The following is a 141,348-nucleotide window of genomic DNA, read 5'->3' on the forward strand; positions in this document are numbered from 1 at the left end:
CCCCCCCGCCACGGACGCCACAACCAGATTATCAGAGAACTCAGGAGGGGTCTCCTTCCTAGGGATCTCCCGTGGAGCCAAACTTGTTCATCTCCCACAGAGGAATCTGGAGCGTCCTCCAGGATTCCTGTGGCCGCGATGTGTCGGTACTTCTACCCACCGCTATGACCACTACAGACCGATGGTTCTGCCTCGGAGCCTCAGAAAATCCAAAACCAGATTACAGTAAACAACAAAGAAACTCTTAGACAGACACAGCAGACAGACAGAGACAACCGCGGTACCTGCTGCTCGAGCAATCCTCCGTTCTCTAGTCTCTGGTCCTGGAGAGAGTGAGCTTCATCCCAGACGAGCCCTCAAAAATGTAAGACCCGTGCTCCATGCACAAATCCCACACATACCAGGATGGCTCACCTCACAAAGACCATGAGACACAGACCGTTGCAATCAGACAAGAGGAGTTTTGTTCCAGCATGCTGGGGTCACTTAGTCTCCTGGACAGAAGCAACCATGAGCTTACAACACAAGCACCTTTTATACAGTTTTTCTGGATAGACTTTTGTGACAGGATGAGTTGCTGGTTATCTATGGTACCTTTAGATTTATGGGTAGGCTTTAGCAGGCTGGTAACCCAATAGATCTGTGGTGCCTTTAGATTTACAGATAGGCTTTAGCAGGCTGGCTGGCACCCCGATAAGGAACAGCGCATCTCTCAATCGTTTATCTTCCCTGGGGTCTGGCCATGTGGCCTTTAGATAAGGAACTAGTCAGTTCCTGGAACCGGGTGGGGGTCACTCCCTTCCTGGAATGTTTTGTGTGCTCGGGCCCACCTGACCTCTACATGGCCTCTTAGAAGCTTCTTTACTTAAAATGTTTTTAGCAAGCATTTGTTACAAAACTGCGTATTCTAAAGTTATATTTTTCTACAATTCCCCTACAATTCATTCCCCTACACAATGTGCCTCAGCTTATGTTCTTGCTGGCTCTCTATCAGCCAATCTGTCTGATTTATTGTTGGGCAGGGCTTTTCATTTTATGTTAGTGACAAAACTGTTCAGCATTTTCTCCCTTAATTTCTGCTGTCAGCAGTCAGAACCAAGTGGACCCATCTATCAGAAGGCTGTCAGTGTTACACCCACCTCAAAAATGCTATCATCCACTGCTATAAAGATGAGCCTTTTAAGGATTTTAGGTCTCAGATATATACTTGCAACACATTCAGAAAACATGGGGAAAAAACAGCCAATAGAGGGATATCAGAATTAGAGGGATTGCAGGGGAAAGTCCTAAGAAGCAGTTAGACAAGGGAGCATCCTTGATAATTACCTCAATATTGTCTTTGTAGAATCTCTCATTTTAATCCAATGTGCTTATGAAGCTTAATATTTTTTACCTAACTACATTTTTAAAACATGAAGGGAGAGTTTGCTATTTAAAAGAAACATAGGCGGCATTTCAAATCAGTAGAGATTACTCAGTAAGTGAGAACAGACAATTAGATAACTGCTCTGGGGAAAAAAAAAAAAAGTTGGATCCCTACCTCAAACCTTGTATGCATATATAATAAAGAAAATTCCAGCTGGAGCAACAATTTAAATTTTTTGTTTTTGTTTTTTGGCAGCTGGCCAGTACAGGTACCCAAACCCTTGACCTTGGTGTTACAAGGCAGCACCCTAATGAATTGACCTAACTGGCAAGCCCAAGAGTAACAATTTAAATGTTAAAAAAAAGAAACAATAAAAGTACTAAAACATGGCAGTTTTATTTTTATTTTTATGTTCTTGGATTAGGGAAGGACTTTTTCATTTGCATGAAACTAAAAAGCCATTTTAAAAAGTTTAACTAGATTACACAAAAATAAAAATTTTCTACAGGCAGAAAACTCTTTTAGCAAACTTAGCAGTCATCAAACCAGGTGGAAACATTTGCAAACCAGTATCTCTATTTTCTCCAATATATAGGGAGGTCCTACGAATCAGTAAGAAAAAGACCATCAAATCTGTGGGTGTGCCAAAATGTAGATAAATCACAGAAAAGGAACATAATGACTTAAACATAGGAAAATATCAGCAACTTCAGTCATAAAATAAGACATGCAAATTTCAACTATATTGAGATTTTTTTACCTATCTTATAAACAAGGAAAAAATATTATGAGTTTGGTAAGACTGTGTGTTACCAAGGAATATTCCTGGTGCAACTTTTCACTTTTACTCTGTCTGTGAAATTTAACAATATCTATCAAAATTTATACTGCCATATGACTTGACTCAGAAAATCTAGTAACCTGGCCTTCAGATATACTCACGTAGATCACAAAATGTATCTACAAGGATATTCCTTGTGCCACTGTTTCTAATTTTTTGCAACTGCAAACAATTTAACTGTTCAACAGGGGACTAGTTAATTATGTTATGGCATATCCATACAGTTAGATAATATGCAGTTGTAAAAAAGTCCCATAGTCAATGGAGAACTAGTCTAATATATTATGGCATGTCCCTACAATTAAATATTATGCAGTTGCAAAAAAGAACAAGGCAGCTCTGAGTGTACAAACATGGAATCACTTCTAAAATGTGATTTAAGTGGAAACTCAAGATGCTGAACAGTGAATCCCCACTGACACATACACACGTGCACACATGTATGTGGGCTATCTCTGATAGGAGAAGAATCTGATTAATTGGTGACTGCCTCTATAGAAGAGGACTAGGAGACAGGGTAGGAGAAAATTATTTTTACTTACCTCTTTGGTACCTTTTAAAAATTTGTACAATTTTCCTTAGTTTAAAGTGGAAAAAAAGGATAAAAAGCCAAAGATCTCTTTTAAAGAAAAGTATTTGTTTTATAAGATCAGATTTTCATGTGTGAGGGAATGAAGTATACTTATATATACGCATCATTCTAGTACATCAATAGAGAAATTGGAAATAAGAACAGAAACAGCTCTAGTCCTGGTTCCATTGTATTCTGACCTTCATTGTTTCTGATGAGAAATCAGTTTTAATTCTAATCACGCCTGTATGCGTATTTCCTATGATTTCTTTTGAGATCAATTCTTTACTTTTGCTTTCAGCAGTTTGATTATGATGTGATTTTCTTTGTATTTATCCTGCTTCGGATTTGTGGTGCTTCCTGGCTTTATGGGTTAAGCATTTTATTAGTTTGGAAAGTTCTCAGTCATTATCTCTTCAAATAATTCTTCTGTCCAATTCACTCTTTATCTTTCTGGGACTCCCATTATCTATACATATCAGAATGGCCCAGCAGTCGCATATGCACGCTTTCTCTCTTCTGTCTCTATCGCTATCTCTACTCTTTCTTTATCTTAGTTTTTTCAGTTTTGATGCTGTTTATTAGTCGATTTTGAAGTTCACTGATCATTTCTTCTGCTGTGTACAATCTGATGTTTATCTAATTTACTAAACTCTTAATTTCCAATACTGTATTTTTAAATTTCTTTTGTTTTCTTTTAATACTTTTTTTATAGTTTCCATTTTTCTGCCTAAATTTCACATCTCTTCATGATATTATTCACCTTTTCCACTAGATTGTTTAGCATTTTTGTTACAGTTGTTTTAATGTCCATGTTAGGAAATTCTGTCTGGGCCATCTTTAGGTTTGCTTCTATTAACTGTTTCCTTCCTTAACCATGGGCCACGTTGTTTTTCTTTTGTCCTGTGATTGTTTTTTTTTTTTTTTTTTTTTTAAATTGTGTACCAGACAGTTTGTATAAAAGTATGGTAGAGATAGAAGCAAATGATATTTATCTCCAGAAAAGGGCCTGTCCCGTGAGGCCGGTAAAGTGGACACTTAATCAATATGCTCTGTGGTTAAGCTGGGTCTTGAGTTTGCTGCAGCTTTTTGGGCTGTGGATTGATTCAGTTCACTGCTGGCTTCCACTGCTTGAGGGAAGGATTGAGACTTTCCCTCCAGGGAAAGTCTGGGATCTGAGTACTCAAGATTCCAGATATCTGCCTCTGTTTCACAATCAAATGCTACTTTCCAGACTGTGGGAGCCCTTTGGGTCATTGTGGAGATCTGTTTGCCCTCTGTCCTGACCCCTGCTTTCTATGTCTTGAAAGATCTCATTCCGAGGATGGCTGGGACTGCCTTACTCTCTGTGATGGTGGAATTGCATTGGAAGAGCTTCCCTCAGGTCTTCTGTCCTGCTTAGTCTTCTGTAGATGAAAGCATAGAGTGCCTGGGAATTTTCTCTCAATTCTCCTAACTCCCCTGTTCCATTTTTGCGGTACTTTTCTAGGCACTTGGTGAACACCAGTGGCAGATAGTTCAGGGTAGTGACTGACTGTTTCCAGACTCCTCTAGATTCTAATTTGTTATGATGTTATGGAAAGAACTTGGCCAGGAAAACTTCAGACACTTGGAAGTTTGGAGATTCAGGAAGTTTATTATGCTAGCGGGATGCAGGTGAACTTGCGTTCAGAAATCCTGGGACCCTGAGTGCAGGGAGAGTTGTGGTTTTATACTTTTCTTGAGCAGGCATGCAAGCTTTTTATTGGCCCTGCCTGTATCCAGGCAGAGTCACACAAACTAGAGCTTAATCAAGCAGCTTTACAGAAACAGGAAATGTGGTTAGGTGGGTTCTGTAAGTTTCAATTTCTAAACATATATCTTGGGCAAGCAGTTACTCCAAATTCAAGTGGCTCAAACAAGCAGGCAGCAGGGTTACAGAAGCCAAAGATGAAGACAACTGATTAACCACTAAACCAACTCTCAGGGGTCTCCTGCAAATAAGCACATTCCAGCTGCAAGTTTACATGAACAAAGGGTCTTGGCTAAAAATCTACTTTTCAGACCCCAACTATGACAATCTCACACGTGGCCTGAAAAGTTTGTTGGAAGTTAGGCTGGTTTCTTCTGAACATTCTACATGGATTTCTCTTCCCTCCCTCCCCTTTGTTTCAGGCAGAGATGAAAGCTGCTCTGGATCTCTCTTTCTTATCATTCCTGGCATTTTGTTTAGTGGTTGGCAAACCTTTTCTGTAAAGGGTCACATACTAAATATTCTGGGTTTTGTGGGCCAAAAGGCCAAATTGAGCAACTGTTCTCACTGAATAGTCTTTTTCATGTTTTATATTTAAAAATGTAAAAACCATTCTTAGCTCCAGGGCCAGACAAAAATGCATCAGCTAGATTTGGCCCACAGGCCATAGTTTTGTTCAGTTAGGTTTCTTTTGTGTCCTCACTGATAGATTTTTCAAAATCTATGATTATGTCATCTTTTCAGCTTGTTTCTTTTGGTATGATGAGAGTAACAGTATCTTGTGATTTTCTATTTGTAAACCAGTGGTTGGAGTTTGGGTATGCCAACCTCAGCCTTCTGCTAGTGCTGTATTAAACTTCTGCCTAATCCAGTGAGATTTTATCATTTTATCTATCCTTTAACACTGTATTCAATCTTTTTCTGGGAAAGACTATTTTGCAGGTACTACCAAGGAAGTTCTGTTATATTGTGTTTTAGAATTTCAGGTCTCAAACTGAGGACTCCCTTAATATTCCTTTAGAATGTCTTATAAAATTTGTCCTCTATTTGATTGAAGCAGAGCAAGGAGAATGTTGAACTTCTGGTTTCTCCTTCCTAGTGTAACCTGGCTTTCTCCAGGCCTTACCAGATTGTAAATACACATGGGTCTCCATGAACAGTAATAATATAGTTGCCACTGTCTCTTGCTTTCATCAGTTCATGCAAGACTTCAACCCAGCATAAAAAATCCCCCTTCTACTCTATTTGCTAACTATTGCTGCGTAATAAAGCAGCCTAACATTTAGTGGCTTAAAACAAAAATTTACTCTTTCTCATAATTCTATGTGTTGATTGGGTAGTTCTTCTGTCACTCCTGCATAGCCTGAATAGTCCTGGATCACTTCGCTCACAATTCTAGTGCCTTTGGCTGGTATAGTTGGGATGCCTGACCCAATCTCTCTCCCCATCATCCATTCTCCACATGATGTCTTATCTTTTGGTAGGTAGACAGGGCTTCTTTTACATTGTAGTGGAAGCATTCCAAGAGAATGAAGGTGAAAGCTACAAAATCTGTGAAGTTTGGGGCACTAGAACTTGCCTGGCATTACTTCTGCCACATTCTTCCAATTGAAGAACATTACAATGCCAGTCCAGATTCAATGTGTGGGGGAATAGACTGCTACTCTCGCTGGGAGGAGGCACAAAAATTTGGGGGCCATAATTTACCATGTGCTGTCTCAGGTATTTCTTGGAGTCCTGAGCTTTTTCAACCAAGTACCACCCCTGCCAGCAGACACTGGTACCTTTTTAAGGTATAATAGCCATTGTTATATTCTCCCTGAAACCACCTTCTGGACACCCAATTGGATACCCTTTTTTGGATATCACAAGGTCTACCGAACTTAGCTGCCTCTGTTGGATACCACTGTCATTTCTGGCTAGGGACCATGACAATTGTAGCAAAGCCTTCAATGTTGCAAAATTTTGTGGTGGTCTACAGCTCAGAGGAGATAAAGATTTTATGCCCACTTTTCTGTTATATTTTGTTAGAGGAAAACCAAAGCATGTGACTTGTGCCCAATATCTTAAAAATTTTTTGTATGGAAATGTTTAATATATATAAAAATAGTGAGAAGAATTTAATAAATTCCCATGTATCCACCACCTGGCTTCTACAATTATCAACATATGGCCAATCTTATTTCACAACCAGTACCACCCCCACACTGGGTTATGCTGAAGTAAATTCCAGATATTACATTATTTCATCTGTAAATATTGCATTATATATCTCTAAAAGATAAGCAGTCTTTTAAAATCATAGCCACAATATTATTATCACAGCTAAAAAATTAACACTGCTTCTTTAATATAAAACATCCAGTTATTATACAGATGTCCCTGAGGATATATACATATATGTCGATATATATATATACATATATATATGTATACTTGTGTGTGTATATTTTTACGTATTTGAGTTTTATAAGTTGTCTATATTTAAGGCATACAATTTAATGAGTTGATATATTTCACACATTGTGAAATAATCACCACAGTCAACATAATTAACAAATCTACCATCTTGAGTAGTTACTTTTGTGTGTGTGTGTGTGTGTGTGTGTGTGGTGATAAAACTTAGTATCCACCCTCTTAGCAAATTTCAAGTGTACAGTCCAATATTGTTATCTAAAGTCATTATGCTATACATTAAATCTCCAGAACTTATTTATCTTGCATAACTGAAGCTTAGTACTCCTTAACCAACATCTCCCCATAACTTCCTTCACCCAGGTCCTGGTAACTACCATTCTATTCTCTGCTTCTGTGAGTTTGACTACTTTATATTTCACATATACATGAGGTCATATAGTATTTGTCTTTCTGTTTCTGGCCTATTTCATTTAGTATATGTTCTCCAGGTTCACTCATGTCACAGATGGCAAGATTAACTTCTTTATTAAGGCTGAACAATATTCCATTTATATACCACATTTTCATTAACTATTCATCTATCAGTGGACATTTAGCTTATTTCCATATTTTGGGTATTGTGAATAATGCTGCAATGGACATAGGAGTGCAGACATCTCTTTGAGATCCTGATTTTAATTCCTTTGGATAAATACCCAGAAGTGGGATTGCTGGGTCATATGCTAATTCTATTCTTAATTTTTGAGGAACGTCCATATTGTTTTTCATAATGGCTGCACCAATTTACATTCCCATCAATAGTGTACCAGGGTTTCCTTTTCTCCACATCCTTGCCAACACTTATCTTTTGTTTTTTTAGTAATAGCCACCCTAAGAGTTATGAGGTAATAACTCATTATACTTTTGATTTGCATCTTACTGATGACTGATGTTGAGCATTTTTTCCTATAACCTACCTGTTGGCCATTTCTATGTCTTCTTTGGACAAGTTTCTATTTAAGGCTTTTACCCAATTTAAAATTTTTTTCTACTAAGTTGTGTGAGTTTCTTATTATATTTTGTATATTAACCCCTTATCAGATACATGGTTTGCAAATATTTTCTCCCATTTTGCAGGTTTCCATTTCATTTTTTGATTTTTTCCTTTGCTGTGTACAGTTGGTTTTTAAATCAATAACAAAGTCCATACAGTCCACATCTGGCTGACATGTCCCTTGATTCTTTTTTAATCTATAAGTTCCTTCTGCTCCTTTTTCATCTTTTAATTTCTTTGCTGAGAAATGGAATAACTTGTACTATAGAATGTCCCACATTTTGGATTTTGCTGATTTCTTTCCCATGGGTAATTTAGCATGTTTCTGTATATTTTGTAAACTAGTAGGTATATCTAGAGTTTGACCAGGTTTAGGCCCAATTTTTTAGCTAGGATACTTCATTGGTCTTACAGGGATCGCACATAATGTTTGCCTCTGACAGCAATTTAAGTGACAGAATAGAAGGTTGGGCCAATGACAGTTTTCAGTGACTGAGGCCACCACTCTATATACAGACTCACCCCTGTCCTCTGCCCCTGATGTTTTCTTATGACATCATACTATGTGGCCTGGCAATGACATTACTTCCATGTGTCGTACCTTTCACGCAAATAGACTTTTTGCAGGTCTGTTCAGATTAGATCTGACCAAGGCCTAAATCATTTTAACACTGTTACAGGCACATAGAAAAGTATTGAGGTCCATCTTATGATTATCTTCTCATAAAAAGAATTATGCCTTATCTTAATGAGATATGTGCCTATTGAAGAAAGTTTAAAATTAAGAATTGTCTTATGAGATATCTCACTAGAAGATATCTCATAAGAAAATTATCTCAGAAGATGGTGGACTAGAGGTGCCCAGGGCGAGTTCCTCCCACAGAAGAAGATCAAAACGGGCCCACCACTACTGCCACTGCAGTCACTGGAGCCCTTGTCTGGTCCCAGAACTGTCATTCATCACAGAACAACTCCACACATAGTGTCAGTCCTGCAGGTGGCCCATCATTGCAACAGTGGACTCCACAGATGTGAGAGAGGCAGCTGCAACCACTGCCACGATTGCCACCACCACGAGTTAACCCCGCTACCACTAAGGACACTGCAGATGCAAGGGAAGCAGTTGCAAGCTCTGGCACTATTGTTGCCCCTGTGAGGTAACCCTCCTACCACCAAGGACACCACAGACACGAGGAAGGCAGGTGCACCTGCTGCCCACATGAGGTAACCCTGCTGTTGCTGCAGACTACATTGATGTGAGCGAGGCAGTTCCAGCCACTGCTACTGCTGCCACTCCCCACAAGGTAACCCTGCTTCCACCAATGACACCGCAGACACCAGGGAGGCAGCTGCAGCCTCCACAAGGTAACCCTATCACCACTGCTGATGCCATAGTTGTGTGGGCCACGATGGTGGACACCACAGCCAAGTGGGCAGCTGCTGCAACTACAGCTGCTGCATCTGCCACTGCTGCAGTTGCTGCCACCACTGGTGCCAAATGCAGGTACCATCATTGTGCAAGCCACTGCCACTGGAGCCACCACTGCCATGCAGGCAGACCGCCAAAGCCGCTGCCACAATCAGTGATGGCCTGCTACCACAGCAACAGCAACAGCATTCACTGCCACTATGTAGGTGTACCACCAACCACATTGCTGAATTGACAAAAGAAGGGTCACCAGCAGAGTCCAGAGAAGGAGAGTAATAGAAGAAGCAATGGCTCTATGAGATGACCACACATCAGTGTAGAGATCCTAGAAATGCAAAGAAATAAGAAAATAAGAGTCCACCAAAGGAATACAATAAATCTCACAAACCAGACCCCATAGAGCAGGAAAACACTGGAAATGACTGAAAAGGAATTCTGAGTAAAAATCTTAAGGAAACTCAATGAGATACAAGAAGACACAGTTAGATGTCACAATGAACTGAGCAAAACTATCCAGGATATGAAGGAGGAAATTTACAAAGAGTTTAACACTTTTTAAAAAATGTAGCAGAACTCATAAAACTGAAGGAATCATTCAACAAAATAAAAAACACAACTGAGAGCTTAAGCAACAGGCTACAGCAAGCAGAAGAATGAATTTCTGATCTTGAAGACAGTCACTTTGAAATAACTCAGGCAGACAAAAAAAAAAAAAAGGAATTTTTAAAAATGAAGAAAACCTAAGAGCACTAGCAGACAACCTTAAGCACACAAACATCTGAATCATGGGTATTCCTGAAGGGGAGGAAAAAGGAAAAAACACTAAGAACACATTCAATGAAATAATAGTGAAAAACTTCCCTGGTATAGGGAGAAGTGTGGACCTTCAGATCAAGGAGGCTCAAAGATCCCCAAACACATTCAATCCAAAAGGTCCTCTCCAAGGTACATTATAGTCAAACTGGTGACATTCAAAGACAAAGAAAGAATCCTAAAAGCAGTGAGAGAAAAGCATCAAGTCACCTATAAGGGAGTTCCCATAAATAACAGCAAACTTTTCAACAGAAACTTCACATGCCAAAAGAAAATGGGATGATATATTCAAAATACTAAAAGAAAAAAAATGCCAGCCAAGAATACTACATCCAGCAAACCTGTCCTTCAGAAATGAAAGAGTAGTAGTATATTTCCCAAACAAAAACTATGAGACTTCGCCACCACACAACCAACCCTACAAGGAATCCTCAAGGGAGTCCTGCATCAGGAATCCAAAAAATGACAATCACTATCCTGAATAAACAAGAAAGAACAAAACACACTGGTAGAACAAAAATGCAAATGAGAAGGGGAAAGAAAGCATGTCTTACCACCTCCAAAAACCAACAAACCCTGAAGACAAACAATAAAAGGGGAAGAAAGAAAGAAAGGATACTTAAAACATCCAAATGAAATAGATAAAATGCCAGAAATAAGACAATACCTTTCAATAATAACCCTAAATGTAAATGGATTAATTCCCCACTCAAAAGACACAGACTGAATGACTGGATTAAAAACCTAGACCCAGCAATATGCTGTCTTCAAGAGACTCATCTCACCTGCAAAGACACATATAGACTAAAAGTGAAGAGATGGAATGAGATATACGACAGAAATGCAAATCAAAAATGAGCAGGCACAGCTATTCTTATATCAGATAAAAGAGACTTCCAACCAAAAACTATAAAAAGAGGCAAAGAAGGTCACTGTATGAAGATGAAGGGATCTATCCAGCAAGAAGACATAACAGTCATAAGTATATATACACCCAACATCAGAGCATCCAGATATATAAAGTAAACACTATTAGACCTAAGGAAGGAGATAGACCCAAATACAATAATAGTTGGGGACCTGAACAGTCCTCTCTCAACATTGGACAGATCATCTAGGCAAAAAATCAACAGAAAAACACAGGAATTAAACCATGCTTTAGACCAGTTAGGCTTGGCAGATAACTACAGAACGTTTCATCTGACAACTGCAGAATATACATTCTTCTCGTCAGCATATGGAACATTCTCCAGGGTAGACCACATGTTAGATCACAAATCAAGCCTCAACAAATTTTTAAAAACTAAAATCATTTCAAGTATCTTCTCAGACCAAAACAGATTAAAACTGAAAATAACAAACAAAACTCCGGAAACAATACAAACACATGGAAATTAAACAACATGCTCATGAACAGCATATTGGTCCAAGAAGAAATTAAACAGGAAATTAAAAACTTTCTCAAAACTAAAGAAAATAAAGACCCATCTGTGGGATGCTGCAAAAGGAGTTCTAAGAGGGAATTTTATTCTAATAAATGCTTAAATCAAAAGAATAGAAAGATTTCAAATAAACAGCCTAATGCTACATCTCAAAGAACTAGAAATCCATTCCCAAAATTAGTAGAAAGGAAAAAAATACTTAAGAACAAAGTAGAACTAAAGGCAATAGAATCTCAAAAAATGATACCAAAAGCCAATGAAACAAAAAGTTGGTTTTTCTACAAGATAAACAAAATAGACAAACCGTTAGCTAGGCTATTTTTTTTTTTAATTAAGAAAAAAGGAAGAGAGAAGACCCAAATAACAAAAATCAGAAACAAAAAAAGGAGACATTACAACCTGTACTACAGAAATACAAAGAATCATTAGAGACTAGTATAAGCATCTATACAACAACAAATCTGAAAACCTGGAGGAAATGGATTAATTTCGGAACAAATACAAACTACAACCAGGACAAAACCCATGTGATTATCTCAACAGACACAGAAAAGGCATTTGACAAAATTCAACATCCCTTCATGATAAAGACTCACAGCAAATAAAATATAGAAGGAGAGTATCTCAATACTATAAAAGCCATATATACCAAACCCACCACCAATATTACCCTAAATGAGGAAAAGCTGAAAGCTTTTCTCTTAAGAATGGAAACAAGATAAGGATGCCCATTCTCACCACTCCTTTTTAACATAGTATTGGAAGTACTAGCCAGAATAATCAGGCAAGAGAAAGAAATAGGGACATCCAGATTGGAAAGGACAATGGTAAATTGTCCCTGTTTGCAGATGACATGATCCTATATATAAAAAAACCTAAAGACCCTACAAAAAGACTCTGAGAGTTGGTAAATGATTTCAGTAAAGTGGCAGGGTACAAAATCAACGTGAAAAATAAATACTGTTTTTATATCCCAACAATGAACCAGCAGAAAAAGATACAGAGAAAGCTAGCCCATTTACAATAGTCACCAAAAAAAAAAAAAAAAAAAAAAACCCCAAAAAACCAAACAAACAAAAAAACCCCCACGAAAACATGTAGGAATAAATGTGACCAAGGAGGTGAAAGAACTCTACAACAAGAGCTACAAATCACTATGGAAAAACATTAAAGAGGACACAAAAAGATGAAAAAGACATTCCATCCTCTCAGATTGGAAGATTTAACATTATGAAAATATCCATACTACTAAAAGCTGTATAGAGATTCAATACAGTCCCCATCAAAATAACAGTGACATTCTTCACAGAAATAGAAAAAACAATCCTAACATTCGTATGAAACAACAAAAAAACCCCAATAGACAAAGAAATCCTGAGCAAAAATAAAAATAAAAAGTAAAGCCAGAGGCATAACACTATCTGACTTCAAATTATACTGCAAAGCTATAGTAACCAAAACAGCATGGTACTGGCATGAAAACAAACACTGGGACCAATGGAAGAGAAAGGAGAACCCAGAAATCAGCCCACAAACTTACACCCAACTGATGATTGACAAAGGCACCAAGAACATACATTGGGGAAAAGACTGCTTCTTCGATAAACGGTGCTGGGAATACTGGGAATCTGTATGTAGAAGAATGAAACTACACCTGTACCTCTTGCCATATACCAAAATCAACTCAAAATGGATTAAAGACTTAAATATAAGTCCAAAACTGTAAAACATCTAAAAGAAAAGATAAGGGAAACACTTTAGGAAGTAGGACTGGGCAAAGACTATGAATATGACCTGCAAGCATAGGCAGCAAAAGGAAAAATAAACAAATGGGCTTATATCAAACTAAAACTGTTCTGCACAGCAAAAGAAACAATTAACAGAGTGAAAAAACGACCTATAGAGTGGGAGAAAATATTTGCAAACTATGCATCCAACAAAGGATTGATATCCAGAATATATGAAAATCTCAAACAACTTAGCATTAAAAAAACAAATAACCCAAGTAAAAAATAGGCATTTCTCAAAGGAAGACATACAAACGGCCAACAGACACATGAAAAAATGCTCAGCATCACTAAGCATCAGGGAAAGGCAAATCAAAACCACACTGAGAAATCACCTCACCCCAGTTAGAATGGCTAATATCAAAAAGAGAATAACAAATGCTGGCAAGGATGCAGAGAAAGGAGAGCTCTCCTACACTGTTGGTGGGACTGTGAATTGGAGCAGTCATTACGGAAAACAGTATGGAGATTCCTCAAATGACTACAGATAGAACTGCCATATGATCCAGCAATTCCACTGCTGGGTATGTACCCAAAGGAATGGAAATCATCACGTCGAAGGGATACCTGCACTCCCATGTTTATCACAGCTCTTTCTACAGTAGCCAAGAGTTGTAACCAACCTAAATGGCCATTGTCGGGTGGTTGGATAAGGAAAATGTGGTATATTTACCCAATGGAATACTACTCAGCCATAAAAAGAATGAAATTCTGCCATTTGCAGCAACATGGATGAACCTAGAGAAAATTATGTTAAGTAAAATAAGCCAGGCATGGAAAGAGAAGTACGGCATGTCCTCACTCATAAGTGGGAGCTAGAAAATAAGCAAATAAGAAAGAGAGAAAGAGAGAAGGAAGGAAGGAAAGAAACAACAATCACAATAATATGTTGAACTTTCAAAAGAAGAGAACACAACTGAGGTTACCAGAGGTGGGAAAGGGGGAGGGAGGGAAAGGGAGGAATTGGTAAAGAGCCACAAAAGACAATGACATTGTATAATGTTGCATATACTAATTATCCTGCATTGAGCATCACATATTGCATAAAGGTATTGATATTCAACTCTATACCCCACAGATAAGTACAATCAACTATGTTAAAATTTTTAAAAAGAGAGAGAATTAAGTCATCCAAATTTTAAAGAAAGTAAAACTATGTCTATTTATAGATGAAGTGATTTTATATAGAAAATCCTAAGGAATCCGTAGCAAAAAATTTAGAACTAATAAATACATTCACTGTGGTTGCAGTTTAAAAGATTACTATACAAAGATCAACTATATTTTATGTATTAGGAATGAATAATCTGAAAATGGAATTTTAAAAAATGCATATACAGTGACATAAGGAATAAAAAAAACTTGGAATGCATTTAACAAAAGAAGTGCAAGACTTGTACACTGAAAATTACAAAACATTGTTGAAAGAAATAAGACCTGAATAAATGGAAAGGCATCTTGCATTCATGGACTGGAATACTTAGTAGTGTTAAGATGGCAGTATTCCCCCAGTTTTTCTACAGATTCAACACAATGCCAGCATTTTTTTTTTTTTTTTTTTTGCAGAATCTAACAGGTGGATCTTAAGATTTATATGAAAGGATAGGGACCCCAAATAACCAAAACAATCTTGAAAAAGAACATACTTGGAGGACTCACACTTCCCAAACACAAACTTAACTACAAAGCCACAGTAAACAAGACAGTGTGGCACTAGTATAAGGATAGACATATAGCTAAATGAATACAATTGAGAGTCCAGAAATAAATCCTGTTTATAAAAAGATTGATATAGACCTTTCTTCAGAGAAGATGTGCAAATGGTCAATGAGCACATGAAAAGACGCTCAATGTCATTATTCATTAGGGAAATGCAAACAAAAACCATGATAGGCCACCTCACATCCACTAGAATAGCTAAAACAAAAACAAAAACAAAAACCACCAAACAGACAATAAGAAGTGTGGTGAGGATGTGGAGAAATTGGAGGCCTCGTACACTACCCGTGTTGTTGTAACACAGTGCAGCTGTTTTGGAGAACAGTTTGGCGTGTTCTCAAAAGTTTAAATCCTATGAACTTTCATTCTACTCCTTGGAACGTACTACCAGTGAAATTTTTTTTAAATGTCCCCACACAAAAAGAAAATTATCCCATGTGAAAATAACTGAAGAAAAAGAAAAGACAAAATAACTGAATGACTGTCCTAATAAAATGTATACACCTTTCAGATGTTAATAATCCAGAACATCTGCACTGATGATACAGGTAAACATTTTTATCATTTACAAATTTAAACGATACTGAAACGTGGTGCTCAACCTTAGACTGGGCATTAAAGGATACATTAAAATACATATGGATGTACACATTGAATTACTGTCTTGTTAATTAATCTGTGTAGATACAGTCTGTATATAACCAAAGAACTAACCAGTAATGAATTTACAGACGCATTTCATCCACCTGGAACCCAAAGTTGGATTTCCTATATTGGGTTTGGTGTTCTTCCCATCTCAGTAAGAGGGATGAAAACAGAGAATTAACTAGTCTTTTCTCTATAGATACTCCCATTTTATCCTTCTAATATGGTACTGAATATGAGTGTGTATTAGGGTAACCCTTTCTATAAGTGTGGTTTGTTGGGGTTGGCCAGAATACTCTATTTCCTGGTGTTTTATACAACTATTCAAGCTCTGTCCTTCTAGATCACTTCTTTTTTTTTTTTTTTTTTTTCTTTTTGGCAACTGGTTTTGTTATGGTTTTGGCTTGTTTTGTTTTTTTGGCACCTGGCAGGTCAGGGGATCCAAATACTTGACGTTGGTGTTATAACATGGCACTCTAACCGATGGAGCTAACCAGCCAGCCCTAGATCACTTCTTAATATTCAATTACACTTTGTTTTTCTGGGCTCTAATTTAGTGTTTCTCAAACAGACATTGTTCGATTTAATATTCTTAGGAGAGCCTTGAAAAGAAGTACTGTGTTAAACGGGTTTTTTTCCTGTATTCTCTGATGCCCTCGAGTTTCTTACAGGAATTATATTTGGGGGGAGGGAGGGCATTTTGAGGACAATATTAGCAAAATTAATATACTCTAGATTACCTAAATAAGGCCTTAAAATTGAGTTCTGCCATTCAGTTTCAGAGGTATGTTTGCATTTGTGTTGATGATCAAAATAGTTCTGCATGATCCTCCAAATGATGGTGTTTACACATTAAAATGTTGGCAGGCATGTCTGGCTGCCGTTAATTTAGGATGCCCTGTATTAAAATAACATTTGCTTTACTGGAGGGAGGGGGAAGGGGGATTTGTGGTTTAATAAGCATAGAGTTTTAGTTTTGCAAGATGAGAAAGTTATGGAGATTGGTTGCATAACAATATGAATACACTTAACACTACCGAATTATGTACTTAGAACATGGTTAAGATGGTAATTTTTATGTTATGCATTTTTTACCAAAATAAAAATTTGCTTTAAAATATTTTTATGTAAGTAATACCTGATAATTATGGAAAAAGTAGAAAATACAGAGAAAGAAAAAGGAAAATAAAAATTACCCATAATTCCACCAGCTAGGGTTACCATTTTCTTGCATAAAAGCATAAAATATGTAGAAGGGGACTTCAAAAAGTTCATGGAAAAGTGAAATTAAAAGGTTAGAAAATATAAACTTTATTTCTCAACGTAAGTTCTATCCAGTTCAAAACGCTTTTGTAAGTGATGATACCAGCCAGTTAGTCCATTCCTTAAGAACTGAGATTCCTGGGAATTTAACCATGTCAATGCAGACTTTTCGACATTGTTAACTGAAGAAAAATGGGTGCCCTTTAAAGATTTTTTAAGATTAGGGAATAAAAAGAAGTCAGAAGGAGCCAAATCAAGACTGCAAGGTGTATGCCTCATGATTTCCCATTGGAACTCCCGCAAAATTGCCCTTGTTTGATGGGCAGGAGCAAAAATAGTGGAAAAGCAAAAATAGACAAATGGTACTATAACAAACTAAAAAACTTTTCTCACAACAAAGGACACAATCAATAAAACGAAGAGACAACTTATAGAATGGGAGAAAGTGCTTGCAAACTATACATGAGACAAGGGGCGAATATCGAGAATATACAAGGAATACAAACAACTCAACAGCAAAAAAACCCAAGTAAAAAATGGGCAAAGGACCTGAGCAGATATTTATCAAAAGATGACATATGAATGGACAATATGCACATAAAAAATTGCTCAACATCACTAATCATCAGGGAAATGCAAATTAAAACCACAATGAGATATCATCTCATCCCAGTTAGAATGGCTATTATCAAAAAGACTGAAAATAACAAATGCTGACAAGGACATGGAGAAAAGGGAACTCTCCTACATTGTTGGTGAGATTATAAGTTGGTAGAGCCATTGTGGAAAACAGTTTGCAGGTTCCTCAGAGAACTAAAAATTGAACTACCCCATGACCCAGCAATCCCACTACTGGGCATATACCCAAAGGAAATGAATATCAAAGAGACACCTGCACTCCCATGTTCATCGCAACACTATTCACAATAGCCAAGAGATGGAATCAACCTACATGCCTATTAACATGTTGGGGTGAGCAGGACTGAAGCCATGTTGGGACCTAAAGCTGCCTGGGCTGCAGGGGGGAGGGGGATTTTTAAAAGGACAGTTTTTTCTCTCCACTCTTGCTTCCCATCCTCTGACTTTCTTATCTTATTCGCTAAGTAGGAAAGCAAGACCGAGAAGCTAATTAGTACTTTGCAAAGCTTACAGTTTTCTTTGAGACTTGTAGAGTTTTGAGAAATGATCAAGGCTAAATGACTGGAAGCTAACCCTGGGCACTAGCCAAGTATGCTGGCGCATATCAAAATCTTGCAGGGTCCTGAGATAATAGCAAAGATGAGAACAGAAACCAGATGAGGGCTTGGCAAGACCTTGTACCTGGCTCACAGACACGGACCCCTCATAACTCACATCTCCTGCTCTTCTGCTTTTCACCTCCCACATTCCATTCCCTCAACCCTTCCTTTAAAAACCCCTCAGAAAATGTAAAACTTTGAGATGGGGTAGCCTACCATCTCCTTCAGCTGAATACATCTGCTTTTCTAACACCAACCATTTGACTTCTGAGTTTTTTTTCTTTCCATTTCAAAGGGGCAGGCAGCCAGACCTGAGTCCAGTAACAAACAGATGAATGAATAAAAAAACTGTGGTGTATATACACAATGGAATACTATTCGGCTACATATAGAAAAAGAAATCCTGTCTTTTGCAGCAACATGGATGGAACTGGAGACATCATGTCCAGTGAAGTAAGCCTGGCACAAAAAGGCAAGTACCACATGATCTCATGCATATGTGTAAGCTAAAAAGAAAAGTAGTTGTCATAGAAGCAGACAGTAGAATAATGGTTACCAGAGGGCAGAAGAGGAGGGAGGACAGTGGGGAGGGGAAGACATAACAAAGCTATGCTCTCCACCCTAAGGGAATCAATGTAAAGTGCACGCACATGTTGAAAAAACACACAGTACCTCCCAAATATGTACAAATAAATATTACAATTTAAAAAAAAAAAAACACTTCGTTGACATGGTTAAAAACGCAGGATCCTTGGTTCTTTAAGGATGGACTAAATGGCTGGTATCATTGCTTACAAATGTGTCTTGAACTTGGTGCAGCTTATGTTGAGAAATAAAATTTGTATTTTTTATTTTCATCATTTAGTTCCATTTTTCCATGAACCTTTTGAAGTCCCCTATATTCACACTGGATATGCTATTTTACAACCTGACCTTTTCAAACAAAGTTTACACTATTTTAACCATGTTTTAAGTTCTACATTCTTCATTAAAAATCCAGAGCAGTAGGATATTTCACCTTTCTATAAATTGTAAGGCCTAAACAGAAGTGAAACCGCACGTTTAGGGGTGCATGCCCCTCTACTGATGCTGCCTTTTGGAGGTCATGCTTCCTCAGGAGAATGAAAGGCTCCTCCTGATTTGTCAGCCAGCTCTGCTGACATATTTCAGGGGTCCCTTTTATGTATGGCCATGCCTACAGAGGCTTCTGGTTCTTTGGGAACGGTGAGACTACCTGTCCTGGGCCCCCTCAGTCACATGTCTGTCCACTGGGATGATGTAACATTCATCCTGGCAAGTTTAACGATTAATTGTTGGGATGAAAGGTCAGGACGTTTGCTTTTGGATAGAACATCAAACATCAGAACATCAGGATGGGGGATAACACATTGCTTCTCACCTTCCACCTTCTCAGAGGGAAAGAATAAAGAAACAACATAGTCATAGAAGAGAGTCTTCCTTCCAGAAGTGCTCCTGTAATCATGCTGGAAAAGTTCTGCAACTCTACTTTTTGGGTGAGAAATTACGTTTATCCTCACTGTCGATTCTTCTCAGACTCAGAACTAGTGGTAGATTAGCTTAGAGTAGCCATCAATAAGAACCAGAAAAGCTGGATATGCAGTTGGTCTAAAGCTCAGGCTTTTTTGGAAAGGGTAATTTACAATATCCCCAGAGGATATGCTATCTGGGAAAGGTAATCTAATTTATTCTCTAACATATGTTTATTGTATCCCAGGCTCTTTTCTTGGACTAGCTAGCTGAAATATTGCTTTGCCTAAAGAGAAATAGAGAAAAGACTTCCAATTTAATCAGTGTTGGGAAGGGGTATTGTTGTGGTTATTGTTGTTGTGTGGTTTGTTGAGTAGGAGGAAGGGAAGGTACGATTGAGTCTTGTTGAGATATGTTGATGTTGAAATCATAGTGATACGTCCTAGAGGAACTGGAAGCTAGTAACATGGACTAGAAGTTGAGTCCAGGGATAAAGTTTGGGCATCATAAACACTGAGACAATTTCGAACCATTATAATTGGGCAGTTACTGTTTATAGAGAAGAAAGAAAGGAGGAGGCACGGCTGAAGGAGGGGTCAGGTACTTACAGGGTGAACAACAAGAGTGTAACATCATGGAGTCATAGACAGAGAATCTCAAGACAGAGGGCAATGGACAGTGCCGAGTGGGTTAGTGGCACACACAGTGAGAAAGGACCTCGGATTGAGTGCTTTGAGAAAGTGTCATCTGCAAACTCCTAGCATCAGCATTAGAATCACCTGGGGGTGATTAACATAGTTTAAATATCTTAGGTGACTTGATTCTTCTGAATTCTAAAGTTTGACAACTTTACGTAGAGATGAGAAGAGCAGGAATGAGATAGCGAAGTATGTAAGCTGCACTTCAGATGTTAGAAAGATCCTGGGCCCCAAGGCCTTCAAGGCCAGGACATGCATACCACAGGAAGATGGGGCCTAATAGGCCCAAGTATCCTTGCAAGTCATCTCTTGAGAATCTTCTCTGAGAATTACCCAACAAATCATCTTGTTCAGGGCACCTCAACCTTTTCTTTAAAGAGTCTGTGCAAATCGCCATTCAAAACAATTAAAAAATATTTATAGGAAGAGTAAAATCTACGTGCACATGACTCAGATATAAGAACTGGTGCCCCGCTCCCACCCCTATCCCACAAGACGCCTCCATTTATTGCAGAACGCAAAGACTAGTACAAGGCTTGCTGGGAGCAAGCCTTCTGTCCAACGGTGCCCTTATTGCTCCTGTGTAGAAACTGTCCAGGGGCTCTCAGCTCTGAGAGAAGCCCTCTGGGCCCTAGGAGGCTAAATGGTGAGACTGAGCATGCTGCCTGTCTTGTGCATGCATGTTTGAATGTCTGTCAGTGATTTCAATCATTGCTAGAAACTAGAAGAACAAGTTTTTTTATCCCAGGGAACTAGTCTTCCCTTTGGACTGAGGAACAGTTCCTCTTCTTCCTATGACTTGGCAAATGCAGTGGTGAGGTTAACTCAGAACAGCTGGTACAGAGATTTACTTAATCACAGGAAGATAGGTTTTCAGAAGCTGGGTTGGCCAGAAACGTCAGAAAGTGTCATGAAGTGGTGGGCCGACCCCGTGGCGCACTCGGGAGAGGGCGGCGCTGGGAGCTCAGCAGCGCTCCCGCCGCGGGTTCGGATCCTATATAAGGATGGCCGGTGCGAGCGCAGTGCGGCCGGTCACAAAACGACAAAAAAAAAAAAAAAAAAAAAAAAGTGTCATGAAGTGGTGAATTTGTATCAATGCGAATGAATAGGAAAATACAGTTAAAGTTAAAGGACATGGATATGGAGTTGAGTTAAAACTGTTTGGAAGTGGGTGGGTGTGCTGGGGGATGGTCTCCTGTCTTCAAAAATGCCTGTATCCAACAATTTTCCCTTTGGGTCCCCCAGAATTCAACATTCCTGGATAGTCCGGAGGCAGACCTGCCCCTTTGTTTTGAGCAGACTGTTCTGGTGTGGATTCCCTTGGGCTTCCTTTGGCTCCTGGCGCCTTGGCAGCTTCTCCATGTGTACAGATTCAGGGGCAAGAGATCTTCTGTAAACAAACTCTACCTTGCCAAGCAGGTATGGTAACGCCACTGTTTTCAAGTTCTGTTTCCTTGGTGCACAATAGAGACATTTTCTTGTTGATTAGTGTCCTCTTACCTGTCTTTAACCAGCTTTCCCAGCTGATGATGTCTCAGATGGAGTCATGCTCTGGGTGTACCCCTCTCCACCTGCCCTATGCCTTACTGACCCCTTGCCATGTTTCTTAGTCAAAGTAGCTTTCATTTTTGCACAACAGCAGTGACTCAGTGTTTACAGATATTGAGCTCTGTAAACACGAATGATAAATAATCAGTCAAGTTGCTATTACCTTTTCGGTATTCGAGAAGTGAACACTGCACCACTTGTCTTTAAGCTGTTCTGTGAAGTCAGGAGCCTAATTCAGTTGGCATCTGCCTCAAGGTGAAAATGAACTATATAATGTATGTTCTGCACCGTTGAGGCAATCCAACCATGACTCAGCTACCAAAACTTGGATCTGAAGTTTTCCCAAAGTGTATCTATGGATGATACTCATAGTGGAGAGAGGTGGAGTGAGTGTGCACAGTGACAAGCTAGTAGTAAATAATAGAAAGGACAGGGGCTGGAGAGAGAGCCCAGGAGGAGTGAGGGGAGGACCTCAGCCAGCTGCACTGACTCACTCAGGGAGGGCTTGTTGTGAGGCTGCTGCATGGAAAAGGAACCATAATACCCAACTGAGAATTTAAAAGAGGGTCTTTATTGGCCAGCCGGTGACTGTCCCTCCAAGAAAGTCTTGGAAGAGAGCAGCCCTGACTTGAAGTTTAGAGGGTTTTTTAAAAGGTACAGTTTTACATTAGTCACACAGTTAGAATTATCAAACAGTCACACACTTATAGTTACCATATAGTCACACACATACACACATACCCTCCTGGTGTGAGGAGGGGGTTTGGGGAGGCCTAGAGCAAGCTGATAACAGAAGCTGAAACAAGCCAGTTAATCGCTCAGGGGCAGCTTGGGTAGAGAACAGCAAGCCAAATTTAAACTTCTCTAAGTGCAGGCTAATATTTAGCTTTTAACTTCTATTAAGGGGGCTGAAGAGCTGAGGGGGATTTTCAAACAACAACATTTTCTAAGCAATTCAAACACTATTGAAACTTAATCAATCTACCTTGTCACACAGCAAGCAGTTTCACAGAAGCGAATTTCATATGTTATGAAAGTCGGGGTCACCCTATCTCATTTCCAACTCCTCTTTAAGAAGGAATCAAATCATTGATTCTTCAGTACTTAATTTATTATACCTGGTATGTAGGACAAGGAGTTTAATTGACTGTACTCATTCTCGGATGTAACTAATGAGGTGGGAGACCAGGCAAGGTCCAATAGTGACTAGGAGGAGGAAGAGGACTAGGGGGCCTGAAACTGCTGTTATTAAAGTCGTTAACCAGGGTGACCAAGAGAAGAAGCTCTCATACCAATTTTTGTTGTTATTAGATGACTCTTCTCTTTCTTTAATGTGTTTTCTGACTAAGGCAAGGCTGTTCCTAATGACACCTGAATGGTTGGTATAGAAACAACAAGCTTTGCTGAGGACTACACGTAATCCCCCTTCTTTAAGGAAGTGCAGGTTCAGACCTCGCCTATTTTGTAGGGCCACCTTGGCTAAAGAATCTAGGGATTCTTCTAGTCTATTGACAGATTTTTCTAATTCCCCTAGGTCTATGTCTATTTGGCGGCTAAGTTCTTGAAGATCTTGTTTCCCTGTGACTAAGGCAGCAGTTCCAATTGCAGTGGACCCAGCAATGCCTAGTCCCACTAATACAGGAATGAGGATAGGTACTGCTCTTTTGGTGATAAAGTGGTAGAATCCTGTCTCTCCCTTATAATAGTATACTTGAGGTATTATATATACCAGAATACACACTTCAGAGACATTTGAAGAAGCAAAATACTGGGTAGAGATAAAGGGGTTAATCCCGTGTTAGCAGGAGCAACCAGGTAAGGAGGAAAGGAGGAAGTTGTCTGATTAACCACGTGGGTCTGATTACTATTGGTGGCATAAGGGGACACAGACAAATTATAGTTTGGGGAGTATAAGCAAAACCCTTGTCCCTGGATGCCACCCAGCATTAATTTAGGTGCATGACCCAAGGGAAAAGTCATTGCTGGTCAATATAGGTTAAGTTTAAGCTCCTAATAGAGGAATTATGACTTGATGAGTCAGAGACATTAACATCACTTATAGCTAAGCCTACATAATAAGGGGGTTTAGGGTCCAAGCACAACCAGCAACTCCGAGTAACATTTGGGTCAGTTAAATTGAGATAGCGGAACAAGGCATCAATAGTATTTACAAGGGGATTTTGGAAAAGGAGGTGGGACCGAGGGGTAGGCTGACAGGGAGCCGCAGGTGGGCCAGAAGGAGGCCTGCAAAGGGACTTATTGTTCAGTGGAAGGAGGATGGGAAGTTGGGGCAGTAGATCTTTATTAGGCCCTATTGGGGTATACATCGGAAATTCACCCTTCATTTGAATAGTAAATTTAGCTACTGGATCTTTACTGGAGACATATAATTTTATGCCCCATGTTTGTCCCTTCTCCCAATCACTTACTAGGTAGGGGTTCCACAGTATAACAGTAAGGTTCATAGGGTTGCATTGGTTGACAGAGCATTCCCCTGTAGGGGCTTGTCATCTAGTCAGCTGTATCCAGGTATCCGTGTGTGTCCAAGAGGCTTCAGTCTCACAGCCCCAATTAGCACAGTAGTATTGGTCCTCCCCCTGGTAGGAGGAGCCAGCTGCAGCTGGGCATGCATAAAATTCTATGCCCTGTGATCCCCTTTCTTTATATCCACATGGGGGAGGTACTGACATCAGCTTGGCTGCCAGTTCATTGGGTCGGGGACCCTACATTAATTCACAGAGATCAACCAGGAAGGTTGGGGTCCCTGAGGTAGTAACATTCTTAATAACTTTTCCCATGTCAGTAGCCCTTAACTCCCAAGTATAATTTTTAGGCTGATGTGGGTTCCCCAATACAGGCATTACATAGTGAAAGACAATCAGTACAATCAAGGGGGCAAGCGAGAGAGTCTGATCTTTAGTGGGTCTTCTGGTGAGTGCTGGACTGTCCATCTTTCCTGGAGTCATTCTGGGTCTGATGAGTCTGGTTCAGAGGCCCATTTGAGTTGGGTGTGATGTATCCAGTGGCTCTTTCCTGAAACCTTCATAGCATTGGGGTTGTCAGGATGATCGGGAAGGGTCCTTGCCATCCGGGCTCAAGGGTGGATGGGGGGTGGTGTTTTACCTAGACGAGATCCCCTGGCTGGTGCAAATGTGACATCGGGTTTTTCGTCAGTGGGTGGGCTTCTCAAACCAGATGATGAATTTGGCCCAGCACCTGTTGAAGGGCTTGCAGAGAGAGAATGAAGTAAGTTGTGATTAGTGATTTCAGCAAGTTTTTCATCCCTGAGACATGGTAACAAAGGGAGTGGCCTTCCAAACATTATTTCATAAGGAGTGATTACTTTTACATAGGGGGTACATCTGGTCCATAGTAGGGCAAAAGGGAAGGAGACTCACCCAGTTTCGCCAGTCCCTAGTTTTAGTTTAGTAAGAGTTTCATTTAAGGTTCTATTCATCCGTTCTACCTGTCCTGAACTTTGTGGCCTATAAATACTGTGTAACTTCAGATCTATCTTTAATGCTTTTGCTAATAATTGAGAAATTTGGGCTATAAAAGCCGGACCATTGTCAGACCCAAGGATATAGGCGGGCTGAATCTGGGAACAATCTCCTGTAATAACTTTTTAAGTGTTTTCTGAGCAGTTTCATATTTTGTTGGAAAAGCCTCTACCCAACCCGAAAAGGTGTCTACAAATACCAAGAGATGGCGGTACCCATATTGTCCGGGTTTTACCTTGGTGAAGTCAATGTCCCAATGTTCTCTGGGACTGGATCCTCATGCTCTGGTTCCTGCAGGTACCTCAGCCTTTTCATGGGTTTATTTGGGAGCAGGACTCACAGCATCTCACAAAGCTTTTTGTTAGTTTATCTAAATTATGAACATAATAACTTTTCTGCAACAATTCCATTAGCTTAGTAGCTCTGAGGTGTGCCCTCTGGTGAAGCTGTCCTATTAATAGTTTACCTAGAGCTTTGGGTAGGTAGATCCTTTGATCTGGCAAAATTTTGCATCCTGCATTATTATCTGAGGTGCCCAATGCCTTTGCATGAATGATTTCTTCTTTTGTATAGTGTGGGGCTGGTGGCAAATTGTGGTGCCAGTATGACCACCATGGACTTTGTTGGCCCCATTAGTTTTAATGTGGCATCCTTTGCTGCTTGATCAGCAAGGGCATTTCCTTGAGCTTTAATTGAGTTACTTTTTTGGTGTCCTCGGCAATGTATGATGGCCACCTTTTTAGGATACCAGATGGCTTCCAGGAGAGCCAAAATTTCCTCCTTGTTTTGTATGTCCTTTCCTCCTGATGTCATTAATCCTCTTTGCTTATAAAGAGCCCTGTGTACGTGTGCCGTAGCAAAGGCATATTTACTGTCAGTATATATATTGACAGTTTTGTCTTTTCCATATATTAAAGCCTGAGTTAAGGCTATAAGCTTAGGTTTTTGAGCAGAGGTGCCTCGGTCTAAAACTTGTGCCCAAATGACCCATTCCAGTGTCACTACAGCTGCCCTGGCACACCTGATCCCGTTGGCAATGAAGCTGCTTCTGTCTGTGAACATTACCTCATCAGGTTCCGTCCAGGGCACATCTGTCAGGTCAGGTCGGAGTCCTTGGAGGGCTTCTGTGGTTTCAAGGCAGTCATGGAGAGGCTTTTCTGGGTTGTCATCAGGAGGAGAGTTGCTGGATTCAAAGCTGTAGTCTTAAGAAACTTTATTCGAGGTTGATCTAAGAGCAAGGCTTGATATTGAGTAATGCAGACATTGGTGAGCCAATACTCGGGAGCACTCTTTAAAAGAGTTAGCACCGAGTGAGGTGCCACCAGGCTTATATCCTGCCCTAGTGTCAGCTTGTCAGCCTCCTTCACTAGCAGGGCAGCTGCCGCTATGGCACAAGTGGGCCATCCAGCTGTCACATAGGCTAGCCTTTTAGAGAGATAGGCCACAGGCCTCTTCCACGGCCCTAGGGCCTGGGTGAGCACTCCTTTGGCTATGCCTTGTTTTCCAGCGACAGACAGGGTGAAGGGCTTATTCACATCTGGCAGGGCTAGGGCAGGTGCTGTGGTGAGTGCTTGTTTCAGATTATTAAAAGCCTTTTGCTCAACCTCAGTCTACAGTAGGGAAGTATATTTTCCCCCTGTGCTAGAATATAGGGGCTTGGCTATTTCAGCAAACCCAGGTATCCAGAGGCATCAGTAGCCTACTGCACCCCAAAATTCATGGACTTCCTTCTTACTTTTTGGGGTTGGGGTCCTTAGGATTGTTTCTATTCTCCTTGGGGATAGGGTCCTTTTTCCTTCCTTTAATTCATACCCCAAGTAGGTGGCTTTTGGGGTGCATAGTTGGGCATTTTTGTCTGTCTTTCTTCTGGGCCCTCTCTGGCATTATAGACCCTTTGGGCTATTTCAACTAGCTCAGATAACAGCTTTCCTTCAAGCCCTTCATGTTTCTGAAGTTTCCTCCTAATGTCTGGGACTGACTGAGTAATGAAGGCAATGTTAATCGCCCGTCAGTTCCCTGGGGCCTCTGGGTCCACAGGAGTATAGTCCCTATAAGCTTCCATGAGGCATTCTGGAAAAGTGGCCGGGGACTCATCTGCCCTCTGGATAGTTTTGCTCACCTTTGAAAGATTTGTGGGCCTCCAGGCAGCAGCATGGAGCCCTCTAAGGGGAGTCTGGCAATACTGATCAAGAGCTTCCTTACCTCGGTCTGTGCTGGGGTCCCAATTGGGTCAACTAAGGGGAAACACACAGTTAAGGCGAACTGGGTCATCAGACGGCTGGCCATCTACACCAATGATGGTCTTTCGAGCCTCCTGGTGGATGCGCTCTCGTTCCTCTGAAGTGAAGAGAGTCTGGAGGAGTTGTTGACAATCATCCCAGGTGGGCTGATGGGTAAAGAACACAGTCTCCAAAAGGGAGATGAGACCTTGGGCGTTCTCAGGAAAAGAGGGATTTTGATTTTTCCAGTTATATAGGTCACTAGTAGAGAACGGGACGTACACTATGAGTGGTGCCTGGTCCTAGGGGGTTCCCAGTGGGAGGGCGGCTTTGTGCAGGGGGAGCAGGGGTGCAGGTGAAAGACTAGAAGAGGTGGGGGCAGAGTCAGGCTATGAGGAGGGCTAAGAAGTTCAGCGGAGTCAGGGGAAAGGGGATGTGGGGAGGCGCACTGGGGAAACAGGAGGTAGGGGGAGAGGTCGATGAGATCTTCGGAAGTTGCCTGCAGGACAGCAGGTGCAGGCGGCGTGGCAGAACCTGATGGAGGGATGGGTTTAGCAACCAGAATTTTCTCTTTCTGCCTATTTGGTTTCTCTTGTAAAAGGGTTGACCCACTAATGGGCTTGGGGTTGCTCTTGCCCATTTTACTGATCAGCACACAAAATATCATTACTCCTAGAGCAGGGTGCCTCATTCTAAAAGGAGTGCTGGCCCAACAAAAGTGCTAGGAAACACTCTCGGATAGAAGGTACAGGAGTGCTAAGAAAAACTTTTCTATATTGGTGCAATCCTTTGGGGCTACAGACACTAATCCTATAGTTAGTGTTAAGATGAGCAATACAATAAAGGTTAGAGACACAGGGTGGCAGACACTTATTATGTCCTGTAAAGGCAAATGGGAGATGACAAAGGGTAAGGAAATGCTGGATTGAGATTATCTCCTAGACCTGTTGGGAGAAATCTTACCCAAAGTTAGTGACATACACTCAACTGACAGTACACAAAAGACAGAGACAGTGGCCACATTCAACACTTAAACTCTAAACCATTACTGGGACCAAGGTGACATCTTGGTGGTCCCTGGATTTGGGAAGTTCATGCTGCTTCCAGCCTTCCACACAGTCCTACATCAGAGCTCTGTTACCACTCCACTTGAGAACTCAAAAGCTTACAAAGCTTACCTCTCACATAAGCTTTTAAGACTACCAAGCTTACCAAGCCTGTCTCTCACACAAGCCTACTAAGCTTACCTCCGGAGGTCCATGACATAGAATACTGGCAAGGATGCAAAGCAATAAGTCAACAAAACCCCAATGCCAATTGAAAAATTTAGTCCGTGGCAAGATTAGCCCTAGCCCTGGGAGGGGAGCTCCTGCAGGGAGGCTTGTCACATTGCTCCTCATCTGGAGCATTGGTTTTTCTGATTTCTTTAAGCGAGTGACAGGAAATCTTGCTGGGGCCTCCAAATGTTGTGAGGCTGCTGCAAGGAAAAGGAACCATAATACCCAACTGAGAATTTAAAAGAGGGTCTTTATTGGCCAGCCGGTGACTGTCCCTCCAAGAAAGTCTTGGAAGAGAGCAGCCCTGACTTGAAGTTTAGAGGGTTTTTTAAAAGGTACAGTTTTACATTAGTCACACAGTTAGAATTATCAAACAGTCACACACTTATAGTTACCATATAGTCACACACATACACACATACCCTCCTGGTGTGAGGAGGGGGTTTGGGGAGGCCTAGAGCAAGCTGATAACAGAAGCTGAAACAAGCCAGTTAATCGCTCAGGGGCAGCTTGGGTAGAGAACAGCAAGCCAAATTTAAACTTCTCTAAGTGCAGGCTAATATTTAGCTTTTAACTTCTATTAAGGGGGCTGAAGAGCTGAGGGGGGTTTTCAAACAACAACATTTTCTAAGCAATTCAAACACTACTGAAACTTAATCAATCTACCTTGTCACACAGCAAGCAGTTTCACAGAAGCAAATTTCATATGTTATTAATATGGGGGTCACTCTATCTCAGGCTCTTCTGGGAACCCAACACCCTCAGTTGAGGTTGTAAAGTTACCTCATAAAATCCATGTCTGCTCCCTTTCAGTACATTTTTTCTATCTGTCCTTATCTTTAAACAGGCATTTAGGAGGAAAATTAGATCTCATTGTTCTGTGAACATACATACCAATGACCTCAGGTTACCTGGAGCCTAAGAGGGAGGAAAGGGCTTGGCCAAAGGAAGTGGGATTCACATTGACAGTCTGAAGTGGGGCTGGTAGCAGGTTTTGTCAGACCCTGGACAGGATAGAACAGTCTTTGAGAGCCCAGGGCAGGGTCACTGTCTCCCTTGTTGACCCTGCATAGGACCTAGCATGTAGTGAGCACTCAGTTTGAATTCAGGGTTTTGTTGAATGTTGGTGTTAAATGTACTCAAGGCATAGGGGTTGAATCAGGAATGTGGTAGACTCTGAATATTCTGAACACGAGCAACATGCTTCAGTATCCTTGGAAATGAGCTAGTCAATTTGAGAGCATTTTTATTTCCTCCAAAAGAAACCCTTTAACCCCTATTTCCTCATCCCATGTAGCCCTAAGCGACCACTAACCTGCTTCCTGTCACTATGGATTTCCCTGTTCTAGACATTTCATATGAATGGAATCATACAGTATGTGGTCCTTTATGACTGGCTTTGTGCACTTAGCATAATGTTTCAGGGTTCATCCATGCTGTAGCATGTATCAGTACTTCATTCCTTTTTATGTCAGAATATTATTTCATTGTATGGATAGATCCCACATTCTCTTAATTTTTATATACACAAATCTCTTTAGGAAAAAAAAAAAAACCAAAACAATGCATTATCTTTTATTCTTTCCTGTAGGTAATACTGTATCTCCCCTTACTTATAGTCTCAGGAGTTCCATTTAGAATTTATGTTTTACTTTTTTGTCCTCTATTCTGAGGGTGACAAGTACAAATTAGCCTCTTCCTAAAAATTTCAAAGTAATTGGTTTCTTCTCTGAAATGGTAGGAAGTATAATTCCTCAGAGTAAAACTCCACTTCTTCTGTGAGAACCTTCTTCTCATCTCAATCCCCAACTTCATTTTGTTTCTCAGCCTCTCCTCCAGCTGTCTTTGGGCTGTCTTTTCCTCTCTGACAGTCCTGAATTGTTACTGCTATGATCATTTGGTCATTAGTGTGCTGTTTATCTCATCTGAACTTAGTCAACCTGCTTGTCCAAGCTGGTAAGTGACTCCACAGGTTTGTTTGTTTGTTTGCTTAAGGATACATCCTTAGTGAAGGACCCAGAAAAGAGTTGGTAATTGAGTGAATTGAATTCTAAAATAAGTGAATGAATGAATGAATCCCAGGGGAACAAAAAAGGAATTTGGTGTACTGGAGGCTGTAGAAATACCAAGATTAGAAGATGGGTAGCAAAAGTGAATTTGAGGTTGACCCGGTGAGATGTGGCAACATCCTCAAATATCCACAGAAGTATTACACAGAAGAGTACCTAATTTGTTCTGAAAAGTTTCAGAGAGCAGGACCAAGAAAAGTGAGTAGAGGTTGTCCCAGCAGACTTTGGCTAAATAAACAGAAAGATTTTCTGATAAAAATAACTGCCCATAATAGAATGGGCTGCTGGGGGGTATAGTCCCTGAAAACATTGAAGACGAAGTTAGACGTTCATCTCCTATGGATGTGGTGGAAGTAGACACCCTTGATCATGGATCGATTCAACCAGAGTGCCTTGTCATTTATAAAGAGCTGGGAAAAGGGGGACCTTGCAGGGGTGGAGAGGTATTAAATTTGGGCAAACCGTACTTCTTTCTTTTTTAATATGAATGAGATTGTTTCTCCCTAAAAAAATTGAGTTTGGTAAACTCGTTGTCTGGTTAGAGCTTGTCCAGTAAATTAGAGATTAGGCGAAAGAGCAAAGGACTTGGTAATCATTAAACAACCACAGCATTTTCCTGATCCTTATTGAAAAAATCATGAGTATGTTTCTGATTATGAAAATAATGTGTGGTTATTGTAGAAAGTTTGGAGACTTTAAGGACATAGGAAGAAAATTCAATCCATTGATAATTGTATCACTCTGATATGCTTCTGTTAACATTTTGGTGTGTTTCCTTCTAGTCTCTTTATAAAAACAAACTAATGATTTCATTTCCTTTTGGTTATACCCAGTAGTGATATAGCTGGGTTGTAGGGTAGATCTATTTTTAGTTCTCTGAGGAAACTCCATACTGTTCTCCACAATGGTTATACCAATTTACACTCCTTCCAGCAATGTAGGAGAGTTCCCTTTTCTCTGCATCCTCACCAATATTTGTTATTTTTTGTCTTGTTAATAGCCATTCTTACTGGAATGAGGTGATATCTCATTGTGGTTTTAGTTTGCATTTCCCTGATGGTTAGTGATGCTGAGTGTTTTTTCCTGTGCCTGTTGGCCATGTGTATGTCTTCTGAAATGAAATCAACCTATCGAAAAGACACCTGCACACCCATGTTCATCGCAGCACTGTTCACAATAGCCAATAGATGGAATCAACCTAAATGTCCATCAGCAGATGAATGGACCAAAACACTGTGGCATATGTACACAGTGGAATACTGCTCAGCTATCTTAAAAAAATGATATCCTATCATTTGCAGCAACATGGATGGAACTGAAAACCTTCGTGTTAAATGAACTAAGTCAGGCACAAAAAGTCAAATACTGCTTGATATCACTTATATGTGGAATCCAGAAAAAAAAAGTGATTCTCATAGAAGTAGAGAGTAGAATAATGGTTACCTGAGGAGGGGTGTGGAGGGCAGGAGGAGAAGGGGTCGACTAATGGGTACGAACCTATGCTATGGACTCTAAGTGAATCATTGTGCAGTGGATGCATGTATTGAAACAACACACCATACCCCACAAATGTGTACAAGTATACATTCAAATATTTTGATAAAAAAAACTAAATAAAAAGTACAAATCAAAAGCAAAAGTATTATATGTAAAAACAGCTAGAAGAGAGGATTTTGAAGGTTCTCACCACAAAGAAATGACAAGTGTTTGAGGTAATGAATATGCTAATTATCCTGATTTGACCATTAAACAACATATAGGATACATTCGAAATATCACATTGTACCCCATAAACATGTGCAATTATTATGTGTCAGTTAAAAACAAAATACAACTTATAAAAGAAAAGCAAAAAGTATTTTCCTCACGTTCCTAAATCTCAGTCCCATTCTTCAGAGGCCTCCATTTAAAATTATTCTGGTGGTTACCTCTGTATCTTCCATTAATGTGTTTATAACTACATTTTTGTGATCTATCAACTTCAAAAAAGCTCTGTTTCTGCTCTCTAGGAGGGACAAGGAATTTGGCTTTCTTTTCTTCTCTTTTTCTGTCTCTTTATTTTGCACGATTATTTTCAGTTCTTCTATTTGCCACCTTTATATCTAAGGATAATCTGCCATCATTGTACGTGCTGATGCCTTTTATGTAAGATGAGAGAATTAGTGCCCCCAAATTTCTCAATCCCTTCTAGTGGAGAACATTCTCCGAGTTTTCAGAAAGAGTGACAGCAAGTAGTCTCTAAGTCCTTTCTTTCTGAAAATGTTCATCTGCACATGGAATGCTAAGTTCAAAATTTTTTTACTCTGGAGATGTCACTACGTTGTTCTCCAGCATCATGTGATACTGAGTTAGAATTCTTCCCGTTCCTTGTTATCCTCTCTAGAAGCTTTTATGCTCTTTATTCTTGATTTCCTCAAATTTCTTCAGAGTCTGTCTCCACGAGTCTTTTTTCAATCAGTTGGTTCTGCACTTTCGACCTAAAGACTCACGTCTTTCTTATCTCTGAGAAATTTCCATATATTAGTCCTTTCACTTCCTGTCCTCCAATTTTGAAATTCTGTCTCTCTGGAACTTCTTTTAGATGAATGTTGTGCTCTGAACCGGTCCTCCTTCTCAGCTTCTCTCTTGTGCACACTCTCTCTGTGTGTCTCTGTCTCTCTCTGTCTCTCTCTCTCTCTCTCTGTCTCTTTCTGTCTCTCTCTGTCTCTCTGTCTCTGTCTCTGTCTCTCTCTCTTTCTCTCACATTCTCTTTTCTCCTAAGTTTTGGGGGATTTCCTTATTTCCTGCCAGTCATCCTAAATTACCTTTATTTTATCAATCATGGGTTTGATTTCCAAGTACTCTTCTTAATTTCTGAATATATCTTTTTTTTTTAATATAAACCCATTATTGGATGCAATATCTTCTCAAATCTCTTAGGACATTAATTTAAAAATAATTTGCAGGGCTGCCCAGTTAGCTCAGCTGGTTAGAGCACAGCCTTGTAATACCAAGGTCAAGGGTTCAGATCCCAGCACAGGCCAGCTGCCAAAACAAACAAACAAACAAAAATAATTTGCAATATTTTACTGTTCACTTAATAATTTCTGTTTGTTTCATTCCAGAATTAATTGTTTTGTTTAATTATCTTGGCTGTCTTCTTTGCTAGTATTGGTTTTTTTCCACTTCCTAGTGATGATTACTGTTCTGTTCATGTTTATGAATAAACATTTAAGTAAATTAACATAGGTGGCTGGTGTAGGTCTCTCTGCCTTTATTTGTCAGCCTCCCCAGCTGGCCTGTCCCTGATGTGAGGCCTGACTGTGAGCTCTGGGTCCTGGACAACCATCTTTGTGGACTTCCTGGCTTCCCCCAAGAGAAGAAGCCTGGGCTGTACCTCTCCACCCCTAAGCTGACATGAGGATGAATTTCCTCTGGGGCACCGAGGTCCACACGACCCCTCCAGCCCTCCTCAGGGAAAGCATTCACATTCTTCAGAGAGCACTGTTCTTGTTTTAGCCTGGGCTGGGGGTGGTGACGGTAAATATATTTGTCAGTGGATGTGCAGTGATGAGGTGGGGGTGTGGGGACAAGGAAGAGACTGGAATAATGGTACAGTTCTGTACACGGAACTTCAAGTGAGCCTCTGATTTCTGTCCTGTTTCTCACCCCTACTCTCTGTCAGGGCTGACTAGAAGGAATAGATTTACATCAGTTACGGCTCTTTCACCTTCAAGTCACTCCTTTTGGGCTCAACTGTAAGGAGCTTATTACCATATATAACAAGATGTCCAGAATTAGTGCAGCTCCAGGATTTGTTATGTCAACAACTCAGCATCAACATGTAGCTGGTTATTTTTACCTTTCTTCTGATAATTCAGCATATGAAGCCAGGAATCAAGCTGGCACGTGATGGTAGGATGGCTCCAGCAGCTCCAGGCTTCATACTCATAAGTCAGGGGCAGGTAAAGGGGCCAAGAGTCCTTATATATCGTTAAAAAAAAAAAAAGCTTTATTGAGATTATAATTCATATACTATAAAACTCACTGTTCAAAGTGTACAATTCAGTAGTTTTTAGTATGTTCAAGGAATTTTGTGACCATCACCACTGTCTCATTTCAGAATATTTCTATCACTCCAAAAGAAACTGTGCCATTAAACAGTAACTCTCCATTTTCCTCCTCCTGTCCCCCCAGACCCTGGAAACCATTAATTCACTTTCTGTCTCTATAAATTTGCTTATTCAGGACATTCATATACATAGAATTCTGCAATATGTGGCCTTTAGTGTCTAACTTATTTTACTTAGCATAGTGTTTTCAGGGTTTATCCATGTTGTAGCATAGATCGGCCATTCATTTTTTTTATTTTTTAGTTTTGGAAGTTTTACTTTTGGTAAAATACATGAAATAAAATTTACCATTTTAGCCATTTTGCAGTTTGCAATTCAGTGGCATTAAGTAGATTCATTCACAGTGTGGTATAGTCATCAACACTAGAACTTCTCAGCAGCCCAAAAGGAAACTTTGCACCCATTAGGCAGTCACTTCCCATTCCCTCCTCCACCTAGGCCCCTGTCAACCCTACATCTGCTTTATGTCACTTCATGTGCCTAGTCTGGATATTTTAGATATAAGTACAATTATTTATTTAGATGACCTACAATATATGGCCCTTTGTGTCTGGCTTCTTTCGCTTAGCATAATGTTTTGGTTTTTTTTTTTTGTCTTTTTCGTGACCGGCACTCAGCCAGTGAGTGCACTGGCCACTCCTATATAGGATCCGAACCTGCGGCGGGAGCGTCGCTGCGCGCCCAGCGCCGCACTCTCCCGAGTGCGCCACCGGCTCGGCCCTAGCATAATGTTTTTAAGGTTCATCTGCGTTGTAGCTTGTGTCAATATTTCATTTATTTTATGGCTGAACAATATTCCATTGTATGGATCTACCACTTTCTGTTATCCATTCATCAGTGGATGGACATTTGGTTGTTTCCATATTTTGCCTTTTTGGAATAATGCTGTTAGGAACATTCGTGTACAATTTTTTGGCTGGACATAGGTTTTCGGTTCTCTTGGGTATATACTTACTAGTAGAATTGCTGGGTTATATGGTAATTCTACGTTTAATATTTTGAGGAACTGACAAACTGTATTTCACAGTGCCTGTGCCCTTTCACATTCCCACCAGAAGTATATGAGGCTGTAATACTCATCCTCAGCAATACTTGTTACTGTCCATCTTTTCACTATAGCTGTCCTCATAGGTGTGAAGTGTATCTCATTGTGGTTTTGATTTGCATTTCACTAATGACTAATAAAGTTAAGCAGCTTTTTATGCTTATGGCCACTTGCATAGTTTCTTTGAAGAAATTCCTATTCAAACCCTTTGTCCATTTTTTAAGTGGGTTGCTTGTGTCTTTTTATTGTTGAGTTGTAAGAGTTCTTTATATATTCTGGATCTATGTATCACTTTGATCAGTGAGGAAAACCTTTCCCAGAAGCCCCCACAAGCTGTCTCCAGCTTATCTTTGGCCAGAATTATGTGTCATGCCCATGGCTAAAGCTGTCACAGGCCAGAGGAATGGAACCATCAGGATTGGTTTTGATTCACCCCATGGGGTTGGAAATGGGTCCAGCTTCTTCTCAGGCATATCACTGAGCTGAGTAGAATGAATATTTTACAAAAGGGGGGCTCTGTTGGGAAGAAGAGCGTGGTTTGGGGTAGGTAACTCTACCAGTCAGGGTCCCAAAAGGAAACACATGGTTGAGGCAAAATAGGATAATTTGAGGGGACTTATTTACAAAGAGACCTGGGGCTTAGTAGCACTAAGCTGTTAACACTCTAGGCTTGAAGGAACAAGGATGGGGAGGGAACCTGGTGTGGCAGACGGAAGATACCAGCTTGGCAGCCAGTGCTACTTATCTACCTCAGGCGCCCCTTTCACTGCAGCCTTTTACTGTGTGTGTTTTGGGCCATGGCTTTTCTGCTCTTTACCTGTCACTATTGATAAGTTTGCTTTTAATCTTCTAAAACTTACCTGGTCTACTGAGCTCATCCTTCTCCATTCATATTCTCAATGCTGTTATGGATTTATTGCTTGGGTGCTTTTTTTTACTATCATTTCAATAGGATGGGGAGGGATGGGAGATAAAGAAATGTACTAAATCTGGCATTTTGAACTGGAAATTGCCATGTTTTTCTACGCATATTTTAAAAATATGATTGAACTCATTATATGCAATTTTGTAGGCTACTTTTTTCACTTAAAAGGATATAAAAATCATTTCTCAGTGTTATTAATATTATTCTTAAACATAATTTTGATGACTACATAATAGTTCATCAAATGAGTATATCAAAACTTACTTTAACAGCTCTTGCAACATTAACTCCACCCAACGAACCCTTCCCTCACTATTGTGGGTTATTTTAAGTTTTTCAAATTCTTTACTATTAAAAATGAGACTCCAATTAACTTTCTTGTGCATAAATATTTGCCTGATATTCAGATTATTTCCTCAGAGTAGACTCCTACAAGTAGAATTACTCTATCAAAGTACATGAGCAGTTTAAGACTTTGAAAGATAATGAAAACTTCTTATAATCTAAGAAGGTTTTTGCCAACTTAGATTCTCACCAAAAGTGAGTTAAAGTGCATGTCTCTGCAGCCTTGTCAGCACTGAGTATCATATTTCCACCTTTGTTAATTTTATGTGCAAAAATGGCATCTCATTTACTTTGCCTTTCTATGAGTACTAACACAGTTGTTTTTTCTTAAGAATATTTTTTCATTTGTGGATTGTCTGTTCATATCACTTGTTCATTTTTCAAAATGCAGTGGTGAGTGTATTTAACTTTTTATCTTTTGAACAGATAATTCTCAGAGAGTTACAAAATTCAAAAGGTACAAACAGGTGCACAATACTCCAGTCAGTCATTCCCGTCTTAGTTGGCAGCCATTGATACCAGTTCCTTGCACATCCTTTCGGAGGTAACCTGTGCTTTTACAAACACCTGTATGTGTAGATTTTTTCACACAAATGTTAGTGTCCCATGTATCTCCTTCAGTGTCTTGGAAATCCTTCCATTTTAGCACATAAAGATCAGCTTTTTTCTTTTTAATGTCTACTTGAGATGCTGTTATTGGGATGTACCATAATTTAGGTCCCCTGTATGATAAGAATTTGGGTGGTTTCTAATCTTCTGCAATCATAAGCAATTCTGCAATAACTAACTTTGTACATATGCATATTTGTCTGCAGGATAAATGCATAGAAATGAAATAACTGAGTTAAAGGCTTATAGATAGTGCAAATTGCCCTCCGTAAATGTTTTTCCTCAGTCTTACCAACTTTTTGTTATCAAACTTTTTCATGTTTGCTAATCGAAACTGGTATGTCATAATTTCAAATTGTACCCATTATTAGTGAGGTTAAGCATATTTTCATATGTCTAAAAGCCATTTCTGTGGGGTTTTTAAAAATAATCTATTTATATTCTATGCCTTTTTTTGCGTTGGGTTTTTAGGGGGGTTTTTTCAATTGCTTTGTAGAAGTTTTGTATAAAGTATATTGATTCCTTTTTATATAAATTTTTCAGTGTATTTCTAATCAGTTGTATGAGTTTAATATATGTAAGCCTGGGGCAAGTCTGCGTCATTTCCTTAGCCTAGGAGTGGTCTGCTGTTTTGTATTTTCTCTACCTAGTCATCTTCGAGAGAGGGTGCTTTAGCTCTAGCTTGTTCTATTTCACCTCCTAATTTACCTAAAGGCAAAGATAACTTACCACTTCAAAAGTTATCATTTTTTCCCCAAAACCTCACAGTCTCTTATGAGGATAGCACAATGTAGTGTATTATATACTTGAGAAGAATGCACCCTGTTATTAACATGTTTTGACTCTATTGTTTGCTAAATAATAGCACTGGCTCTATTAGTTAAAGGTGCATTTACCTCCTTCTTTGGCTGCTTCTCATTACAAAGGGCCCAATATCTCTGCCTGAGCCGTTCTGGAAGAATGAGACTTATGAGAATGAGTAGGGGTAGGTGAATGGCAGTAGAAAGGGATGAGAGTAGAGGAGATGGTCCTAGACAAAAATCTTCATTTTGGTGGCTAAGATACTGGTGCACCTCCTCAATGGAGACAGCAATTTTCACTCCTGATGGATGGCGGTGGACCTATACTGTTGTACAATGTGTATCATGTCTTTTAAATTATAGAACAAAGTACTAATTGGCTTGGGGTCATCATGAGGTGAAATAGTCACAATCGTTTGCAATGTTAACTTCAAAGATTATATGGATTCAAGGCTAGCACCAATGGCCAAAGAAAGGGAATAGTGCCATTTTGGGGTGGAAATTCACTTCTAAATTTTCTATTGCTGTGTAACAAATGACTACAAAACTTAGCAGCTTAAAAATAAACATTTTTTTTTAAATCTTACAGTTTCTGTGGGTTAGGAATTTGAGAGAAGCTTACCTGGACTCTGCTTCACGATCTCTCATGAGGTTGCAGTTAATATGTACTTGCTGGGACTACAGTCATCTGAAGGCTTGACTGGGGCTGATAGATCTGCTTCTAAGATGCCTCACTCGTGTGGCTGTTGGCAGGAGGTCTCAGCTCCTTACCATGTGGACCTCTTCCTAGAGCTAGTTGAGTGTCCTTATGACAGGGCTGGTAGCTTTCCCCAGAGGGAGTGATCCAAGAAAGAGAACAAGGAGAAAGAAGCCACATTGCTTCTTGGAAATCACACACTGTCATTTCTGCCATTTTCCATTTATTGATTTCAGCTCCATAAGTCCAGACCACACTCATGGGAAGGGGAAGTAAGCTCTATTTTTTGAAAGGAGGAATATCAAAAATTTGTGGACAAATTTTGTAACCATCACATTCAGCATTCTTCAAAAATGCTTATCATGGCATACTTTGAACTTTATTCCACTACTTGAACTATAAGGATCCATTCATTCCAGAAATGTTTCTTGTATTATCTGAATCACTCTATACCACTTTTTATCATGTGCCACTAACAGGAAACCATTCTGTTCTAAGAACCTTATCAAGAATGATATTCTCCTAACAGTGCTCTTTTTCCCTCTCAGGTCCTCGTTGGGTTTCTTCTTGTTCTAGCAGCCATAGAGCTGGCCCTTGTACTCACAGAAGACTCTGGACAAGCCACAGTCCCTGCTATTAGATATACCAACCCAAGCCTCTACCTAGGCACATGGGTAAGGCCCATCACTACTTTGCCCAGTTTATTTTCTCTCTACCCATAGATATCTAGCTGAAATTACTCCTTGGGGATGAAATTAAGTTCAATTTTGTCTATCTTTCACAAGGGACCTAGAATGAGACAAAGGTTGTTTGTAATGGGGTATAACACATTTCACCTTTTTATCTTCTTTTGGACACTAATATAGAGCCTTCCTCAGTATCCACCAGGGATTGGTTCCAGGACCTCCTGTGAATAGTAAAATCCCTGATGCTCAAGTCCCTGATATAAAACGGTGCAGTGTTTGCATATAACCTGTGCACATCCTCCTGTATATTTTAAATCATCTCTAGATTACATATAATACCTAGTAAAATGTAAATGCTATGCAAGTAGTTCTTATACTATATTGTCCAGGGAATAATGATGAGAAAAAAGTCTGTACATGTTCAGATCAAATGGAATTTTTCAAAAGTATTTTCAATCCCCAGTTGGTTGAATTCATGGATTTGGAACCTTTGGATTTTGAGGGCCGATTGTATTAGCTTTAATGACTAAGATGAATGAGTTATCCCTGATATCTTGCCATCTCAGAATCACAGATAAGATCTCAGTTTATTGATGTAAAAGAACTTTTTGAAAGCTGTAAATATTTTTTGATTGATTGGTGACTCTAATCAATGGATCACAGAGTCTTTGGTTGTTTATATAAACTTGATATCAGAAACTGATGTCTTGGGCTAGCTCGTTAGCGCAGTTTGTTAGAGTGTGATTTTGATAACACCAAGGTCAAGGGTTCAGCACTGTACTGGCCAGCCACAAAAAAAAAAAAGTTTTTTTGAAAAAGAAATCAATTTTAAAAGAGGAGGATAACACATATTTAGTTGGATTTCCAAGCATTCTTGGAGAATCAGAATGTCTGGCAACCATGGACCTACATTACTACAGGGCAGTGATCAGCTAGGACTGAGTAGCGGTTGTCCCCTTTAAACTGTGTGCTCAGCACAGCCCCCCACCCCCTTGCTCTGTCTTCACTCAGTATCATCTGCTGGCCACTGTAGGCATTTGTGTTTGCTACCACCATTACAGAACAAGCAAAAAAGGGTCTAGGTACTGGTGTATCGGAGCTGGCTCACACAGAGCTGATTATGTATATCTCTTCCCAACCCTGTGATTAGTGACATCATGTTGGAGTTTGAAACGCACCATGGTGAGAGTACTTACACCATGAAAATGGGCAAATGCTACAAGGCATGGTGCTTTTTCACAGAATGCTGGTTTGCTAGCACAGTGCTAGGTCTAGGAAACCAACATTTAATTTATGATTAATTGAGATGATGCAAGGCAAGGTTTGTTTTTTAATTAATTACTTAGTCTGATATTAGAAAATCAAGATACAGACACCTTGCACCTATTCATCAGAATCTGCCTCCCTGACCTGACTACTTGTAGTGCCAAAGTAACTCCACTAAAATGCAGAAAGTGACCTTCTGCTTTCTTAGCTAATGTCCCCCCAGACTGTGGTGATTAGAGATGAGGCCCTGGAAAAGACAGTTGGATGGTGTCATGGAGGAAATGTACAGTTTGGCATTTGTGGGCTCTGCCCGGCCAGATTAGTTACAACAATCTCCTCCTTCCACTCTCCTCTCTTCCCATGTTCTCTGATGTCTTTCTCCCCTCCTGTCCTTGGTTAGTGACAATATTCTTCAGAACTTTATGTGAATTTCTCTCTAGCTCCTGGTTTTGCTGATCCAACACAGCAGGCAATGGTGTGTACAGAAAAACTCTTGGTTCCTGTCCATATTCTGGATCCTTTCAATACTCTGTGGGACTTTCCAGTTTCAGACTCTGATCCGGACACTCCTACAGGTAAAGAGAAAAGAGAGTGACATGAGGAGGTAGTGCTGGGCAGCTTCTAAGTCAGAGTCAATGGCATCAAATATGTTGAGCTCCAGGATAGAATTGTATAGGGCGGATTTGATACTAGGCTTTAATCACAGGCATTGATACAAATGGGTCATTTAGACTGAGTCTGGATAAAAAGTTCATTTTCTGTGTTTGTTTTTTTCTGGATAGGGCAGCAATTCCAATCTGGCTTACTCCTGCCTGTTCTTCATCTCCTATGGATTCCAGATACTCATCCTGATCCTTTTAGCATTGTCAGAAAAAAATGACTCATCAAACGTAAGACTCTAAATGTGCCCATCTCATGTATTACTTAATTGGATAATATCTTCACAAATGTAACTTAGAGATGTTTATGTCTTGCAAGAGGTCTCTCAAGTCCAGAATAAGGTAGTACAGACCATTTTATGACATAAGAAAACAGACAGTGATGAGAGTATTGAAATATTGACTTTTACTTTCATACACAAATCTTTAACATGGGCTATTAGTCCATAAATCTATGCCAGAAAATATGATGATCATTCTACTATTGACCTTAGGGTACCCAAATAAACATGTTGACCAAATGACTTCAGCATCGTATCCAGTTTCTAGCACATCATAACTAGAAAAATTAGTTTCTGATTTTAGAATCCCATGGAGTTCGCGTTTCCAATTGATTTACTTTTTAATTTTTTGTGTCTTTCAGAATCCATCATCCACAGCTTCATTTCTGAGTACCATCACCTTTAGTTGGTTTGACAGGTAGGAAATGCCTGGAGTGTGAATTGTCTATATCCCTACTCCTTCACTCTTCTGAAAGTGACAGAAAGCTTAATTGTTAAAAATGCCTCCTGCGGTCTCCATTTCTCTTCTACTTAGAAACAGAGAGGGTTAAAACTTACAGGTCAATTTAATTTGGCCCCTTCATTGGGCAGATTGGGATGCTGAGGGGAGCATGGAGGGGTATTTGCTCCTGGTATCCTGAGAGTTGCACAGGAGAAGAGGAAGGAGGCTGTAGGGCAGAACAGGGAAAACTTGGAGGCAGGCAGTGAGGCAGCCTTTGCTGCCAAAGCATCTGGAGCAGGCATCCTTGGCCTTTATAATTTCGTGGACCCCTTTGGCAGGCTGGTGAAACCCGTGACTCCCATATCAGGTAATGTTTTTAGATAAAATAAAAGACATAGGATTATAAAAAAAAGTCAAATCTATTGCTAAAGTTATCCAAATATTTTAAAAACAAATTTGGAATACATGTTGTTCTTTATTAATGCATTAAATAGCAAGATTTAGTGATGGGTCTAATAATGACCATAATTTCAAAGTGGTGATGAGCATAAGTGAGCCATGAAAACATCTCTAATTTTTCCCGGTAATGAAGGCACCAGGTCCTCCTTTTACAACTATGTTTGGTTGCCTACACTCATATTAGAAGGAAAGGCTAGATTCCAGGTAGAAGCTATTGCAAATAAAGATCTAAATTATTTTCTATGCATGTTTTTAAACCCCAGGTTGAGGAGCCCTCAATAGATGGATATTACAGAGGCAGCCATGGGGTCGGCTCCATTTCATAAGACTGTCATGGAGGCCCCGTCAAGGAGATGTCAGAGCAGCAAAAAATCAGCCAGTGCTTGAGGAGGAAGGAGCAGGAGCAGGGGGAGGTGATGCTCTTTGGGCTCTTAATTCAGTAGTGTCCCTCCCCTTTCCCTTCTCTTGTTGTCTCTAACACATTCCATTGCCCCCACCTGTTCCCCTTTCTACCCTCCCCCACTCCTCTGTCAAGTTCAAAGCGCTAGGAGATTTGGGATAATGAAGCAAGGGAGAAACTGCTCTTTCCATCACTCCATCCCAGGAGTGGGAGGCAAGTTTTGATAGAGGTGGTAAGGAGATCACAGCCTGTCGGTCACTCTTGTTCCAGCATGATTCTGAAAGGTTACAAGCACCCTCTGACACTCGAAGATGTCTGGGATATTGGTGAAGAGCTTAAAATCAAGACGGTAGTGAGCAAGTTTGAAACACACATGACAAGAGAGCTGCAGAAAGCCAGGAGGGCATTCCAGAGACGGCAGCAGAAGAATTCTCAGCAGAACTCTGGAGCCAGTCTGCATGGCTTGAACAGGAGTCAAAGCCAAGATGTCCTTGTCCTGGTAACTTTTGCACGAGTGTCTGTGTGAGTGTGTTGTATGCCTCAGGCAAGAGGACATCAGTATCATAGTGATACCGTGCTTACATTTTTACAGCACTTTATGCTTTTCAGTGCATTTTGTGTCATTAGCAGTATTCACAAGACTAATAATAACTTAGTGATATAATGCACTATTCTCTCTCCTATTGGTATATTGGAAATCTTCCATAATAAAATGTTTTTCTCTTTTTTAAATAATACCTTAGCATTACTAGAATGTATTCCTTGGGTAAGAGTGAATGCCAGCAGGTAATTTATTAATTTACTCACTCAAAAATACTGATTGAGCACAACTGTATATCAGAGACTGTTCTGGGCACTGGGTACAAGGAACTTGCCTGAAAGAGCACCCATCTTTAGAGAGCTAGAAAATAAACAATAAGCCAATGAATATGTTACTCTTTGAGAGTAATAAGTGTTATTAAGAAAATAAAACATGTTCGTATATTCAGAGTGGAGGGCTGCTATTTAGACAGGGTAACAGGAGGTTTTCTCAGAGGAGGTGACATCTGAACAAAAACCCACATGATGAGAACCGTGCATCTGAGGGACAGTCAGAGCGAAGTGTACTCCAGTTAGAAGGAGCAGGAGAGCAAGGCTGAGAGGGGAACATGCGTAGCTTCTTCAGGGAACTGGAAGAAGATTAATGAGCATTGAGAGAAAGGCTGAGCATGAGGTGAGATGAGCTCAGGGACGTGGATAGGGACTAAGCTGTGTGGACCTTGTGAGCCATAGTAAGGAGTCTGGATTTTATTTCAAGTCTGATGGAAAACCAGTGGCAGGTTATGACAAGAGGAGTAATGAGAAGATTTATATTTATAAAAGCTTACCTGGTCTGCTGTCTGAAGAATGGATAAGGAGCTCTGTGGAGCATGAGTGGGAGCTGGGTAGAAGGCTGGGGCAGTTGTCCAGGCAAGAGAAACTGATCAGACAGGACCTAAGTGGGAGAAATTAGGAGAGGATGTCACTGGTACCAAAAAAAAAAAAAAAAAAAAAAAGCAAAGACCTGGAAACCGAGGCTGAGAAGCTGGAATCTGGGGCATAATGAGATGTTGGGGGATGTAACAAGGAAGCCAAAACATATGAAAAAGAGACTGATGAATGAATCATAATGCCCCAATTATTAGTTTCTTAGGGCTGCCATAACAAAGTACCACAAACTGGATAATTTAAAACAATAGAAATTTATTGTCTCATAACTCAGGAGCTTAGAAGAGTGAAACAAAGATACCGGCAGCGCCATGCTCCCTTTGAAACCTGCACGGGAGGATTCTTCCTTTCCTCCTCTACCTTCTGGTTCTTGCCAGCAGTCCTTGGCATTCATGGGCTTGCAGCTGTGTCACTCCAATCTCTGCCTATGTCATTACATAGCTGTATTTTGTCTGAGTCTGTCTCTTGTCTTCTTATAATGACACCAGTCATTTTGGATTAGGGCCCTCCCTAGTGATCTCGTCTTAACAAGATTACATCTGCAAGGGCCCTATTTCCAAGTAAAGGCATGATCGAAATTAATTGGGGGTTAGGATTTCAACATGACTTTTGCGGACACACAATTCAACCCATAATATCTCACAACAATCACAAGCAAGACAATCAAAGAAGAACAAAGTCTTCTAAGCATCCAAAATATAGATTACTGGCGTGTCGCCAGTGCACGACCAAGCACATAGGCCTCGCCACCACCGGACCCCATCCCCAGCCCAGCTGCCTGTGCACCGACCAGAGAGGCACCCCACTGGAGAGGCCCAAGGTCCACAGGGACCACGTGCCTGAGGCACCAGCGGGAGACCAAGAAGACACTGAGGCAGCCGGACCAAATTGGCAGCCCAAGCAGCATCTTAGCCAGACAATAGTGTCAAACCAGTGGACTGTGAAACCCCTTGCCACAATGACTAAACATCAAAGAAAAGATACCAGAAATATGAAAAATCAAGAAAGTACACTACCAAAGGGTAATAACTCTGAAGCTCTAGATCCTATAGAACAAGAAGACCTTGAAGTGTCTGACAAGGAATTTCGAGCGATAATTCTAAGGAAACTAAATGAGATACAAAAAAACTCAGCGAGACAACATGATTAAATGAGGAAAGGTAAACAGGACCTGAAAGAAGAAATGTACAAGGAAATCAATGCCCTGAAAAAGAATGTAGCAGAGCTTGCCGAACTGAAGAATTCATTCAACGAAAAAAAAAAAAAAAAAAAAACAGAGAGTTTAACCAACAGGCTTGCAGAAGCAGAAGAGAGAACTTCTGATCTTGAAGATGGGCTGTTTGAAATAACACAGGCAGACAAAAACAAGAAAAAAGAATTAAAAACATTGAAGAAAATCTAAGAAAGATATCAGACAACATTAACCACTCAAATATCCAAGTCATGGGGATTCCAGAAGGGGAGGAAAGAGGAGATTGCTTTGAAAACATATTCAGCAAAATAATGGCAGAAAACTTCCCAGGTATAGGAAAAATCACAGATCTTCAGATCCAGGAAGCTCAAAGATCTCCAACAGTATTCAACCCAAAAAGGTCTTCTCCAAGACATGTTATAGTCAAATTGGCAAAACTCAAAGACAAAGAGAGAATCTTAAAAGCTGCAAGAGAGAAGCATCGAATCACCTCTAAGGGAGCCCTGATCAGACCAACATCAGACTTTTCATCACAAACCCTAAAAGCCAGAAAGGAATAGGATGATATATTGAAAATATGAAAAGACAGAGATTGCCAGCCAAGAATACTCTACCCCACAAGGCTATCCTTCTAAAATGAAGGGCAAATAGTATATTTCTCAGACAAAAACTGTGGAAGTTCACTATCACACGAACACCCTTACAAGAAATTCTCAAGGGAGTATTGCATTTGGTACCTAAAAAGTAACTACCACTGCCATAAAAACTCGAGAAAAATCAAAATCCACTACTAAGATAAAAATGCCAACAATGAAGAGAAAAAAACAGTTTATCTACAACCCAAGGAACCAACAAATGCAGAAGACAAAGAGTAAATCAGAAAGAAAGGAACAAAAGACACTTAAGACATCCAAACAAAAATCAGTAAAGTGCTAGGAGTAAATCAACACTTTTCAATAACAACTCTTAATGTAAAAGGCTTAAATACCCCAATCAAAAGACACAGACTGGCTGACTGGATTAAAAAGGAGGACTCAACTATATGCTACCTTCAAGAGACCCACCGCACCTATAAAGACTCACATAGACTAAGAGTGAAAGGATGGAAAATGATTTACAATGCAAACAGAAATGAAAAACGAGCTGGAGTAGCTATTCTTATATCTGATAAAATAGACTTTAAACTAAAAACCATAAAAAAAGATAATGAGGACCACTACATAATGATAAAAGGACTGATCCATCAAGAAGACATAACAATCATAAATATATACACACCCAGTGTTGGAGCAGCCAGATTTATAAAACAAACTCTATTAGACCTAGAGAAGGAAATAGACACTAATACCATAATAGCAGGGGACCTGAGCATGCCTCTATCAATATTGGACAGATCATCTAGGCAAAAAATAAGCAGAGAAACACAAGATCTAAACGATACTGTATACCAATTGGAATTGGCAGATATCTACAGAACATTCCATCCAACAACCTCAGAATATTCATTCTTCTCATCAGCACATGGACCATTCTCCAGGATAGAACACATATTAGGTCACAAATCAAGTCTCAACAAATTCAAAAAAATTGGAATTATCGCATGTATTTTCTCAGACCATAATGGATTAAAACTAGAAATCAATAACAGACGAAATTCTGGAAACTATACAAACACATGGAAATTAAACAGCATTCTACTTAATGACATATGGCTCCAAGAAGAAATCAAACAGGAAATCAGAAAATTTATTGAAACTAATGAAAATAATGATACATCATACCAAAACCTGTGGGATACTGCAAAAGCAGTACTAAGGGGGAAATTTATTGCATTAAATGCTTACTTCAGAAGAATGGAAAGATGGCCAGTGAACAACCTAGCACTTCACCTTAAAGAACTAGAAAAACAAGAATAATCCAAACCCGAAGTTAGCAGATGGAAAGAAATCATTAAGATTAGAGCAGAACTTAATGATATTGAAACCCAAAAAATAACACTAAAGATCAATGAATCAAAAAGTTGGGTTTTTTAAAAGATAGATAAAATTGACAAACCATTAGTATGGCTAACTAAAAAAAGATGAGAGAAGACCCAAATAACAAAAATTAGAAATGAAAAAGGTTATATTACAACTGATACGTCTGAAATACAAGGAATGACTAGAGACTACTATAAATAACTATATGCCAAAAAATTTGAAAATCTGGAGGAAATGGATAAATTTCTGGACACACAAAAACTACCAAAGCTGAGCCAAGAAGATGTAGAAAATCTGAACAGACCAATAACAATAAAAGAGATTGAAGCTGTTATCAGAAGGCTCCAAACAAAGAAAAGTCCAGGACCAGATGGATTCACAGCAGAATTCTATCAAAAATTCAAAGAGGAATTGACACCAATTCTCTACAAACTATTTCAAAAGATTGAAACAGAGGCAATTCTCCCAAACTTACTCTATGAAGCAAACATCAGCCTGATACCAAAACCAGGTAAAGATACAATTAAAAAAGAAAACTACAAACCAATATCCTTGATGAATATAGATGCAAAAATCCTCACTAAAATACTAGCTAACAAAATACAGCAACACATATGTAAAATTATACACTACAATCAAGTGGGATTCATCCCAGGGATGCAAGGTTCGTTCAATATACACGAGTCAATAAATGTGATACACCATATCAATAAAATCAAACACAAGGACCATATGATAATCTCTATAGATGTCAAAAAAGCATTTGATAAATTCAACACTCATTCATGATAAAGACTCTCTATAAGTTAGGTAGAGATAGAAAGTATCTCAAAATAATTAAAGCCATATATGATAAACCCACTGCCAATATCATCCTGAATGGGGAAAAGCTGAAAGCTTTTCCTTTAGGAACAGGAACTAGACAAGGATGCCCACTCTCGCCACTTCTATTCAACATAGTGGTGGAAGTACTAGCCAGAGCAATCAGAGAAGAGAAGGAAATAAAGGGCATCCAGATTGGAAAAGATGAAGTCAAACTGTCCCTGTTTGCAGATGACATGATCTTATATATCAAACAGCCTGAAGCTTCTACAAAAAAAACTCTTGGAGTTGATAAAGGATTTCAGCACAGTAGCAGGATACACAATCAACACACAAAAATCAGTAGCATTTCTATTCTCCAGTAGTGAACATGCAGAAAGAGAAATCAAGAAATCTTGCCCATTTACAATAGCCACCAAAAAAATAAAATACTTAGGAATTGAGTTAACCAAGGATGTAAAAAATCTCTGTAATGAGAACTACAAACCACTGCTGAGAGAAATTAGAGAGGACACAAGAAGATGGAAAGATATCCCATGCTCTTGGATTGGAAGAATCAACATAGTGAAAATGTCCATAGTATCCAAAGTGATATACAAATTCAATGCAATCCCCATCAAAATTCCAAAGACATTTTTCTCAGAAATGGAAAAAGCTATCCAGACATTTATATGGAATAACAAAAGACCATGCATAGCCAAAGCAATTCTGAGCAAAAAAAATAAAGCTGGAGGTATAACACTACCTGACCTTAAACTTTACTACAAAGTTATAATAACCAAAACAGCATGGTACTAGCATAAAGACAGACACACTGATCAATGGAATAGAATAGAGAATCCAGAAATCAACCCACACACCTACAGCCATCTGATCTTTGAAAAAGGCACCAAGCCTATACACTGGGGAAGAGATTGCCTCTTCAGCAAATGGTGCTGGGATGACTGGATCTCCTGGACGCAGGAGAATGAAACTAGACCCAGATCTCTCACCATATACTAAAATCAACTCAAAATGGATTAAAGAATCAAATATACACTCTGAAACAATACAACTTCGTAAAGAAAACATAAGAGAAACACTTCAGGAAGCAGGACTAGACACAGACTTCATGAATACGACCCCAAAGAATGGGCAACCAAAGGAAAAATAAACAAATGGGATTATATCAAACTAAAAAGCTTCTGTACAACAAAAGAAACAATTAAGAGAGTTAAAAGACAACCAACAGAGTGGGAGAACATATTTTCAAAATATACATCTGACAAAGGGTTAATATACAGTATAGACAAGGAACTGAAACAACTTTACAACAACAAAAAAAATTACCCAATTAAAAAGTGGGCAAAAGAGCTAAATAGGCATTTCTCTAAGGTAGATATACAAATGGCCAACAGACACATGAAAAAATGCTCAACATCACTCACCATTTGGGAAATGCAAATCGAAACCACACTGACAAACCATCTCATCCCAGTTAGGATGGCTAATATCCAAATGACTGTAAATGATAAATGCTGGCGAGGTTGTGGAGAAAAAGGAACTCTCATACATTGTTGATGGGACCACATAATGGTGCAACCTCTATGAAAAATGGTATGGAGGTTCCTCAAACAATTGCAGATAGATCTGCCATATGATCCAGCTATCCCAGTGCTGGAAATATACCCAGAGGAATGGAAATCATCAAGTCGAAGGTATACCTGTTCCCCAGTGTTCATCGCAGCACTCTTTACAATAGCTAGGAGTTGGAACCAGCCCACATGTCCATCATCAGATGAGTGGATACGGAAAATATGGTATAACTACACAATGGAATACTACTCTACTATAAAAAAGAATGAAATACTGCCATTTGCAACAACATGGATGGACCTTGAGAGAATTATATTAAGTGAAACAAGTCAGACACAGAAAGAGAAATATCACATGTTCTCACTTATTTGTGGGACTAAAAATAAATAAGTAAATACACAAATAAACTGGGGTAGGGGGGAGAAGACACAACAATCACAATTCCTTGAAGTTGAGACAACAAGGGAACTGATATGAGGTTGTTGGAGGGAGGGGGCAGAAGGAGGAGGGAGGAAGGTTTTGGTCATGGGCCACAATAATCAACCACATTGTATATTGACAAAATAAAATTAAATTCAAAAATTAAAAAATATATATATATATATATTTATTTATTACCATGTCCATGCCATTAACTCTCGGAATTGTCCCTCTGGTCTCCACTCAGAGTCTGTTCTTCATTTTACATGGCATTCTTTCTTTATTTATTTTTTATTAAGTTTTATTTTGTCGATATACATTGTGGCTGATTATTGCTCCCCATCACCAAAACCCCCCTCCCTTCTCCCCGCCCCCAACAATGTCCTTTCTGTTTGCTTGTCGTATCAACTTCAAGTAGTTGTGGTTGTTATATCTTCTTCCCACCCCCCCCGTTTGTGTGTGTGTGTGTGTGTGTGTGTGTGTGTGTGTGTGTGTGTGTGAATTTATATATTAATTTTTAGCTCCCACCAATAAGTGAGAACATGTGGTATTTCTCTTTCTGTGCCTGACTTGTTTCACTTAATATAATTCTCTCAAGGTCCATCCATGTTGTTGCAAATGGCAGTATTTCATTCGTTTTTATAGCTGAGTAGTATTCCATTGTGTAGATGTACCCCATTTTCCGTATCCACTCATCTGATGATGGACATTTGGGCTGGTTCCAACTCTTGGATATTGTAAAGAGTGCTGCGATGAACATTGGGGAACAGGTATACCTTCGACTTGATGATTTCCATTCCTCTGGGTATATTCCCAACAGTGGGATAGCTGGGTCGTATGGTAGATCTATCTGCAATTGTTTGAGGAACCTCCATACCATTTTCCATAGAGGCTGCACCATTTTGCAGTCCCACCAACAATGTATGAGAGTTCCTTTTTCTCCACAACCTCGCCAGCAATTACCGTTCAGAGTCCTTTGGATTTTAGCCATCCTAACTGGGGTTAGATGGTATCTCAATGTGGTTTTGATTTGCATTTCCCGGATGCTGAGTGATGTTGAGCATTTTTTCATGTGTCTCTTGGCCATTTGTGTATCTTCCTTAGAGAAATACCTACTTAGCTCTTTTGCCCATTTTTTAATCGGGTTGCTTGTTTTCTTCTTGTAAAGTTGTTTGAGTTCCTTATATATTCTGGATATTAATCCTTTGTCAGATGTATATTTTGCAAATATTTTCTCCCACTCTGTTGGTTGTCTTTTAACTCTGTTAATTCTTTTGCTTTGCAGAAGCTTTTTAGTTTGATATAATCCCATTTGTTTATTTTTCCTTTGGTTGCCCGTGCTTTTGGGGTCGTATTCATGAAGTCTGTGCCCAGTCCTATTTCCTGAAGTGTTTCTCCTATGTTTTCTTTAAGAAGTTTTATTGTTTCAGGGTGTATATTTAAATCCTTAATCCATTTTGAGTTGATTTTAGTATACGGTGAGAGGGATGGATCTAGTTTCATTCTCCTGCATATGGATATCCAGTTATCCCAGCACCATTTGCTGAAGAGGCAGTCCATTCCCCAGCGAATAGGCTTGGTGCCTTTGTCAAATATCAGATGGCAGTAAGTGTGTGGGTTGATTTCTGGATTCTCTATTCTATTCCATTGGTCAGTGTGTCTGTTTTTATGCCAGTACCATACTGTTTTGGTTATTATAGCTTTGTAGTATAGTTTAAAGTCAGGTAGTGTTATGCTCAGCATTGCTTTGGCTATGCGTGGTCTTTTGTTATTCCATATAAATGTCTGGATAGTTCTTTCCATTTCTGAGAAAAATGTCATTGGAATTTTGATCGGGATTGCATTAAATTTGTATATCACTTATTGTAGTATGGACATTTTCACTATGTTGATTCTTCCAATCCAAGAGCATGGGATATCTTTCCATCTTCTTGTATCCTCTCTAATTTCTCTCAGCAGTGGTTTGTAGTTCTCATTATAGAGATTTTTCACATCCTTGGTTAACTCAATTCCTAAGTATTTTATTTTTTTGGTGGCTATTGTAAATGGGCAGGCTTTCTTGATTTCTCGTTTTGCATGTTCACTATTGGAGAAAAGAAATGCTACTGATTTTTGTGTGTTGATTTTGTATCCTGCTACTGTGCTGAAATCATTTATCAAGTCCAACAGTTTTTTTGTAGAGGTTTTAGGCTGTTCGATATATAGGATCATGTCATCTGCAAACAGGGACAGTTTGACTTCATCTTTTCCAATCTGGATGCCCTTTATTTCCTTCTCTTCTCTGATTGCTCTGGCTAGTACTTCCAACACTATGTTGAATAGGAGTGGTGAGAGTGGGCATCCTTATCTAGTTCCTGTTCTTAAAGGAAAAGCTTTCAGCTTTTCCCCATTCAGGATGATATTGGCAGTGGGTTTGGCATATATGGCTTTAATTATGTTGAGATACTTTCCCTCTATACCTAACTTATAGAGGGTCTTTGTCATGAATGAGTGCTGAACTTTATCAAATGCTTTTTCAGCATCTATAGAGATGATCATATGGTCCTTGAGTTTATTAATATGGTGTATCACATTTATTGATTTGCGTATGTTGAACCAACCTTGCATCCCTGGGATGAATCCCACTTGATCGTGATGAATAATTTTACGTATGTGTTGCTGTATTCTGTTTTCTAGTATTTTAGTGAGGATTTTTGCATCTATATTCATCAAGGATATCGGCCTGTAGTTTTCTTTTTTGGTTATATCTTTACCTGGTTTTGGTATCAGGATGATGTTTGCTTTATAGAATGAGTTTGGGAGATTTGCGTCCATTTCAATCTTTTGGAATAGTTTGTAAAGAATCGGTGTCAATTCCTCTTTGAATGTTTGGTAAAATTCTGCTGTGAATCCATCTGGTCCTGGGCTTTTCTTTGTTGGGAGCCTTCTGATAACAGCTTCAATCTCCTTTATTGTTATTGGTCTGTTCAAATTTTCTACGTCTTCACGGTTCAGTTTTGGGAGCTTGTGTGTGTCCAGAAATTTATCCATTTCCTCCAGATTTTCAAATTTGTTGGCGTATAGTTGTTTGTAGTAGTCTCGAATGATTCCTTGTATTTCAGCTGAATCAGTTGTAATATCGCCTTTTTCATTTCTAATTTTGGTTATTTGAGTCTTCTCTCTTCTTTTTTTTGTTAGCCATGCTATTGGTTTGTCAATTTTATTTATCTTTTCAAAAAACCAACTTTTTGATTCGTTGATCTTTTGAATTGTTTTTTGGTTTTCAATTTCATTCAGTTCTGCTCTGATCTTAATGATTTCTTTCCGTCTGCTAACTTTAGGTTTGGATTGTTCTTGTTTTTCTAGTTCTTTAAGGTGAAGTGTTAGGTTGTTCACTTGCCATCTTTCCATTCTTCTGAAGTGAGCGTTTAGTGCGATAAATTTCCCCCTTAATACTGCTTTTGCAGTATCCCACAAGTTTTGGTATGATGTATCATTGTTTTCATTTGTTTCAATAAATTTTTTGATTTCCTGATTGATTTCTTCTTGGACCCATATGTCATTAAGTAGAATGCTGTTTAATTTCCATGTGTTTGTATAGTTTCCAGAGTTTCATTTGCTATTAATTTCTAGTTTTAATCCATTGTGGTCTGAGAAGATACATGGGATAATTCCAATTTTTTTGAATTTATTGAGACTTGATTTGGGACCTAATATGTGATCTATCCTGGAGAATGGTCCATGTGCTGCTGAGAAGAATGAATATTCTGAGGTTGTTGGGTGGAATGTTCTGTAGATATCTGTCAAGTCCAATTGGTCTAGAGTCTTGTTTAGGTCTTGTGTTTCTCTCCTGATTCTTTGCCTAGATGATCTGTCTAATATTGACAGTGGGGTGTTCAGGTCCCCTGCTATTATGGTATTAGTGTCTATTTCCTTCTTTAGGTCTAATAGAGTTTGTTTTATAAATCTGGCTGCTCCAACATTGGGTGCGTACATATTTATGATTGTTATGTCTTCTTGATGCATCAGTCCTTTTATCATTAAGTACTGTCCATCATTGTTTCCTTTTATGGTTTTTAGTTTAAAGTCTATTTTGTCAGATATAAGAACAGCTACTCCAGCTCTTTTTTCTTTTCTGTTTGCATGGTAAATCTTTTTCCATCCTTTCACTCTTAGTCTGTGTGAATCTTTATGGGTGAGGTGGGTCTCTTGTAGGCAGCATATAGTTGGGTCCTCCTTTATGATCCAGTCAGCCAGTCTGTGTCTTTTGATTGGTGAATTTAAGCCTTTTACATTAAGAGTTGTTATTGAAAGGTGTTGATTTATTCCTAGCATTTTATTGGTTGTTTGGTTGTCTTAGGTGTCTTTTGTTCCTTGCTTTCTGATTTACTGTTTGTTTTCTGTGTTTGTTGGGTCCTTAGGTTGTAGATAGTGTTTTTGTTTGCTTGTTTTCTCTTCATGAATGCCATTTTTATTATACTAGTGGGTATTGATTTTTCTTGGGGTTTTATGGCAGTGGTAGTTATTTTTCAGGAACCTAACCCAGTACTCCCTTGAGAATTTCTTGTAAGGGTGGTCGTGTGGTAGTGAACTCCCGCAGTTTTTGTTTGTCTGAGAAATATACTATTTGCCTTTCATTTCAGAAGGATAGCCTTGCAGGGTACAGAATTCTTGGCTGGCAATCTCTGTCTTTTAGTATTTTGAATATATCATCCCATTCCTTTCTGGAATTTAGGGTTTGTGATGAGAAGTCTGTTGTTAGCCTGATTTGGGCTCCCTTGTAGGTGATTTGACGCTTCTCTCTTGCAGCTTTTAAGATTCTCTCTTTGTCTCTGAGTTTTGCCAATTTGACTATGACATGTCTTGGAGAAGGCCTTTTTGGGTTGAATACGTTTGGGGATCGTTGAGCTTCCTGGATCTGAAGATCTGTGATGTTTCCTATACCTGGGAAGTTTTCTGCCACTATTTTGTTGAATATGTTTTCAATGCAATCTCCATTTTCCTCCCCTTCTGGAATACCCATGACTCGGATATTTGAGCGCTTAAGGTTGTCTGATATCTCTCTCAGATTTTCTTCCATGTCTTTGATTCTTTTTTCTTTCTTTTTGTCTGCTTGTGTTATTTCAAACAGCCCATCTTCAAGTTCAGAGGTTCTCTCTTCAACTCGACAAGCCTGCTGGTTAAACTCTCCATTGTGTTTTTTATTTCGCTGAATAACTTCTTCAGTTCAGCAAGTTCTGCTACATTTTTTTTCAGGACATTGATTTCCTTGTACATTTCCTCTTTCAGATCCTGTATACTTTTCCTCGTTTCATCATGATGTCCAGCTGAGTTTTCTTGTATCTCATTCAGTTTCCTTAGAATTATCACTCGAAATTCCTTGTCAGTTATTTCAGTGGCTTCTTGTTCTATAGGATCTAGAGTATGAAATTTATTAACTTTTGGTGGTGTACTTTCTTGATTTTTTGTATTTCTGGTATCTTTTTTTTTTTTGGTGTTTATTCATTGTGGCAGGGGGTTTCACAGACCACCGGTTTGAGACTAATGACTATCTAGGATGTTGCTGTGGTTGCCAATTTCGTATGGCTCCCTCCGTGACTGCTCAGTAGGCCTCTAGTGCCTTGTGTGTGTGGTTGCCTCGGGTCTTGGGCTTCTCCGGGGAGCCACCTTTCTGGTCAGCTTGGACTCTGCTGGGCTGGTGGATCACATAGCACAGGGTGTGTGATCGCTGTTGAGCTTTCACTTCCTGTGCAGGACTTCTCCCTGTTCCGTGTGCTCTGGCCCAGGCTGTTGGATCGTGCAGTGGCGACCCCACCGGGTGTGTGGTTTCTGTCGAGTCTCCGCCTCCCAGGTCGCACATCTCCCCACTCTGTGTGCACTTTGCTGGGCTGGGGCGTGTCTTCTGCGCCCCTCTTCTATCAGCTGGGCCTTCAAGACTCTGCTCGGCACTGCCTCGCCCAGGAAGTCTACCAGGTTTCTGTTAGGCACAGGCGACCGGTCTCTCTGGGTTCCTTTGTAGCACTGTGTAGATCTTTCTCGGGTCTTGTTCACCTTTGTATTCACCCGGCATAGACCGAATCTAGTGCCCACCTGCAGCCTGCTCTCCGGCAGGTTCAAGTGGACCTGGGAACTCTCCTACCACACTATTCCCAACCAGAAATTGGTTAGGCTTTTTTCCGAACTGGTGGCTGCAGAGATGGTATCTGCCTCCCAGTAACAGGAAGTTTACCAGGGGCCGGAGTCCAGGGTGTGGGGGAGTGACAGTCGGCCAGTCCGTACTTCCTTGCCCGCCCAACGCTGGCCGGGGACGCCCCCGCCACCAGCTCCTCCAGAGAACCGCAGAGGGAGTGGGAGGGGAGGCCGGCCTGCAGGCTCCAGAAAGCCCTGCGCCGGGCCAAGCAAGTGGGAAGGCTCAGTGAGGGCTGAGCCAGGTGGAGCTGCCCGCACCTGGGAAAATGGAGGCAGCCCTGGGGCTGTGAGTGGCCTGGTGATGCAGGCGGGAGCCGGGTGGGCATCATCCCCCTGAACAGAACTGGGCCAGGGGTCACTCACAGGGTTGTGCCAGGTCGGGTGTTCACTCTCTGTCTCTGGTTTGTCGCCTTCCCTGTTCTCGGCCGCTGCCGCCTCGGGCTGGTCAGTCGCGGCGCAGTTCAGGCGTTCCCAGGAATCTTCTTTAATGCCAGCCTGAAACCTCGAATCCTGAATAGGGCAGCTGGCCGCCTTCAGCGTGGCCCCGGCCTCCAGGATCCTGTCTGCATCCACAGCAGCCCTGGCGCCATGTTCCCTGTTTCAAGACTCGCTTTTGCAGCTAAGAAACAGTTCTTTTCCTGCTCCACACTTCAAAGCTGTTGCCTGTAAATGAGGCAGCCTCTCCTGCCGGGGCAAAGTGGCGGTCCGCCCCCATGACCGGCCAGCAGCAGCTGTCCTCCCTTAAGAGATGGCAAGAGGAAGGTCCACAAGTTTCCTGGCTGCCTGAGGCCCAGTGGCCGCCTTTTCCACCTCAGCTACTCCGCGCCAACCGCCGCAGCCACTGCCATCTTGAAACTGCCTTACGTGGTATTCTTACCAGTATAGTTGCCTGGTTTTCTCACCCAAAATAGATTACAAGTATCCATTAGGAGGGAGAGAGAGGAACAGCAATGACAGCTAGAAGGGCAGACAGCAGACAGACGGTAAAGAGAAGATCAAAACCTGTACAGAGAGGACAACAGAGCTCACAGGCTTAACACTCTAAAGCTGTTCAGAGTAGGAACGAGGTCTTACACTACACAACTCTGTGGACACTGATGTCGTTTGGTTTTGTACTTAGGAAGAAGCTAAAAAGAAAAAAGGGAAGTCTGGGCCCACAAAAGACTTTCCCAAGTCCTGGTTGCTCAAGGCCTTCTTCAAAACTTTCTATATGGTGCTCCTGAAAGCAGTCCTACTGAAGCTAATGCATGATGTCTTCTCGTTACTGAATCCTCAGCTGCTGAAGTGAGTTCTTGGGTTGTCCTTTCAGGGCCTCACCTGCCACCCTCCTTTTTCCCTCTTGTGTATGCAGGCAGGAGCTTATTATTAAATTCCCATTTTTTCAATGCTCATAATTTTCTTTCCTTTTATGACCCTGTGTTCATGAAGCATGCAAGACAGTTTTCAAGATCTAAGATGATGAATACTTTAGCCTCTCTCTTTTACATATCCCTTCCCTCATAGGAGGCCAGACACTTGTTAGGGCTCTTTCCTTTTAAACAGAAGTGCTATGGGCTGACCATGTCCAAGAGGTGGGCACATACCCCAGGAGGGTAACTAACTTCATCTCTCCACAGTCACAGTCTCCCATGGGAGGTTCAGGTTAATCATGACAACACTTCGTAATCTGCCACCATCTATGGAACGAACCACCTCAAGAGAAGCCCTTCTAACTCATGCTGGATGCATGTCCTAATTCATTTTCAGGCTTGCATTGTCCTGAAATGAGTCAACTTGTTCCACACAACCACTTTTACCAGGGGGTAGGAGGAGACAGGGCCAGAACATTGCAGTGGCAGCTCTAGAGGGCGTTTCCTTCATTATTCATAATCGCAGCCTTGGAAATCAACCCTAAGCTGTTGCTGCTCATCTCCAAGAGAAAGAAAGAACGCTGGGAAGACTGTGGAGCTTAGGTCTTCCAAAAGCATTGGACTATTCTGGTCACTTTTGTTACCTACTGTGTAAGGGTAGGGTAGCTGGCTCTGCACGAGGAGAGTGAGGGGCACTTGAAGGCCTGAAGGGGATCGCTTACTTGGTTTGCTCTGGCAGGTGGATGATCTCCTTTGCAAATGACCGTGATGCATATGCGTGGACTGGATATATCTACGCAATCCTCTTATCAGCTGTGGCTCTCATCCAGTCCCTCTGCTTTCAATATTATTTTCATTTGTCCTTCATGCTGGGCATGAGTGTACGAGCAACCATCATGGCTACAGTATATAAAAAGGTAAGCAGAATATGCCAGGTATCACCAAAGAAAATCCCCTTAGTAAACATGAGCATTTATTCCAAGATTGAGGAAAGCTTGGAAGAAGTTATAACTGATCTCAAAGGTTGACTTTGACTAGCCATACAGCCTCCTTTAGATATTCATTTGGAAATTAGAATACAAAGAATGAGTTCACAGTCATAAGGCATGGGGGAAGGAGGGATGGCAAGTGCACTCCAGGGAGAAGCTGGCAGGCTGTTTTGCTGCCCAGGATCTGTCTCTCGGCTTTGAAGGGTCAGATATCCATTCTTCTTTGCCTCCCTCTAGACAAGGTGGGAATGCCTTGGGAAAAGAATATAAAGTCAAAAAATAAGCTGAACAAGAGACAGACTCATGAAACCACCAGCATTTAACACCAATACTTAGTGAAACCTGACTCAGAGTCCTGATATATTCATTTCAAATTACAAACAATTTTGCAGGGAGAGAAGAATGCTCCATGAGCCAGGGCTCCATCTCCCAAGATCAACTTTTGCCTAGCAACTCCTTTTTCTAATCTTTATCAGCTAACCAATCCCCCCTTTGCCTGACTCCTTTTTTCACTTGTAAATACATGTACTCTGGTTACTGAGTTCACCAGAATTGGGAGCCTTTCTATTTCCTTAAGATGATTTTGTTCATTTTCACTCTAATAGGTTTTAAGGTTTGACTTTCTCAGGGCGACTGTTTTTCCCTTATGTACTTGATACCAAGGTGAAGTCTCATTTTGTCCCCTAACAAATAAAAATATAGTAGTTATGATCAGTGTCTACAAGGTTGAGGGGAAAATTCATGCATGAGGAGATAGGGCTCTCTTTAGGTCAGAACGTCGGTTACCTTTTCTTCCTTTTTTCCTTCTACCGCTGGAAAGTTCCATCATAGTGACTTTTCTAGTACAGTTCCTGCTTTCCTCCCTTGCTTTCCTCTCTTGGAACACCAATATGTCTTTGTCTTCCCTGAGTAGATATTGACTCATTGAGAAACACTGGCATGTAATCCAAATGTCTTTAGATCAGAAGTCTGGTCAAGTCCTTTAAACTCCCAGATACCCCCGCACTAGAATTTGTCTTCCCTAAAATGGATCTTTTAATCTCCTTATTCCTTCTGGAGATATTGAATTTCTGCTAGTTTCTAGGTATTGAGGTCACTAACCAGACTATCTCAAGCATTTCTATGAATGTGCACTTTTACAAGTGTTATTCATTCCCATCATTTTGATTCTTAATATATTCCAGGTTTTGCAAATGTTACAATCAATAAAAAGGTTTGTAAAATAGAGCCCTTAATGAGACCTTCATTCACATTAATATCACTATTAAAAGAGTGAAAGAAAATTACTAATTTCATATGTTTAGACAATGGCTCACTCTTTATGAAACATTTTTCACGTCTATCCTCAATTCACAGCCCTGTGAAGGAAGAGCATTATTCCTATTTTACAGAGAACTAGGGCTAAGATAATTTCACTATCTGCAATCTCATAGCCAGTTCTTGACCCCAGACAAGGGTATTGGGATTAAATTAATGACCTTTCTACGTTATTGAGATTTATTAAGAAAAGAAATGTATAGTGATTACCTTAAAGTATAATTATATGCTGTCTGTCTGTTTGCTTTTTCATACCAAAGGGGAGGCACAGCAGTGGGCTGTTTCCTTTTGAGCCTTGGTGGTCTTACATTTTAGGAAGTTTCCCTCTTTTTATTGCACAACCAAGAGTCCTAGTATGTTCTGAAGAATGTATTGGTGGATTAAGATGACAGTAGAGCTTCTGCAATGAGGATGGAAGTGGGTATCTAGGGCCACTTGTAGCCCATATACCGTCTTTGTGAGAATTAGAAGAAGGGTCCCCTTCTATGGGGACCAGATGGTGCTGTGGTGAACATCGTGCAAGCTGGTTTCAGTGCTCTGCTACATTTGTACAAGGGATTATTTTAAGTGACAGACCTGTGAGCATCAGCCTGCTTATCGCTCTAACATGAGAACAGAAAGCCCACACTGCAAGATTCAGGCATCTAGATATTACCTGCAAATTCCTGCCAAGAGACAAGTGGTTTTACTTCAAATATGTGAACTCTGCAGCTTTCCTCTTCATTATAAAATCTTCATTATAAGTCCTTCTTGGGAATGGTTATAACTTCCTTGTAAGAGTATGGCTCCAGACAACGTTGTCACATCAGAAGTCTCCAAGGCCAGAATCAATACACGCTCATTTCTACACAGAAGGAGTATCTAACACAAACTTGGGAGTCTGAGTCTTCTCAGAAGAAGTTGCATCTCAGCTGACACCAAAGGATAAATAGGAGTTTTCTGGGCAAAGAAGTGTGTGGATGGATGGGGTTGGAGGAAGGTGGAAATAGGAGGAAAGAATGATCAAAAATGAGAGGACACTGTGTGTGAAGTTTGGAGGCAAGAAGTCACAGTCCCTTGGAGAAGTTGTTTGCATATGGAGCCCGTCCTTCCATTGTGCTCTCACTTCCTGGGTTTCCCCTTCTACTCCCCAGTGTCCTTGGCCTTATCCATGGATCCCAATCCCAATCTTTCTCTATAGGCACTGACTCTATCCAACTCAGCCAGGAAGCAGTACACTGTTGGAGAAACAGTGAACCTGATGTCCGTGGATGCCCAGAAACTCATGGATGTGGCCATCGTCATGCACATACTGTGGTCAAGTGTTCTGCAGATTGTCCTGTCCATCTACTTCCTGTGGAGAGAATTGGGACCCTCGGTGTTATCAGGTGTCGGGGTGATGGTGCTCCTTATCCCAGTTAATGGGATATTGGCCGCCAAGAATAAGGCTATTCAGGTAAAAAAACAGAGCCAACCGGGGGTATATGCCTTCTTTTGCTTACTCTAATTCTGGTGGGTGTTTGAGCAAGGCAGAGTTGGTGGAAGTCTTTCTGCCATCCCCAATATACTTTGCTTTCTGTATCTTCCTTTTTCATCTTCTGACCACTCCTAGGGTTTACATACTCTACTTTTATTCATGTTAAAGGGAAGAGACTGACTGGAGAGGGAAGGATGGTCCAGAGACACTGTACATTGATTTTTGGCACTGTTTTCTCCATCATAGAAGTACAAATCAACCATGTGGAGTGGTCACATGAGTGGTACAGACTTTAAGCCTAAGTCCTGGCAATCATGCTGCTACCACCAGGTGGAAAGGCTACATACACATGGTCCTTATCTCTGCCAGGAATCACAGTTTGGGTAGTTGGACTGGATGGTATATATGATTTATTCATTTATTTCGAATTTACTGAGTTACAAATACTTGTTTTAAAAATATTTATTGCACATCTTACTGTTTTGAGAACTTGGCAGTAAATTAGACAAGGCTCCTGCTGTCATGGAGTGTACATTCTACTTGAAGGTGGAGAGACAGGGCAATAAACAAAGAAGAAAATATCAGACCAAGATATGTATTCTACACAGAATTAAACAGGGTGATGTAATAACATGTGAGTGGGTAGTTATCTTCGATTAGGAGGTCAAAAAAGGCCTCTGTGAGGAGGGGACATTTAAGCTGAGCTCTGTACAACACAGGCCTGACGATGAAGGAGCAAACCTTGGGAAGGGCGGGGTAGGAACAACCTGGGAAGAGAATACAGTCAGGCAAAGGCTGTGGGGCAGTAACAAGCTTGTCATGTTCAAGGATCAGAAAAAAGGTGGGCGTGGCAGGTGCAGAGTAGGCTAAGATAAGAGTGGAGAGAGATGAATCCCATCACCAGGCACCTCACGTTTTTACTAAGTGACAAACACAAGTGCCCTCAGTGCCTAACACCTGCAGCAAACCTGGACCCTCTCCCATGGAAGTGAGTTTTGTTTTTGTTTTGCTTTTTCCTGGCAGGTCAGAAATATGAAGAATAAGGACAAACGTTTAAAGATCATGAATGAGATTCTCAGTGGAATCAAGGTGAGAAGCCAAGCGTTGGTGTCCCTCTGTGTGCAATGACAGAAACAGTGGGCTTATTGCCCTTAACAAACCCTGGTAGAGGTTGTGGCTTCCTGCTTCTGGGCCTGTTGTGTGTCACCTGACTCCTGACTCATCTGCCTACAAGTCTCCTGTTTCATCTCCTACTATCCTGCCCAGGCCCTCTTTTGAAGCTTGATCTCTATTTATTTACCCTAAATGGTTTGTGTTGTTTTGCCTTTACATTTTACTGTAACATTTTTTTAATGTCCACAAAAGAGGAGGGAATGACATAATGAACCCATAGACTTGTCACCCAGCTCCAGCAGTTATCAGAATGACCTAACTAGTTTCATCTATTTACCTTACCTACTCCCATTCCATACCTACTAGAGTATCTTAAAGGAATCTCAGATATCTTGTCATTTCCTTCATAATCTCTTGTATGTATCTGTAAAAGAAGGACCTCCTTTTTTTAAATTTACTTTTTTTTTTTTTTGCTACTGGCCAGCATGGGAATCTGAACCCTTGACCTTGCTGTTATAACACTGTGCTCTAACCAACTGAAAAGCTGGCCAGCCCAGGACTTTCTTTTGTTAACATAACCACAATACCATCATCACACCGAAAAAAAAAATTAACAGTTGTTCTTTGATATCATCAAATTTCTCCAAATACCCCATACATGTTTTTTTAAAACCTGTTGTTTAGTTTGAATAAGGATCCCCCAAATGTCCATGTATTGCATTTAGTTGATACTGCTTTTAATCTGCAGCAGTTCCTCTTCTCTCTCTCTCTCTCTCTCTCTCTCTCTCATTGTCATATTGGAGAAACCAGGTTGTCTTGTTTCCTGTATTTCTTCTAAATTAGTAGTTAGATTTAGAGTCTTTGTTAGATTTAGGTTTGATTGGGAGAGAGGGCAAGGTTACTCTCAAGTGGTGCTATGTGCTTCCAAGCAGCAGTGAATGGACTGTTTAGTGGATCCAGACATTGTTAGCCTGATTCATCCCTTATAAAGCTTTCTTCCATTTTTTGACCTAGAGCAGTGTTTTGTGACCCTGGCAGCACATTAGGGTCACCTGGGAAGTTTGTAAGACCCACTGAGGTTGGGTCCTACTCCAAACCGTTTAGATTGGACTCTTCGGGGGTTATGCTAAAATGAAGTTGGTTCAGGATAGGAAGTATAAATGCTAGTTCTTTTTCTCTGTTTACCAGCTTTCAAAATAATGCATTTTATCCTCCAATGGTGACCAATAAGCACTCTTCCTTTTTTTTTTTTTTTAACACATATGTTCTTTTTAAAAAATGTATTGTATTGAGTTGATGGATTTAAAAATTACTCTAAACTTCTTGAAAATGAAACAGAGGCCCTTTTTAACACTCTGATATTTCTCCATAGAGAGCTCTGATATGTTTTTCTGCTAATGTGGCAAAATTAAAATAAAGGTCTGGTTTTGAATCTCAGCTCTACCACTTGCTAGTTTGGTGATTTGGGGCAAGTTTCTTAGCCTCTCTCAGCCTGTTTTCTTATCATTTGAATGGAGACAGTAATTCTACAAAAGTAGAGTGACTAACTTACCTTGCTTTGCCCAGACCTCTCAGGCTTTAGCACTGAAAGGCCTATGTAGTCCCAAGCAGAGACAGTTGGTCACACTACGGTTGTTATAAGGATTAAGTGAGATAATGTATGTAAAACTCTCTGTATGTAGTTAGTTTCAACAAACACAGCTACATTTCTGTAATCACACTTTATAATCTGGTCTTCCACACCTGTCTAAAATGTGGTTGGATCAGATGGACTTGGTGCCCTTTTAGGGCAATAATGTGAGTTGTGTTTTTTTCTAACCTATTAGATCCTGAAATATTTCACCTGGGAACCTTCATTCAAAGACCAAGTTCACAATCTTCGGAAGAAAGAGCTCAAGAACCTGCTGACCTTTAGTATGATGCAGGCTATAATAGTTTTTATCTTATACTTTACTCCGATCCTGGTGAGTAGCAGAAGGGTCAGTGGGCTGGATATGTTTTGATCCTGGGTCAGCTTTCTGAAGAGGAAGGTCTATTCTTCATATACTACCTAGCATTTCTAGGGCTGACCCTGAAATGCAGGGAACTAGTCCCCCTCTTCAACTCCCCATGCTGTTCCTACTTTGTGCCCCCCAACTCAACCCTTGTATATTGTTTGGTGGTCCAGCAGTCCAGAGCAAGTTTTCAGGATTTTTGGCATGAATGTGGTATCCAGGAATGATTTGCATAAGAGAGCTTCTTGTCTTCTTGGGGGAAGGGGTGTGGATCTATGATGGAAGGAAGAGTGACAGAGGAGACAGGAGACTCAGGCTCTAGTCCTAGAAATCAATTAACTGACTTTGTGACCTTGGGCAAGATATTTCCTCCTCTCCAGGGCTCAGTTTTCTCATCTGTAATGTGAGGAGGTTGGTATAATCCCTAAGGCTGCTTCAACTCTCATATGCTGTGGTCCTGAAGCTCAGCACAAGCCTCCTAGGGATAAATTTCTCATGACCTTGCTCTCTCTAGGTGTGTGTAGTCACGTTTTCTGTTTACGTCCTGGTGGACAGCAATAATATTTTGGATGCAGAAAAGGCCTTCACTTCCATCTCCCTCTTCAATATCCTGCGCTTTCCCATGGGCATGCTTCCCATGGTGATCTCCTCCATGCTCCAGGTAGGTAGCAACTCTCACTGCTAACTGCTTATCTCTGGTTAAAAGCCTTAGAGTCCAGAATGACTGGCCTATCATATCTCATGTCTTGCTTCCACTAGTGAATTTTCATATACAGAGATCTGTTTGGTCTTTGGAGATGAGTGGTTTGATCTTAATAAAATCACGAGCTTTCTAAGTCCCCCTTTATCTAAACATAAAATGAAGATAATCATACCAATCTCATCTACCTCACAGGGAGAAAGTCTTGTGAAAGCATTTGGTGAGATGATTATTATTACCCCTGGTGCCGGGAACATTTCTAAACCATTTTCTCAGCCCAGGTTCAGTTGTATTTCTCCAACGCTCTCAAATTGCTAGTTTAGCATTAGACAAATATGGCATAAAGACAGAGGAAGACTTTTTCCATGAACCTACGTGGTGGTAAAACCGAATGCAACTTGGGAGCCTCGAGCTGTCAAAAAATGAGTTTGGAGTTCAGGAGGCCTTGGATGAGCCAGGGGGAATGTCAGATTCTCAAGACCAAGTCACTAAGGTGGGCGAAGTATCAGACCTCAGGATGCAGTGCACAGGGCAGGTGGCAGAATGATGACTGAGCCAGAATGACAGGGGTAGGGTGTGATGACCTGCATTCATCCCAGCAGGGGCTGGCTTCAGACAGATGAGGCCAAAGGAGGGACTGGTGTTTAGGAGAAGATCTCCCTGTCCTGGAGGATGTGAAGAAAGGCTGACAGGTTTGGCCAGTAAAGAGATAACATGCTCTTTTTAGATACAGTTTATTACATGGCAAACACAAGATCAGTAGAGGTATCAGCTCCCTGCATTCCTTGTCCCTCAGAATGACAGTGAACCAAAAGAGGACAGATGATAATGCAACCTGGGCAGTGTTACAGCCTGCATTTGCACCCTAAGGAGGGGACAGGCAGGAAGCCTGACACTTCATCAGAGCCTGAGTGGCAACGAGAAACTGTCTCATGACAGCCTCCCTGGAAGATAGGGAGGCAGGTGAGAAACATCCTTGTAGAAGCTCCTCCAAATCCTCCCAAGTTCTCATGTTGCAGGGGGACCACATTATTCTAACAGTTATGTCAGCTGCAATTTAAGCTTTCCCTGTCTGGTCTATGTGACATTTGTGAGGTCATCGGGATGCCATGACTAATTCCCCTACAGAGGGTACAGTAGCAGCTCTGTTAGGATAGTGGATTGATCATCAAGTCATAGAGTCAGTTTAAGAAGAACAAGGTAACGGCCCAGTTTCTAGAACCAGATAGAAGTGAGGGTTTTGTCTTGGAGGAAGGCAGGAGGAGGCAGTTTCTGGAAATAGGGCCAAAGATTAGAGAGAGATAGCAGTACATTTGAACTCCCTAAGTTTTCTTTAAGATTGAAATAGAGTATCTTAAATTCCCTCTGACCAGGGTGGGATGGCTTTCAGGGCTGAGGTATGGCTGAGTCTATGATGGGTGACAGGAGGTTCCAGCTGTGACAAAAAGTCAAAATCCCCTCCCTGCTTGTTCTTGTTATTGAATGTTTTATTCTTGAGATCCTTTATGTCCTTCTCTAGGCCAGTGTTTCCATAGACCGTCTAGAGAAGTACTTGGGAGGGGATGACCTGGACACATCTGCCATTCGACATGACTGCAATTTTGGTAAATGAATTTGAAAGTTGCTTCCCACACTTATGCTTAGTGCTGGCACCAGATTTTGATATAAAAGGACTTAGCAGCAGTAAACTGATGGAAAGGGAGACCTAGGGGATTTGCCTCGAACCTGCACTTGCATAATAAGCTTACTGTTGTTACTAAAGCTATGTTTTTGCTTAGGGTAGGTTGCTAAGCAGGGCTGGACCTGTAGTTCTGAGGATAGCGGGGTGTAGTAGTCTGTTTCTGTTCCTTGTAAGAAAATACATGAAACTCGGTAATTTATAAAGAAATAGAATTTATTTCTTACAATTTTGGAGGCTGGGAAATCCAAGGTCCAGGGGGCATATCTGGTAAGGGCCTTCTGAGTGGGACCTCTCTTCAGAGTTCGGTGATGACTAGGGTATCACGTGGGGAGATAATGGCAAAGGAAGAGAGCTGTCCTTCTCACTGCTCTCCTTGAAAAGCCATCCGAAGCACACCCATGTTAAATCATTACTTCATGAATGTGTTAATCCATTCATGAGGGCACACTCCACATAATCCAATCATCTCTCATAGGCTCCATCTTTCCAACATCATAATTAGATTTCCTATCCTCTTAACTTTACAAAGTAGTTTGAGTTTCCAATATGTGGGACGTATTTGACCTATAGTATAGGGAATCCTGCAAAGGATCCAGAAAACAGAAGTCAAGATGGAGCCAAGCTTCTGGGATTGGGAAGGTAACCTGGAGTGAAAGAATGTACCAGTTCTGAAGGTTTAAGGAACGGGGTGCAACCCCAGCCAGAGTGAGCAGTGAATCTGGTATCCAGCGTAGGGAGGATTTAGATAAGGTAGAATTTATACAAAGGGATTGGGCAACAGAGGGCCTGGGATTGTACCCAGAATATCTGTAGGTCAGGAATCTGGGCTACAAACAGGCTTCCAACTCCTGAATCAAAAAGTACTTTGTACGCAGACCACTTCTGTTTCATCCCAGGAGCTTTCACTTCCTCCTGTTAGTGTAGGAGCCAGCACCCAACAGAGGCGATCTCAGGGGCTGATGAAGGAAGCAGAGAGAGAGACATGAGAGCTGAGAAAGGACAGAAAGACATGAGAGAACATACATCTGACTAAGGGAGGGTGTTTTCCTCAACAGACAAAGCTGTGCAGTTTTCTGAGGCCTCCTTTACCTGGGAACAAGACTTGGAAGCCACAGTCCGAGAGTGAGTTGTCTTCTTTCTACCCTGCTCTTCTTTAGGATTCTCTTTGCTTGTCATGTTCTCAAAAAATTACCTGTAAGAGAACACATAGGGAAATGAGGTATGTGCATGTGTTCAGTTAGATACTAGTGCAGGCTAAACCCCCAGAAGGATGGGCTGAGAGCAAAGATCCTGAGCCTCTTTCCTCACAACTGCATTTGCCACCTGCTTTCCTACTGTGGGACTTGGAATGTCCAGCTGAGAAACTATGAAGACATTTGTGCTCCAGATATGGAAGGAGGTAACATGGAGTGGGCAGTTGGCCAAGTGATGAGTCAGGGCGGGAGGCCCTGCTCTGAACACTCCCAACCATAATGCTTCCCTGTGCAGAGAAGAAACCGGATAGAGCTTCCACTCTTCCACTTTACTGCTATAAGTGTGGAAGAAGTTCAGCTCAGTGGGCAGGTTCAGAAAGACTGAACAAGTTCCTGAAGTTCCTGATGTTCTAGGGCTGGCACACAGGGTTCCCAGGAATCTAGCTCAATGTGGGCCCCTCCTCAGCCAGACACAGTCCAACCTTCAGGGGAGGGGCCAGGGCATCTGGTTCACTAAGTGCTGCAGGTGACTCACTGAATAGCAAATTTGGCAAACCCTGATCTAGTCCAACCCCATTGGTTTAGAAACATGGGTCTTCAGTCCAGAAGAAGCGACCTTCCAAGATCACACAGCCTGGCAGTTGAAGAGTTGGGATTTGAACCAAGCCAGGTCTCCAGGCTCCCACTAGGGTCTTGTTCCACGGTACCATGTGGGTTCTAGGAGAATTTTTCCATTGGAAACCCACATTTGGCACAAACAATTTAAAGATGAGTTGGACAAGGGAAGGCTCATTCTGTAGTCTTTTAGAGATTGAAATAAAAATCACTAAAATTTCCAGTTTTGAGAGAAAATCTACTAATGCCAGAATTCATGGAAATTCAGAGAAATCGCTTGAACTCCTCTTGAATATCACCCCCCAACACCCATTTTCTTAAAAGACACTTTTCTTTTTCAGTGTGAACCTGGATGTTATGCCAGGCCAATTGGTGGCTGTGGTGGGCCCTGTGGGCTCTGGGAAATCCTCCTTGATGTCAGCCATGCTGGGAGAAATGGAAAATGTCCACGGGCACATCACCATCAAGGTGAGAGGGAATGCCACTGGAGAAGACTTCTGACCCTCAAATATGGGCCACTTAGTGCTGTTTCCTCATTTGGGAGAATGCACTGAGTCCTCGTAGGTGGGGCCTTGATGACATCTGGTAGATTTGTGAACTGCAGATTCTCTGACCCATCCCAGGCTTATATAGTTAGACTCTGGGGAAAGGGTCTAAGAATCTATATATTTAATGAGGTATTCAGGCAATTCTCATATGCATACTAAAGTGTGGAAACTGTTGACTAGAGACGTCTTCATTCAAAGTATAGTCTTTTCTGCTATGTCTATGCATGTGTTTCTGAAAAACTCACATTCTGCAAAATTTTACCTAAGGGAAAATAGTTGTAACAGATCGCTAAAAATTTATATAACTTTGTAAGCAAAGGACCAACAAAAATAAGACCAACAGTAACAACAACAAAAACAATAAGACCAGTATCACTGTAAAATCAACAGCACATCTGCACCCAATACCATGATTAGTCTTTGATCTCTCACCTCCTCCTTTGAGAGTTATTTCATAGCATTGGCTTCCAATACAAAAACCTGACGTAGAGTGTCGACTTCTTTTGTCAATTACGATTTTTTTTAACATAGAGGAAACTGTTGTCATGCCATCTTTATCAGCACTGTAAACTTCCCCAGAGAGCTAAATTTATGTGAAATTAGAGATATTTTGAATCTTAAACTAGCCACTATTTCCACCAAACAGGCAGGTGTGTAGCTCTTCAGCTTTTTTCTTAAGATCTTCATATATTGCTAAGGATTTCTTTTTAATTATGAGAAAGCTAGCACATGATCGCTTTATATTGACCTGCTTGTTAAGAACCATCTCTTCTTTCACACTATACTGACATCACTCCCTGATTTACCAGTAACTAATCAGCTAATTTGCATTTTTTAAAGCATGTATTATAGCAGAGCAGACCACAGATTTAACTGTCTCCTAACTCCTTTGGGGAAGCTCTTTCTTGCTAGGTCATAACTGAATTCTTCCTTAAAGATGGGCATTTGCCAGTCTCTGCCACTCTTTGGACATGACCTGCTTCATGTCCCACCCTGGCATCCTAATCCTAACCTCTTAGTTCTTGCTTCTGAGGGCACCATCTGTACCATTCCCCTGTCAGTGTTAGTGCTGTCTTGATTCTGGTAAACTCATTGGGTTTGCCTAAAACCCTGTTCTAGAATCAACATGTGCATTCATCTTCTGATTTTGAGGATCATGCCTAGAAAATGAACGTACAAAGAAGGGGACTTTAAGTGGTGAATAAGACATTGAATCTTTCTCCCTGGTCAGTGCAGTAAATAATGTATTGTAAATATCAGATGCTCAGTCAACCTGATACACAACCGACACACAGTTTTTCAAATCTAAGCTTCATTTGCTCCTTCGCCCTCCCGCCACCCCATTCTTCAACACTGCATTTATAGAGGTACAACTGTCATGTGGTCTGACCCTTTTCCCTCTAGGGCACTACTGCCTATGTTCCACAGCAGTCCTGGATTCAGAATGGCACCGTAAAAGACAACATCCTTTTTGGATCAGAATTGAATGAAAAGAGGTACCAGCAAATTCTGGAGGCCTGTGCCCTCCTCCCAGACTTGGAAATGTTGCCTGGAAGAGACCTAGCTGAGATTGGAGAAAAGGTACTTAGGACAAGGGACCCCGAAGGGTTAAAAAATAAAGAAAAAAGTGAGGATGATGGTGAAGAAGCACATGGTTGACAAACTTTGGTAGTCATGTTTGAAACAAACACCATTTGTGCAAATAACTTAGAATTGTTAAACTTCATTCCTGGAAGCAAATATAGAAATTACGTAATCTAGATCAAAGATGATGAGGCAAAGGAGAACAGAGAGGCTAAGTTAACAGTGACCAAGTTTGACCTCACAGGTGGTGGGAGAGAAGTGGGACCAGAGCATTGGTGTCCTGGTTCTGTTTCTGTAGATAGTGAGGCGGGGGGGCAGGGAGGGGGAGGTAATACTAATCTACTTTGAATACTTATAAATTTATTATGAATTATTTTCTCATTGTTAAATACCTTTTTAAAAAGTAGATTTATAATCATTATATTGTGTTTATGATATAAAGATAGCATAATTTGCCTAAAAGTCTCTGATTACTGTATACTTAGGATGTTTTTATTCTCCCTCACCATCGTTACAAATTAACCGAGCAATCTTTTGGGGACCAGGATTTTGAGAAGTCAGAAGACTAGTGTAGATATAGCTCTACAGTGAATTTGTCCATTAATTCAATATATATTTATTGAGCACCTACTATGTGCCAGACACTGTTTTAAGTGCTGGTGTTACTTCCATGAACAAAATAGAGAAAATCTCTGCCCCCATATGGCTCTACATTTTCATGGAGCAAGAAGCAACAAAAATATTAAATACAAAAATTATGATATAGAAAATGATAAATTGGGTGTACCTTTAATTATTGGGCTTAAACTTATTTACGAATCAAAGTTATTTATTTATTTGAAGGAACTTGTAAGATTTTTAAGCCCTGATAACTTATTGAGCCCAATTTCTTCCTTTTATCCCTCCTTATTCGACTCTGTGAAGGTAGGACTAGGAAGGAGTGCTTCATAGAAATTATTTTCTTCTTCAGGGTATAAATCTCAGTGGGGGTCAGAAGCAGAGGATCAGCCTGGCCAGAGCTGTCTATCAAAATTCAGACATCTATATTCTAGATGACCCCTTGTCTGCAGTGGATGCTCATGTGGGAAAACACATTTTCAATAAGGTCTTGGGCCCAAACGGCCTGTTGAGAGGCAAGGTAAGAAATCATTTGAAGTGATGAAAATATAAGGGGGGCGGGAGGGGGACCCCACACATCTCCTGGGACAGCTGTTATCCTAAAGCAGATTGTGTTTATCTGTCCCCTGGGCTCCTGAGGAGGTATATGTCAGACTGATGTCGTTGAGATTCCCACATGAAGGCTCCAATTGTGAGGTCATGACTTATGCTGCAACTGGATAATTTGACACTTGTTCTGTGGCTCTGACATTGAACCTGTTAGGATGATTCATTATGATAAAAAGTACTTTTGGTTGTAATAAATATATTTGATCTTTGTCCCCAGTTCCTGGCGCAGAGCTCCTAAAACCCTTGGAATTTCCTGAGTGATAGGAGTGTCTTTTGTTATCCATAATGAGCCCCTTTTGATCACACTTAAATTTATGCTAATGAGATGACTTAGGGTAGGGCCCCAAGATAGCCTCAGTATGGAGCTGATCACCAGAAAGATCAAGTGACAGAGGGTTGGAACTTTCAGCCCTACTTGCTGACCTCCAGGTAGAGAAGTGGGGGGCGGGGGGGCTGGAGATTGGGTTATAAAAACTCTTGAATGAGTTTAGAGACTTCCAGATTAGTGAACACATCACAGTGCTGGGAGGGTGGTGTGGACGGAGAGGGCACCAAGTTTCCACCTCCTATCTCCACCCTATAGTTTGCCCTGTGCATTTCTTCCTTTTGGCTTTTCCTGAGTTGTATCCTCTATAATAAACTGATAAGCATAACTAAAATGTTTTCCTGCAGTCTGTGATCCATTCTAGCAAATTACAGAACCTGAAGATGGAAGCCCCTATTTATAGCCAGTTGGTCAGACATATGGTGACCTTGCTACTGGTATCTGAATAGGAGGCAGTCTTGTAGGTCTGAGCCCTAACACTGTGGAGTTTGTGCTAAATCCAGGTAGTTAGTGTAAGAATTGAATTGAATTGTTGAACACTAATCTGGTGTCAGAGAGTTATTTGGTGTCAGAAAACAGCCCAGAGGACCCAACCTTGCTGGTGGGATACAGGTTATCCTGCAGGTATTAGAGCTCTAAGAAGGTACTTTCCCTGGAAGCCTTGCAGGGTATGAGAAAGCTATGCCTGCACTCAACCTGAGCATACAAATGACACCTAACACGTACTGAGTATTCAGTCTCCTGGGCCTGTGCTAAGGATGTTAACTGCATGGTCTCATTTAATTCTTACAATGCCCCTGTCAGATAGTACAAGTAAAGTGGCCAGAGCAAGATACTAGAGCTGGTCATGGGTGGAGACTAGGCTTTTCTTATCATGCGCAAGTTGACACCTTTGTCCTGACACAGTGAGCTGAATTGGAAAAGGAGATGAGAGAGCCTCCTGTCAATAACAGCGTTTCCTTTAGCAGTGGACAATTAAACTCCAGGTTTATTTGGCCTGTTCCCTTCAAGATTTCTTGAATGGTGCTCATTAGACGGAGGTGGAGTTGTTGAGACCTGGGCTGCTATTGCACTGAGGCCCTTTGCTTCTGTTTTGCATCAATAGGACAGTAGGAACTCACTCCCCACCCTATTCCTGGTCCTGTCTTCCATCCTTAAGGCCTTCTTGGTTTCATTCAGTCATAAGTAAATACCCATCCTGTGCCAACTTTGTTACAAAGGCTAGGCATGCATAGACGGAAAGCTGTGGTCCTCTCTCTCAAGTAACTTAAAATCTAACGGGAAGACACAGAAAAGTAAATAATAATATTATAATGCAAGAGTTGTTTTGATGGTAATCAGTACAAACTATAGTGCAAACACTGGAGAAATATGCAAGTCTTCCCTGGAGACTCAGGAAAAGCACCACAGAGCTGGCTTTGAGATGAGACTTAAGGGATGAGCTTCTCCTCGATGTTACAGATGAGAGGGACCTAATCTCTGTGGGCTGTGAAGTAGAGAGCAGAGGCAGTGGGCTTAGGTTTTCTCTTCCACAGCCCATCTCAACGCCATTCCCTCTAACTAAGCCTCATTACTGACACATAAGTGTTTGTCTTTCTTTGAGTGGAGTTATTATCTCAGTAGTCGATAGACAGGAGTGTAAGGGATGCCAAGTCTTCAACACCAGGGAAGGCCTGGACTAAAAATAAAGTTTTCTGCCGTCCAGTGTCTCTAACATGCTGAAAAATCTGAGTGGTTCTTGTTAGTTCAGTTGGTTACCTGGTAAGTGAAAGGGGCAGTTAGTCAGCTATTTAGTTAGTTTTGGATGCATCAATTATACTGATACTCATTGACATGAGGTTCCTAAGCACAACCTTTGACTACGTGGGAACGTGCAGGAGAACGTGTGTAGGGCAAACCTCGTTGTTACTACAGAAAAATAACTGAGCAGATCTATGATGACAGGAGTCTCATTTCACACATAGGGTCAAGTCTTATGATGAAGTGAAGGAAAGAGGAAGTAAAATAGGCTGAGTGGTCAGGGCTAAATTTTGAAGCAAAGCCCCAGAGTGAATGGACGTGATTTCCCCTTTCAGAGTCAGCCAGAGAAGATGGTGGACATAAGGTAGTCAACACAACTGAATGTTATCTTTGCAGACTCGACTCTTGGTTACACATAGCATTCACTTTCTTCCCCAAGTGGATGAGATTGTGGTTCTGGGGAACGGCACCATCTTGGAGAAAGGATCCTACAGCACTCTGATGGCCAAGAAAGGAGTGTTTGCCAAGAACCTGAAAACTTTCATAAAACGTGCGGGTCCTGAAGGGGAGGCCACAGGTATGTAAGGAAGATGGAAACAGGGTAGAACTTCGGGCAGGGGTGGGAATGGTAAACTAGTATCTACGTCCTGAACTGTTCAGTGTCCAATGAACTAGATCTGGAAGTGAATTACCCAGAGATTCAAACTCTGCTCTTTCTGTGTTCTGTGTCTCTGTAAGGAACACAGAAATTGAACCTCTGTGCTATGGCCAAACCTGTGGCTCACCCTTGTCACCTGTTCTCTAGCATACAATCATGGGACACTCTTGAGAAGCGTATGACTGAATGTATGGATGAGTACCCCTTGTGGAAGGAACACCAATGACACAAGAGGCCCTCTTTTGGTCATGCCATGCTACTATTGATTCAAGTCACACACATCCCACCCCAAGTACACCAAATCCATTAAAACCAGTCACTGGATGGCTTCATAGCCTGGCACTAAGTGTGTGCTGCTAAATTCTTGGTAAGATCTAACAAAGGGATCTTGATTAATACACCAAAATCCACAGGCTGTTTGAACCATCAAAAATTATGTCACTTGCCAGTTTCATAGTATACCATAGGAGTAGCCTCCAATATCACCAACACTGGGTTCATGGATTAGCTCCAGTCAGCAATGGAGCCCTGTTTACAGTGACCCTTCCCAAGCACCTGCCAGCAATAGTTCTGTGCATAGTTCTGGTTATGAGCTTCAGGTAGTGATCACCAGCAAGAGGTCAGGACTGAGAAAGCAAGATCTACAGGGTGCAGGGGCATTCCAGAGATCAATCAGATGAGGCAGTAGCTACAGAGCTTACAAGTGGGAGCATATTGTGACTGCCAAGTCAGGACAAGTGATGGTTTAAAACCACCCTAGAGAGCAAAATTGTCAGGGGGTGGGGGGAAGGTCTAAACCAGGACATCTGTAAACATTAGAAGAACAGGGCAGGAACAAAGAAAGAGGATGGTGTGGGTGACAGGGATCAGAAGACAGGCTAGGAGAGTGGGGAAGGGATATCAGGAACCAGCAAATGGAAGAAGTTGGAGCTTTTCGTCAGCCTTTATGTGCTCCAGGCACTGGCCTGGATAAAACTAAAAGCACCTGCCTGGAGTGGGAAATGAAGGTCCCAAGCAAAGGGCAGTGTCTAATGGTGGAATTCCATAGGTTATTGCTGTCAAATACATCACCACCACCTGGGCAGTTTCCTTATGCTAATTATACACACTTTTTTCTTTATGCTAAGTACAAACAATTTTTTATAAACAAATTTTCTGATTTTCCTGAATCTGAGATTATGGTTTCTGGTATGTATGTCCATGGGTGATTGACCTGCCTTGAAGAATCCTATCTTTTATGTATAAAGGACAGTTTGCACAATAGCTCCATAAGCCCTTGTTCGGGTGAACGTTGAGAGGCTATTTCTGAGCAGTTATGTAAGCCCCAGAGCCTAGCATGCTGTTGTGTTGGCTATGGACTTAGGACTTGGTGGAATGAAGAGTAGAGCAGGAGGGCAAGATGAGCTGCATTGATATTGGCTGTGTGTATTAGTTTCCTAATTAGCTGCTGTGACATAGTACCACAAACTGGATGCCTTAAACAACAGAAATTTGTCTCACACTTCTGCAGGCTAGAAGGGCAAGATCAAGGTGTCAGCAGGATTAGTTCCTTCTTAAGATGCTAGGGAAGGATCTGTTTGAGGCCTCTCTCCTAGTTTCTGGTCATTTGCTGGCTATCTTTGTTTTTGATGTTTGTTGCTGTTGTTTCTTCTGCTTATTTGTTTAGTTTCCTGAACTAATTCTGTTGAGTCTGTATTCCTTATCACTTGTGGTCACTGAAGTCTCTGGTTGGTTTGAGTAGTGGTTAACTAATGATTAGACAGAGATCCTTAAATGGCTGAAACCAAGAAGTCTCTCAGCCTTTGCTGAAAGGCTCTGTGTGTGTTGAGATATGTCTTCAACATTCCAGCAATTTACTTCTCTGCTCAGCCATCACTTCCTGCTTGGACAGGGCCACAGGGTTAGCCAGTAGTGAGTGATTAAGACCTTCTACAGTCTTTCCAGGGAATTTACACAGCCCTACACATGTGTGTGGAATTTTAGACGACAGGAATATATCAGAGCCTCCTATGGACATCTTATTCCCCAGCTTTCCCTTTTAAGTTTTTGTTCAGCTTCTTATTTGCTCCAAGTGTTATCACCACCTCCGGATGCTGTGATGTTAAAGAATTGCTGCTGATGGTTCAAGCTAGCTCCAAGTTAGGTCAAATAAAGACATGCCCTGTGAATGAGGGTTTTTAGGGAATTCCATACAAGTGAGATAATGACAGTTCTCCAGGAATGGGACTTTTGGGGGAGTTCTGAACCCACTCTGCCCCTTTCAGTGGTTGCTAGGCTGCTGTTTTCATGGCTACCATGATTGCACAGCTGTTGGTTTTCTAGGTACAGCAGTCAAGGAGAGTGGAATAGAAATAGGATAAGTTAAACCACCACAAAACTTGCTGTTCTTACCTAGATTTGGCAATTTTTAAAAAACAATAATTGCTTCTTCAACTGTTACAAGCCTTTTGTTAATTTCGGAGTTATAAAAAAGTTGATTAAGACAATTTTTGGCTCTCACTGCTTTTATGGAGGAGAGGATTTCTGGAGGTCCTTATTCTACCATTCCCTCTGAATCCCACTCAATGTTTTACATTTTGTTTTATTTTCAGGGTATTTTTTAAAACTCTCTAAATTAATACAAGTTTGTTAAATAATCTAAACTTAAAGATGAGCATTTTCAATTTACAATCACCTCTTTAGTCGATTCTCGGAATAGTGACTCTTCTGTTTTTCTACTACAATCCTTAAAAACAAATCCTTTGCTTTTCTTCCAAATACTACTTTCTTGCTGCAAAGGAACTTAGAAATTTCTGAAAACTTTCTTCTCATTTTTGACAATTTTCTCTACCAGTGGAATATTCACCCATCTCTCCTTCATTCTGGTATTTCTCAATAAGAAGATGGACTAATAACTAGTGTTTGTGGAGCAAAATATTCCAGCCCGTGTACAACTAGGATCCCTTGCTGAACCCAGCAAGATCAGAGAAGGATTCTCTCCCATTGTCCATAGAGCTGTGCACTCTCCTTGTCCATAGAGCTGTGAACTCTCCTTGTCCATAGAGCTGTGAACTCTCCTTGTCCATGGGGCTGTGAGAGCTCCATGCAGTTTTCCTCTAACCTGTAATGTGTATCTCCAGTCTATGATGGCAGCGAGGAAGAAGATGAAGACTATGGGCTGGCACCCAGTGTGGAGGAAATCCCTGAGGATGCAGTCTGCTTGGTCATGAAAAGGGAGAACAGCCTTCGTGGAACACTTAACCGCAGGTTGGTCACCTGTTCAGCTGGCAGCCCTCATCACTTCCGCATTTCCACTTGATCTTTCTCCTTTCCCTTTGGGTTTTTCCTGAGAGAGTGGACACCATGGACACTGCCAGCTCTTCCTTTGCTTTCTTGTATGGGTGAGGGAAGGGTTGGGGTTGTATCAGTTTCCCATGGTCATCTGCTTTGAAAGGCACTTTGATGCCCGCTGAGTGATTGTGACATCAGCTTGTAAGAAGATCCTCGGAAGCTTCTACATGCTCAGGGAAACTTCCCTCTCTCAATCTCTCAGTTCTAGGTCCAAAGGCAGGCATCCAAAGTCTCTGAAAAACTCCGTGAAAATTCGGAATGTGAATACCCTGAAGGTGGAGGAAGAACCAGTGAAAGGACAAAAACTAATTGAGAAGGAATTCATGGAAACCGGAAAGGTGAACACCACACATAAAAGTACCATTTGAAGTGATATGAGGCTTGGAATCTAAAAAATTTAGATGAAACTTGAATACATGTCTGCAGGAGCAATATGTCCTATGTCCATTGCACATCTTCAAATTCATTATTAAAATGTTAGTAATGGCTGTGGGCTTTCTATCAAATTGTATTTCAGGAAGAATGACATGTGTCCTATGAATATCCTCATCCCACACTCATGAGTGTTTGATTCCATCTTGATGTGTGGAGAACAATTAATTGTTTTGAGATGCAATTCTGGGAACCAGGGAACACTAATATCACACCCAGAGGACACAATTCAAATTAATAAAACTTAAAGCCACAGACTTCAAGAACTGCAGTGTAACTCCATCTGCTCCATTCCATTTTTAAATCTTCCCCTTTGCCTCTGGAAGATCATAATAATAACCCAATGGCTATGGACCCTGCATTGTTTTTCAGCATTGATCTATTATCATGACACAGTCCAGAAACTGTGACCAGAGACTACCAAATTTTGCTATCTGCTACCCACTTTTCAAGGGACTCCAGTCCTTGTGATTGGTGTTTTAGGTATTTCTCATCAAAAGCCATTAGGGAGTTCTAATATTGAGTTGGGGGTTTTGCAGGTGAAGTTCTCCGTCTACCTGAGATATCTACGAGCAATAGGATGGTATTCAGTATCCTTCATCATCTTTGCCTTCATGATGAATTCTGTGTCTTTAATTGGATCCAATCTCTGGCTCAGTGCTTGGACCAGTGACTCTAAAATCTTCAACAGCACTGACTATCCAGCCTCTCAGAGGAATATGAGACTTGGTGTCTATGGAGCTCTGGGGTTAGCACAAGGTATGTCGGATGGCTACGACAGCCATCTCTACAGAATCTGTCTGGAATTTGTACTTTTCCTGGACTCAGGAAAACCTTTGCCATTATGTCCTGGGCACAAGCCTTCAGGGTCTCTGTGCATGGTAATGACAAAACTGGTTCCACTTCCAGGTATATGTGTGCTTGTCGCAAATCTCTGGAGTGCCTACAGTTTCACCCGTGCATCAAACATCTTGCACAAGCAACTACTGAACAATATCCTTCGAGCACCCATGAGCTTTTTTGACACAACACCCATAGGGCGAATTGTGAACAGGTTTGCTGGCGTAAGTACCTCAGGGGTTATAAGGTGGTGGCTTGTACACTGAGGATCTTTCTCTTTCTCACAGGGAGGAGTCTCATGTCCCCCCAGACAACACTGTGCACTTCTAGTCCTTTTGTTCCTTGGCATGCAGATGTTTCTTGAGTATGTCCTGTGAGGTCCCAAGGATCTGGGGATACAGTAGGGATGGTGGCTGTTCCAATAGCTCACTGTCTAGTGAAGGAGACCGCCAAGGAAATGAATGATTATGGTGGAATATGATAAAACCAATAAAAACAGTATTACAGAAGTGTTCTGGGAGCACAAGGGAATAACAGAAAAAAGAGGTTCTAGTAGCTCAACCTGGGTGACTGAGGGTGGGAATGTCAGAAAAGGTGAGACTTGAGTTAAATCTTACAAGTAAGCTCAGGAAATGGTGAAGGTTCTGGTTGAGGGTGGGGAGCAGAGAGGAGACAGTAGCAGCAGGCTTATTCTACAGATGGAAAAACATAAGTAAAAGCACTGTCACTACCACTGACAGTAAATAAAAGGGATAGTAGGTTAATCGTTTGGTTGGTCTCTGCCTCCATTCTGGAAACTTCCATCTTTGATGTTTTAAGCATCAGTGAGTTAGGTCTGGATTATGGAATAGAGCCATCTGTGATTTTAAAAAGATTATCAGACATTGTTTCCACTACTGCAGATCCTGGAACCCTTGGCATTTATTCACTCATTCCACAGCATTCATTGAGCACCTTCTATGAGCCAAGTACTGTACGAGGTGCTGGGGCACTTGATAAATGTTAAGATCATAGATGGCTTGCTTCAATGCCAGACCCAAGTCATCATTTTTAATGCATCTGAGATGGAAGTTTCAGGAAAGAGGCAAAGGCCAGGCAACTCTGAATGATATTCATCAGTACAGATTTTAGTCCTCTGCTTGTGGAAGAAAAAGCACATTTAAAGAACTGAGCAGCTCTTGAACCTTATCTGTGTGGTCTTGGGGCTGACACAAAATGAGTAGCTCACAGCCCACAGCCAGGTTCTGGGCACCAGTAACAGCTTCAAAAGTGGTAAACTGGTTTTGTCACCTTCCTCTGGGGCAGAAATGATGGGCATGAAGGAACTGGAGACAACTTTAATGGGCTGTCTTTTCTTTAATAGACCTTAAAAGAGCACACAATTTTGGATGGGGAAACTTCTCACAGGAATTTTGCAATGACTAAATATTTTTTCCCCATATTATAATGTGTATAATTAATCTTCTGGAAAAGAGAATACAGAGGTCTTCCTGTGAGTTACTTAGGCAACAGTCATACTTTGCTGACTGCTCTTACATGAAAAAGGAAACTGTTATTAATTATATAGTAAGTTTTGTGTGGGAGGTGGCTCAGGCCTGTTTAGGGGAGTTTGATTTGGGGTCCTCTGGAATCAATGGCTGAGTCATTAAAAGGAGATGGAGTAGAGGAACGAAAGCCAGATAATTTGTGCCAGATAAGGGTTAAAAGTAATCTGCTTAGAACTGAGAGCTCTGAGGATCTCTTTTTTCTGCCAACCTTGGACATGATTATCTGCATTCTGATGTGACTTTGGGAAAGGTAGATTAGACTCAGGAGTCATCCATGATTCATAGCTCGTTTGGAAGATTTTTATCCCTGACATCGTTTGCAAAACTTCAGAGATAATTTGGACTCACTTTAGAACTCACATAATCCTCTAAGAAATCTAGGTAAGGGCAACCCAAAATATAACCCAGACATTATGAGTGTGTTCCAAACCATCCATCATTCATTAATTTTCTCATTTGTTTATTCTTTCCATGTGGCACAAAGGCAATACATCGGTAAGACCCATCCATCACCTCTGGGTTCCTTGGTTAGAACACTGGCCAGGCAGGGCTCACATTCAATCCCACCTCCCACCCCCTTGAAGCTCTATGCTTGACAGAGGAAACAATTCCCAGGTATAGGATGGTCCTTCAGTTGGGGTGGGCAACAGGACCTATTGACTGGAGTCTCCAAACAAATGCTTATTGAATGCCTGTTATGTGTCAGGCTCTGTTTTATGTACTCAAAGGAATTAGGACCCGTGTGAAGTTAGAATAACTGAACTGGCTTGGATACGGGAGAAGAATTTACCTGTAAGGCTCTACTAGCCTACAATGATTATGAATGGTTTAATAAATTTGACATATAGTAAATTCACTGAGAAGAATGAAAACTAAATCTATTGAAAAGGTAAAGGATGACTGCCATATACGTGTGGAGGAATTTTGAAAAAAATGAAGAAATTACTGAAATCAAATTGCTTACTGAGGTGAGCAGTACAGTCTATTGCAAACGAATATCATGAAATGATTAGATGAAGGACTACAGAGAATCTAACAGATTCCCTGCTGGAACCAGGAAGATGTAAAGTCTTAGAAATTCTTCATTGCACCATCTCTCCTAATTGTATTCCTAGGATATTTCCACGGTGGATGACTCCCTCCCTATGTCCTTGCGCAGCTGGACTATGTCTTTCCTGGGGATAATCAGCACCCTTGTCATGATCTGCATGGTCACCCCTGTCTTCACCATAGTCATCATTCCTCTTGGCATTATTTATGTGGCTGTTCAGGTAGGTTTGGAAATGGCCCAGTGTTCCTTCCTCTCTACTTATAAAAGCCCAGTCTCCTTCCTGAGAATCTTCTCTTTTGTTTATTGCTTAGCCACTCACTAGTCCCCAGCATCTTTGCCATTTAGTCATGTATTGATATACTGAGGGACCCACAGGCCACTCTCTGAAGCTGAAGAGTCAGCATCAATTCGGGTATGATTCACAGCAAACCTTACCCAAACTACTGCCCCCCAGAAGCTTAAGTGGGACAGTTATGTCTGGATCCAAGGCTACTTGGAGATTGGCTCTGGACAGTCTTGCAGCTCCATAAGAAACCCCCACAATGGTTAGGTCATTTCTAGAAGAGTTGTGCCATGGCTGCTTCCTTGGTTGGCTTTGAACAGACGTATCTACTTGGAGATGTCTCTCAGCCTGAGCTAGATCCATTTCATTTCAATTAGGGGCATTTCTAGTTTCACTGGGGTATCTGGATGGTTTAAGCTCAATTCCAATGTATTCTTTGAGAGAACAGGTAGCTTGAGAGCCTAGCCTCAAAGAAAAACTGGAACAAAGAGGAGGTCCCCATGCCCATAATAAAAATTGATGAGGAGAGGGCATCTGTGGACAGAACTCTTGTCCCACCAGTTGTCTTGTGATGGACTGTCACCTATGGCAAAACAGTTCCACAGACCCTATAGTCAGGGTCTTGTGGCCTGTGGTAAGGTGGCACTCTGGTGTTTGTGTGCAGTTCCTCAGGTACATAACAACTTTCTGACTGTAAATAACAAACCAGCAAATGAGAAGCGGGATGATTTGAGGAAACTTCCATGTATAGCATTTTGCATTCTGACTCTCAAATGCCTAGTTCTTCCCGGTTTCAATAAATCCTCACATCTTTCATTGCTTCCACCATCTTGCAATGTGAGACCACTGGGTCACCGTCACCACCACCAGATGTGTTCCTTGGACTTTGGATTTCCCAGCCTCAGAAACTAGCTGCTGGTCAATCTCCTTTCAGTGCCAGTGAGCTCACTTCCTCCATGTCCTCCAAAGACATCACTGCTCCCAACTCGATCCCCAGCCCACCCAGTGCACGCGGAGCAGGGAGACATCCAACAGGGGAGGCAGAAGCTCCACAGAGACCACAGGCCCTGTGGTGCTTGCACAACCCAGCAGGTAGGCCTCACCGACACTACCTGACTCCATTCCTGACCCGGCCGAGTGTGCGCAGAGCAGGGTGATGTCCAGCAGGGGAGGCGGAAGTTCCACAGAGACCACACGCCCTGTGGTGCTGGCACGCAACTCAGCAGGTAAGCCTCACCACTGCCACCTGACTCCATCCCCAGCGCAGCCGAGTTTATGCTGACCAGAGAGGTGGCTCCCCGGAGAGGCCCAAGACCCAAGGCAACCATGCACCCAAGGCACTAGTGGCCAACTGAGCAGACACTGAGGTAGTCATACCAAATTGGCAACCACAGCAACATGCTAGCCAGACAATAGTGTGAAACCAGTGGACTGTGAAACCCCCTGCCACAATGACTAAACATCAAAGAAAAGATACCAGAAATATAAAAAATCAAGAAAGTACAGACCTTTTTCAAGATGGCGGCGGCTGCGGCGGCTGGCGCGGAGTAGCTGAGGTGGAAAAGGCGGCCACTGGGACTTAGGCAGCCGGAAAACTTGTGGTCCTTCCTCTCGCCATCTCTTAAGGGAGGACTGCTGCTGCTGACCGGTCGTGGGGGGTGACCGCCACTTTGCCCCCGGCAGGAGAGGCTGCCTCATTTACAGACAACAGCTTTAAAGTGTGGAGCAGGAAAAGAACTGTTTCTTAGCTGCAAAAGTGAGTCTAGAAACAGGGAACACGGCGCCAGGGCTGCTGTGGATGCAGCCAGGATCCCGGAGGCCGGGGCCGCGCTGAAGGCGGCCAGCTGCCCTATTCAGGATTCGAGGTTTCAGGCCTGGCATTAAAGAAGATTCCTGGGAGCGCCCGAGCCGCGCCGTGACTGAACAGCCTGAGGCGGCAGCAGCCGAGAACTGGGAAAGGCGGCAAACCAGAGACAGAGAGCGAGCACCCGACCTGGCACAGCACTGTGAGTGATCCCTGGCACAGCTCTGTTCGGGGTGTGGATGCCCAAGCGGCCCCCGCCTGCACCACCAGCCCACTCACCGCCGGTGCTGCCTCCATTTTCCCAGGTGCGGGCAGCTCCGCCCTGCTCGGCCATCACTGAGCCCTCCCACTTCCTGGCCTGGCGCCAGGCTTTCCGGAGCTTGCGGACTGGCCTTGGCTCCCACTCCCTCCGCGGTTCTCTGGCGGGGCTGGTGGCGGAGGGCGTCCCGGGCCAGTTTAGGGAGGGCAAGGAAGTACGGGCGGGCCGACTGTCACTCCACCATACCCTGGACTCCGGCCCCAGGTAAACTCCCTGTTACTGGGAGGCAGATACCATCTGTGCGGCCACCAGTTTGGAAAAAACCCTAACGAATTTCTGGTTGGGAATAGTGTGGTAGGAGAGTTCCCAGGTCCGCTTGAACCTGCCGGAGACCAGGCTGCAGGTGGGCGCTAGACTCGGTTTATACTGGGGGGATACAAAGGTGAACAAGACCCGAGAAAGATCTACATAGTGCCACAAAGGCACCCAGAGAGACCGGTCGTCTGTGCCCAGCAGAAACCTGGTAGACTTCCTGGGCGAGGCGGTACCGAGCAGGGTCTTGAAGGCCCAGCTGTTAGACGAGGGGTGCAGAAGACACGCCCCAGCCCAGCACAGTGCGCACAGAGTGGGGAGACGTGCGGCCAGGGAGGCGGAGACTCGACAAAAACCACACACCCGGTGGGGTCGCTACGGCACGATCTAACAGCCTGGGCCAGAGCACACGGAACAGGGAGAAGTCCTGCACAGGAAGTGAAAGCTCAACAGAGATCACACACCCTGTGGTACGTGACCCACCAGCCCAGCAGAGTCCAAGCTGACCAGAAAGGTGGCTCCCCGGAGAAGCCCAAGACCCGAGGCAACCACACACACAAGGCACTAGAGGCCAACTGAGCAGTCACGGCGGGAGCCATACCAAATTGGCAACCACAGCAACATCCTAGTTAGTCATTAGTCTCAAACCGGTGGACTGTGAAACCCCCGGCCACAATGAATAAACACCAAAAAAAAGATACCAGAAATACAAAAAATCAAGAAAGTACACCACCAAAAGTTAATAAATCTCAAACTCTAGATCCTATAGAACAAGAAGCCCTTGAAATGACTGACAAGGAATTTCGAGTGATAATTCTAAAGAAACTGAATGAGATACAAGAAAACTCAGCTAGACATCATGATGAAATGAGGAAAAGTATACAGGATCTGAAAGAGGAAATGTACAAGGAAATCAATGTCCTGAAAAAAAATGTAGTAGAACTTGCTGAACTGAAGAAGTTATTCAACGAAATAAAAAACACAACGGAGAGTTTAACCAGCAGTCTTGTCGAAGTTGAAGAGAGAACCTCTGAACTTGAAGATGGGCTGTTTGAAATAACACAAGCAGACAAAAAGAAAGAAAAAAGAATCAAGGACATTGAAGAAAATCTGAGAGAGATATCAGACAACCATAAGCGATCAAATATCCGAGTCATGGGTATTCCAGAAGGGGAGGAAAATGGAGATTCCATTGAAAACATATTCAACAAAATAGTGGCAGAAAACTTCCCAGGTATAGGAAAAATCACAGATCTTCAGATCCAGGAAGCTCAACGATCTCCAAACGTATTCAACCCAAAAAGGCCTTCTCGAAGACATGTCATAGTCAAATTGGCAAAACTCAGAGACAAAGAGAGAATCTTAAAAGCTGCAAGAGAGAAGCGTCAAATCACCTATAAGGGAGCCCCAATCAGGTTAACATCAGACTTTTCATCACAAACCCTAAAAGCTAGAAAGGAATGGGATGATATATTCAAAATACTAAAAGACAAAGATTGCCAGCCAAGAATACTCTACCCTGCAAGGCTATCCTTCCGAAATGAGGGGCAAATAGTATATTTCTCAGACAAACAAAAACTGCGGGAGTTCACTACCACAAGACCACCCTTACAAGAAATCCTCAAGGGAGTACTGGGTTTGGTTCCTGAAAAATAACTACCACTGCCATAAAAACCCAAGAAAAATCTAAACCCGCTAGTATAATAAAAGTGGCATTCATGAAGAGAAAACAAGCTAACAAAAACACTATCTACAACCTAAGGAACCAACAAACACAGAAAACAAACAGTAAATCAGAAAGCAAGGAACAAAAGACAATTAAGATAACCAAACAACCAATAAAATGCTAGGAATAAATCAACACCTTTCAATAACAACTCTTAATGTAAAAGGCTTAAATTCCCCAATTAAAAGACACAGACTGGCTGACTGGATCAAAAAGCTGGACCCAACTATATGCTGTCTACAAGAGACCCACCTCACCCATAAAGATTCACACAGACTAAGAGTGAAAGGATGGAAAAAGATTTACCATGCAAACAGAAAAGAAAAACGAGCTGGAGTGGCTATTCTTATATCCGACAAAATAGACTTTAAACTAAAAACCATAAAAAGAGACAATGAGGGACACTACTTAATGATAAAAGGACTGATCCATCAAGAAGACATAACAATCATAAATATGTATGCACCCAATGTTGGAGCAGCCAGATTTATAAAACAAACTCTATTAGACCTAAAGAAGGAAATAGACACTAATACCATAATAGCAGGGGACCTGAACACCCCACTGTCAATATTAGACAGATCATCTAGGCAAAGAATCAGTAGAGAAACACAAGATCTAAACAAGACTCTAGACCAATTGGAATTGGCAGATATCTACAGAACATTCCACCCAACAACCTCGGAATATTCATTCTTCTCATCAGCACATGGATCATTCTCCAGGATAGATCACATATTAGGTCACAAATCAAGTCTCAATAAATTCAAAAAATTGGAATTATCCCATGTATCTTCTCAGACCACAATGGATTAAAACTAGAAATTAATAACAAACGAACCTCTGGAAACTATACAAACACATGGAAATTAAACAGCATTCTACTTAATGACATATGGGTCCAAGAAGAAATCAAGCAGGAAATCAAAAAATTTATTGAAACTAATGAAAACAATGATACATCATACCAAAACCTGTGGGATACTGCAAAAGCAGTATTGAGGGGAAAATTTATTGCATTAAACGCTCACTTCAGAAGAATAGAGAGATGGCAAGTGAACAACCTCACACTTCACCTTAAAGAACTAGAAAAACAAGAACAATCCAATCCTAAAGTTAGCAGACGGAAAGAAATCATTAAGATCAGAGCAGAACTGAATGAAATTGAAAACCAAAAAACAATTCAAAAGATCAACGAATCAAAAAGTTGGTTTTTTGAAAAGATAAATAAAATTGACAAACCATTAGCATGGCTAACAAAAAAAAGAAGAGAGAAGACTCAAATAACCAAAATTAGAAATGAAAAAGGCGATATTACAACTGATTCATCTGAAATACAAGGAATCATTCGAGACTACTACAAACAACTATACGCCAACAAATTTGAAAATCTGGAGGAAATGGATAAATTTCTGGACACACACATGCTCCCAAAACTGAACCGTGAAGACGTAGAAAATTTGAACAGACCAATAACAATAAAGGAGATTGAAGCTGTTATCAGAAGGCTCCCAACAAAGAAAAGCCCAGGACCAGATGGATTCACAGCAGAATTTTACCAAACATTCAAAGAGGAATTGACACCGATTCTTTACAAACTATTCCAAAAGATTGAAACGGACGCAAATCTCCCAAACTCATTCTATGAAGCAAACATCATCCTGATACCAAAACCAGGTAAAGATATAACCAAAAAAGAAAACTACAGGCCAATATCCCTGATGAATATAGATGCAAAAATCCTCACTAAATTACTACCAAACAGAATACAGCAACACATACGAAAAATTATTCATCACGATCAAGTGGGATTCATCCCAGGGATGCAAGGTTGGTTCAACATACGCAAATCAATAAATGTGATACACCATATTAATAAACTCAAACACAAGGACCATATGATCATCTCTATAGATGCTGAAAAAGCATTTGATAAAGTTCAGCACTCATTCATGACAAAGACCCGCTATAAGTTAGGTATAGAGGGAAAGTATCTCAACATAATTAAAGCCATATATGACAAACCCACTGCCAATATCATCCTGAATGGGGAAAAGCTGAAAGCTTTTCCTTTAAGAACAGGCACTAGACAAGGATGCCCACTCTCACCACTCCTATTCAACATAGTGTTGGAAGTACTAGCCAGAGCAATCAGAGAAGAGAAGGAAATAAAGGGCATCCAGATTGGAAAAGATGAAGTCAAACTGTCCCTGTTTGCAGATGACATGATCCTATATATCGAACAGCCTAAAACCTCTACAAAAAAACTCTTGGAATTGATAAATGATTTCAGCACAGTAGCAGGATACAAAATCAACACACAAAAATCAGTAGCATTTCTTTTCTCCAATAGTGAACATGCAGAAAGAGAAATCAAGAAAGCCTGCCCATTTACAAGAGCCACCAGAAAAATAAAATACTTAGGAATCGAGTTAACCAAGGAGGTGAAAAATCTCTATAATGAGAACTACAAAACACTGCTGAGAGAAATTAGAGAGGATACAAGAAGATGGAAAGATATCCCATGCTCTTGGATTGGAAGAATCAACATAGTGAAAATGTCCATACTACCCAAAGTGATATACAAATTCAATGCAATCCCCATCAAAATTCCAAAGACATTTTTCTCAGAAATGGAAAAAACTATCCAGACATTTATATGGAACAATAAAAGACCACGCATAGCCAAAGCAAGTCTGAGCAAAAAAAATAAAGCTGGAGGCATAACACTACCTGACTTTAAGCTATACTACAAAGATATAATAACCAAAACAGTATGGTACTGGCATAAAAACAGACACACTGACCAATGGAATAGAATAGAGAATCCAGAAATCAACCCACACACTTACTGTCAGCTGATCTTTGACAAAGGCATCAAGCCTATTCAGTGGCGAAGGGACTGCCTCTTCAGCAAATGGTGCTGGGACAACTGGATATCCATATGCAGGAGAATGAAACTTGATCCATACCTCTCGCCGTATACTAAAATCAACTCAAAATGGATTAAGGATTTAAATATACACCCTGAAACAATAAAACTTCTTAAAGAAAACATAGGAGAAACACTTCAGGAAATAGGACTGGGCACAGACTTCATGAATACGACCCCAAAAGCACGGGCAACCAAAGGAAAAATAAACAAATGGGATTATATCAAACTAAAAAGCTTCTGCACAGCAAAAGAAACAATTAAAAGAGTTAAAAGACAACCAACAGAGTGGGAGAAAATATTTGCAAAATATACATCTGACAAAGGATTAATATCCAGAATATATAAGGAACTCAAACAACTGTACAAGAAGAAAACAAGCAACCCGATTAAAAAATGGGCAAAAGAGCTAAGTAGGCATTTCTCTAAGGAAGATATACAAATGGCCAACAGACATATGAAAAAATGCTCAACATCACTCAGCATCCGGGAAATGCAAATCAAAACCACACTGAGATACCATCTAACCCCAGTTAGGATGGCTAAAATCCAAAAGACTATGAACGATAAATGCTGGCGAGGCTGTGGAGAAAAAGGAACTCTCATACATTGTTGGTGGGACTGCAAAATGGTGCAGCCTCTATGGAAAATGGTATGGAGGTTCCTCAAACAATTGCAGATAGATCTACCATATGACCCAGCCATCCCACTGTTGGGAATATACCCAGAAGAATGGAAATCATCAAGTCGAAGGTATACCTGTTTCCCAATGTTCATCGCAGCCCTCTTTACAATAGCCAAGAGTTGGAACCAGCCCAAATGCCCATCATCGGATGAGTGGATACGGAAAATGTGGTACATCTACACAATGGAATACTACTCAGCTATAAAAACGAATGAAATACTGCCATTTGCAACAACATGGATGGACCTTGAGAGAATTATATTAAGTGAAACAAGTCAGGCACAGAAAGAGAAATACCACATGTTCTCACTTATTGGTGGGAGCTAAAAATTAATATATAAATTCACACACACACACACACACACACAGACACACACACACACACACACGCACACAAACCGGGGGGGGGAAGAAGATATAACAACCACAATTATTTGAAGTTGATATGACAAGCAAACAGAAAGGACATTGTTGGGGGGGAGGGGGGGAGGGAGAAGGGAGGGAGGTTTTGGTGATGGGGAGCAATAATCAGCCACGATGTATATCGACAAAATAAAATTTAAAAAAATAAAGAAATAAAAAAAAAAAAAAGAAAGTACAGCACCAAAGGGTAATAACTCTCAAGCTCTAGATCCTGTAGACCAAGAAGCCCTTGAAATGTCTGACAAGGAATTTTGAGTGATATTTCTAAGAAAACTGAATGAGATACAAGAAAACACAGCTAGACAACATGATGAAATGAGGAAAAGTATATAGGACCTGAAAGAAGAAATGTACAAGGAAATCAATGCCCTGAAAAAGAATGTAGCAGAGCTTGCCAAGCTGAAGAATTCATTCAATGAAATAAAAAACACAACAGACAGTTTAACCTGCAGGCTTGCAGAAGTAGAAGAGAGAACATCTGACCTTGAAGATGGGCTGTTTGAAATAACACAGGCAGACAAAAAAAAAAAAAAAGAAAGAAAGAAAGAAAAATGAATTACAAGCATTGAAGAAAATCTAAGAGAGATATCAGACAACCTTAAGCACTCAAATATCAGAGTCATTGGTATTCCAGAAGGGGAGGAAAAAGGAGATTGCATTGAAAACATATTCAACAGAATGTTGGCAGAAAACTTCCCAGTTATTGGAAAAGACATAGATCTTCAGATTCAGGAAGTTCAAAGATCCCCAAATGTATTCCACCCAAAAAGGTCTTCTCCAAGACATGTTATAGTCAAATTGGCAAAACTCAAAGACAAAGAGAGAATCTTAAAAGCTGCAAGAGAGAAGCGTCAAATCACCTTTAAGTGAGGCCCAATCTGACCAACATCAGACTTTTCCTCACAAACCCTAAAAGCCAGAAAGGTATAGGATGATATATTCAAAATATTAAAAGACAGAAATTGCCAGCAAAGAATACTCTACCCTGCAAGGCTATCCTTCTGAAATGTAGGGCAAATAGTATATTTCTCAGACAAACAAAAACTGTAGGAGTTCACTACCACAAAACCACCCTTACAAGAAATTCTCAAGGGAGTACTGGGTTTCACACCTGAGAAACTACTACCACTGCCATAAAAAGCTAAGAAAAATCAAAACCCACTAGTATAATAAAAACGGCATCCATGAAGAGAAAACAAACAAAAAGGCTATCTACAATCCAAGGAACCAACAAATACAGATAACAAACAGTAAATCAGAAAGACAGGAACAAAAGACACCTAAGACATCCAAACAAAAACCAATAAAATGCTAGGAGTAAGTCAACACTTTTCAATAACAACTCAATGTAAAAGGCTTAAATTCCCCAATCAAAACACACAGACTGGCTGACTGGATTAAAAGGAGGACCCAACTATATGCTGCCTTCAAGAGACCCACCACACCCATAAAGACTCACATAGACTAAGAGTGAAAGGATGGAAAAAGATTCACTATGCAAACAGAAATGAAAAATGAGCTGGAGTAGCTATTCTTATATCTAAATTCTTTTATCTTATTAAATAGACTTTACCCAGCTGCCAACATCTTGGAAGCTTTGAAGCTTAGCAGAGAAGGGAAATCCATTGAGAACAGTCTGTAAAGAGCATCAATGAGAACTTCCTTCAGAGCTAAATCCGAGTATACCATCCAGAACCTGAAAAAAATTAAGTCTGGATAAAAGAAAGAGAACAGGATTTAAGTGGGGAAAGGAAACAACAAGATGGCGTCAGTCGAAGCAGCCTGAGGCCCGCGCCAGATGCAGCTGTAGCAGAATCGGCACAAAGTAACAGCTTCGAAAGTGTGTCTTTACCTTGCCGAGAACCAGGAATCTTCCCCCAATCTGCACACATGACCGGCCGTTGCGCCGCGGCCTGCATCACAGCCGCAGCCACAGACGTGGAAACATGAAGGCCTGAGCCCGCATGCGTCACCCCGGGCTGCGGTAGCGACCTCGGCTTCTGACCCCCCGCCCCCACCTGCCCGTTCCTGGAGCTGGAAGTGAATCAACCTGTGGGCCAAAACAGGGAGACGTCCAGCGGGAGAGGCGGAAGCTCCGCGGAGAACACATGCCCTGCAGGGCCACCCATCTCACGATCCAGCAGATAGGCTTCACCTCTGCCACCTGGCTCCATTCCCAGCCCAGCGCACACAGAGCGGGGAGACGTCCGGCAGGGGAGGCGAGAACTCCATGGGGTCCATGCTGCTGCCGCGCAATCCAGCAGCCAGCCCAATGTGTACGGAGCACAGAGTCATCCAGCAAGGGAGATAGAAGCTGCATAGAGTCCACACACCCTCTGGGGGGCCGCTGCCACGCGATCCAGCAGCAGGTATGCTACAGCGCTGCCACCCGGCTCCATCCCAAGCCCAGCCTAGTGCACACAGAGCAGGGAGACATCCTGCAGGGGAAGGGGAAGCTCTTCAGAGATCACATGCTCTGCAGTGCCTTGGCGCATCCCAGCAGCCTGGGCCAGAGTGCACAGAACAGGGAGAAGTCCAGCATGGGAGGTGGAAGCTCAGCAGACACCACACACCCTGCGGTACTACCCCGTGACCCAGCACCCCGGCAGAGTCCAAGCTGACCAGAGAGGTGGCTCCCCGGAGAGGCCCAAGACCCGAGGCAACCACACATACAAGGCACTAGTGGCCAACTGAGTAGTCACTGAGGTAGCCATACCAAATTGGCAACCACAGCAACATCTTAGTCAGTCAATAGTGTCAAACGTGTGGACTGTGAAACCCCCTGCCACAATGAATAAACATCAAAGAAAAGATACCAGAAATACGAAAAATCAAGAAAGTACACCACCCAAAGATAATAAATCTCAAGCTCTAGGTCCTATAGAACAAGAAGCCCTTGAAATGCCTGACAAGTAATTTTGAGTGGTAATTCTAAAGAAACTAAATGAAATACAAGAAAACTCAGCTAGACATCATGATGAAATGAGGAAAAGTATACAGGACCTGAAAGAAGAAATGTATAAGGAAATCAATGTCCTGAAAAAAAATGTAGCAGAACTTGCCGAACTGAAGAAGTTATTCAGCAAAATAAAAAACACAACGGAGAGTTTAACCAGCAGGCTTGTGGAAGTTGAAGAGAGAACCTCTGAACTTGAAGATGGGCTGTTTGAAATAAGACAAGCAGACAAAAAAAAAAGAAAAAAGAATCAAAGGCACTGAAGAAAATCTGAGAGAGATATCAGACAACCTTAAGCACTCAAATATCTGAGTCATGGGTATTCCAGAAGGGGAGGAAAATGGAGATTGCATTGAAAACATATTCAACAAAAGAGTGGCAGAAAACTTCCCAGGTGTAGGAAAAATCACAGATCTTCAGATACAGGAAGCTCAACGATCTCCAAACGTATTCAACCCAGAAAGGTCTTCTCCAAGACATGTTATAGTCAAATTGGCAAAACTCAAAGACAAAGAGAGAATCTTAAAAGCTGCAAGAGAGAAGCGTCAAATCACCTTTAAGTGACGCCCAATCTGACCAACATCAGACTTTTCATCACAAACCCTAAAAGCCAGAAAGTAATGGGATGATATATTCAAAATACTAAAAGACAGAGATTGTCAGCCAAGAATACTCTACCTGACAAGGCTATCCTTCCGAAATGAAGGGCAAATAGTATATTACTCAGACAAACAAAAACTGCAGGAGTTCACTACCACACGACCACCCTTACAAGAAATCCTCAAGGGATTACTGGGTTTGGTTCCTGAAAAATAACTACCACTGCCATAAAAACCCAAGAAAAATCTAAACCCACTAGTATAATAAAAATGGTATTCATGAAGAGAAAACAAACAAACAAAAACTCTATTAATAACCTAAGGAACAAACAAACACAGAAAACAAACAGTAAATCAGAAAGCAAGGAACAAAAAACACCTAAGACAACCAAACAACAATTAATAAAATGCTAGGAATAAATCAACACCTTTCAATAACAACTCTTAATGTAAAAGGCTTAAATTCCCCAATCAAAAGACACAGACTGGCTGACTGGATTAAAAAGGAGGACCCAACTATATGCTGCCTTCAAGAGACCCACCTCACCCATAAAGATTCACATAGACTAAGAGTGAAAGGATGGAAAAAGATTTACCATGCAAACAGAAAAGAAAAACGAGCTGGAGTGGCTATTCTTATATCTGACAAAATAGACTTTAAACTAAAAACCATAAAAAGAGACAATGAGGGACACTACTTAATGATAAAAGGACTGATCCATCAAGAAGACATAACAATCATAAATATGTACGCACCCAATGTTGGAGCAGCCAGATTTATAAAACAAACTCTATTAGACCTAAAGAAGGAAATAGACACTAATACCATAATATCAGGGGACCTGAACACCCCACTGTCAATATTGGACAGATCATCTAGGCAAAGAATCAGTAGAGAAACACAAGATCTAAACAAGACTCTAGACCAATTGGAATTGGCAGATATCTACAGAACATTCCATCCAATAACCTCGGAATATTCATTCTTCTCATCAGCACATGGATCATTCTCCAGGATAGAACACATATTAGGTCACAAATCAAGTCTCAACAAATTCAAAAAAATTGGAATTATCCCATGTATTTTCTCAGACCATAATGGATTAAAACTAGAAATCAATAACAAACGAAATTCTGGAAACTATACAAACACATGGAAATTAAACAGCATTCTACTTAATGACATATGGGTCCAAGAAGAAATCAATCAGGAAATCAGAAAATTTATTGAAACTAATGAAAACAATGATACATCATACCAAAACCTGTGGGATACTGCAAAAGCAGTATTGAGGGGGAAATTTATTGCATTAAATGCTCACTTCAGAAGAATGGAAAGATGGCAAGTGAACAACCTAACACTTCACCTTAAAGAACTAGAAAAACAAGAACAATCCAAACCTAAAGTTAGCAAACGGAAAGAAATCATTAAGATCAGAGCAGAACTGAATGAAATTGAAAACCAAAAAACAATTCAAAAGATCAACGAATCAAAATGTTGGTTTTTTGAAAAGATAAATAAAATTGACAAACCATTAGCATGGCTAACAAAAAAAGGAGAGAGAAGATTCAAATAGCAAAACTTAGAAATGAAAAAGGTGATATTACAACTGATTCAGCTGAAATACAAGGAATCATTCGAGAGTACTATAAACAACTATACACCAACAAGTTGGAAAATCTAGAGGAAATGGATAAATTTCTGGACACACACAAGCTCCCAAAACTGAGCCATGAAGATCTAGAAAATTTGAACAGACCAGTAACAATAAAGGAGATTGAAGCTGTTATCAGAAAGCTCCCAACAAAGAAAAGCCCAGGACCAGATGGATTCACAGCAGAATTTTACCAAACATTCAAAGAGGAATTGACACCGATTCTTCACAAATTATTCCAAAAGATTGAAACAGACGCAAATCTCCCAAACTCATTCTATGAAGCAAACATCATCCTGATACCAAAACCAAGTAAAGATATAACCAAAAAAGAAAACTACAGGCCGATATCCTTGATGAATATAGATGCAAAAATCCTCACTAAAATACTAGCAAACAGAATACAGCAACACATACGTAAAATTATTCACCACAATCAAGTGGGATTCATCCCAGGGATGCAAGGTTGGTTCAACATACGCAAATCAATAAATGTGATACACCATATTAATAAAATCAAACAAAGGACCATATGATCATCTCTATAGATGCTGAAAAAGCATTTGATAAAATTCAACACTCATTCATGACAAAGACCCTCTATAAGTTAGGTATAGAGGGAAAGTATCTCAACATAATTAAAGCCATATATGATAAACCCACTGCCAATATCATCCTGAATGGGGAAAAGCTGAAAGCTTTTCCTTTAAGAACAGGAACTAGACAAGGATGCCCACTCTCACCACTCCTATTCAACATAGTGTTGGAAGTACTAGCCAGAGCAATCAGAGAAGAGAAGGAAATAAAGGGCATCCAGATTGGAAAAGATGAAGTCAAACTGTCCCTGTTTGCAGATGACATGATCCTATATATCGAGCACCCTAAAGCCTCTACAAAAAAACTCTTGGAGTTGATAAATGATTTCTGCAAAGTAGCAGGATACACAATCAACACACAAAAATCAGTAGCATTTCTGTTCTCCAATAGTGAACATGCAGAACGAGAAATCAAGAAAGCCTGCCCATTTAAATAGCCGGGTGGCAGAGGTGCAGCCTCCATGGAAAATGGTATGGAGGTTCCGCAAACAATTGCAGATAGATCTTTCGTATGACCCAGCTGTAATCATCAAGTCGAAGGTATACCTGTTCTCCAATGTTCATCACAGCACTCTTTACAATAGCTAGGAGTTGGAACCAGACCAAATGTCCATCATCAGATGAGTGGATATGGAAAATGTGGTACATCTACACAATGGAATACTACTCTGCTGTAAAAAAGAATGAAATACTGCCATTTGCAAAGACATGGATGGACCTAGAGAGAATTATATTAAGTGAGACAAGTCAGGCACAGAAAGGGAAATATCACATGTTCTCACTTATTTGTGAGAGCTAAAAATAAATAAATAAATACACAAAAAAATGGGGTGGGGGGAAGAAGACACAACAATTACAATTCCTTGAAGTTGATACAAGCAAACAGAAAGGACATTTTTGGGAGGGATGGTGGAGAGGCAGGTGGGAGGGAGGTTTCGGTAATTGGCCACAATAATCAACCACATTGTATATTGACAAAATAAAATGAAATTTGGAAGAAAAAAAAAAAAAAAAACCAAAGACATCACTGCTTCTCCCAGCAGCCTCCCCATCTGGAAATGGTCTTGAGATTCACCTGAAGGAGAGTACTTGACTCAGCATGCATACAGCAGGAATACCTGAGACACAGTCCTAGGCTAAAAAAAAACCAAAAATATATCCTCACAGAATCTAGCAGCACCACTAACCCATTCTACCATCCCTTGTCCTTCAGGCCAGTGGAGATTTTGCCTGCATTCGGTTACATCCAGTTCCAGTTCTTATATCCTCAGTGTTCTGCACACCTCCAGAACTGACTTTACCTTCACACACCACTGAGGCACAGTTCTGGATACTTAACTGTTCTTCAGTTTTCACCCAAACCTCAGCTGACCTTTGTCTGGCCATTTTCTACCCATCCCCACTTTACGCTCCCCTCAGGTCCCAGCAGCCCTTACAAATTCCTTTTGGAGACCATTTCTCTAACCAGTACAGAAACTGTCATTTGGACAATATATGCAGATTTGGGGGGAGATATGGATTAGCTGACAAAACTCCTCATGTGGTTTGGAAAATCAAACCTCTAAGGTGTGATAAAGTCTCCTCACTTTCACCCTCCTCTGTTGCCACCAACCCAATCTTCCATTGTTGTCCTTCTCTGGGCCTCTCACTGCTCTTCTAGCCAGAGAGGACACTGCAGGCTTTTGTCCTGTTGAGATGTGAGCTGTGGCCACAGGGGGAAGAATGTTGGTCATGGCCAGGAAGGAGGAGGTACAGCATGTGCGACACAATTGTGTCACTCACTGACTCTTCACTGTTTTTTGTTTATTTGTTTGTTTTCCGGTTGGCTGGTTTGGGGATCCAAACCCTCCACCTTGGTACTTTTTGTGTCCAGGTATTTTATGTGGCTACTTCCCGCCAGCTGAGGCGTCTGGACTCTGTCACCAGGTCCCCAATCTACTCTCACTTCAGTGAGACTGTATCAGGCTTGCCTGTTATTCGCGCCTTTGAGCACCAGCAGCGATTTCTAAGACACAGTGAGATGGAGATCGATACCAACCAGAAATGTGTATTTTCCTGGATTACATCTAACAGGTGAGACTCTCTCTGGATATTTACCCAAATGTGTGCTTTGGGGTTCTGAATGTTTGAGATTAGTCATGGGAGTGCAGGCATGGCCATTGGGTGGAATTCACTGTGGCCACACACACCTGTCATGCTGTGAACGTAGGTAAAAGAACGGAAGAGCATTGGAGTCAGAGACTGGGTCCCCTTGCTAGCTCTGCCAGTTACTCAACCGGGTGAATTGCTTTGACTTCTCTAAGGAAAATCTCAGTTTCTTTGTTTTTACAATGGTTAGAACACAACCGACCTCACAGGGTTCAGTGGAAGTCAGGTGACAATTGTTAGCATTTTGTAGCCCACCCTACACATGCTAGGTGAACTGGACATTCTGTGTTTGCTTCCTTGAGAATGGACGTGAGATTCTCCATAGGCATGATACTCTCTTTAGGGGCAGAAAGAAGCGGAGGTTGGAGAGAGGACAGTTGGGAATTTTTAGGTAAAACCATTGATGAGAGAAGTGGAAGCTCACATCATGTGAGACGAATTCCTGAATAGGGTAAGCATTATTTTGCAGCATCACTAAACACTGGCAGGCAATGATATGTCCTTAAAGGAGGAAAGTTTTTTCCCAGGAAAGGAAAATTTTTGAGTGGCTTTCAAAGTGTCTTGAGGTATTAAGGGCAGGCTAATGATGCTCAGTATTATTTGGCATGTGGAGAGGTTAGTAATTTGATTGTACAGATATTTTATTTCTTAGAGACATTACAAGAAGGAAAAGGCATAAAAGTAAATCCTTTTAAAACCTTGTTGTAAAATAAGTATCATATTTATTTGTATGCATGCTAGAATTCTTGGTGTAAACTTACTTAAACACATTATATTTGGGAAAGCCAATTTTTATAAACTGTGTCTGTGAATGAGTACTCTTCAGTTCTCTACAAAGCCCCAATGTATCTCCTTGTGATCACCTCACACCTAAATTCCCTGCACGTTCAGCTTCTCCATGTTTTTAAACACTGAAATCTAACAGGGTACATTGAACCTCCCTATGGTACTTACTTTTTAACCTTACATATGGATTCACAATGGCATTGCTGCTCTGACCTGATCCAGAGAAATCACTGGGAGCATTCATTAAAAATGCATATTCTTGAACCCTATCCTAGGTGCCCAAAATCAGAATCACCTGAGGATGGGTCCATTAAATCTTCACATGAATGTGTAACATTGTATTTTTAACAATCCTCACCATTTGGCAAGTTTGGGAGACATGCACTGTAGGATCCCCTTAGTTTAGCAAACTCCTCTAAGATCTTTAAAGTGGAATTTATTTGCTTATAAATAAAACAAAACAATTTAATAGACTTTTAGGAATAACTGGTATTCTTGAATTCAAATTGAAGTACCTCCTAAGAGTGAATCCCTACCAACTCAGACCCTCTGAGAACATTGTATGAAAACCAAAGTTCTGGTGAAGGTGAGGAAGTGATCAATGACGCCTCTCTCTCTCTGGTTCTGTTGCCCCACAGGTGGCTTGCTGCTCGCCTGGACCTGATTGGAAGCCTGGTCGTCTTGCTTTCATCCTTGATGATGGTTATTTACAGAGATACCCTAAGTGGGGACAGTGTGGGCTTTGTTCTGTCCAATGCAGTCAGTGTGAGTCTGAACGTTGGGAGTTTGGCTAAGTTAATGGACTTATTCTTAAGTCTGGTGCATACAGTGGAGTTTGTGCTCTTGATTCCTCTCTAGACCCAGAGGGACTAAAAGGAGACTGAGTTTCAAACCCTGGCTCCATCTTTCACCCATGCACATGCTCCTTACTCTTTCTAAGCAGGCATCACTGTCATCTGGAAACATGCACATATTGTTGCTCTCAGGGCTCAAGAAGGGAATTTCATATGTTTCAATCTAATGGTTCCCTGTTTCTTTGCCTCTTTGTTTGTCTTTAGACCAAAGACAGAATAAATAAATTTCCTCCCCAGAATATAGCAAATAGAAAGTCTTTTGAAGAAATAACTTCTCCTGTGTTTGTTTTTCTTAGATCACAGAATAATTGGAGCTAATTCTAATAAAGAAATAGAGTCTGATACAACAATATAATATATCCCAGTGCAGCAGCCCCAGCATGACTAGGGGATAAATGCCAGACATTAGTATTTCCCAGCACTTAAGACAGTGGCCAGCATTACAGACACTGTTCAAAAAATATTTGTTCAGTAAATGTATCACTTGACCATCTTTCAGGGTATCTTTTCAACTAATTTTGGGGGATTTGCATAGCCACAAGTGAGCATTACATACTGCTGACTTCATTAGAAGTTAATAAGGCCCACTGTGATCATTCCAGGGCACCCAAAAGGACTCTGTTATTCATCACAGTCACTTGGTTCCTTGTGCCACTGCTTAATCCCCCCATTTTGAGGTTTATTAACCCAGGACAGACAAGGCAGAGGGTCAGGAAAGTGTTAGATTGAACCAATACAAAACCACTCAAATATCAGCAATTACATTGTGGTTCAATCTTTACAAAGTGGTTACTCTTAGTCCCCGTGATCCTGTCCTCTGCAGTCTGTGGCTCCCTTTTTCTAACCACCCTTCATTCGACAAAAAGTCCCTGTGCCTACGTGCGAACTCTCGAATCTTTGCCTGAAAGAAGCTTGCATCTGAGTAATCCACAGATTACCTGGCCTCTAGACTGGTCTGGACATGACAACCCTTTTATTGGTGGTTAGATGTATCTTTGTACTGGCAGGGAGGCACCTGGAGGTTATGGGAGTACAGGAGGGCAAGGGTCCATGTGATGGCCCCATCTTGAGGGCTGATGTTGAAGGACAGCAGAGAGGAAGGAGGCAGCTTTTTGGAAGGCCTTTTCCTACCCTGTGTCTTTCCTCTTGCTCTTTCCCGTTTGAAGACTGCCATCCATGACCACTTGCACAAAGGGCACTAAGATTATACATAGGAGACCTTAGCTCTTGTCCCATTCTACCAAGTGCCTGCCTCCCCAACCCCAGCTTTAGCCCCAAACCACTCCAAGCTCATGTTGCCCTTCATGACAGCACCACACAGTTGAACACTTAATCATTCTCCAGCCATTCAATGCACTGGTCTTATTTCCTGCCCCAAGGAGGTGAGGATTGTCTTTCTTCCTTTTCCTTGCTCTCTCATACAGTCCAGCACAGTGCTGGGTACAAAGTATGCACTGACTGACGTTGTGGTTTGACTAGTGAGTTGGTTTCAGAGCCTGAGATGATTTCCATTTGTTTGGTTTTTCTGTAGATCACACAAATCCTCAATATGCTAGTGAGGATGACGTCAGAAATAGAGACCAACATTGTGGCTGTTGAGCGAATCAATGAGTATATAAAAGTGGAAAATGAGGTAAGAGAAAAACCCACGAACAAGGCAAAAATCCTGCGACACCTTTAAGAGCGCATCTTTACTGTTTCTCAATATTTCACATGGGTTCATAGTGGTTCTCCAAAAATTTCATTTGCTCTCATTCAAAGGACCTAATTTCTTCAAACTTAGACTAGGAAATGGTTTGGGAGAAGTCAGGGCATGGAATGCCCCGAGTTAAGTGGCAACTTCATTCTGGAGATCTACAGAGCAACCTCATGGAACAGGAATTCTTTAATCGAATAAGGTAGAAACCTCTGGAAGTACAAATCCAGTTCAGTCTATCTGGTGCAGATGCTCTCAGGTAGCTGGGACACAGCTATCCTCTTCCTGTTCTGTGACATGAGTCCTATGAGGACTGTTTGGCTGAGTTCGCCATATAAAGCACTTCTCATCCTGTCTCGTGCCAGGCACCCTGGGTGACCGATAAGAGGCCTCCAGCAAGTTGGCCCAATAAAGGTGAGATCCGCTTTAGCAACTACCAAGTACGGTACCGGCCTGAGCTGGATCTGGTACTGAAAGGGATCACTTGTGACATCAGGAGCACAGAGAAGGTAGGTGGACTGAAGGAAGGCCTGGATGTGAGGCCTTGTGATCAGAGGACAGTTGGGCACAGAGTGGAGAGTAGCTGGACAGTGCGCCTTCATCGTGTGGTTGGAGGCAGAGGGTCAGGGCACTTCCTCTGCCCTGGGGAGGTGTAGGGACACAGCACCACCAGTAGGGGGCAGGAGATGAGCAAGGAATCAAACAGACACTGCAGCTGGCAGGGCTTTGTGCTCAGCTCTTCCCTGCCTCCCTGCCAGCTGCAATTTGAGCACTCTCCTACGTATGGTGCTCTTTTTCTCTGAGGACTTGGAATCTGAGATCAGACTCAAAAAGTCTGGGCAAGGATACTGAGGTCTAGGTCAAGCTCTGGCTCTGAGCTAGTGACAGGCCTAGTCTTTCCCTTCTTCTTGTTTCCAAACAAGATTTTTTTTTTTTTTAAGATGACCAGTAAGGGCATCTTAACCCCTGACTTGGTGTTGTCAGCACCAGGCTCTCCCAAGTGGGCTGACCAGCCATCCCTGTATAGGGATCCGAACCCACAGCCTTGGTGCTATCAGCACCGCACTCTCTCAAGTGAGCCACAGGCCAGCCCTAAACAAACAAGATATTTTTTTGATGGCTGGCTGGAATGGGGACCCAAACCCTTGGCCTTAGTGTTATTAGCACCATGCTCTAAGCAACTGAGCCAACTGGCCAGCCTAGATTTGTTTTTTTTAACCTATAATTTCGAATAATAATTATAATAACAGCTCAAATGTGTCCATTTCCAACAGTCACTGTAGTTTTCAACAAGCACCAATTTAGGAGATAGGATGGGACATCCTTCTTTTTCTGACATCTGGGCACTATTTTCCCTACCCAAACCAAAATCAATTCAATATCTTAGAGATGAAGTAGCCAGTCACTGCCTCTTACCACCTGTGCTTGTGAATGCCCAGGCTAAGTCATTTTTTCCCCAGGAATTATATGTTGAACTAACGTGCAAAGGAACTATATTCACAGATTGGTGTGGTGGGCAGGACAGGAGCTGGGAAGTCATCCCTCACAAACTGCCTCTTCAGAATCTTAGAGGCTGCAGGTGGCCAGATCACCATCGATGGAGTAGATATTGCCTCTATTGGGCTCCATGACCTTCGAGGGAAACTGACCATCATCCCCCAGGTGAGCTTTAGAATTTACTTTGGCACATGCAGGGGTGGTCAGCTTGTTCTGCAGGAAACGTGCATCTTCTTCTTGATGTTTCTTCAGTTAACAGTGTCATTTCTACAGTCTACTCAGAACACCTGAGCTAGTTCCCTCAGACGCATTGTTTCCAGAGTTAAAATAAGTTATGAATTTTTTTTGTAATATGCATTTGTGACTGTCAGGATGTGACCAGTAGGAGGCAGTGACACAACAGAAGTGAAACAGAGCAGATGATTACTTAGCATTTCTATAACCCATCATGCTTTGCAAGACCTCTGCAGTCACCATTGGCAGTTTTGCCACTGAAACTTGAAGCCATTAAGCTTTATACTCTCCATTTGATACAGATAAAACACAGAGTAGAGAATTTGCTTCAGGTTTCTGCCAGTAAGTGGAACACTTAGAGCATCAGCAAGAGAGACTTCCCTTTCGTTGGCTTTTTCTCTGGACCCCGCCAAATAAAGATTGCCATGGAGGCTTCTCCACTCTCAGGTGGCATGTGGCTCCTTGTTAGAACCATTCCCCCTCAGCTCACTTTGGCAAGGTTTTTCTGGGGGTAGTTTTGGTTTGTCTGATGTTTGCTCAGTTCCATACACTCTTATCCAGCCTCTTCAAAAACATAATAAACTAGGGCCGAGCCTGTGGCGCACTCGGGAGAGTGCGGCGCTGGGAGCACGTTGACGCTCCCACCGCGGGTTCGGATCCTGTATAGGACTGGCCGGTGCACTCACTGGCTGAGTGCCGGTCACGAAAAAACGAAAAAACAACAACAACAACAAAAAAAACATAATAAACTCTTCTCATGGGACTTCACTGTCCCTTCCTGTACCTTCCCCTGAATCCTCTACCGCTAAACCATGAGTTTTCATTTGGGAGTGTGCGACATTCCTCTCAACTAAAAAATGCTGTAGCGAATCTGGAGAACCAAATTAATTTTTTCAGAATGGAAAAGCAAAAAGAAAAACATCAAGGACTCCTCTTAGTTCTCTGCTTAGCTCCCTGGCTGGCAGCCAGTCCAGGCCTTAAAAGAGGAAACCTTGCAGAAGCTCAACCACGAACCAGCTTCCTACCTAAGGAGTAAAGTCCATCCCAGGCCGGTCCTACCTGCTTTCTCCTAGCCACTAGGATCTACTAGGTCCTTTTCTGACATTAGCCCCAATAGCCCTCTCATCCCTTGATTTGCAGGACCCCATCCTGTTCTCTGGAAGCCTGAGAATGAATCTAGACCCTTTCAGCAGCTACTCAGATGAGGAGATTTGGAAGACCCTGGAGCTGGCTCACCTTAAATCCTTTGTGGCTGGCCTGCAACTTGGATTGTCTCACGATGTGACAGAGGCTGGTGGCAATCTCAGGTAATGTTTCGGAACCTACTTCTCCCACAGGCAGTGAGAAGATGAGAGGGGACCACTTCTTATGTTTCTTGGGTTAGGGGATGTCTGGCATTGTGGAATTTTCACTATCCAGCTCTAATCCCTAATGTGTAAATTGAACCTGTTGTGAAGATCACATGATAAAATAGATGTGAGAGTGTTTTGAAACTGTTGAAATCCTTTGTTATGAAATGTACCCCTCATGTGACATTACACGATGTGAGCTTACAGATCCCACTGTTGTGGAGAATCACAGAAGGCAAAGGTTCTCAGCTTAGCTGTGCACAGTCAGGTTTAAAACAGTCCTGATGCCCAGTCCAAACCTAGAGTCTGACTTAACTGGTATGAAGTATAGACTGGACGAGGGAGTTTTCAAGAATCCCCATGGGGCTGCTAAAGGCATCCCAGTTAGAGAACTACTGATCTAAAGGGTGTGTGGATGCCATAAGTGGGGATGTAGTGTCTTCAATGACCTTAGGCACAGCTGAAACATTTAAATCAACCCAAAGACTCTCTTGGCTTTCACGGTTCTTTTTACCTTTTCAAAGCATTTTCATATGTGTTGACACTTCTCTTCTGGCCTTCACCACATGTTCCCTGTCTATTAATAAGTTGACCTGGCATTTTCCTTATAACAATTTGGTTTTCCCTCTTCACACTGAAGTTCAGCCCTTAGGCAAAGCCCACAGCTCATGGACAGTTCTTGCTCCTGCCTAGGGTGCCTGAGTAGTGGTTGGCAAGGAATGGACAACTAGCAATTGAAGCTCAGGAAAGAAGGGAGGGCTCAGTAGCTAATTAATAGACTAGCAGCTCTGGCTTCACCTGGGAGACTGTTATTAATGCACAATCTCAGGCCCTAGACCTACTAATTAAAATCTGCATTTTAGCAAGATACCCAGCTGATTTGCATGCACATTACAGCTTGAGAAGTGCTGATTCGTAACTATTCTGCATACTAGAATCATCCAGGAACCTTTAAAAAAATCTCAATGCCCATGTTGTACCCAGACCAATTGGATCAGAGACCCAAGTGATTTCAGTGTGTAGTGCCAGGAAACACTTGCAAGCCTTGGTAGACAATGTCATTGTTTTGTTTTCTCTCAGCAACATACCTAGGGACTGGCAGGACTTTAGTTCTTTAGGCCAGCATAAAAGACCATTCCAACATTCAGTCAACAAACACATATCAGCACCTACTATAAGCGAGGCACTGGAGACAGAGTGGCAAATGCCACAGACACAAACCCTGCCTTTGTAGCACTTACAATGTAATGGAGAAGACAGACCCATGTGAATAAAGGACAGTGTGGTCCATGTTGCAGAGGGAAAGTGTGGGACACTAAGGTAGAATATGATAGAGGGGCTTTGACACTTCTGGTTTGCAAGAACAAAAATCACACCATCCTTCTCTTGTCCATGCTGGGAGACACTTAAATGGCATTACCAAGACCTTGATTCCAGACCTGAGTTTCACACCTGGCTTGGGGGATTACTTCTTACATTTCTCTGGGGCATGATGGAGAAATCAGCTAGGAGAGAGTAGCTGGAAACCAAAGTGGTGCCTCAGCAACAGCCTGTTACTATAAAGTCCGATTGACCGAGACAAGAGTGTGGTACAGGCTAAGGAAATAGTTTTGCAGTGTCTCTGATCTTACACTATGGAAAAAATTTTGAAGTTCATCTTGGGTGACTTCTCATGTCCTGAAGAAATTTTCTTACAGAGAATTACAGAATTTTAGTCCAGCCACCTCCTGTTTAATATGTTCCCTAATGGCCACAGCAGGAAAGAGCAATTAGCAAATTCCTAAATATTTCCTTCACATCATGTCCTAAAGCTTCTTTATGCATGTAAGAGGTCCAGCCTTCATTACAGGCTTTTAGCAAATTAAAGCTACTAGCATTTTACAAGCATATTCAAATGCTCCATACATTGCATCTCACACCAAGACACCATGTTCATTCTATGGCATCTTCTCTAATCAAGACAAAGGTCTTAAACAAATAGCCTTGAGACTAGAATTACACATTAAAATAACACAGATGGATTTGCTAAGGCCCCAGAGAAATGCCACTGGGGCATTGTAGCATAGTGTCACTCTATATTAATGGTGTCAGGTCAAGCACTGCTGAAGTGAACTTGGTGGCATTCATGTTGTTTTGGAATTGTTGATAGCACTGTAGCCAAATTCAAAGCAGTGTTCCTGGGCCATTGATTTCCAAACTTGTTAATTGTCTGGGGTGCTTTTTGAAAATGCGCATTCCTAGGCTTCTCTGCATTCTGATTGCGTTCAGAAATAAGAATATTTTAAGTACCTGTGGTGAGTCTTCTAATTGGGAAAGCCTGAAAAATGATGCCTACAGCAACAAAGAAGGACTAGTTGAAGAGGCTAATGCATTCTAGGGAATTTTAGAGTAGGACTTTTGAAAGTTTCATCTGGAACATGAAAACTCTCCCCCGTCCCAGGTTTTCCTTGGTCCTTCGAGGCTAATGCATGGTTTCTTCTTTGGGCTGCAGCATAGGACAGAGGCAGCTGCTGTGCCTGGGCAGGGCTCTGCTTCGGAAATCCAAGATTCTGGTCCTGGATGAGGCCACTGCTGCAGTGGATCTAGAAACAGACCGCCTCATTCAGGCGACCATCAGAAATGAATTCTCCCACTGCACGGTTATCACCATTGCCCACAGGCTGCACACCATCATGGACAGTGACAAGTGAGTGGAGGGGGGGCAGAACTTGGTAGCCATGGCTTAACCCTTGGTTAACATTAGCGGTGTCAACTATGAGATACCTTACAGCAGAAGGCTTAACCACCATTATTTTACTGATGAAGAAACTGAGGCCTAGAGAGTTCAAGTAATTTGGCCAAAATTACACATCAAGGTAATGAAAGCTAATAGGGCTAAGGGAATTATCCTGAGGGTAAAATAGGAAATTGTATGTGTAAGTATTGACTGAGTGTGGGGAGGTGGAGGCCCAAGTCACAAACTGCAGATGTTGACCACAGGCCTTCCCAGTTATACTGGCCTTAGCTTTTGTCCCTGTAAAATGACCAGAAGCTTTCTGTTCCTTCCAACTCTGGCACCTTGCACTCAAAGGTCAGATATCTTAGAAAGTGTTTGGAGAGGATAGGCTCCCTATTTAAACCAATCCATCCTTAAACAGTGTGTACTTTTGGAAAGAACCCTCATATAAATGGACTCATACTGAGTGTATTCCTCTGTCACTTGGTTCGTTTTGTCAATATTACATGTGGAGTTCATCCATGTTGATGCACACAGCCATGGTTCTTTCATTTTTACTGCTTTGTAGCCTTGTATGACTCCACCACAACTTAGTCCTGGTTCTTCTTATAAATGCCAAGATTTGAGATGCTACTTTCTAAGACTGTGATTTCTTTCTTCCTTCTTTCAGAATAATGGTCCTAGACAATGGAAAGATTGTAGAGTACGGCAGCCCTGAAGAACTGCTGCAAAACCATGGCCCCTTTTATTTTATGGCCAAGGAAGCTGGCATTGAGAATGTGAACACCACAGCACTCTAGCAGCAGGTCCCATGGGTTAAAGAAGGACTGTAAGGATCATTCCTCATTTAACTTTATTTTTTGTGAAATTTATCATATATACAACAGTATGAATAAAATTTACATATTAAAGAAAAATGATAAGTGAACACCCATACACTCACTACCTGGGTTGAGAAAATGAATATTACTAGGTCCCTCAGAAACCCTTCAATTGCTCCCCCTTGATCATATCTCCTACTACCCACCCATCCCATAGACAACCACTGTCCTCGATTTCATACTTATTCCCTTGCCTTTCATTTTAGTTTTACCACCTTTGTATATGTCCTTAAACAACGTGTACCTTTTTTCAACTTATATAAAAGGACTGACACACACTGCATGTATTCTTCTATGACTTGGTTCTTTTGTTCAGTACTACATTTGAGATTCATCCATGTTGGCGCAAACAGTGAGGTTAGTTAATTTTCACTGCTCTGCCTTATGGCATTGTGTGAAAATACCACAGTTTACCCATTTTACTATTGGTGAGCATTAGGGCTATTTCCAGGGTTATTCTTTTTCTATTATGAGCAATACTGCTCTGAACATTCTGGTCTACATTTCCTGGGATACATGTGTGAGAGATTCTGTAGAGTATAATCTGGGAATGGACGATATGCACATGTTTACAGGCACATAGTGGGTAATGCCAAACTGGCAATGCAAATTTAAAACATAAGTATGAACTGGTATCTCATTGAGAGTTTAATTTTCATTTCCCTGGTTACTACTGAGGTTGAATATCTTTTCATATGTTTCTGGGGCATTTGAATTTCCTATAATGTAGTTTGAAAAAAATATTGTGTCTAATAATTCCAATATCTGGGTTCTTTACCTTGTGTTGTTTCTTGTCCATGGTGTCTTATTTTTGTGTACATCTTATGAATTTTTACAATTTACAATAAGCTCATTCTCCTTAGAACTTTATCTATGGACATTCCTTGAGGCCTGAATTGAACCTGAACTTTTCCTAAGAGGAATTGTGAAAGCTTCTGCTAGTTTCCTGGGAGATTTACCCAGACTCTCTTTGAATGAAATTCTCCACTAAGGGATTTCAAATCACACAATTAGTGCAACTTCAGACCACAATCCTGTACAAGAGCCAGCTTGTAATTTACAAATTCTCAAATGAGAGTCCTCCCTTTGACACAGTGACAGATGGAGATAGGCATGGGTATTCTGGTGACTCCTTCTGTGTTCTATATGTTGAGATTTTCTCATTTACACGTACACTGCAAGTGGAGCACTTTCAGGACTCAGGTTTATCAAAGGGTCTCCTGTTTTATTCTCCGTCTTGGCAGACCTTGGCTTTATCTCTTGCCCTGGCATCCTGTATTGCCAACAAAGTGAGAGTTCAAGATCAGCGGGCTCAGAAGCCAGGCTAAGCTTTGGCCCTTCCTTATATCCCAGGGCTTTTTCTGTCATGTTATTTTGGGTTCATCATATTTCTCATTTCCATTTCAGCAATATAATTAGAAAGATTTTGAGTTTTCCAGCATTTCACAGTTTGTTTAGTGAGGTGTTCAGAGCATTACACTTTCTAAAGGAAGGGCGTATAGCTGGAGTGATCTGGTTTGCTCTGGACAGTTACAGACTGTATCTCTTGTCCCAGCATAATAATAGCTCCCCCTTTCACTGTAAAAATTGTCTGGTTTGAGTGATAGAATACTGTGTGGTCCTCCCATACATAGCCCTGTTAGATTTTGAATCAGCGTGGATGGTGATCTACCAAGTTGTGTAAATATTGAAGTGTTGGCTAGGGGTGCTGTACATGGAGACTCCCCTCCCTACTTCTGCAAAGTAGATCTGGTACATTAAGCATATTCTAAAGTTGTTGACTATTTTTCAAAGCTAGCTTTGGAAATCTATACCTGCTTACTACAGGAAATGTATCTCCTGTAAACTTCAGATTAGTATATATTAATCTAAGATGACATCAATTGTAAATACCCATTATTTAATGTGCCACTGAGAGAGAATATTGCCAGTTAAACTCTGCGATGCATTGTTTGTAAAATGCATCCTATTTGTGGGAAAAATAAAAGTATTTTAGGATTAACACTGTACAATACCTCTAAAGCTGTGTAAGACCTAAGTCGTGTCTTTTATCGCTGCTATTGATTTTTGTTCCTTTTTCCTGATTTTTCTTGTCTCTATTGTTCTTTTAATCCAATATCACCATCCTTACCATCATCATCATCTCCGTTATCTCCCTTTCTCAACTCTGTTTCTTTTTCACTGCCAGGTAACTAACCATTGTTTTCACCTTCTATTCTCTCTGTTCATTAGAATTTCAAATAACAGGGCTTTTTTTTTTTTTAGTGTTTCCCTCTTAAGCACATTTTATATACATAACCTTTCCAGTTTGCTTCTTAAAACAAGTTTCTAGATGTATAGCATTGGGAGGGTCAAGAGGAATTCTGGAAAACAGAGGAACAGTTTATACTGAATTTTGCAGCTGAGAGCTAACTGCAAAAACCAGAAAAATGTAACACAGATAAAGTACCAAGGATAAAAGTGGAACTCAAAGGAAAGACACCTGATAACTTCTCAATTTGTTTCCCAAACAAAATTGTCCAGGACTATCTCTATATCTTTATCACCAGAGAACTTTGAAGCCATCACTATTTATTTAGCATGTACTAAGTGTCTGACATTGCCAAAATTTTTTAAAAGCAATTTAATATAAACTAAATAAAGATTACATTCCATTGTTGGCCTAAGTTAATATTCCATTCACAAGCTTTATTTTACTTAATTTCAGGGACAATTTTAAATAACTACTTAGAACTATACATCCTCCCCAAATTCTACTCTATCTTCACTAATTTTTGTTGATCTTTTGGCCACTTCCTGTGTCCTTCCTGACTCTTCTGGGTGCATGAAATCAGTGTTTTAGAAGGGAAGGAGCCTATGCCCATTATTAAGCTACTGTCTCTGAGTTTCAAACCCACTCTTCTAGACTCTTCTTTGTGATGCTGGGGCTGGGATTCACAATCCCATTTCTGCTTTTACAGCTACTCCAGCACATACAATAGAATATGCTGGAGGGAGACTGGATGCAAGGCTGGATGAGGAAGGGACTTGTTCCATCCTGCTTTCTCTGTCGCCATCAGCATCACTCTAGCAATGTTTCTCTGCAGCAGCAGCACACAAGTAGCAACACTGATTTTAGTTTGTGTTTTTTTCCAACACTCATAGAAACAGTGCCATCGTGGCCCTCAGAGACACCAGCACCAGCTGAGCAGCACCCCCTTTTTCAGAAGTGATAAATACAGTTGAAGAAAGCAAAATAATTCTACATTAATACATTGGCACAAACAGTAGGAATAAATGTACCAATTGGACCTAAATTTTTTGCAGGCTAATTTCGGAAATGCTTTTGAAACATCCTCTGAAGAAATTTGTTCCATTTAGTTATTAGAATGAGAATAAATTTAGTCATAAATGCATAATGACCATAAACTTATTTAAAAATTAGCAAACAATATTATACAAACATTGATATTTAAATCTCTAAACTGCTGCAACTTCAATTTAGTTAGCAAAGACTATATATATTCTTCTATAAGCATGAGTTTAATCTTCCACATAGTCTAAACACTAAACTGTTTTTTGAAAGGTTTCATATTGTTTAAAATACCATAAGAAAAGGATTGTAAAAATGCGTAAAAGCTTTGGCTGTAAAAAACACTACATTTCATAGCCTTCAGTTTTACTTCATATGCAAGTAATCGGTTATGCTGTAGAATTTAGCCATTACAGTACAAAAAGCAACTATTTAGGGAAGAAATAGAAAAAGGGGGAAAAAGGAATGTATGCAAAGCAGTATTGCTTTTAGGTAAAATGAGCATAAAAATGGAGTTTTAGGAGGAAAAGAAAAATTAGGCTAGTTTGGTTCTTACTGAACTTGAAAATGGACTAGTACAAAGCTCCTTCAACTCTAACAGTCAAGGCCTCAGCCACCATATTGGTAATGTCTTGGACAGTCCTCTTAGTCCTCAGACCCATCTGCCCTGTTCCTTGGCTTCCACTGTGAATGATGATCTCTGTTGGAGCACACGTCTTCGGGACATTTACCTGCTGCTCAAACCTATAGGCATTCGTTCTTCCTGGGAAACAAGTCATTGCATGGTGTCCAGCTGTCAAGAGAGTGTTGACTTGTCCATTGGTTGTACCATTAGCTCTGGTCACAAATGTCTCTCCTCATACCTGATGCTAACTAACATCCTTGCCTGGCTGTCTCTTTGTTAAGTGATCGTCTGCAGGTACATTGTGATCTAGTTTATTCGGGTTTGCATTCTGGTAACAAAAAGACGCCTCCTGGTCCCGTAAATACCTGCCTGGTTGGCATGCTCATTAGTTCCAATCTGTAAACCAGTTACACTTTGGCTGGCTTTTCATTTTCCTTCATCAGAAAGACTAATTTTTCTGCATACTTGACTCCAGTGTTAATGGTTGAGCAGAATCCTTTTGTTTTAGCTGCACCTAGAGTTGGGGTTTGGCTCAAACACCAAATTTGGCCCGCTACCTGTTTTTGTAAATAAAGTTTGACTGGAACACAGCCATGCTTTTTGTTTCTGTATTATCTATGTCTGCTTTCATGTTACAATGCAGGGTTGAGAAGTGGTAACAGGCAGTACGAGGGTCCACAAAGCCTAAAATATTTATTATCTGGCCCTTTACAGAAAAGTTTTGCTGACCCAGCTCTAGATCCACCAGAGTAGTCTGGACTGAGTCATGTTTCTTCTATTCTCAAAAAGATCATTTGCCTCAAAATTGTCATGCGGCTTCATACCTGAAGTAGACAGAATAATGGTCCTCAAAGATGCCCACGTTCTGATCCTACAACCTCTGAAGATGATACCTTCCATGGCAAAAAATACCTTCACAGATGTGATTAATTTAAGGATCTTGAGATAGGGATAGCAGTCTGGGTTATCCAGGTGGGCCTGGGGTCATCAAGGGTCTTCATAAGAGAGAGGCGGGTGGGTCCGAGTTACAGAGAAGGTGATATGATGGTGGACATAGACATTTGAAGACACTAGGCTGCTGGCTGTGAAGATGAAGGAAGGGATGTGAGCCAAGGAATGCAGGCGGCCTCTAGACATTGGAAAAGGTAAGAAAACAGATTCCTCCCTGGAGTCTCCATAAGGAACCAGTGCTGCTGACACATTGACTTTAGCCTGGCGGGACTCATTTTGAATGTCTTACCTCCAGAACTACAAGATAAATTTGTGTTTGAAGCCACTAAATTTGTGGTAATTTGTTATAGCAACCACAGGAAACTAATAATAATAAGCCCAAGTAGCTCTGATAAAATTGCCATTGTTCTCCAACTGAAGTCAGTTAATGACAATTCATTGATCTTCACTGAATCCTGCTGTAGTTTGAATTTGTGGAGGATCATGCCACATTTTAAGCCCATCTAAAGGTTGGTTGCAATGCTCATGCTTCACACCCCTTCTATCAAACTGCAAAGATCTTTTTCAGCTTGATCATATATGGAGGTAGTGTTGATCTCAGCTGAAAGGCTGTAGGGAGGGCTCTTGTCAATGTGAGTTGTGTCGATTTCAACAATGGCTGATTGAGGGTCTCTCACTTTCAGCTTTCCTGATCCTGGGCCATAGGAGTGGCTGCTATGGGAAATGTTTGGATCTTGACTCCTCTTGGGTGTCCCAGAGACACCTAGACATGGCAGTGCACAGGCATTGCTTTGTGACATGGTCCTGCTATGTCTGCAGATTCCCCTGGTCTGCTGTGAGGTCCCACGGGCCTGCTTGTCCCCAGTAAATGTTTCCTGAATGAACACATTAGTGCCACTCTAACCGGAGTACTCACTCCCTCCAGCCACCACACCACAGCTTACCTCTGCGAAAGCACTAGGACTGTTTCTAAGAGTCATCTCTTCAGTGGTATTAAGGCATTGATATCCCTACCTTGCAAAATCTGCAATTTGTTGTGGACAACTTCTTGATAGATGCAAAATGCTAATATTGATCTTCACTAGCAATTGCAGAAAACTCCCAGGGGGGATGTGTGAAATAAAGTTGGGGCTCAGATAGATTGGAGATTATCCCTGCTCTGTGGCACTGAGTGTTCTGCCACACCTAGCAAAAGTGAAACAGTAAGATCTTCATTGATATGAGGTACTAATAGGTGGGAGAGTTTAAAATTCTGTGAGTTGTGTGATGACTAAAGAGAGGATTTAGAATGAAATATTTAAATCTTGAGGTTTCTTGGTCCTCAGGTGTAAGGTTCTGCAAGTGAAACACAATTCAGAGCACAGCTGTGTGCTGAGGCCTGTTTGTGTTCCTTACCCTGAAATAAAACACACATAAAGAGTCCCGGCTTCACAAATAAATTAAAACGCAATAACACAAAATTCAATCCTTATTGACACTGTGTGAAATGTAAGATCTAGAAGCACAAAAGTTTGCAGACTTCATCTCATTTGATTCTCACACTAACCTTGAGAGGAGGGGAGGCCAGAAATCCACATTTTACAGGTGATAGATTCCCACCACCAATCCCTGTTCTAGGACCCGTGGATGAAAGCACAAGTGAAGAGCTACTTCCAAACAGAAACAGAAAAATCATGAGAGGAAGTAAGTGGGCAAACTGGGTTAGGAAATTTTCTTCAATAATATTTCCTTCTATTGTGTCTGAAATATCTGACACCATCTTTCCTTCCTTAATTTTTGTCCCTCCTAGTTTTTCTCTTTTCTTTTTTTAAATTATTTTTTTACATTCTAAGATGTTGCAGACCAGTTGGGGGGAAGGAAGAGAGGGGAGAGGGGAAAGGGAAGAGATAGGGTAGGATGATGAGGAGGGGGGAGGGGGTGTGGTTGAGGCCCATGGCACCCCCCTCATTAAGCAGAGGAGCCCAGGGGGCTTCTGATACTGGCTTGGTCAAGGCTAGGCTGGATGCAGACTTGGGGAGTGGGGCATGGCTAAGGGCCTTGGCCCTCTCCCCAACCTGGATCTGGAGCCTGGGGGGGGCTTATGGTTCTTCTAGGTTTCATAGTTGTTCTTTGGTGGGTTTGGACCTTTACTGGTTAATATCAGAACTTTGTCTCTGATCTCTGGGTTTTCTGATTTTTCTTTCAGTTCTGTGTTGGATTATTAGCTACCCCCACCACTTAAACTCTGCACTGGAACTAATTTGTTATCCTTTGCTTACTTCTAAAACGGGGACATCTTCTGTGGGAACCAGAACTTCAGCCCTGTGGTTGAGCCAAATTGCTGCTTTGCTGCTGATTCTCTGGGGAAGGCTTTTTGTACAGCTCAGGTTTTTTGGGGTTTTTTTTGTCTTTTTTGTGACCAGTACTCAGCCAGTGAGTGCACCGGCCATTCCTATATAGGATCCGAACCCGCGGCAGGAGCCTCGCCGCACTCCCAGCGCTGCACTCTCCCGAGTGCGCCACGGGCTCGGCCCCGTCAGGTTTTAATTGTTGACCTTGTAAGCATTTCCAAGTTTTGTTAGGTCCGGTACACCTGGGTTATATGCAAACTCTGGTCTGGACCTGAGTCTTTTCAGCAAACTGTACCCCCTGCAGTTTGATATTCCTGACCAGTCTCCACTGAGTGGTCCTGCACTGATTGGGGGGCAGATCAGCTGTCCATGCTGTGCCCCAGTGGTCCTCTGGTGGGCCCATCTCTCCCATCACCCACACACCAAACATTTCCCATGGGATGGGCCATGTGCTGATCCCTTCTGATGATTCACCAGCCTCTGAGTGGCTTTTTTTTCCCCAGTTGTTTGTGGCCTCTCACTTCTTTGTGGGTCCAGGAGAACCCTGTTAGTGGTCTTGTTGGCCTGGGGTCTACTATCATCCTGTTCTCCCCCACAACCTCCAAGCAACTTTATGAGAAGGACATGGCTGTGGCTTTTGCCAGCTCTTGCTCTGTGTGCTCACCAGGGCCAGCCTTGAAACAGGGCTTGAATTGGTCAGATGTTCCTTTCTTTCACTGATCATGGCTTCTCCCGCCTTCATGAACTCTGTAGGTCTCTCCTCCTCTTCCCCTGAGCTCTAGAGGCTCCAATTTGGCAGCTGTTGCCTTTTAATAGTTGTAAATTGGTTGATTGTGGTAGAGAATGATGCTGGGGACCATCATACTGCCATCTGGATCCCACCCACAAGAAAGGCTTCGCTCTCTTTTTTTCCGAGATATAGTTCTCCATGTATTTAGGCCTCCTTTAATTTCTTTCAGCCAAATCTTGTAGTTTTTTAAATATTATAATTATAAGTGTATTATTACAAATCGTGATTTTTCTTTATGCCCTTTACCCAACCTATCCCTCCCCTACCAACCACCCTCCCTCTGCCCCTGACTTCACCCCCATCTCTAGTAATCTGAAAGTTCAAGGATTGTTTAGATCTTTTCTTTCTCTCTTTTTCTTCCTTTCTTAGCATCTCCACTAGGCAATTTTTAAAAATGTAACTCAAATGGCTTTGCACTCCTACTGTTCTGATAGTAAAGAATTCCATTTTTAAAAATTGCCTAGGGCTGGCCAGATAGCTCAGTTGGTTAGAGCCTTGTGCTGATAACCAAGATCAAGGGTTCAGATCCCTGAAATGGCCAGCCACCAAATAATAATAATAATAATAATAATAATAATAATAATAACAACAATGGCCTAAATAATTGCTTCTCAAATTTTATTATTATTATTAATTTTTCCTCCTTTTTTCTTTTGGAGGGTGGTGAGCAGCTGGCCAGCATGCAGATGTGAACCCTTGACCTTGCTGTTAAAAGTCTGCACTCTAACCTACTGAGGTAACCAGCCAGCCCTGCTTCTGAGATTTTAACATGCACACAAATCACCTGAGGATCTTGTTAAAATGGACTTTGATTCAGTAGGCCTGGGGTGGAGCCTGCAGTTCCAGCAAGCTCCCAGGTGATAATGATGCAGATGCTGCTGGTCTGGGGACCATGTTTTAAGGAACCAGGGCCTAGAAGACATCCAGCATTTAAAACAAAACTCATCTTCTTTTCATAAACTTGTTCTCAACCCAGTTCTCTCCCTTTTGCCAGTGATTCCATTATTTCTTAAATTTCAGATTCTTTATAGTACATTGTTTTTTTCCATTCTCAATCAGCCTTAACTCCCAAGTCTGTTAACTTTACCAGTTCTTGCCAATAGTTGGTTTTTCTTGTCTTAAGTCTTTTCTCTGTCCCTCCAAATCGTCCTGTTTCATTGAGCTTTCCTAAAGCAGGCAGTCCCCTTAAGAAAACATAGTTGTTTGCTATTACCTGACTCATCAAATCTGAAAGACTTGATACAGACCTCAAGTCTCTTCAACGTTTTTACTAAGTGTCAGGCAATGTTCTAGCATTCTTATTTTTTTAATTGACAGAAATTATATATATTTATCATGTACAGCATGTTTTAAAATATGTATATGTAGTGGAATGGCTAAATCAAGCTAATCGACAAATGCACTACTTCACATACTTGTTTTTTGTGGTGGTAACACTGAAAATCTACTCTTACTGATTTTTCAATACAATGCTTTGTTATTAACTATATTCACAATGTTGTTCAACAGGCCTCTTGAACTTACCCCTCCTATCTAACTGAAATTGTATATCCTTTAACGGACATCTCCCAACCCCTTCCCCACCCTATTAGTCCCTGCCCACTACCATTCTACTTTCACTTCTATGGCTCTCACTTTTTTAGATTCCACATATGAGTGGGGCCAGGTGGAATTTGTCTTTCTGTGCCTGGCTTATTTCACTTACCATAATGTCCTTCAGGTTTATCCATGTTGTCACAAATGACAGGATTTGCTTCTTTTTAAAGGGCGTATAGTATTCCATTGTGTGTATAAGTTACACATTTATTTCTCTTCTGTTCATTCATTGATGTAGTGTATTTAATTAAGTCCCTCCAGAACTCATTGAAGCTTGGATTGTGTCCCCCAAGTATTATGTATTAAAAACTTAGTCCCCACTGTGACTGTTAATGGGGTGGGAAATCCAATTATGGTGATTGAAAGCTGGTTTCTTGAAGAGGTGATTGGATTGCAGGACCCTGCAGTAGTGAATGGATTAAAAATGGTGGTCAGGGGTGTGGTTCTCAGGGCTTTAAAAGAAGAGGAGAGGCTGTCTCTGTTGCTCTCTCTGCTTCCACCATCTTGCAATGTGAAAGCCCTGCGTCACTGTCGCCACCACCAGGTGGACTTTGGACTTTCCAGCTTCAAAAACTGTAAGCAATAACTTTCATTTTCTTTTTTTTTTTTAATTTTATTTTGTCAATATACATTGTGGTTGATTATTTTTGCCCCTTACCAAAACCTCCCTCCCTCCTCCCTCTCCTCCCTCCCACCCAACAATGTCCTTTCTGTTTGCTTGTCGTATCAACTTCAAGTAATTGTAGTTGTTATATCTTCTACCCCACCCCCCGGTTTTTTTGTGTATGTGTGTGTGTGAATTTATTGATTGATTTTTAGCTCCCACCAATAAGTGAGAACATGTGGTATTTCTCTTTCTGTGCCTGACTCGTTTCACTTAATATAATTCTCTCAAGATCCATCCATGTTGTTGCAAATGGCAGTATTTCATTCGTTTTTATAGCTGAGTAGTATTCCATTGTGTAGATGTACAACATTTTCTGTATCCACTCATCTGGTGATGGACATTTGGGCTGGTTCCAACTCTTGGCTATTGTAAAGAGTGCTGCGATGAACATTGGGGAACAAGTATACCTTCAACTTGATGATTTCCATTCCTCTGGGTATATTCCCAACAGTGGGATAGCTGGGTCATGTGGTAGATCTATCCGCAATTGTTTGCGGAACCTCCATACCATTTTCCATAGAGGCTGCACCATTTTGCAGTCCCACCAACAATGTATGAGAGTTCCTTTTTCTCCGCAACCTCGCCGGCATTTATCGTTCAGAGTCTTTTGGATTTTAGCCATCCTAACTGGGGTTAGATGGCATCTCAGTGTGGTTTTGATTTGCATTTCCCGGATGCTGAGTGATGTTGAGCATTTTTTCATATGTCTGTTGGCCATTTGTATATCTTCCTTAGAGAAATGCCTACTTAGCTCTTTTGCCCATTTTTTAATTGGGTTGCTTGTTTTTTTCTTGTAAAGTTGTTTGAGTTCCTTATATATTCTGGATATTAATCTTTTGTCAGATGTATATTTTGCAAATATTTTCTCCCACTCTGTTGGTTGTCTTCTAACTCTGTTAATTGTTTCTTTTGCTGTGCAGAAGCCTTATAGTTTGATATAATCCCATCTGTTTATTTTTCCTTTGGTTGCCCATGCTTTTGGGGTCGTATTCATGAAGTCTGTGTCCAGTCCTATTTCCTGAAGTGTTTCTCCTACGTTTTCTTTAAGAACTTTTATTGTTTCAGGGTGTATATTTAAATCCTTAATCCATTTTCAGTTGATTTTAGTATATGGTGAGAGGTATGGGTCTAGTTTCATTCTCCTGCCTATGGATATCCAGTTATCCCAGCACCATTTGCTGAAGAGGCAGTCCCTTCCACACTGAATAGGCTTGGTGCCTTTGTCAAAGATCAGATGGCAGTAAGTGTGTGGGTTGATTTCTGGATTCTCTATTCTATTCCATTGATCAGTGTGTCTGTTTTTATGCCAGTACCATACTGTATTGGTTATGATAGCTTTATAGTATAGCTTAAAGTCGGGTAGAGTTATGCCTCCAGCTTTACTTTTCTGCTCAGCATTGCTTTGGCTACGTGTGGTCATTTATTATTCCATATAAATGTCTGGATAGTTCTTTCCATTTCTGAGAAAAATGTCTTTGGAATTTTGATGGGGATTGCATTGAATTTGTATATCACTTTGGGTAGTATGGACATTTTCACTATGTTGATTCTTCCAATCCAAGAGCATGGGATATCTTTCCATCTTCTTGTACCCTCTCTAATTTCTCTCAGCAGTGGTTTGTAGTTCTCATTATAGAGATTTTTCACATCCTTGGTTAACTCAATTCCTAAGTATTTTATTTTTTTGGTGGCTATTGTAAATGGGCAAGCTTTCTTGATTTCTCATTCTGCATGTTCACTATTGGAGAAAAGAAATGCTACTGATTTTTGTGTGTTGATTTTGTATCCTGCTACTGTGCTGAAATCATTTATCAATTCCAAGAGTTTTTTTGTAGAGGTTTTAGGCTGTTCGATATATAGGATCATGTCATCTGCAAACAGGGACAGTTTGACTTCATCTTTTCCAATCTGGATGCCCTTTATTTCCTTCTCTTCTCTGATTGCTCTGGCTAGTACTTCCAACACTATGTTGAATAGGAGTGGTGAGAGATGATCATATGTTCCTTGTGTTTGACTTTATTAATATGGTGTATCACATTTATTGATTTGCGTATGTTGAACCAACCTTAATCCCTGGGATGAATCCCACATGATCGTGGTGAATAATTTTACGTATGTGTTACTGTATTCTGTTTGCTAGTATTTTAGTGAGGATTTTTGCATCTATATTCATCAAGGATATCGGCCTGTAGTTTTCTTTTTTGGTTATATCTTTACCTGGTTTTGGTATCAGGATGATGTTTGCTTCATAGAATGAGTTTGGGAGATTTGCGTCTGTTTCAATCTTTTGGAATAGTTTGTAAAGAATCAGTGTCAATTCCTGTTTGAAGGTTTGGTAAAATTCTGCTGTGAATCCATCTGGTCCTGGGCTTTTCTTTGTTGGGAACCTTCGGATAACAGCTTCAATCTCCTTTATTGTTATTGGTCTGCTCAAATTTTCTATGTCTTCATGGTTCAGTTTTGGGAGCTTGTGTGTGTCCAGAAATTTATCCATTTCCTCCAGATTTTCAAATTTGTTGGCGTATACTTGTTTATAGTAGTCTCGAATGATTCCTTGTATTTCAGATGAATCAGTTGTAATATCGCCTTTTTCATTTCTAATTTTTGTTATTTGAATCTTCTCTCTTCTTTTTTTTTGTTAGCCATGCTAATGGTTTGTCAATTTTATTTATCTTTTCAAAAAACCAACTTTTTGATTCATTGATCTCTTGTATTGTTTTTTGGGTTTCAATTTCATTAATTTCAGCTCTTATCTTAATGATTTCTTTCCGTCTGCTAAATTTAGGTTTGGATTGTTCTTGTTTTTCTAGTTCTTTAAGGTGAAGTGTTAGGTTGTTCACTTGCCATCTTTTCATTCTTCTGAGGTGAGCATTTAATGCAATAAATTTCCCCCTTAATACTGCTTTTGCAGTATCCCACAGGTTTTGGTATGATGTATCATTATTTTCATTAGTTTCAATAAATTTTTTGATTTCCTGCTTGATTTCTTCTTGGACCCATATGTCATTAAGTAGAATGCTGTTTAATTTCCATGTGTTTGTATAGTTTCCAGAATTTCGTTTGTTATTGATTTCTAGTTTTACTCCATTATGGTCTGAGAAAATACATGGGATAATTCCAATTTTTTTGAATTTGTTGAGACTTGATTTTTGACCTAATATGTGATCTATCCTGGAGAATGATCCATGTGCTGATGAGAAGAATGAATATTCTGAGGTTGTTGGATGGAATGTTCTGTAGATATCTGCCAAGTCCAATTGGTCTAGAGTCTTGTTTAGATCTTGTGTTTCTCTGCTGATTCTTTGCCTAGATGATCTGTCTAATATTGACAGTGGGGTGTTCAGGTTCCCTGCTATTATGGTATTAGTGTCTATTTCCTTCTTTAGGTCTAATAGAGTTTGTTTTATAAATCTGGCTGCTCCAACATTGGGTGCGTACATATTTATGATTGTTATGTCTTCTTGATGCATCAGTCCTTTTATCATTAAGTACTGTCCATCATTGTTTCCTTTTATGGTTTTTAGTTTAAAGTCTATTTTGTCAGATATAAGAACAGCTACTCCAGCTCTTTTTTCTTTTCTGTTTGCATGGTAAATCTTTTTCCATCCTTTCACTCTTAGTCTGTGTGAATCTTTATGGGTGAGGTGGGTCTCCTGTAGGCAGCATATAGTTGGGTCCTCCTTTTTAATCCAGTCAGCCAGTCTGTGTCTTTTGATTGGTGAATTTAAGCCTTTTACATTAAGAGTTGTTATTGAAAAGTGTTGATTTATTACTAGCATTTTATTAATTGTTGTTTGGTTGCCTTAGGTGTCTCTTGTTCCTTGCTTTCTGATTTACTGTTTGTTTTCTGTGTTTGTTGGTTCCTTACGTTGTCGATAGCCTTTTTGTTTGTTTTCTCTTCATGAATGCCACTTTTATTATACTATTGGGTTTTGATTTTTCTTAGGTTTTATGGCAGTGGTAGTTATTTTTCAGGAACCAAACCCAGTACTCCCTTAAGGATTTCTTGTAAGGGTGGTCATGTGGTAGTGAACTCCCGCAGTATTTGTTTGTCTGAGAAATATACTGTTTGCCTTTCATTTCGGAAGGATAGCCTTGCAGGGTACAGAATTCTTGGCTGGCAATCTCTGTCTTTTAGTATTTTGAATATATCATCCCATTCCTTTCTGGCTTTTAGGGTTTGTGATGAAAAGTCTGATGTTAGCCTGATTGGGGCTCCCTTATAGGTGATTTGATGCTTCTCTCTTGCAGCTTTTAAGATTCTCTCTTTGTCTTTGAGTTTTGCCAATTTGACTATAACATGTCTTGGAGAAGGCCTTTTTGGGTTGAATACGTTTGGAGATCGTTGAGCTTCCTGTATCTGAATATCTGTGATTTTTCCTATACGTGGGAAGTTTTCTGCCACTCTTTTGTTGAATATGTTTTCAATGCAATCTCCATTTTCCTCCCCTTCTGGAATACCCATGACTCGGATATTTGAGCGCTTAAGGTTGTCTGATATCTCTCTCAGATTTTCTTCAATGTCTTTGATTCTTTTTTCTTTCTTTTTGTCTGCTTGTGTTATTTCAAACAGCCCATCTTCAAGTTCAGAGGTTCTCTCTTCAGCTTCGACAAGCCTGCTGGTTAAACTCTCCGTTGTGTTTTTTTATTTCGCTGAATAACTTCTTCAGTTTAGCAAGTTCTGCTACATTTTTTTTCAGGACATTGATTTCCTTGTACATTTCCTCTTTCAGGTCCTGTATACTTTTCCTCATTTCATCATGATGTCTGGCTGAGTTTTCTTGTATCTCATTCAGTTTCCTTAGAATTATCACTCGAAATTCCTTGTCAGTCATTTCAAGGGCTTCTTGTTCTATAGGATCTAGAGTTTGAGATTTATTACCCTTTGGTGCTGTACTTTCTTGATTTTTTATATTTCTGGTATCTTTTCTTTGATGTTTAGTCATTGTGGCAGGGGGTTTCACAGTCCACAGGTTTGACACTATTGACTAACTAGGATGTTGCTGTGGTTGCCAATTTGGTATGGCTACCTCCGTGACTGCTCAGTTGGCCTCTAGTGCCTTGTGTGTGTGGTTGCCTCGGGTCTTGGGCCTCTCTGGGGAGCCACCTCTCTGGTCAGCTTGGACTCTGCTGGGCTGCTGGATCATGAGGCGGTACCACAGGGTGTGTGGTCTCTGCTGAGCTTCCACTTCCTGTGCAGGACTTCTCCCTGTTCTGTGCGCTCTGGCCCGGGCTGCTGGATCACTCAGTGGCGGCCCCACAGGGTGTTTGGTTTCTCTCGAGTCTCCGCCTCCCTAGCCGGACATCTCCCCACTCTGTGTGCACTAGGCTGGGCTGCTGGATCTCGCAGTGGCAGCCCCTCAGGGTGTGTGTTTTCTGCTGAGTCTCCACCTCCCTAGCCGGACGTCTCCCCGTTCTGTGCACACTGGGCTGGGCTGGGACGTGTCTTCTGCAACCCTCGTCTATCAGCTGGGCCTTCAAGACCCTGCTCAGCACCGCCTTGCCCAGGAAGTCTACCAAGTGTCTGCTAGGTGCAGATGACTGGTCGCTCTGGGTGCCTTTGTAGCACTGTGTAGATCTTTCTCGGGACTTATCACCTTCCTCCTGGTATCGCGCTTATTTGTGTACTTGTCTTATCTTCTACACCAGAGCGTGAGCTCCCCGGCGTGGAGCCCGCAGCACACGGTTCACCTTTGAACCCCCCCGGCATGGACTGACTCCAGTGCCCGCCTTCAGTTAGCTCTCCGGCAGGTTCAAGCGAACTCGGGAACGCTCCAACCACACTATTCCTAACCAGAAATCGGTTAGGCGTTTTTCTGAACTGGTGGCCACAGAGATGGTATCTGCCTCCCGGTAACAGGAAGTTTACCGGGGTCTGGAGCCCAGGGTGCGGTGGAGTGACAGTCGGCCTGACCCACACTTTCCTGCCCTCCCGACCCTGGCCGGGGACACCCCACGCCACCAGACCCGCCAGGGAACTGCAGAAGGAGTGTGAGGGGAGGCTGGCCCACAGGCCCTGGGAAGCCCCATGCTAGGGCAAGCAAGTGGGAAGGCTCAGTGAGGAGCCAAGCCAGGCGAGGAGGACAGGCTTGGCCAAGCTGGGCCGGAGTCGCCACCACCCGAGAAAATGGAGGCAGTCCTGGGGCTGGTGAGTGGCCCGGTGGGGCAGGTGGAAGCCAGGCAGGCGTCTGCCCCGCCAGCAGTGCCAGACCGGGGGTCACTCACAGGGCTGGGCCGGGCCGGGCGGCTCCCTCTCTGCCTCTGCGTCATTGCTGTCCCCGTCCTCGGCTGCCGCCGCCTTGGGCTGCTCACTCGGTCCTGTGGTGCATCTCAGGCGCTCCCAGGAATCTTCTTTTATGCCAGCCTGAAACCTCGAATCCTGAATAGGGCAGCTGGCCACCTTCAGCGGGGCCCTGGCCTCCGTGATCCTGGCAGCGTCAACAGCGGCCCCAGCACCATGTTCCCTGTTTAGAAACTCACTTTTGCAGCTAAGAAGCAGTTATTTTCCTGCTCCACACTTCAAAGCTGTTGCCTGTAAACGAGGCAACCTCTCCTGCCAATGGCAAAGTGGAGGTCAGCCCCCATGACCGGCCACCAGCAGCAGTCCTCCTTTAAGAGATGGCAAGAAGAAGGTCCACAAGTTTCCCGGCTGCCTAAGGCCCAATGGCCGCCTTTTCCACCTCAGCTACTCAGCGCCAACCACCGCAGCCACCGCCATCTTAGCTCTCCTCCATTTTCTTTATAAATTATTCAGTTCCCTGTATTTTGTTATAAGCTACAGAAACAGACTAATACAATTGATGAACATTTAAGGCTGATTCCATAACTTGGCTATTGTGATTAATACTGCAGTGAACTTGGGAATACAGATATCTCTTCAACATACTGATTTCAGTTCCTTTGAATATCTATCAGTAGTGGGATTGCTGGACCAGATGGTAGTTCTATATTAAACTTTTAGAGGAACCTCCATACTGTTTTCCATAATGGCTGCACTAATTTACATTCCCACCAACAGAGTACAAGAGTTACCTTTTTTCCACATACTCACCAACACTTGCTATCTTTTATCTTTTTGATACTAGTTATTCTGACATGTGAGGTGATATGGGGGTTTTAATCTGCATTTCCCTGATGATTAGAGATGTTAAGCATATTTTCATTTGCTGGTTGGCCCTTCATATGTCTTCTTTTCAAAAATGTCTATGAAAGTCCTTTGCCCATTTTAAAAATCTGGTTGTTTTCTTTGTAGACTGTTGTTTGGGTTTCTTAAATATTTCGAATATTAATGCTTATCAGATGTAAAGTTTGCAAATATTTTCTCCCATTCTGTCAGTTGTCTTTTCACTCTGTTGACTGTTTCTTTTGCTGTGCAGAAATTTTTTAAGTTCAATATAATCCCATTTGTGTATTTTTGCTTTTGTTGCCTGTGCTTTTGGGGTCATATCCAAAAAATCATTGCCCAGAGCATTTCCCCTGTTTTCTTCTAGTAGATTCATAGTTCTAGGACTAATGTTTAAGTCTTTAATCCATTTTGAGGTTTGCTTTTTTTAATATGTTGTGAGATTGGGTCTACTATCATTCTTCATGTGGAAGTCCAGTTTCCCCAACACCATTTATAGAAGAGTCTGTCATTCACCATTGTGTTGTTCTTGGCACCATTGTGGAAAATCAGTTGTCTGTAACCATGTGGATTTATTTATGGGCTCTCTATTCTGTTTCACTGGTCAATGTGTCTTTTTTTATACCAGTACCATACTGTTTTGGTTACTATGCCTTTGTAGTATGTTTGAAAGTCAGATGGTGCAATGCCTCCAGCTTTGTTTTTTGTTGTACTTGTTGTTTGTTCTTTTTTTGCTCAAGATTGCTTTGGCTATCCAGAATCTTTTGTGGTTTTTATACAAATTTAGAATTTTTTTTTTTTGGATTTATGTGAAAAATGTCCTTTAAATTTTCATAAAGATTGCATTGAATTTGTAGATCACTTTGGGCAGTATGGATATTTTAACAATATTAATTCTTCCAATCCATGAACATGGGATATCTTTCCATTTACTGGTGTCTTCTTCAGTTTCTTTCATCAGTGTTTTATTGTTTTCAGTGCACAGGTCATTCATCTCCTTGGTTAAATTTATTCCTAAGTATTCTATTTTATTTTTTGGTAGCTATTGTCAATAGGATTGTTTTCTTGATTTCTTTTTTGGATAGTTTATTGTTAATATACAAAAGTGCTACTGGTTTTTTGTATCTTCTTCTTCTTCTTCTTTTTTTTTTGGTGGCTGGCTGGATGGTATTGGGATCTCAACTCTGCCCTTAGTGTTATAACACCACACTGAGCCCCATATGATGATTCTATTTATCCTGTAATTTTACTGAATTTGTTCATTAGTTCTGACAGATTTTGTTTGTTCACTTTTGTGGCATCTTTAGGGTTTTCAATATGTAAGATCAGGTCATCTGCAAACAGTGACAATCTAATTTGTCTGAATGGATAACTACAAAGAGTGACAAACTAATTTCTTCATTTTCAGTTTGGATGCATTTTATTTCTCTATCTTCGCTAACTGCTCTGACTTGGACTTCCTGTATTATGTTGAATAGAAGTGGCAGGAGTGGGTGAACACCTTGTCTCATTCCTGATCTTACAGGAAAAGCTTTCATCTTTTCACTGTTGAGTATGATGTTAGCAGTGGGTTTGTCATATATGGCCTTTATTGTGTTGAGGTGCATTTCTTCTGTTCCTAATTTGTCAAGAGTTTTTATCATGAAAGGATGTTGAATTTTGTCAAATGTTTTTCTGTATAAGGTTGTGATCAAAAGGTTTTTGCCTTTCATTTGGTTAAGGTGATGTATCACATTTATAGATTTGCATGTATTAAACTGTCCTTGTATCCCTAGGGTAAATCCTTCTTGATCATGGTGAATAATCTTTCTAATATACCAGAGAGTTTTTTGTTTTTGTATTTTGCTTATAAATATAGTTCATTATGCCTTTGAGTAAACAGAGAACCTATCATGTATGCTTCTGATGGCTGGAAATAGAATGATGAGTAATAGCAAACACTTCCATGGTGCCATGTGCTGGGCACCGATCTAAACACTGTTTCCTTTAATCCTCACAGTGGTCTGTAGTACTACTCTTTATCCCCAGTGCATGGATGAGGCAGATGAGCGCAGATGGATTAGACAGCTTGCTACTTCTTGTTAGAGCCAATTCAACTCCACACAGACAAGATGGAGTCTGCACTCCTGGCCTCTGAAGCACCCACCTTGCCAGCCTGTCCCTGCCCTCTGTGAGCTTTCATTCATCTGTGAATAGCATTTGCTGTTCTAAGCTCACAACACACATTACCTCATTTAATCCTCACAACAACTATGGGGCAGGTACTATCATTGTTTCCCTTTTCAGAATAGGAAACTGAGGCTCAGGATGTCAAAGAACTGCATCCATGTTACCTGGCTAATAAGTGGTGAACCCAAAAGTTGAGCCCAAGTAGACAGACTCTGAAATCCAAACTCTAACCCACTCCTACATATTGCTTATCTCTTGACCCACCCACCAAAATGGAAGTAGTGCAACCACAGAAACTAATACTCTGAAGCAACAGCAAGTGACTGAATCAGTTAGGGGCCCTAGGGGAGCTGACTCACAGGCCTGCTGAGATATGTCCCTAAGACCTAAGGGTGCTTGACCTGAGCAGACATGGCCTGGCTGTGACATGAGAAAGGTCAGCACACACTGAATACCCCATAAGCCCTTCAAAGGGGGTGGGGAGGACCAGCCAAGTCAACACCGTTGGAGTTCAGATCTTATGAATAGTTTGGGGTGACACACATCTTCCTGTGTTGAGGACGGCAGGGGAACACTGCGGTTTAAAAATCAGGCTTCAACCCCTCAACAGATGTTTGTGGTGGGGCCTTTAACCTCTCTGTGCCTCAGGGGTGATTTAGAGTGTTTAATGAGTAAACAGTCAATAAATGGTAGTTGTTTCTGCATTGCAGATCTCAAACACATTCTTAGTGGAGCTTCATAAGAATTCAGAAACTACTCTACCACAAACTCTCCTTGCCAAACTCAAATGTCTTTCCTTAGGTCTCATTCTCCTTACTTTCTCTGGCCCCTGTCACTGCTGATGCTTCTTCTCTGTGCTTGGACACTCTCGGCTCTGGTCCTCTCATCCTCAAGTACTCCTCTCTTCCTTCCTGTCCCTTGAGGGTGGCTCTTCCTCTAGATCTACTCAATATTAGAAGATTCACAGACCACATTGATACCTCTGAGGGAGTTACCAAATCAGCAGCTCTAGCCCTGTCCTCTCATCCTAGCTCTGTTTTGATCTTCAGTTGATACTTTGGCATTGTCATTCTAAGTTTTCCACTCCTGTTACTGTGCATTTGGGCCACATGTCTTGTGGTACCCTTGTCCTGCTCTAGAAGTTGGTTTAAGGCAATTGAACCTGACAAACTGAATATTTTAAAATGCATGGCTCATATAAGCCAACATTTCACTTTCAGAACTCTGTTATATAAATATTCACACAAATCCTAAACACAGATGTACAGATGTATAGCATTCATTCATTATAGCATTAATAAAAGCAAAACATGAGACCAGCTTATATGGGAAATGGTGAATTAAGGTACCTTTACATCACCAGAGTGTAAGTAGCAGTTAGAAGAATAAGGCACATCTGTAAAAACTGATATAAAAGAATTATGCAAAGTATGTATGAAAAAAAAAGTTACAGAACAATATTTGTACTGTTATCACATTTGTGACCATATTAGGGAGAAAGCATGAATATGAATATAGATCAAGGCTTAAAACAGGGTTACCAAATTGAAACGTTTTCGGGACTAAACTGAAAACAATGAGACAGGTATGTGCCTAAGAATAGATGACAGAGCTTCATTTTAAAGTATTAAATTGTGAGGCTTCCAGTCAAGATGGCAGAATAAATGGTCCCCAGTGTCACTCTCTCCCACAAATCAATGAATTTTCAACTATAATAAAGCAACAACAGCCAAGCTGGGGCCACTAGAGCTCAGGGGAAGAGTAGGAGAGACCTAAGGAGTTCATGAAGGTGGGAGAAGCCATGATGAGAGAAAGGAAAAACTGCTCGGAGTGTTTTGTGCCACAGCCGCTTTAAGGCTGGAGCTGCTGAGCGCACAGAGCAGGAGCCAGCAGAAGCTGCAGCTGTGCCCTTCAGATGGAGTTGTTTGGAGGGGACAGGGGAGAAGGGGGCCTTGGTGCCCCCCAGGACAGCAAGACCACTAAAAGGGTTCCCTTGAACCCATCCAGGAGCAAGAAGCCAGAACTGAAAGAGGAATCCACTCAGAGGCCAGTGAGTCATTACAAGGAACTGGAGCACGGCCGTCCCATAGGAAGTGTTTGGAGCATGGGCAATGGGGGAGACGGGCCCACCGGGAGAACACTGGGATGCAGCAAGGACTGCCAATTCACCCCCCAATCAGTGCAGGACCACTCAGAGGAGACTAGTCAGGAATATAGAATTGCACGGGGTGCAGTTTGATGAAGACTCAGGTCCAGATCAGAGTTTCTACATAACGCACATTCATCAGGTCTCTGGAGAGCTGGAAGTACCTATAAGGTCAACCCTGAGCTGCACAAAAAGCAATTTAGCTAAACCACACAGCTCAAGTACTGGTTCCCACAGGAAGTTCCCCCATATTAGAAGTAAGCAAAGGACAAAAAAATTAGTTCTGGCCCAGGCACATCACCAGTGCCTTGGGACCGGCCAGGGGACCTGAGGCGTGAAGCAGGACTGGACCCCCCCCCCCCACCCACAACCAGGCACACCACCAGCACATCGTGGTCTGCCCAAGGACCTGAGGTATGGATCCAGGGACTGGACCCCCCCAACAGCCAGGAACACTGCCATCACCATAGAGCATGCCAAAAACATCACCTCCATGTGGGTGGCCCACCACAGCCACCATAGTAACCCCGGCTGCCACGAAAGTGGCTAGACATCAGAACCACCATGCAGATGGTCCACCAGCCACTGGAGTGCATTCACACAAGGAGAATCACCAGCAGAGACCAAAGAAAAGAAGAGGATGTCTGTCTCCACAAAGCCCATTCCAGACTGACAGAAGCATCTGCTCTACAATAATATTGTGGGACCTGAACACACCTCTCAGCATTGGACAGATCATCTAGGCAACAAATCAACTGAGTAACCATTACTCTTTCAGAGAGAGAGTAGAAATCTAGGGTTATAAGTGGTAGGAGGGGGGATGGGGAGAGATTAGACAAGGGGCATAAACAATGAGTACAATTTGTAACAGTACATACTAGTAATATTGATTTGATCAACATATGTCAACATTGAACCCCCAAAATATATATAATCAATTATGATTCAATAAAAAAATAATAAAGTATTAAATTGCAACAAATTTACTGAATAATTTCTTGTTAAATCTGTATGGGTATGAATGAGACCCTGATGTGGGAAGGAACCTGGAAACTACAAGACTTCTTTTGTGGCCAGACCAGCAGAAAATAAGCAAACGTCCTGAGATGTCCCCTTGAGACCTCTGCATTCCATTCTAAGAATCATAGGAAGCCACTGGGAGGTTCTGAGTAGAGGAGAATAGATACACTTGAGGGCCAGACAGGATGCAGGAACACCTGTTGAAAGGATTTTCAAGAGCCTAGGCCAGGGGTAGTGGCTACATGGAAACAGAGACAGAGACAGATGGAGAGATGGAACCGCTGCAGATAATCTGGTTGTCATTGACTGAGATAAGCAGCCTTAGACATTAGCAGTTTGGTGCTGTGGGCTGGGCAGGGCATGAAGAGTTTTGGAAATATTTGAGGTTCTCATGGGGTATCTGAGCACAGAAGTTGAGGAGGAAGTTTGGGTTACTTCAAATGTGGCCCTCAGAGGCCAAGCTGGAGATAGAAATGTGAGTTCACTGGTAGAGATCAAGAGAAAATCACTCAGGATTAATCCTAAGAGCTCCAACATTTCATTATGAAAATTACACATTTAAAACCCAAGTACAGTGCCTGGGATATTATAGGCACTCAATAAATGTTAGTCTCCTTTCCCTCAAGAAACAGTTGTCAAATGAGCTGATTGTCAACAATGAATCCCAACCCAGGCTGACCTTTAAGGACAAATTTACAAATAGTGTTACAGAGTGTAGAGCTAGAGCTAGGGTCTGGAGTTCACAGACCCCTCAAGCCCATTCACAAACCCTTCACACGCAGGTCTGTGAGCTAGGTAACCAGCAAAAAGGTCCTTGGAGCCTTGGTTGAATAAGGAATAGTCTTTATTCAGCACACACAAGTCTAAGAGCTAAGCAGTCCACAGAGAAACTCAAACTCAACTGCTACTGGCAAAGTCCAAAGAAAAAAACTGAGCAGCTGCCAGCAGAGTAAACATGCTCTATTTTTAGACACAAGCTCTCTGGCCAGCCCTCTTCACAAACTGAAGAACACACAATAGCAATTAACTAAGAAGATACATGGGTGCACATGCACACCAACTCCACCCACACACAACTTGTTTAGGAGAAATGTGCTTCTTGACCCCCCAACCAGACCTGAGCCAAGGAAGGCTGACTAAATTATCCTGTTTTCCCCACACAGGGCTATTTCAGAATATAAGCCACTGCATGCCTCTTGAGTTCCACAAAGAAAACGGGTAATAGGATTGCCAGGTTAAAATGTCTTTTCTGTTTTCAGGAAATTTTTTCTTCTGTACCCTGTTTAAGCCATGATGATCTTTACACTCTCCTGTGCCTCCTTGCTTGTGTCTGATGGATGGCCGGACTCCAGATTTGCTCCATGCTGTTGATTTGGATTGCTAATAATCTGCTGAGGATTTCTACATCTATGTTCATCAGGGATACTGGCCTGTAGTTTTTTTTTTGGTTATAGTGTCCTTGTCTGGCTTTGGTATTAAGGCCTCATAAAATGAGTTTGGGAGTATTCTCTCCCCTTCAATGTTTTTGAGAATTTGAGGATTGGGATCAGTTCTTCTTTAAATGTTTGGTAGAATTTAGCAGTGAAACCATTAAATTGTAGGATTTTCTTTGATTGAAGACTTTTTGTTACTGATTCAATCTCCTTCCTCATTATTGGTGTGTTTAGATTTTCTTTTTCTTCACGACCCAGTCTTGTTAGGTAACATGTCTAGGAATGTATTCATTACTTCTAGTGTGTTCAATTTGTTGACATAGTATTGTTCATACTATGATATATTGTTGTTCACAGTAGTTGCTTATGATCCTTTGTATTTCTGTGATATCAGTTGTAATGTCTCCTTTTCATTTCTCATTTTGAGTTTACTTTTTTCCTTAGTCTAGTTAAAGGTTGATGAATTTTGGTAACCTTTTCAAAAAGCCAACTCAGTTTTGTTGATCTTTTCTATTGTTTTTCTAGTTTCTTTTCATTTATTTCTTCTCTGATCTTTAGTTTCTTCCTTCTACTAACTTTGAGCTTGGTTCTTCTTTTGTAGGTCTTTCAGGTCTAACATTAGGTTCTTTGGGCTCTTTCTTCTTTTTTGATGTAGGTGTTTATTGCTAGGAAATTCCCTCTTAGAACTGCATCTGCTGCATCCCATAAGCTTTGGTACGTTGTGTGTCCATAAATGGTTGTCTCAAGGTATTTTTAAATTTCCCTTTTAATTTCTTCCTTGACGCATTGGTTGTTCAGGAGCATCTAGTACTTGTGAATTTTTAAAATTCCTTCTGTTATTCATTTCTAGTTTTGTACCATTGTTGTTGGAAAAGATATTTGATATAATTTCAATCTCCTTATATTTGTAAGACTTATTTTTGACGTCACATATGATCTATCATGGAGGATGTTCCATGTATGCTTCAGAAGGATATGTATTCTGCTGTTATTGGATGGATGTTCTTTATATGACTGTTAGGTCCAGTTGGTGGAAAGTATAGTGTAAGTCTCGATATTTCCTTATTGATTTTCTGTCTGGATGATGTGCTGAAAGTGGGGTGTTGAAGTATCTACTGTTATTGTACTGCAGTCTATCGCTTCCTTCAGATGTATTAATTTTTATATATTTAGGTGCTGCTATGTGAGGTGCATATATATTAGCAATTGCTATATCCTCTTGATAAATTGACCTCTATGTCACTATGTCATTATATAATGACCATCTATGTCTCTTCATTCAATTTTTGACTCAAAGCATATTTTGTCTTATATAAGTATAGCTACACCTGCTGTCTTTAGTTTCTGTTTGCATAGAATATCTTTTTCTATCCTTCACTTTCAGTTATGTGTGTCCTTAAATGTGAAATGAGTCTCTTACTGGAAGCATATAATTGGGTTTTACTTTCTTTTTTCATTTAGCCACTCTATGTCTTTTGATTAGAGAACTTAATCCAATTTCATTCAAGGTAATTATTGATAGTTGAGGACTTATTACTGCCATTTTGTAAATTTTTCCCTACAAATTCATTTTGTAGATCCTTTGTTGTTTTCTTCCTGTCCTCCTTTGTGATTAGGTGATTTTTCTGTAGAGGTACGCTTTGATTTCTTACTTTTTACCTCTGTGTATCTTCTCTACATTTTTGCTTCGTGGTTACTGTGAGGCATAAAACATCTTACAGTTATAACAACCTATTTTGAGCTAGTAACAATGTAACTTTGATTGCATAAAAAAATTCAGCACTTCTACTCCACCCCCACTCACATTTTATGATTTTGATGTCACAATTTACATCTTTCAATATTGTGCATCCCTTAACAAATTATTGCAGCTGTTATTCCTTTTAATAGTTTTATCTTTTTACCTTTATAATACCAATATGTGATTTACACATCACCATTATAGTATTAGATTATTTTGAATTTGATTGTGTATGGACTTAATTTTACCAGTAAGTTTTATATTTTGGTATGTTTTCATGTTACTAATTAGCATTCTTTTCTGTCAGCTTTAAGAACTCTCTTTAGCATTTCTTGTATGACAGTTCTGGTGATGAATTCCCTCAGCTTTTGTTTGTCTTGGAAAGTCTTTATCTCTTCCTCATTTCTGAAGGATAGCTTTACTAGATACAGTATTACTGGTTTGCAGTTTAGTTGTCATTGTTGAGCACTTTGAATACTCCATTACACTCTCTCCTGGCCTGTAAAGTTTCCATTAAGAAGATTGCTGTGAGTCTTATTGGAACTCTCTTATATGTGATCTGCCTTTTTTCTCTTACTTCTCTCAGTATCCTCTTTGCCTTTCATTTTTAATAGTGTGATGATAGTTTGTCTTGATGTATTCTTGTTTGGATTGAATCTGATTAGAGACCTTTGACCTTCCTATAGCTGGATATTTATATCTTTACCCAGATTTGGAAAGCTTTCAGCAATTATTTCTTTAAACAAGCTTTTTATCCCTTCAACTCTCTATTCTCCTTCCCCAAATCCTATGAGTCAAATATTTGTTCTCTGGATACTGTCCCATAAATCCTGTACACTTTCTACTAAACCTTGGTTTTTTAAATTATAATTATTTTTTTTCCCTCTGACTGTATATTTTCAAATAATCTGTCTTCAGATTCATAGATTCCTTCTTCTCCTGGATCAATTGTGCTGTAGTCTCTCCATTGCATTTTTCATTTTGTTCATTTTATTTGTCAGCTCCATAATTCATTTGACTTTTTAAAATTATATAATTTCATTCTCTGTTATATTTCTTACTTTGGTCACTTATTGTTTCCCTGGTTTCATTTGGTTGTTTGCCTTTATTTTATTGCATCTCACTGAGCTTCCTTAAATAACTATTTTGAATCCTTTTATGGTTGGTTACTAGTTCTTTTTGTTGTTACTTTGGAGATGTTGTATTTCCCTGACTTCTTTTTTATTTATTTATTTTTTAATTTTAAGTTTTTATTCTATTTTCCATGCATTGTTGTCTGCTCATTTGAAGAAGTAGGGAATTATACTAGTCTTTGCAGATAGTTTTGTCTGGGAAAGCTCTTCCCCAGTTAGCCCATCCAGACATTCTGGGAAGGCCATCTGTTTGCATGGTAAATCTTTTTCCATCCTTTCACTCTTAGTCTGTGTGAATCTTTATGGGTGAGGTGGGTCTCTTGTAGGCAGCATATAGTTGGGTCCTTCTTTTTGATCCAGTCAGCCAGTCTGTGTCTTTTGATTGGGGAATTTAAGCCTTTTACATTAAGAGTTGTTATTGAAAGGTGTTGATTTATTCCTAGCATTTTATTGGTTGTTTGGTTGTCTTAGGTGTCTTTTGTTCCTTGCTTTCTGATTTACTGTTTGTTTTCTGTGTTTGTTGGTTCCTTAGGTTGTAGATAGTGTTTTTGTTAGCTTGTTTTCTCTTCATGAATGCCATTTTTATTATACTAGCGGGTTTTGATTTTTCTTGGGTTTTTATGGCAGTGGTAGTTATTTTTCAGGAACCAAACCCAGTACTCCCTTGAGAATTTCTTGTAAGGGTGGTCTTGTGGTAGTGAACTCCCGCAGTTTTTGTTTGTCTGAGAAATATACTATTTGCCCCTCATTTCGGAAGGATAGCCTTGCAGGGTAGAGTATTCTTGGCTGGCAATCTTTGTCTTTTAGTATTTTGAAAATATCATCCCATTCCTTTCTAGCTTTTAGGGTTTGTGATGAAAAGTCTGATGTTAACCTGATTGGGGCTCCCTTATAGGTGATTTGACGCTTCTCTCTTGCAGCTTTTAAGATTCTCTCTTTATCTCTGAGTTTTGCCAATTTGACTATGACATGTCTTGGAGAAGGTCTTTTTGGGTTGAATACATTTGGAGATCGTTGAGCTTCCTGGATCTGAAGATCTGTGATTTTTCCTATACCTGGGAAGTTTTCTGCCACTCTTTTGTTGAATATGTTTTCAATGGAATCTCCGTTTTCCTCCCCTTCTGGGATACCCATGACTCGGATCTTTGAGCGCTTAAGGTTGTCTGATATCTCTCTCAGATTTTCTTCCATGTCTTTGATTCTTTTTTCTTTCTTGTTGTCTGCTTGTGTTATTTCAAACAGCCCATCTTCAAGTTCAGAGGTTCTCTCTTCAACTTCAACAAGCCTGCTGGTTAAACTCTCCGTTGTGTTTTTTATTTCGCTGAATAACTTCTTCAGTTCAGCAAGTTCTGCTACATTTTTTTTCAGGACATTGATTTCATTGTACATTTCCTCTTTCAGATCCTGTATACTTTTCCTCATTTCATCATGATTTCTAGCTGAGTTTTCTTGTATCTCATTCAGTTTCCTTAGAATTATCACTCGAAATTCCTTGTCAGTTATTTCAAGGGCTTCTTGTTCTATAGGATCTAGAGTATGAGATTTATTAACTTTTGGTGGTGTACTTTCTTGATTTTTTGTATTTCTGGTGTCTTTTTTTTGGTGTTTATTCATTGTGGCAGGGGGTTTCACAGTCCACCGGTTTAAGACTAATGACTAACTAGGATGTTGCTGTGGTTGCCAATTTCGTATGGCTCCCTCCGTGACTGCTCAGTTGGCCTCTAGTGCCTTGTGTGTGTGGTTGCCTCGGGTCTTGGGCTTCTCCGGGGATCCACCTTTCTGGTCATCTTGGACTCTGCTGGGCTGGTGGGTCACGTACCACAGGGTGTGTGATCTCTGTTGAGCTTTCACTTCCTGTGCAGGACTTCTTCCTGTTCCTGTGCTCTGGCCGAGGCTGTTGGATCATGCAGTGGCGACCCCACCGGGTGTGTGGTTTCTGTCGAGTCTCCGCCTCCCTGGCCGCACGTCTCCCCACTCTGTGCGCACTGTGCTGGGCTGGGGCGTGTCTTCTGCACCCCTCGTCTATCAGCTGGGCCTTCAAGACCCTGCTCAGCACCGCCTCGCCCAGGAAGTCTACCAGGTTTCTGCTGGGCACAGACGACCGGTCTCTCTGGGTGCCTTTGTAGCACTATGTAGATCTTTCTCGGGTCTTGTTCACCTTTGTATCCCCCCAGTATAAACCGAGTCTAGCGCCCACATGCAGCCTGGTCTTCGGCCGGTTCAAGCGGACCTGGGAACTCTCCTACCACACTATTCCCAACCAGAAATTCGTTAGGCTTTTTTCCAAACTGGTGGCCGCAGAGATGGTATCTGCCTCCCAGTAACAGGGAGTTTACCTGGGGCCGGAGTCCAGGGTATGGTGGAGTGACAGTCGGCCCTGGGAAGGCCATCTGGCATGGTCCCTGGGCAAGCTTGCTGTTGGAGTCCTGAGGAGGCTGGGGTGGTTCCTGAGTCATAAGGCAGGCAGGCCTGGCTCCTGAGTCTGCAGGGTTGGCCCTGGAGTCTGGAACCACTTGGGTGGACCTATTAATTGGGTCCATTGGTGTTGACCTGTTGATTTGGTCCATGGGGGTGGGCCTAGAGCCTGTATCTACGGGGACTGGCCTGTATCCTGGATCACCATGGGGCTGGCCTGGTGCTGGAATGAGCCTTGCCTGTCTCTGCAGTCTGCCCAGGTACCGGGATAGGCTGCATCCATGGGGGATGGCTGGGCCCTACTGGGTCCATGGGAGCCAGTGTTGGGATCCAAGATGAGATCTAGTGCTCAAGTCTATCTCCTTGCACCTGGAGGGTATCTCTCTCAACTCTCTGATGCCTGGGATTGGGGAAGGGATTTTGTGGTAATGTAAAACTGTCCTTCCTACCATCTTCAATGTATCTTTTCTTGTTTCTGTGGCACACCCAAGTGCTATAATCTCTCTCCTGGTTTCCTTAGCTCTCATGAATGTACTTTTGCATGTGGACGGTGGTACAAATTGATGTTTTAATGGAGGGATAAAGGCTGGAACTTGTGATTCCACCATTTTGTTGATGTCCATATCTCATCTATCGTTTTTATTTTAGCCAACCTAGTAGATGTAAAGTAGTATTGCATTGTGATATTGATTTGTACTTCCCTAATGACTAATGATGATGAAAATGTTTTCATGTGTTTACTGGCCATTTGCATATCTTCTTTGGAGAAATTCAAATCCTTTGCCCAATTTAAAATTTGTCTTTTTATTGCTGAGTTATAAGATTTCTTTGTATAGTCTGAATTCTAGGTTTTTTATTAGATATGATTTTCAATATATTTTTTTCATATTCTGTGGGGTTTTTTTCACTTTATTCATGGTGTTCTTTAAAGCACAAAAGTTCTCAATTTAGCTGAAATTCAATTTATCTTTATTTCTTGTCATTTGTGCTTCTGCTGTCATTTTAAGAAACTATTTACTAACCCAAGGTGGCGAGAATTTACTCCTGTGTTTTCTTTTAAGAATTGCATAGTATAAACTGTTACATTTAGGTATATAATCCATTTGTAGTTAATTTTTGTATATGGTTTAAGAGATCTAACTTTTATTTTGCATGTGGATATCCAATTGTCCAGGCACCATCTGTGAAAAAGACTCCTTCCCCATTAAGTTTTCTTGACATCTTTGCCAATAATCAACTGAGCATAAATGTGAAGGTTACAAAAGGCAATAGGAGAGTGGCTCGCTAAGGCCTTGGATCTCTTATGCTTAGCTGTCTTTGATTATCTATGATTTAATCCCTTCACACTAACCTCCTACCAAATCATTAGAGCTGGAGGGGAATTTGATGGTGGGTGCTTTGGATGGGAAGGATTTGTGGGGGTGATGGCTACTGGGTGGTAATAACCAGCTCCTGAGTGGTACCTTCTCCATCCAGGAGTGATTTCTGGGTTTCTCTTCCTCATAGCTTTAATCAAGAGTAGAACATAAGGAGAAGGATGACTTGACTCACACTAGGCACATAGTACTAAGTGGCCATGGTTAAGCCTTTTGCATACATAATTTCCTTCCATTTTTCAGCTGGATGCACTGTTGCCACTCATTACCTTCCCATTCTGTCCTATGCTTTCCTCAAGCTAGAGCCCTGGGAACTACATATCCTAGAACTTGCAGCCAGCAGGATCAAAAAGAATGCAGAAGCTATTCCTATTCTAGCAAAGATGGGCGGGAGAATAGTCAGGCAAACATGAGTGTCTGCTGTGGTCTCCGGACATTCCCTCATGAACCATCTATGCTGCAGGTAGGCCTGGAGGTTCAGTCTGCAGGTACCAGCATGGAGTCTGAGGCTATGGGGTCCTGACTGGCACTGGGTTTTACTGGGCTGGTCTAGTGTTGGAGTCCAAAACAGTGTCTGGTGTGCACTGCCCTCTTGTTCCCCCACACAGAGAAGCGTGTTTCTCTCCATCCTGTGCTCCTTGGAGTTGCGGGAGCAGCAAGTAACATAAAACTGTCCTTCTTACCCTCTTCAATGTGGTTTGTCTTATTTCTTTGCGGGATCCAAGTGCTGTATTCTCACCTGATCTCCTTATCCCTTGTGAAAGCATTTTCATGCATTGACAGTTGTTCAAATTGATGTTTCAGTGGGGTAACGAGCACTGGAAAGTACTATTCCACCACCTTGCTGTCTTGTTCTAGCATTCAGTATGTGTTACCTCATTCAATCTCTGCAGCAACCCTACGAGGTGGACAGTACTCATATTACTACCTCTACTTTAGAAGAAGAAACTGAAGCATAGTTTGGGCAAGTTGCCAATGTCACAAAGTTGTTAAGTGTCCAAGGCTAGTCTGGCTCC

The 141,348-nt window shown here is 41.2% G+C and overlaps 1 protein-coding gene across 1 annotated transcript; it reads left to right on the forward strand.

Annotated features, from left to right (window-relative positions):
* Window positions 1-19,778: 19,778 nt before the first annotated feature.
* Window positions 19,779-109,444, forward strand: LOC134382026 (ATP-binding cassette sub-family C member 2-like). The gene is made up of 32 exons (XM_063102109.1): window positions 19,779-19,811; window positions 21,729-21,902; window positions 40,178-40,303; window positions 42,022-42,156; window positions 42,364-42,471; window positions 42,884-42,939; window positions 44,093-44,321; window positions 58,566-58,729; window positions 59,534-59,711; window positions 62,281-62,535; window positions 63,580-63,645; window positions 65,496-65,633; window positions 66,178-66,324; window positions 67,883-67,967; window positions 69,100-69,166; window positions 70,194-70,320; window positions 71,805-71,981; window positions 72,955-73,122; window positions 75,673-75,853; window positions 79,054-79,180; window positions 79,467-79,602; window positions 80,236-80,455; window positions 80,606-80,760; window positions 83,199-83,354; window positions 99,238-99,437; window positions 100,937-101,063; window positions 102,684-102,785; window positions 103,214-103,357; window positions 104,352-104,510; window positions 105,720-105,886; window positions 108,420-108,614; window positions 109,315-109,444. Exons 1-32 carry the CDS (start codon window positions 19,779-19,781, stop codon window positions 109,442-109,444), a joined length of 4,632 nt encoding a protein of 1,543 aa, XP_062958179.1.
* The last annotated feature ends 31,904 nt before the right edge of the window (window positions 109,445-141,348 follow it).

This window comes from Cynocephalus volans, chromosome 7 (assembly GCF_027409185.1).
Source record: "Cynocephalus volans isolate mCynVol1 chromosome 7, mCynVol1.pri, whole genome shotgun sequence".
NCBI lineage: Eukaryota > Metazoa > Chordata > Mammalia > Dermoptera > Cynocephalidae > Cynocephalus > Cynocephalus volans.

What these genes read in the sequence shown, in the direction of transcription:
- LOC134382026 (XM_063102109.1), top strand. Translation starts at nt 19,779, where the DNA reads ATGCTGGAAAAGTTCTGCAACTCTACTTTTTGG. An exon ending in AGCTCTGGGGTTAGCACAAG is followed by an intron (nt 80,456 to 80,605) that starts GTATGTCGGATG and finishes TTCCACTTCCAG; the next exon opens with GTATATGTGTGCTTGTCGCA. An exon ending in ACCATCATGGACAGTGACAA is followed by an intron (nt 108,615 to 109,314) that starts GTGAGTGGAGGG and finishes TCCTTCTTTCAG; the next exon opens with AATAATGGTCCTAGACAATG.